At 36.5% G+C, this 144,179-nt stretch overlaps 1 protein-coding gene and 1 long non-coding RNA gene across 6 annotated transcripts; one reads left to right on the plus strand and one right to left on the minus strand.

Annotated features, from left to right (window-relative positions):
* Nucleotides 1-34,904: 34,904 nt before the first annotated feature.
* Nucleotides 34,905-48,988, minus strand: LOC116963141. The gene is made up of 5 exons (XR_006165278.1): nucleotides 48,553-48,988; nucleotides 47,563-47,653; nucleotides 40,386-40,476; nucleotides 36,652-36,729; nucleotides 34,905-35,128 (listed from the first exon to the last, which is right to left on the minus strand). It is a non-coding gene; the product is annotated as an uncharacterized LOC116963141 (long non-coding RNA).
* Nucleotides 48,989-51,153: 2,165 nt separating this feature from the next.
* MDFIC (MyoD family inhibitor domain containing) lies at nucleotides 51,154-102,754 on the plus strand. 5 transcript variants are annotated; one of them, XM_042792114.1, is made up of 6 exons: nucleotides 51,154-51,280; nucleotides 51,612-52,207; nucleotides 53,396-53,551; nucleotides 65,485-65,616; nucleotides 85,856-86,131; nucleotides 99,108-102,754. In XM_042792114.1, exons 3-6 carry the CDS (start codon nucleotides 53,461-53,463, stop codon nucleotides 99,353-99,355), a joined length of 747 nt encoding a protein of 248 aa, XP_042648048.1. In that variant the 5' UTR covers nucleotides 51,154-51,280; nucleotides 51,612-52,207; nucleotides 53,396-53,460; the 3' UTR covers nucleotides 99,356-102,754. The 5 variants fall into 5 exon arrangements, with proteins under 5 accessions (XP_042648048.1, XP_032854654.2, XP_032854652.2 ...); XM_032998763.2 differs by lacking the exon at nucleotides 51,612-52,207 and having other exon boundaries at nucleotides 51,159-51,280; XM_032998761.2 differs by lacking the exons at nucleotides 51,154-51,280; nucleotides 51,612-52,207 and adding an exon at nucleotides 52,697-52,914.
* Nucleotides 102,755-144,179: the final 41,425 nt, after the last annotated feature.

Here is a 144,179-nt window from a genome sequence, read left to right on the forward strand (position 1 = left end):
CTCCGTTTTCATGAGAGTGAAGGATTACCACCTGCAGACAGTCTGTCCTTCAGCCTCTTCAGCTTTGGAGGGTCCCCACACACCTCCCTGCCCTTCACCGGGGTTCAGCTGTGTGTTGCATGCAGGAACTTTGCCGAGTGCCTCAGGCTGGCTGACCCTGCAGGTCTCACTGGGGTTGGAAGGCACGATGTAAACTGAGGAGAGCTCTGGCCCTCATACTTCAGTCAATATACAGATATCCATGTGTATCCTTTACTGATGGAAAAGAAAAGAAAAGAAAACTGTCATGCTATCCTCTTGGTAGAGTGCTGTCTGGGGTCTGCTGATCTGGCAAGCTGTATTTTTCATGGCAGTGAATGCTCATGTATTTTATCAAGTTAAAAGTAAAGAATGCTGAAAGTTGGTTTGGGTTTTTTACTTCATTTTCCTTGTTTTGGCTTCCTAACAATTCAATGAATTTTTTCAAAGGAAAGATCAAGGTTCATGTTTCTGAGATCAATGGTAAGATACAACAGTTCAGTTTACTTCTTGGTATATATTTGCTCCGTGGTATGGCAACCACTGCACCACAGCTGCTTCCCAGCACTGCTGCTCCCCAGACTTTCCTTATTCCTGGCTGTCTCTCACTAAAATATTTCATATTAGTAGGCCCCCAAAATGAAAACATTTCCACTATTTTTTTTTTTTTTTTTCTTGTAAATGGATTAGGGAGGGCTGTACCTCAGCAGCAAGAGGCTGCAGTACTAGTGCTCAGGAAATACCACAAAGCAGAAATATTTATCTATGTCACAGATGCTGATGGTCTGTCCACATTACAGTAGCTTGGGCTGGAGACCAGGACATGGTCGCATTCTCTCTTTTCCCAGTGGTGTTAAGGTCAGAAAGCAAACTATGAGCTTGAAAATTAAGCTTTGAAAAGAGTGTCTGAGAGGTGTTTTTTCATCTCCTGTCCTTGTCCTCTCTGCCTCACTATCTGAGCACTCAGATTTGCTGTCCTCCAGCTGGAGGAAAGACTGCAGACCAGGGTGTTTCTACCATGTTACACTTCAGACGCGGTGCAAAGTTAGCTTTCAGCAGGAAGTTATTAATGCTGTGACATTTGTGCTGCAGCCATCGATCAGCTATGGTGTGATTTTCTTAGTGATTTCCCGGTCAAGCAATCCCTAGATAATTTAAGAAAACATGACATAGTTGTCCTGCTTTTTGCTGCTTATGTGACATGATTGTTTTATTGGCAAGGATAAAATCAACATCAAAACACACTCATAGTTCTTTGCAAGTTTCGGAGATAAATGTATTTTTGGTCTGTGATTTTTCTTTATTATTTCACTAATACCTCTATAAAGGCAGGTTTTATGCTTTATGTCTTATCTCTCTAACAGAACAGTGGACCTGTGTTACATCTGTGGGTTTGGATGTCGATTCATATTTTAAGTCTCACTAAAATTCAGGTCCTCTGGGCAAACAGGGGTCTGGGTTTTTCTGATGGCCATACCTGTTTCCCTTTTTAGAGAAAGAACAGCTCAAAATCTACATAGAATTAGATTTCCCAGCACATAGCTGAGCTTTCTTTCCAGTCTTCATGATAGTGGTATTTTGATACTGGATGCTGCTTCTCTTTTAATTCAGAGCCTAGACAACATCAGTCATCCACCAGACATCTTTACTTATTCTTTATTTTGGTCTTTTTTTATTGGACCTCTTTGCATTTGAAGGAGGAAGAGGGTGAGTTTAAAACACCAGCCAATATTTACCTTTTTTATCCACTTTCACCCTTCATCTGGTACTTTTGATTTTCATCAAGGGAAGAGGTATAATATACGTACTGTCATATATTAAAAAAGAATCAAAAAGTGTGTGGCAGTAGTGCCTTGTAGTCTGAAAATATTTTAGCGGAGTTTTGTCCAAGGTAGTGGACATTTACTTGGGCTGTTTGTAACAGTGGGCAAAGCTGCGTCCTGGCTGGGAACAGATGAGACAGCCTGCAGAAGTTGTTGGTAGTCACAATTGTTGGAAGAGCAAGTGGGATGAGGAACACCAGCCAAAAAGCTGCAGGGTAGATATCCCTGACACAGCTACACAGAAAACTCATAAATCAAACTTACCTCAGAGCCCATACAAAGTGTGCTTAGCTCACAGTTTTCAAGTTAAATTATTTCAGCTAATCTGTTTTTTGTTATTTCAAATTAATTTAAGCAAAGGTTTTCATCTGAGGAGCATGCACTGTCAAATCAAAGCAAAACTTTACCTAGGTGGTTCCAGGGGAGACTGAATGTTTTCCATTTTATAAAAGTACAGTGCTAAAAATGTTTATTTCTTAATAGTCTGTAGCCCATAAAGTAACAAATACAACTACGGTATTTAAAAGTTTATTGCTCTGGGTAGGCTCAGATAAAAGGCCATATGTTTCTAGCAGGGTCTCTTCAGACCAATAAATGTAATGTTGCTTTGCTCATTCAGAGCAGTGAGATTCAACTGTATAACCATTTCAGTTTACTACAGAAGCTTTACTACAAAAGCTTTTATTGTAGAAACACACCTTTATCCGTGGGGGTACTTGCTTTATTTCCATAATGCTAATAGTGTCTTCCTTCTTTCTTGAAGTGTTTAAAGATGATTATTACAGCTGTCTGGCACTGCTTCTGAATGCCAAAGCCTTCTCAGCCTTCTTAAAAATTCTGCATCGGGTATTATTCATTTAGTTTTTAATTATTAGCATTTATATCTGTTTTTATATCTTTTGCATATCACTCAGCTGTTCAAAGGGAGTATTCCCAAGCTGCTGGTCTGAAGAGCTCCTGTTTGAAGGCACCAGCAGCACGGGGAATCCTCCCATACACTGTCTGTGGCCAATCCAGAGAGCTGATGATTGGGTTCTGCCAGTGCACATTAAACTGATACCATTTTGGAGTCACTTTATCTGTGATCTTAAAATAATGAGCTCAAAAAGATTATTTCAGTGTCTTTCTAACAAATTATGCTTGCTTTGGTCTCTGTGCTATTTCTTTTTATTCATATATGCTTTGTTTTCCATTACATATTTAACCTTTATGGCCTATTTTTCTATTTTCTAAATAAATCGAAGGCTGTTGTGATTGCTGTGGCTGGGAACCTCCTGCAGAGGCTGCTAGAGAGATAAAGTGCAATTACCAGCATTAGCTGGATAACATGAAAACTGTGTTAGATGACATCTAGAACATTTTAAAAATAAATTATTAGCATTTCCATTACCCTCTCCCCCAATTTCGTTATACTTAGAGAAGTAATTTCATCCATAGAGTAAATGGGATGTAAACAAAATGCTTGTGACTTTCTTCCTCAGTTTCAGGGTCAAAATGAAATTCTGTGGTTTTTTTTTTTTTTTTTTTTTTTTAATTGGCTTTTTGATATATATGTATGCATTTTTAAATCTCCAAGGATAATCTCTCTGTCAAGTCTTGATTTCCACTTTTCTAGTTTATGATAGCTTCTTTTGTTCTCATTTTCATCTTGTTTTCTCGAGTCTATTCACACTGTACTTGTTCATGCTATGTGTATGGGAGATCCAGGAACTTTAAAACCTACTGAACTATTTCAGTGCATATCTGTAAATGCCTACCATCTTCATCAAAATACTTATGACAGATCCTGGTAATTCCTCTATTGTAGGAACAGTTTCACTGTTAATTTGTTTCAAACATCAGAGAATCAACTTTTAAGTCGTGGGGAAGAGGGAGAGAACTTCTAAAAATTACGACTTTTTTAAAGCTGAAGTTTGCACAAATCAAACAATCCAATCTTCAGTTAGGTTTCTCTGTCCTGTGTATTTTTTATTTTCTATTGGAGATCATACCTTGACTTATATTTTTTCTACGATTGGGTCTTTTTGTTGTTTTCTCCCCATGGACTATTTGATATCTAGGCTTGGATTACACTGCAGGCTTAATATAATTAAGTAAAAAATGCCAACCAACACAACTTCTTTTGAAAACAGTTTGTCTTAGTTCCGCTGTTCTCACAAACCCTTAGTTTCTTCCATTTGGTTTCCAATTTTCTCTAGCTCTTGAATCCTCTAGCCCTTGGGTATCTTTATATGACATTATCATCTGCAGACTAGAAACCCATTTCTGTATGATAGATACTTTGTTCTAGATATGCTATTTGACTTTAAAAAGTTGAATAGCTTGTCTGATGTTTAACACGTGGTAAATTTCTGCATGGGTGTTAGTTCAGAGGAGTTAATGAACCACAAATGTGCACACCTGTATACCAAATACTCATGTGAGCTAAACTTATTCTACCTTGTCCCATTGAATCTGTCTGCACGCTTTCCAGACCTCTTCATAATGAAATATATTCAAAACTTAAGTTTATGTGTTTTTTTTTTAAAATGTCTTTGTCTTATCTGGTTGAAAATCTTTGTCCAGGTACAACTGGTGACTGAACTTGCAGAATAGCATACTGCCTGTGTCTTTCTTTAAAGATGCTTATTATAGCTTTTATCTAATGATAGAGTGTTCTGTAAGACAGAATAGTATTCAGTGATTTCAGAAATTTTTTTGTGGATTTTACTGCCTGTTGCAGTTGCTGTGCCTGCATAATGAACTGCAAAACCCCACTGTGTAGGTGCATAATAGGTCAGCAGAATTAGATTTTCTGTTGATGAAGTTTCACCAGTTTCCTGAAAGTCAGTTGAACTCACTTCAAATAATAAGGCTCTGTCAGCTGCGGGGTTTCATTTTACAGATTTTGTTCCCCAAGAACACCTGTAATGGTAGTATATTCATGTAGCTTTGCCCCTTTTATTTACCATCATTTAAATGGATTTATTTATAAAAACTAAACCTGGCTAGAGTAAACATCAGCCATGGCCAATCTTCGGTGTATTCCTTTCAAGATCAAAATTTAGAAGTCTTTGCACTATGTTACAGATATCTCAGGTGATTTCATGTTGCTCGGAAGGATCACAGGGCTGTTGTACGGAGAAGATCCACTTGATGGGTTGCAGTGAAAGATGGTTGAGAATCTGGCATGTGCCAGTGAAATAGTGTAGAACCCCATTCTTTCCTGAAGAGCTGAGCCACCCGAGCCACAAATAGCTATTTTTGTCTTCACAACAGGTAGCTCTTCTGGGTTTTTATATGTCATGGAGATATTTTTTCAAAAGAAAGATCCTAGTCAGATGCTAATTTAATTCTTTCAGTTTATCACCCTGTGACATTTCAATATCAATTTGAAATGTTTTGTAACCTTGAGACAAGTGACACTTGTGTAGCATCTTTCAAAGGAGACAAATTGAAAATTAAGTGTAAGCATTAATTTTGTAAAAATTATTTTGTAAAAATGACTTGATATGTTGTTTTAATAGTTTTGGATATATGTTGTTGTTCTTACCTGTCTGCTTTCAGTGGTTGCAACGTGAAAAAGGGAACAAATGTTGAAGCCTCTTTTATAAGTCCTTGGAATCTTTGGCAGTCATGCCAAATCATATGTACTGTATGTTATCTCTGATACATATAGATATCTAGATATAGTAGAAAATAATTTGTACTTCAAGTCAGTATAGCAATGGTTTCCTGAATGGGAAAAATGGTACTTAAAGAAGCATATGGTACTTCCAAATTTCCATTCTTATATGTCTAATTCCATTGTGGACATTTATAGAGAGGGAGATGGGGAAAGACAAATTTACATACCACTCAGGACAGGATATGAAGAATACTAGTATATTGGAGTTTAAGAGAGTGTTTGAGTTCAGGAGAGTCTAACATGAAAAAGTAGGAGATGTGGTACAAAGTTGGTAGAAAGGTGAAAGCCAGCAACATGTAGGAAAAAAAAAATTATCTCTAAGAAGAACTGGTTCAGAAACATCATTTACTGTGCCTAGTTAACTTACTAGTGCTTTGAAAATCTGAAACATGTGTGATGCACACCATCAAATAGGAGATTTCTTAAATTACAGTTGTATGCTAATTACTCACTTTAGGCAGTGGTTTGTCTGAAGCAGTAAATGATCCTAGACTTTTTGTCTTAACAAGAAAAAAATCTTACCACTAAAATGTTGGGGACTGTTAGTCACCAGTGCAGGAATTGCCACTTTTCTAAACCTTGAATAGAAATGAATTCAATAAAAAGAGGCATAATGACAGATTTATAAAAGCAACGTTCCTTTACATAATGGATTTTCTATTCTAATGTTTCTTTACTGTAATCCTTTAAAATTATGCAAAAAATTTATTATTTAAGTGATAGTAAAGAATTCATTAAAAGATTAATAGTTCTGGTTTACCAATTCGCTTACCAGGTCACTTAATTATTTAGTTCATTAATTCTGTAAATGTCAGACTTACCATGAACTCTAGTGATTTGCATAAGTAAGGTTATAGTTCTATGAGCAATTGTCATCTAACAACTTCAAACAAGAATTTGGCATTATTTTTACATTTCAAATGAAAGGTGTCTGTGTCTACACACAGACACGTACGTATAAAGATGGGAAAACCAATCTAACTAATTGATATATCAGCATTAAGAATGGCTTGAGGTGGTGGTGCTGAATATTTTTTTCCAAAGCATCAAGAAGATAGCCTCCAAATTAGACTATGAGTGGGACTTCTTTTAGGAGCCACGTTTACCATTAAAAAAAAAAAAAAAAATCAATCTTTGAAGGTAACATGAAGTTTTCTAAAGCTTCATTTACTTATTTATTATAAACCATTACTCATTGGAATGGTGAGATGACGGTTCATTGCAATTAACAAAAAGATTCTAGGACTGAGGTGACATTTCAGAAAAAACAAACATTTACACTATGCTAATGTGATCCAAACACTAGTACTTACATATATAGGTTTGTACATGTATGTACACATATATGTGTGTAAACATGTCTAGAGGTACAGAAGAAATACTTGTAAGAACACTGGAATTAGTCTAAGTAGCCATTAACCGTTATTTAATCTTCAGTAGTAAACATCAAGGCTAGACACTGTACAGTGTGGCACGATGAACCTTCCCTTTGCATAGGTGAAGTTTTCCATTCACTTGGTAAGCCTGAGTGAATAACATCAATAGCTGGTCATTATGCACCATGTAAAATAATTTGATGCCCTATGATGCATACAGGCTAAGTAAGGCCATCTTAAATAATTTTTATTGTGGAATGATTTCTTCCATTACAGATTCTATGCACTGTAAAATAGCATGGGGCTGTAACAGTCACAAGTCAGTGTGTGCCCATGTATCTTGATGCAGCGAATGGTTAAATGTGAAAATGAATCCTTTCTGGCAGGCTAAACTCACGGCCCTCTGTTTTAGTGGTATCTGCTCTGGCATGTGAATCAGCCTTGCTCTTAGTGGGTGCTTGCCAAGCAAGTACAGGTTTCTAGGGGGCAATACATAATCTGTTCAGATCCACTACCACAACCCCCATGTGTGGATCTATTAAGTACAAATAGTCTTGTAATTAAGGGTCACGGTATTAGACCCTTCAAGCATTTTTTTTTTTTTTTTTATTTTTGACAACTCCAAATCAATCTTGTGACAGCTTCCCTGACATACAATCTTAGATCTTGATAAAGAAAGTACAAGGATTATAGCTAAAATGCTGTGAAAGCCAGTAAAACGTGAGGTGCTCTTACGCAAATTAGACCCATTCAAATCTGTAGAGTAAATAGTATAAATAGAAGGAGAATAGGTCAGTGGTATGTATACACAGAGAAAGTCTATAGGTGTGAAAATATGAGCTTTAGAGACAAGAATCTTTGGGCATTTTCACCTAAGGCATCTGCATGTGTTGGATATTTCCTGCTGGAATAAATGGTTTCTTTTGCAGTGTTAGTAATTTTGGGAGCAGCGATGTGAGTTTTTGTATGATCTTGGAAAACACTCAATAGTTGTAGTACAAAGAAATGTAGAGTGAAAATATCATGGATTGATCAGCTACTACATGATTTCCTGGGATTGTCTGTGTGTGTTTATGGACAGAGAGGTAGAGGCTGGGCTGGTATCAGTGACTTTGGGACACAAATGGGCCATAAAACTCCTATGTCCTTTAAAAAAATTTATTATGTTAAAATGGGATCTTCAAAATGGAAATAGCTGAAGAGAAAAAAATCTGTGTAATGTCATTCAATGTGAATCACCACACAGCTGGCTCTGAATAAGACCCAGAGTTTATAGACGTTCAACAATGTTTGCGGACAAACCAAAGTGATCCTCAAAAAATGGCAGATGTCCTATAATCTGATCCTGTTTTACTTCCAGCTAAAAGGTCAGGTTTTTGTCTGTTTGGTGGTGCACAATAGTTACTCAAATATTTTTTCTAGCTCTGAAACCTTTTGGAGAGAAGAACACAAACCCAACCATTCTGACAAGCATTTAAAAGTGTTCAAACATGGTTACTTATAAAATACTATAGACAAAATAGTTTTAAATTTAGTTCTATATTTTATAATTTATTTAGTACTTTTATTGCTTAATTAGGCACTTGCCCAATTAATCCTGGAAACCCAAGGGTCTGATCCAACCTTAAAATCATAGTATAACAAATCTGAAGATCCCGTACAAGTCGACCACAACAGCAGATTGTAAAAATCACCACAAAATCTGATACAGCATGACAGCACTAGTGGTCTTGCGTGAGCTTCTGGTGCTTCAGTTCTACGTGTGTGTTGTACCTGTGTTAGCAAGGAGGTTCTTTATGTAATCATATGAACAGTAGTAAAGCTGGTGAATACGATTGAGTTTGTTGATATCTGATTTAAAATTAAACCAGCTGCCTTTTCTCAGTTCCTCAACCGTCACTGAAAAGGCAGGTAGAAAGATGGGAAGACAGCAACATCCCCCATTTAAGTGAGAGGAAACAAGTTAGCTGGGGTTGTGGCCTTACCTTACAAAAAATACTGGCTAATAATCCTCACATGAGTTTACTGGTGAGTAGTGTCTCTGTTAAACTTCATGATTTGTCATTTTCCTACATGCCTTGAGCAATGACATGAATACTGCAAACAGAATGGCAGAATACAATGCCAAATCCTCTGCAGCCAAACTAGTTGCTGTGATGTCCTATTGTTAATAAGCATTAATTTTCTGACTTTACAGAGCTTGCACATGCAGAAATCCTCTAAATTTTCCTGACCCCTAGGGCACATAAGAACAGCAGCATTATACTTAAATCTATAACTGCTTGTGGTATATTGGCTTTAAGCACAGCAAGGACTGAGGTGATACTGCACTTTCAAGACTAGAAATAGTCCAGATACAGATTTTGCAAGGCAGCCTCCTAGCTGCTTGCAGATGCGGCTGGTTTGAGTTGGAGGCTGCAGCTGAAAATGAAGTGTGTCTGGATGTAGCTTCTAAATATGGGGCCAGAGCCCCAGCTGATGTATGCTGGCACAGTTTCGCTGAAGCAGTTATGGTAGTTTATGCCAGTTAGGCTCTTGCTCAAGAGCTTTTCTGATGTGCTAACTTGGTGTTGTTGGCATTTGTCTTTATTGCTTTTCTGATCTAGATAAAATAATCCCGATTTCTTAAAAATGCAGCATTAGCCTTCCTGATGCAGAGGCTGTTTGTATGTGTGACGTTATCAAAGTAAAAAAAGCTGTCAAAACAAAAATGCTGCTTCAGTGTCAGAGAAACCTCATGCAGTCACTTTATGCTAAATTATCCAACTGTGTTGAAAAAAAATAGTGTTAAGATTAAGTAAGTGAACTGTAATTTGTAGAGTGTATTTTGAAATATGGTGTATTTTGAGGGTGATTGGACATCAACATTTCATCAGCTTTGTATTACTGAAAGATTTGAGGATTTCCTAATGACTGTTAATAGCCAATGAGTATATATTCTTCACTCCCTACTGGTCAGTATAGTATTATGGAAATATGCTTACATCTATTTTGGGAATATAGATGAGGTCAAAACTCTGTTGCCTCTGTTACTTGTGGTCAGTATCAGGTGTTTCTGACAAACAGCTACTCAGGCTTCCTGATTCTAATAGTGCTTTGAAATGTGAAGATTTAATAATGCTTGTAAATTATGCAGTCCACAAACTTCAATGTTATAAATTAAAAATTGAGACCATATACTGTTTTATAAATGTATGTATGCTGTTTACCTTTTGTTCTGTATCATGTAAAACATTTATCTCCTCAACAAGTATTTCAGGTTGTTGGCATAAAAGGATTAAATTATTTTTTTCACTATGAAAATTGAAACTTGAGGCAAAAATATTTGTTCTGAAGAACTGAAAATACCTGACATATTCAATTCTATTTGGCATGATAGAGATACAGCACTACAAAATAATCGTAGGATTAGTATTCAGCCTGTGATTATTCATATTATTGCTCAGATAAAATGACAAAAACAAATGTGAAAGTTCTATGAAAAAACATCCAAGGCTGTGAAAGTCTAAGTACAGGGGACAAATTCTGTGGTACCTATTCCCCATCTTTTTATAGTTTAATCAAATACCATGTTAATAACTCTGAATCTGTAAGACCTTTTACTAGCTTGCTCTGATGTTTTTCTGTCAAGGGCTAACTAATAGTTTTAGCTCTCCAAAGAACAACATAACAAAGATAAGGCAAATGCCAGGAAATGTATTCATTAAATAGTCAAGAGAATGCCAAGGACAAGCTCACTGTATAATGTGTTAGGAGAACATCAATATTTGAGAAAAGGAAGATGCTGCTTTGGTATAACATATTTGTGAAAACTGGAATAAGCATGTTTTAAGCAAGGCTTCTCTTTAATTATTGTCTGAGTTTCACATAAAGTCTGCTTCATCAACTGGATAAATATTTGACTGCTGTTCAGTAAATTGCATTAGTTTACTTTAACTGTATGCTCAGCCTTATTCAGGCATCCTACATTAGGCAATGTAGTGTGTAATGCATCTCTGCAGGTGACCAGAGCTATTCTCTGTATGAGGTAAATTAAAACTCATATTTTAAAAATTAAACATTCTTGCACTTCATGATTTCAATATTTAATTATAACCTGTGTCAGGGCCTAATCTCTGACTGAGTCAGGCATGAAATTAATCAAAAACGAGGCAAAAGCTTAGCAGTTCTACTGCACTGTGAAAATAATTTTTTCAGCAATTCTGTGATTCTTACAGAAGTTTTATGAGAAAGGTGCTGGTAAGCATGTAGTTAGGGCAGCAGTTCAAAGGTTAGTAAATAGCCAAAAGATGATTTTTGTTAGTTTTCTGGGAAAAAAACCTATCAGAACAGTTTACTTCAGAGATGTGAGCTCATTGAGGTTGTTTTATAACATTACAGGTGTGATCAATCAAGGAAAGAAATCTTTGACTCTTCCTAAATCTATTTCACATAGAAACCCCAACTACATTAACAAAGCACAGCTTTGACACTCATGGAAGTTACATGAAGCTAGTAATATAGGAGTAGATTATTTTATGTGAAGTTAAGTATACTGCAGCTATAGAGAGTGCAACTATATTTTATTTTGCAAAGTCCTTATCCAAATTAATTTGATATAAATGAACTATTTGTTGTTTATTTGACTGATAGAAAAAGCTGGTGCAGAGCAATGAGTTTCTTTTTCACTGTGCATAATAATCTTATCTTTCCCTTCTTTTAGTATGTTCTTTTAAACTCAGTAAATTCAGTGCAGGACTTTGTAGCTGAGAAACAAAGGAAATGGTAAGATGCTCAAAAAGGCTGAAAATAATTCTTGAAATTTCACAAAGTTCAATATTTTTCTGCAAAGTCATGAGATTGTGCTTCAGTTGTACATGAAAAGCATAGGTTGATGGGATTTGGATTATTTTGATGAATTTGTGTATTTTTTGTGACCTCAGCACTTCCTGAAATGAATCATCCATAAAAACAGGAAGTGCAGATGCGGCCAACAATAGTGGAAAAATTCCCGAATGGGCTCCTAAAAGCTGACCGAACTACTTTTGGCATAACAATATAAAGTATATAAATATGTTTGAACATACAGTGTAAACAGTAACTTTCTCCCATCCCAGCACAAAGTTGACTGGCTTCTGAAGGCAGTCAGGAAACAGGACTGGGAATTACTTTATCTAGCTCAGCTCTATATTCTTCTCAAACACAGGCTGGTTTTGTGGTTTTAGACTAATCATGTGTAACCTCCTTCATTTTACCTGTTGTAAAACAGTTCACATTACTATTGATTTGTCTGAGAATTAGGAAGGTGTTTGGCATATGAAAAATTTGTTATTGTTGGAAGAAAGATTTGGAAGGTGGTAGCTGAGCACGACCTTAACTGCTGGTTTGTTTATTTGGGAGAAGGAGACGTTCTAACAGGTACAGATCTTGAAGTGCCATATTAAATTTTTTTTTTTTTTTTGGCAGAGTTTATTCACTTGAGCCTGCTGCCCAAGATGGCCAAGAGCAACCCAAAATAAAATAAGTAAATGCAGGCTAAATCATTTCCTCCTGTATTCAACAGCCAGTCTAATTGTCCTTGAGAAGGCAAATCTTGTGGGGGCTGTGATGACTTACCAGGTGGGACTTCCCAGGCCTAACTCTGTCCTATTGCCTGGGCTTAACTGGACTACACCACCTAAACAGAATTTTAATTCATTCATGTACCTTCTGGTGAATCTACCAAATATTTTAATACCAAACATTCATCCTTTATAAGTAATTTACCTTTATGATAGCATTTCAAAAATATACAGAAATACTGCATGAAAAACAAGCTATGTGATCTTATGCACTGGTAAAATAAATTATTACAAAGTATATTTGTTTTTAATAATGTTGGACAGCTTCCATTATGTGACATGAATATTACATTTAGTTGTTGAGCTGAATCTGTTAAGAAAGGTTTAGCAGACTTTCTGAGTATATATTTTTAATAGACTGGAGTACAGTATAGAAATTCAGAAGCTTGTTTTTCAGTTGATTTAAGAACATTTTGATCACTCTAATATACTCTTCTGATTTCCTTCAGGCTTTCAGATCTGGAGTTTCTGTTGTACTTTTGGTTACAGGATAAAATATGGGCTTTTTATCTGTTTCTAATGTGTAGTGAATGCAAATGATTTAAAGCAGTTTGGTGGGATTATATTAGCCATCATAACTGTTGCTGTCACTAGATCCTCCCCAGGTTTTCCCCAGAGATGCCTCTGCCTCAGCTGTTGATCAAGCAAGGTCAATGCAAACTCTTCAAAATCAGAGCCACACCTCTCATGCATGCTCCTCCTTTTCTATGTGGGAGAGATAGATTTAGACCCAGGTCTCATCTCAGAGAAAAGATACTTCTCTAATGCATTGAATAAAGATGTCAGCTTAGATCAGGCCTTTTCACTTTTAAGTGAACTCATATAATTTATTGGTTTTTAAATAATGAATGTTATAATTTGTCTTTAACTTCTTTAAGTTGAGTTGATATGCTAAAGAGTTACTGCAGAGTATGTGTGGTTGCATTTGGTGAGCCTTACACAGTTACATTGGTTGAAACTTATTTTAACTTTTTTCTGACTTTGAATTATATAAGATACATTGTACTCTGAATGATAGCCACTTTGCTTATAAAACAAGATTTATGATAACGAGGATATTGTTATACATATTGTTATTGTTATGTGGTAGAAGAGGATAGATGAAAAAATATCCACTTTCTTCTTCATGCTATTCATAAAGGCTTTTCTTAGCAGCCTGAGGGTTATTTGGTGTAACACACTATTTACTGGGAAACTTCAATAATTTCCCAATATTTTCATTTCTAATAATGGCGTAAAACAATTACAGTTTTAGGAGTTCTATAACCCTCACTGCTCTAGAGGTTTTCTAAATATTTTCATTATCTGATAGAAAATGGCTTTCTGCTCAGTATACCATACAAATCTGACCATGAAGTTACTTACTAGGGTAAGTGAAAGGTGTTGGTCTGTGCTTTTATTGCCCTATTTATGAAGTGATTGCTAAACCCAACAGTACCTTATAACCTCATGAATAAATCATGGAATCAGTCACTGTATTTATAAAAATGTCTGATACTTCTTTCCAGTTTCCAGCATTTGAACATCTTTGGGTGACTGAAATATGTAATTATTAAATCGCAAGCAAATAAAGTTATCAGGGCTGGCTTTTGTGCCTCAAAATGCTTGCAAGCAAGAGCTCCCCTGAATTAAGGAGCTCTGAATGTCAAAGCTAATTCATCTGTGTTTACACATACGTACACACGTTCATATTTTTGTGCTGTCTGGCTAGGAAGGAATTTATAGTTCTTTTCGAAAGCAGAGACAGCCTTGCACCGAGGGGCAAAACCCTTGCATTTGAAGCTGTGTCACAGTGCTGTGCCTCCTACCCAACCCTCCCCTTCCTGCACAGGCTTTTGGGCTGGAGGACACGAAGCTTAGCCGCAGAGCAGAGCGGGCAGCTCCTTCGGCAGGCTGTTGGAGGGGCAAAACCTTTCACCCCTGGGACAACAGCAGCACTGCTGGCTGCACACCCCATCCCACTGCAGGCCAGCTCTGCTGTGGTTCCCCAGCTCCATCCCTCCCCGAGGCGTCAGGGGGTGGGAACCAGAAGGGACAGAAACACGGCTGCTGCGCGGCAATTCTGCACTGAGTTCACCTTCCTCTCGCACTGTTGAACCTTTAACCTGGCTCCATCTGAGGCTCAAGAGAGCAGTGAGGTCTTCCCAACATGCAAAGGCAGAATCAGAACCATGGCATGTGTGTTGGGACAGCTAATGTTGCTGACATGTCCCGAAAGCTTTCTCATACTCCCCTCGATGCTTATATTGATATTGCCATCTATTTCCCATTGCGTGTCTGAATACTGCAAGAAAATGATGACAGCAACAAATCTCATTAGATGTCATACTAACATAATGCTGTATTAACATCCCATAGACCCACACACTGTCTCTAAGCTGTGTTTTGTGCCTTTTAATTAAAATTCCATAATCATCTCTACTGATGACTTCACTTGTGCTCCAGACAACTGTGGCAATGATTGACAATTTCTCAATTTAAAACAAACTGGCAGTGCTACCCCTCCCTAGAAGACAACCCCTGAACACCCAGTGGTCCTGGGGGGTATCACTGACCCTGGACTTGTTAGTGAGTCCTGCAGGTGGTTAGAAAGATGCTGTAAGTGGTGTCACTGGTACTTGCCCTCAGGCACTAATCACATAACCAGTGGATCCTGCAGTAGGTATCACAAAGCTATGACCAAAGCTATTCCTTGCAGATTGCATACTTCAGGCAGTGAAAGCCTATGCTGGCTCTTTGACACCAAAATATGGGAGTGTTGCTCCTGATTCAGCTCCTTCACACAGTGGAGCTAAAGCCCTGTTAACCCTCCTATGCCTAGTGGTATTTTAAAAAGCTGATTTCATTTAGCGAAAGCAAGGAAAAAAAATCTTATAGCAAGGACTATATCTACACGCTGCTTTTAGTGCAAAAGATTCTAGCTGTTTAAGTCTTTGTTATACGTATATGTGGTACATACTTGGCTGTAAATAGTCCAGTACTGCAAATAGGGAAACGATAAATTAGTTTTTATTTCAATGCAGTAAAATGTAAGTTTAGATGATTTACCTTGAAGGAAGTATAAACATTTCCATGCAAATTGGGTCAACCTGGGACTCATTTGAAAAGGATATGGGAATATTTCTTTGAATGTTGAAGATATCTAACCTAACAAAATGTAGATTCAGTGGTTCTGACAGGCACAGACTGTTCCTTGGAGATCTTGAGAACAGTTTCTCTCTGTGTCTGACTTGCCAAGTATAATTCCTTATCTATCTCCAGCACTTGCTGCATTGTTTCAGTCCTTGTGAAACACTTGCTCCGATCCTATTTTGAATTCTTTTATGTCTTCCATACTATTTTATTGTATATGAAAGTAAATTACCAGGACACATCTTTGAATATATGAGAGGCTGGACATATATATATATATATATGTATATTTACACAAAGTGCTAAAATTAGATACACAGATAGGTAACTGAAACTTGGACTTTCACATCATGATATTTTTTGTGCACTTCTGGCATATTTTCAGTCATTTTCAGACCTGACCTGTCTTTGCAAGTAAAACAGGTAGAAATTCAGTAAAAAGTCCATATTTGCAAGCTTTTCTCCCCCTCTACACTCCAGTATTAAATGTGAACACTAATATTACATATAATGACTGATTGTTTTTTGGAAGAATTGGCAGCATTTGTCCTCCACCTGCTGGTATCCTTTCAGTGACAATTTCTGTTCTATAATAATTTTTTAATAGGTCCTTATACGTGAGAACTAAATGGACTCAAAATGTAGACAGTTTAAAATGTATGAAAAGGGAGTTGTCCTCATATGTAAAATTCACTTATCCAAACATCAGGAATGTATAAAAGACACTTCTCAAGTAACTGTAGTAGTGTATGTATAGGTAAAAAAGTATCATTTTCCATGTAAATGAGAAAAACAAACTTACTGGTAGTCTCAAGCTTATTCTTGGATAACTGGAAATCCATTTTCATTTAGATAATTTCAACTACTTGTTAATATTCAATTGATATTTGGAGGGCAGAACCAGTATGAGGGAAAAATACATTTTTCTCAGGGTTCTTCATTATTACTCTCTTTCATGTCATATAAAACACTTATTGACAAAGTGTAAGGATGATTCAGAAACCAATAATTCTTTATACTGCATTTATCTTAAAAGAAAGAACCATTGGGTGACTATATGAAATTAACATCAACCTTTGTTATTAGTTTCTTTCTATGCTAGTGTCCACACCATGTGGACAATCTATGACTGCTTTTTGTCTGATTGCCACTTATATCTACAGTGTCAGTGGAAAGATATTAAAAAGAATTAATTTAGGGGCTAAAGTCTGTCTCCCATTCAGATTTAAGGCATATTGTCAAGGTAGTGTGGGTGAACTCTCAGAGGCAAATAGACACTATTTCTGCCATATGAGGAAAAGAACCCTGGAAGATCTGAGTTTCAGAACAGCATTCAGGACAATATTTGGACACTCAGGGATGGGATTTCCATCTTTTGGGGGGAATTTTTTTTCATGGATGGAAATCCCAATCCATGATCAGGTTATTTTACCTGCAGTGAGTCTGATTTATTCTCCTCTGATTGTGGATGTAGAGCAATGTGATTGCATTAGGCTATATACCCCAAGACTTCTCAACCTTTTTGATATTATCAGACATTCAGAATCTTGGATGAAGTAAGATGAATCCTGCCCAAGCAGAATTTGTGGTAGAAAAATCACCAAGAACAGGAATCCCCAGACACACATTAGCCTTACTAAAGTTGTTTTTCGTTCAGAATGTTTCTGGTCAGACACTCTGGTAAGAAAAAACTTAATCTGAGAGATTAAGTTTGTAGATAATTTGTATTGCTTCAAACCTGTATTATTTTAAAAATCAAATACATCTCTATATAGACTTAACATGTGTTGCCTGTATTTTAAAATCCTCTGTATTAGTCATAATTGAAAAAATTATTTGCTCTGAATTTAACTTTTTTTCTCATATTTATGGTCAACAGAAAGCCAATAGTGTAGTTATTTTGCAAATATGTCTTGTTATGTTACCCTGTTCTCAAACTTTATAATTCACATTAATTTTAAATAGCAAAAATTAAAGAAATATGCTTTCATGTGACTGAAAGAACACTAAAATTTCCATTACCCATGATTTCTGGGAGAGAGCAATCTACAAAACAAAGTTACTGTGATGTGATGTGGTACTTCATTTCACATATTGGGAACGTTCAATTAAGAGCTTCATAGAGAAGCACTTTTACATCTCTTTAGCTATGTGCTCTTGCAATGATTTTTGATTAATATTTCTGTGGTGACTACAACAATCAAGTTTGAAAAAAATGTTCTAAGGAAAAGCCCATAATGTATTAGCTATGTTAATGCAGTGGCACTGCAACACACGTGAAGAATCAGGTCAGAAAATTTAAGTTGGTGTGAAGTAGCACCTAGAGCGTACAGTGGTTGGTCATATTTGCTTCAGTTTAACTTCTGTTTGTCCCATATTTATTTGACAATCTCTGTGAGTGACTTGCTTGTCTGATGCAAGGGGTGAGTAGGCTAGAGCAGTGACCCTCGAGTGGGTGCGGTGGGTGCTGGGGTGGGTGCTGCCATCCCCTGCATGGCAGCGCTCACGCACGTGACTGCAGCCACTCTCTCACCGTGGCAGCGGCTGCCTCCCTTTGCCACAACATTGCTGGCAGTGGTCCATGACGTTTATTTTTCCCTAACAAGACAACAAAGGCAGGTTTACAGACTGGACAAAAGCTGGCTCTACACGTAAGACATGTAAAGCAGAATCAGGCAGTTTCATCGGTGGCCTCTAATTGGCTCCATTTATCAGCCAAATAGTAAGCAAGGAACATGCCATGAGCAATGTTTTGCTGTTGGCTTTGGTTATAGCTTTTTTAATATATACTGACGTGAAGCACGCCAGAAGATCTTACGGGCTGCCAGACTGGGAATTACTGATCTAATGGTTATAACAGAGGTTTCAGAAACAGGACATCTGGTGCTTCTTCCTACTATTTTCACTGGCTTTCTGTATGACCTTAAGTAGATCATTTCCCTCCTCTCTGCCTTAATTATCTCACCATCTATATTATAAATATATTCATTCCTACACATCTTGGCCTAAATATCAATTATTATTATGCTGTGGCTTCATATGAATATGCATTTAGTAAGTAAGGAATATTTCACAAATAAAATTATTTGAATGTCTTTCTTTTGTTTTGTGCTGTGTCAGTTAGATGCTCTCTTCAAATATGAACATGGTTGATTGTCTCCTATATCTTAAATGATTCTTCTGTCTGACTTAATCAAAAAGAGTTGTTTCAGTGATGAATAGAACTCATTCATTTGTCTCTAATAGGTCTGTTTTTAAGATTGGAAAAGCTGTTAGTCCCTCTTCTGTGCAATCAAACAACCTTTATCTGCCATTTGGTATCACAAGTAGCAGTTTTCTTTATGCCCAGAATGTACCCAGTCTCTTTTGGTACAAGAAAGGAAATTTTATCCCTTTCCCCCATTTTCTCTGTTTCATTTTCACTGAATGAATGGGTGGGATATGCCCTTGTTCTCACAGAATGAGATGTTATAATGCCTGAACTTTATCCCTTGTATTTCCAAGTGATTGGATAATTTCTTCTGTTCTAGTAAGATTGGACAGTGTAGTCAATTTTTCATAATGCCATGGTATGGACTGGAAAATAAACCATAGGATGCTTTTTTTTTTTTTTTTTTTTTTTTTTTTTTTTTTTTTTTCCCTATTTCAAAGTGACAAGATCATCAGAAACTCAGTAAAGAGACTTTGCAAGTGGGTTAAGAACATTTTTCAGACTGTTTCTTCAGGAAGATAAAAGTAACACCCATTTTTTTCATTTGGCTGTGGGTGGCCAATTATGAAGACCTGACCTGGGATGAAAGAAATAGGGAGAGTGAGGTACCTGACTACTTGAAACCACTTCATACAGAAATATTTTGCACTACGTGGATCCTCAGCCCAGCTAGCTGTTTGCTAGATGTGCAAGTACCTAAGTTTCAGCCAGTGATCAGGGTGGGGTGCTGATACTCCTGGGTCCAGACACTCACCAGCTGCCTAAATACCAACAAAATTCTCTAGCCTGAGTCCAAGACACAGGCTCAAATCTCAGACATGTTCTCAGACCTTACAGGAATTGGACACTGTAAGAGAAAATAGCTGGAAAGAGACACTGACTTGGTACGTATCTCAATATAAAGTGCAAGACCTCCTTAAGATGCTGCAATTAGTGTAATCTGAAACAGGAATCTGAAGCCAAATCTTCCACATCTAATGTGGGAACATCCTAATCACCAGGCTTCTCAAAAAGGAGGTAGAGCTTCTTCAATATTTCCTGTTAAGACTATTAAATGTTGTATTAAATAACTAAATGTGAGTTAGAAGAAAGATTAAGGGGTGGAGGAAGCAAGGACATTCTCCTGGGATGCAGGAAATTTATATTCACGTATCTGTTCCAAATAATGATTAATTATTTATATGAAATGCAGGTCACTTGGTAAAGAGACTAAGTTTCACCTAATCACTGTGAGATAAACACATATTGCCCTTTGAAGGTGGGTAGACTGAGCAGGAGATAAATACATTGCTGTTGTCACTTCAGCTCCTATGATACTGCATCTGCTTCTTTGGTAGGAAATTTCCTTTTGGTAAAATAAATGGTGAAAAATAAGTCTTTTCGTATTGCCTATTTAAGCTGGAAATTATTTTTTCCCACTCCCTTAATGAAACAAAGTAGAATGTCATCCTCGTATTGCATGGAGGGGCAGCAGGAGCTGCGATCTGGTAAACTAATTTCATTCCTCTAATTTAGGTTTAGTTGCAACCCCTTATTGTGGAACCGGCACTCCCAGTGAGTAATCAGGGAAAGATGGTTTGCCTTTGAGTTTATACCAGTATGGCTTAGGCTGAGTAAATGCTAGGTGTGCAGAGTGTCATCTAATTGTCTAGTTTTCCCTACAGGGGTCTATCCCTGTTAGGCAAACGCTGTGCCAGCCCAGCAATGGCTTGAACCTAACCTGGGTAATAAGTGCACATGAAATTTAGTAGCTCAGCAGAACCCAAAGCTTTTGACAATCAAATGGTTAACCCTTTCACAGATCTGTTCCTTGGGAATTGAATAAATGAAGGTATTGTAATGTAAAGAACATTTGTTGGCTGAAGGCCACCATGAGGGAGATTAGTGGGGGGTATTAAAGATGAAATTATAAAGTCTCAGTGAAAGAGATTCAGTTGAATTCAATGATAAATGACAGTGAAAGGAAGAGAGGGATATTTCTGAGATGAGCTGTATTTCCCTAAAGAAAAATACTTGTGAGATCAGATTTTTAAAGAAGGAGTATTCTTTTTTTATTATTGAAAAGGTTAGATTATATCATTTTTGAGAGCTCTGTTCTACTGAATGTAATAAAAATTGACATGAAGTGTTTTAAGTTTGTTGATAATTCCATACTATTCTGACCCACTTTATCTGAATATCTTAAAATTCAATTTCACTTGTAGAAGGTATTCTCATATTATCCTGCTATATAGGCTACAAAAGGCTGGTAAATCCATAGATGTTCACGACCACTCATGCAGAAATGAAATATTTAACTACAAGGGTATCTTGTATTTCAGAAGTTATTTGCTGACACTTCATTCTCTGATCCTTGTAGTCCATACAAAATGATTTGCACATAGGAAATATAAGTAAATGCTTTACAAATTGACTTTTTGAATATTTTGTTACTACTTCTAATAGATTTTATTAAGTGCTTTCTGCTCAGAAATGTTTCAAATGTTGTGTTTTTTTATCATTTAAAAGCACATTGCATGTATTAATCCTCTTAAAGGATTCCTCCATTTTCCTCAACAAAAACAATAAGAGGATAGGGGTGTACATTCTCATAACAAGACATATGAAAGCTGATGTGTATTAATTATGCTTACTAATTTAACTTTTGTTAAAAGAAAGATTAATTATAATGCTTTTATTATAGGGAAAAATTCTTCGATATTTTAACTAAGTCTAAACAGGTAGAAGTCACTGATTTTTTTGCTTAGTTTGAGTGGTTATTAATATAGAAATCTAACTAATCTTCCTCCTTTAACGTTTAGAACAAATTACAGTGCACATTTCATCGAGTAAAAATGCAGCCTCATGTCATTGTAAATCACATTGAGAATCAGTTGAAGTTGGGGAGGTGGATGTCGAACTGTCAGATTTTAGAAAGAGTGGAAAAACTTGAGATCAGATTTTCAGCCTACAAATTCAGATGGAAGAATTTAATCAGCCACTTTCCGTGTGCTTCACTGACTATCAGAAGTTCTGTCTGTCACATACAGATGTGGATGTGAATGTCTGATGTGTGTTTCCCAGCTCTACCTAATTGGATAACTACAGAACTGGTATTAGAATAGACAGTTAGTAGTCAGACCTGTAAACTGGACAACAGCCAGATTTAGAACAGGAAACTACATATTTTCAGTGTACCTTCCATGTCAATAAACTGGTAAAAAATATTAGCACTGAATCAACCTTTTCATATTTGATTTTAGGATACAATTTCTGTTACAGAATATAGGTTTCTGTTGTTTGTTTGAAAGCATAGCTCTTCAATTTCTATGTGTGTTAAAATAACCCTTATTTTTATTTCATGCACCCTGGAATGGAAGACTAAAATGACCCTTAGCAAATGCTAAGAAATGCCTATGAACCACTTCACCCTAAAGATTTCCATTCTTAGTCACACGCCCTGGTAACCCATAGGGAGTCCCAAAGTGTTACTAGCCACTGTCATGGATTGAAATGAGAACATTACGGATTTTACCACTGTAAAACACTTTCTGAGCCTGCTTCTTGTGCTATGCAAAGGCTATTACCCCATCCGACTTGGCAAACAGACTGTCCTTTATTATGTGTGCGATAGCATTAGCATCACAGACAGTGTTCATTTTCTTGCCGTTCCCCACTACAGGACACGTAGAAAAAAAGATTCATGATCGGAGTAGACACTGTTCAGCGGGATTCAAGCGCTGACAGAGCGGGTTGAATAGTAACATACGTTTCAAACATTATATTGTAAAATTCCTGTAACACATCTGGTCAGTGCTGTTGCTAGAAGTCATAGACTGACTCCACTGGACACACTGTTTTGCCTCAGTTCAGTTACTTGCATTTAAATACAGCCTAGGCAGAAGGGAAAGGGAATGAGATTTTTGAATAATTTGCTGGAGGGCTTAAAATATCTTAGTAGAACAAGACAACTATCTAAAAAAAAAAAATTCTCCTGGGTGGCACATTCATGGCTTCATGACTAATTTGAGATGGCATAATTTTAGAGATACTAAGAAATCCTATGACGAGGACAGAGCTGCCGCATCCTAAGATTTCAACCTACTGTCGTAATGTGAGGGTATAAGGACTCTAGAAAGGGCACAATACTTGTCAATTAAATTAAAAGTGCCAGGATGGTTGTCCACATTGTTGAGTTCCTGAAATGGCAACGTGTCTTGTTTTGTTTCAGATGTTACTGAAATCCATACTTTCATCAACTCAGCGATGGAGCATTTCAGAGTCTCTATGGGGAGATACACTTCAAATCAAATTCTTAAGTAAAGCAGGAGATTAATTGGTTTATGGTTCCTGTTTGGTTTTGGGTAGAATTTAAAAGTTTTGGGTTATGCAACCTTAAACAGTTTGAAAGAAAATTATTTGTGAGGATTTTGTCTTTCTGTGAGATGCAGTGCCAAGACTGCAATTTGAAGGATGTTTAAAGTTTATTCATATGAGCAGGGAATCTGGTACGTGGTGTTCTCCAAAGTAGTTCTTCAAACTGGCTTGCTGCTTTGGTCTGAAATAGTCCATACCATTTTACGGGAAACACAGGAAGACCTGATCTTATTTAGATTCTGAAGAAGGCAAATTATGATGTGGATCCACACTTTCATGTATGATAGAAAACTGGTAGGATTTTTTTGGTGATTTTTTTTTCTAATTTTTTTATAACTATAGTATCATATATTGACTTCCTTATACCTGTTTTGGAGGAAGCACCTAATGAATTTTTCTTTTGAGATCAAAACAAAAACAATAGAGAAGTCTAAGTTAGGTGAGGCTCACAAATTAACATATTTTAAGTGAGTTTATTAAGGGAGGAGTGAGTAAGAGGGTCGTAGGACCTCTCCCCACATTTAGTGCTCTTAGGTATGACACGTACAGTGGCATGGCTGCTTTGCTGTGATGTCCTAGTGTGTCCCCTCCATCTACACACTACTCCTTGTCAAGAACACTCTGCCTGCATCTTGAACATATTTGCACTTTACTAGTTGTAAAACTAAATAAACAAAGAATTAGGCTTTTTAGGAATTTCCTGGAAATCCAAAGTGTTCCAGATTCTTAACTGTAATATCATTTGAGAGTAGGAGGTACCTTATTTAACTACTGATACTACAGAGCGTGTCTGAAATCTTGATACTGAGGCCTTCCAAGAGGCAACTATATTTATACTGAATAATAATAATAATAATAATAATAATAATAATAATAATAATAATAATAATAATAATAATAATAATAATAATAATAATAATAATAATAATAATAATAAATTTTTAAATAATGTTTAGCAGTATTAAAATGCTCCTTATCTGACAAACAAATACTGGGTTACTGTTGGATTATTACTGTTGTTCTAGGGGCAAAACGGGCTGAATGTATTCTTTTATTGTCTTACCAACCACCAGGTCACAGCAATGCCAGATGGTTGGGGTTTATAGCCAGCACATTATGTACACTAAAAAATATTTAATGACACTCTAATCATGCTCAAGAGTAGCCTGGATTTAGAAGTAATGTCTCAGCCACCAATCACCTGCAAACAATGAATAACCCCTGAGAAAGAGTGCCAGAAAAAACAAGAGATTGTGTATACCTTCCTGGAATTATGAACAGATTTCTGACTTGATGGAAATTCAAGTAGTGTCGAAAGTTGTGGAAAGGAAAGGTGTAGAAGGGCCATATATATAATAACCCAGAAACACAGCTATATTATTAGGACAGAAATGTTTAAGTATAGCATGACAAGAAGTGTGAAGAAATTGAGTTGAAGTGTAGCTAGATATGGAGATTGTGTCTCATTGAGTTTTTTCACCTCATGCCTGGAAAAGGTCTTCAGGAAGTTTAAATGAGAAGAAAATGACACAAATATTATAGTACTTCAGTCATGCCAGATTTGAAGATGATATTTTCATGTCTTCTGAAAGTGTTAGAAATCTTGAAATTTTAAGTAAAGAACTGAGTGCAGAAAAATAAAGACAGTAGAGTAAGGATAAGTATGTGGGATGTAAAAATTAAGCAAAGTCCGTTATTTTTAAGAAGCTATTCATGTACAACCTGTTTACACTCAAAGAGAGAGAGCTCATCAATCATTAAAATTGCTTCACACTTCCCAAAATTAGAGCCTGTTTTATTTACTTGTAATTTTGCCAAGCCTGAAACATCTGTTCTAAAATTTCCCATAAAGACTGAATTTCTGGAAAATTTCAATCCCAATAGATAAGTTTCTTCCAAGAACAAGATTAGGCTGAAAAATGTAATGATTTATCCAGGGTCACAGTGGAAAATTGAAAGAGATGAACTAAGCCTGCACCTTAGAAATTGTAGCACAGTGTCTCAGTCACAAGGTAACTCTTCTTTAAAAATCAACATGATATGTATGTTTCATAATTCAGTGTGATTTACTAAAAGTCTGTGTCCCTGGAGAGAAGCACTTGCCAAAGTTATTTTTTTTTTATATTAACTCCTCCACACTTTAAACACAATAGTTATGCAAAATTGCAAGAACATAACCAAGTAGCTATGGCATCTCTTGGCTGCAGTATGTTGTTAGTTATCAGGATGTGATAATGTATAAACTAGAAAGGATAGAACTGTTCTTGAAGCTTTTTTCTTCATCTATAACTCATTATTATTAACTACCATAAATAATATAAATGCATTTTTAATTGTACAGTGTTGGAAGAATAGAGAGTGTGTCAGAACATGATAGAGCAGAATTACTATCGGAGAAGATTTTATTTTTTTCAAAAGAAATTTAGTTCCAACAAGAGACTTCAGTTCAGTTGTCAAAAGAGCCATCTAGAGTTCATTGTTAATAGAATTGGAGAGGAGCCTTATGTAAAAACCAAATTTAGCTCCCTCTATTAGGAGTAAACCTGGATCATGAGCCCAGCTTCACACTTTGGGCCCATTTCCATAAAATTCAGAGGGGTTTAGTTCAACATACACTGTTTAAGATGCATGTAATTCAAATAGCCTTCTGTAGAGAATCTTCAGTGCATTCATCCTTCCACAAAGAGGTTCTCCATAAAGGCTCTTTCTTTCAAGCCTGATAGCTCCTGCACATGAATAACTTTCACCATAGGAACTCACTGAGGCAGCAAACCCTGATCTTAGTGTCTTTTCAGAAATAACAGGCTCTTGGAACAATATTCTCTTAGCTCCCTTCAGAAGCAATTAACTGCTTCAAGTACACCTGGAGGTTATTAAGCCTGGGAGAGGCCTTAAAGCTACAGTTCACATTTCACTTCAGTCTGGTAAGAAATCAAATAAAAGGGTGATTTTAAGAAGTCAGGTAATGCTTATTCCATATTTCTGGCAAGCAAAATATTCTATAGAAGGTGCTTGCTTCCTTTGGCAAGAGAAACCCTATTTCCAGCCTATGAAGCTTCATATCGTATGAATATTTAATTTCCCCTCGCTTTAGCTGGGGAAAATGTACAGTAGGACATTTTAAAGGCTTTTCTCAGTTTCCAGCTGTGTGATCTATACGGTCACATAAAGATCTATGGCATCTGCTAAGATGCATTTCTGAAATAAACCTCTTGTTTTGGTAAAACTTCATGGATCTGAGACAGCTAGAATCATTCTCATTAGGATCTAGCAGAAAGAGTAAATTACTGGTTTTTAATATTAAAGAACCAAAACTTAAATGTAAGCGTAATGCACTTCAGAATGAATGTGCCAAATCAATGTGGTTGGCTTTATTAGCCGACAGAGGCTATAGACAGCAGATAAACCTCTTCCTGGAAGATGAATGAGAACTGACCTCCCTTTCACTCTTGTCCATAGCTTGCCTTGCAACTGGCAAGGAGTGGTTATACCTATTTAAAGACTAGTGATTTTTTTGTTGGTGGTCTAAAGGCTCCACATAAGGTCCAGAAGTGGAAAATAATGCATGATTGAAGAGCCAAGGACATACAGACATATATGAAATTTGGGTAGATAGACTTTCATCTGGCATCCCCTGATATGTGAATACTGTCTGAAGCACTTGCTATTCAACTTTAATGTTCTTTGATCATATTTTAAATAGGCACAATATAAATGATACTCCCTTCAATTGGCACTTCTCCTGGGACTTGCATGCCTTAGAGCATTTTTAATAACTTACAGACATTATCTGAATGTAATGGAAAACTGTCTATTGTTCTTCCACTGTCCAAGGAGCATTTACCCTTATAACAGTACCAGGATGTTTTGTGACTCTTAGTCTCCAAAATCAGCTCCAGTAGGCTGAGAGCAGAAAGACTACGCTGATCATGACATTGCTTTAATCCTAAGTAATCCATCAGACTGGGCAAAGACAAAGGGACAGCTCACTATATACACAAATGCATGGACTAAATGAAAATATCAACCTAATTCAAAGTGAGACCTGTGTTCCTATTACCAGTAACTCTTCCAAAGTTGGCAAGGGATTGCTCTGTATGATTTCAGCACACTCAGGAGAAAACAGAGTCAGTTTGAGAACACTGGTGAGAGTGAGGACATGGCTCTCAAAGAAATCAGTGGTAAAGCTGGGAGGTTATTCTTAGAGCATGATGAGTTCCTTGAAGAATAGTATCAGGCTTGTATTTAAATGTTTTCTGCTCTCATCTGTTCTTCTGGTGTTTTGATCTGTAGCTGAGCACTGCCGTAATGAAAGTGTCCTGGAAGTAGTGATAAGCTGACTCTTCAATTTGTATCTTCTCAATAGCTATTGCATCATAAATTTAGAAAGGATTTCTTTAGTTAACATTTGTTTTAGGATTTTTTTAGTGGTGGTGATGGTGGGTGTTCATTGCTTTGATCGTTGTTACTATTTTTTCTTATTTCAGTTGAGCCGGTTGTAGCATTAATGATGGGTAACAGTCTGATGGGTTTTTGTTTGGCTGTATAGCACAGCACCCATTATAATTAGGTAGATTAAACTAGAGTAATAAAAATAAGTAAATAAAAATGGATAATAATTCCATAGGTTTTTTTTTTTTCTGATTTATTAAGTAGATAATTTCTGAGACTTATTGTAGTCTTTTAAATGTTCATTGTTATAACAAAACAGGAATACAGTATAACACTCAGAAGTAGGATTGGAAAAGAGTTGTATGGGAAAAAGAATGCTATGTGAATAGCACAAGAGAAATAAGAGAAATTAGAAGAAAAATATCTGAGAGGCCTGCAAATTCATTTCACTACGGCTTTGTGAAAAGTGTATATTTTTGTGGGGTTCTGTATTTTACAATTGAGACAGAAAGTGAGAGCCTACATATTTGATAATTAACTTTATCAATTGTATATATTTGCATTTATAACTTTGAAGTGAACTGTTCCTCTTGGAAGTGTTCAACTGCAGTAATTCCCAGAAAGAAGTTATGAAAGAACTTTATGTTCAACTATACCAATAAGTTTACATTTTCCATGTAATATGTTTCCTTCCTTTTGTATTAGGTTTGCTGGAGTCCTCAACCCTCACTCCCTCAGATTAGTTTATTTCTGTTTTTTGAAGAGACTTTAACAGAAGAGAGGAAAGCAGTTTAGATCCAGTCTCTGTGAAAGCAGTTTCATTCAGTAAGAAGTTATCTTCTTTTAGCTTGCGTTTTTGTACTTATGCCAGGAAGGAAAAGGATGTGGTGTTAGTCTTTGAAGATTATTACTTTCATTTTGCCTGCTTCATGCGATGTTTTGTATCTATCTTGAAAAATCATATACAAACTAAAATTGTTGTAGCACTTATTCTGGGTATTGGTTTTATATCCAAGAGTGTCTAGCAGACACTCTTTCAGTACCAATGAATTTTTCACCAGTCTTAAGCTTTAATGCTTCTGTAAGATGCTCTCCAGATAAGTCTTCAGGCCCTGCTTCTGCAATTATATCCACTTGGGTGAAATCATGTCAAAGCCCATTCACTTCAAATAACTTGCAGGGGCCTAACTTCAGGTAGATCTTCAAAGCCATTGCTCTACTTCCGTTGTATGTGTCTGAGGTGCTGTCTCTAAAGTACTTGACATACATTTTTGGATATCACAACCACAGTCCTGGTGGTGCCAGGCAGGCCATTGGTTAAATACCTGAAGATTTCACACATTCATCTAATTCATCTAATCATATTGATATCCTTGCCATATAATTCCTTGCATGAAAGAGACCTACAAAGAGGTTGGTTTTGTTCCCAATTGCTCTAACCACTGCACCAGGGGAATTCTCTCCAAAGACCTAAGAGTGAAGAGTTTAAATCCTAAGGTGGGATTTGAGTGTGGGTCTTCTGCAGGTGAATGCTCTAATTGGGTCTACTGCATTACTTATACTCTCTAACTTACTACTCCTGGCTCTCTGTTGTGGTCATGGGGATTAACCCGGGTTAAGCACCTAAAACCTGAAGAAAGCTCACATCTGAGAATCTCAGCAGGGGGAAGGCTCAATCAGTGTCCAGCCAGGAGATGGGTGGCTCCCTGCCTGGGAGTGCTGATAGAAATCCTTATTCACATTTCCTACTTTGTGTCATTTCCCAGCCTCGACAGATGTTATTCTCACAAGCCTATCTCTTTGGGAGCTTCAAGGCAGCAGGAGCCCGTGTGCCTGTCGCGGGGTTACAGATTCCACCGAGCAGCAGGGTAATTAGGTTCAACGTTGCAACAATTTACTTTGAAGTCCATTACGTGGACATAGCCTTGTTAGTTTATCTCTGAAGACTGGAGAATGGAATACAGGGATAATTATCAAGAATTGTAGAAAAGACAGCCCCAACAAATAATGTCAGGAAAATTAGGAGGTCTCAAAATAAAGGAATTGACCTTGTAGTGTATAAATAATGACAAACAGTGGGACAAAGGTTGCGCTTTTATTTTGAGAAATGAGACAAAGGACCTGACAATACTCCCAGATAAATAGAAGCATAACATCCACAGCAACCCCAACTGTCAGAGGTCATTCTGGAGTCACATTTTACAAGTCACAGGCTTCAAGTCTTCTTTGGTAATATTTCAGCAAATAAAACAAAACTGAACTTCCAAGATTTCTCACTAACCATAGCAGCTATTCATCATTCTAAATCTCTACCGGCATTCTCAGAGCTTTTCTGTCACAGTCACCGGAGTGGCAGGAAATTCCTGTACGGAGCTTGTCTTTTCACCCAGCAGTTCCAATTACTTCGGTCCTTGACTGCCGCTTTGACAGCATCACTTCTGAGACATCCAGCAGCGTGATAAAAATTAAGAAACAACAAAAACAATGCATAGCTTTTGAATAGGCTATTTCTTAAAAAGTGTTTGAATATATGTCAGTAAATTACCATGCTCCTTGGTCATAAACCAGAGCGGATTTCACCATTTGTATTTCTTTCATCTGTAGTCAAGCGTTTCTTCTTCGCAGACCTGTCACAATAACTGATGCGGTTTCCCCGTGTCTTCATTGTGAAGCAGAGTTAGTTTTTTTAACTATTATTGTAATTATCCTATACTTTATAATGAATATAAATAGATTTTTAAAAATAACCAAGTATGGTCAGAAATTCCTTGAGGTTTTCATAGACAACACTCTTGTATTTTAAATGTGAACAACTTCAGGTACGTGTATAAAACTGGCTTTAATCTATTAAAAATCTGAAGTAAAAAATAGTACAATTCTCATCAGAAAATACTGTTGCTCTTTCACCACATACTCGCCATTAACTAAGAGTCTCTGTTTTGAGTATAGTCATAGCCTTGTTATTTGAAACAATTCCTTGAGAACAGTTTTTACAATAATAAAATTTATTAACGTACTTGTATCCACTGGGCTTGTAAAGACCAATTTCTAGGAGAGTTTGAATAAAACAATGACAGTCCTGCTGAATTCTGTGAAGCCTTAAGACCAAGTTTCCCTTTGTTAAAAATCAAAATGTGTCAGAAATCTACTGACTCAGAATAAAATTGCAGGTTACAATTTCACCCTTGGGCTTAATCAAACATGTGGTATAATATCAAATTTATTGTGTACTTTTGCTTTGAGCTTTGCTGACATTTCAATGCCATCAGCTGTAGAAGTGTCGAAAAATGTGATTGTCTTTTTCTGCATTTGGATATGGTGCCACAGTTCACCTTGGCTTTAACAAGTTTCATGATATTGTCCATTTCTTAAGCTGATAGAGGCCATTTTAAAGATCATATTTGTGTATATAAAGAATCTTATATCACTAAGGTTATTATTATGAAAAACTACCATACTATTTTTCAACTGCTACTATATCATTGATTTTAAAGTCCACAGTTGCTGATTACCATATTTATGAATGCAAAGATTATGTGATGGAATATGATAAATATATGAATAATCTTCTGGTTATTTTTTTTCCTTTCAGGCATTCATAATTGCTGTATTTTACCCCAAAGCATATTTTTTTAAAATCTTAATCAAACCAAGAAATAAACCTGTACAAAATGTATGCATTCAGTATCATATTGCAGATACACTTTGTTTTTCAAGCAGATAAAAAGCTTTCAAGTAGCTAGGACACATGCACTATGCCCATGCATGTGTATAATGTGTGTATATTCTTTTAGTGTATATGCAAACAAAATGGCATAAAGCAGAGGCCTGAAATCTTATTTGCTTTTTGTGTTAGTTATGTTGTGTAAACTACTTTTCATCTGTATTTGGAATTAGTGTTGAGTTTTCTGCTATTTCTTATTTCATTCAGGCATCTCAATTTTGTGAAAAAATCTTAAAAGTGCTTAGAAAAATCCCATCTTTCTTGCTTTTGATAAATTAAAAAGTAATTCTTAGTCCATAATGCCCTTTCTTCAAGTGCCACATATACACTGGAAATGAATGTTTGCACACACTGGTGTCATATATATTACTACTGTATTTTAAAAACATGAAAAGTGAGGCATGGGAGGACTATATGCTTAGATCCACAGATCTAAGTGTCTAACTGCATCTCGATGTTGAAAGCCCTCTCAGCTCACATTATCACTTATGGAGGCTGTGCCAATAGCAGCTCTCCTATGTACGGCAAGTCCTGCCTGTCCCAACTGCCACTGGAACAGTGGACACAGGGATGGCAACTCTTTGCATTGGTGGTGTCTCTTGAGACCCATTGTCACGAAACCATTCCCTCATCTGCCATCTAATCAGGGTGGTGCTAACACTCTTTTTAATATAAGTTTCTACCAGCTAAGTTACCTGGGCACCTCTTTTCAAATATGTCCAGACAAACTTGTCTCTGTACTGTTGACCTAGTGGACACACATCTGCTAAAATATCACAACTGAAAAAAGTGTTCAAGCACAGCATTAGTACAGAACTGATGCAAAATTTGCTTAAACTTGCACAGGATCTTATGCCATAACAGAGAAAACACAGCTCCCCTAAAAGTCAGTGCTAAAACGTTAAAGCTGTGGTTTTTGATTATTTTGTTCCTGATGCTCTTTAGGAAATCAAATTCTTTATTTTCTTTCTGTAACTATGAAGTCCATATGAAATGCTACTTACTCAGTGCTATGTGAATATCAGTGATTACCTTTTAACATAAGTGCAACTCAGAAGATTATTACACTCTGATTAGTGCTTGTTATTATTGTTTGTTTCTAGGCTCCTGTTTTTCCGTAGACCCTCATCTGCTGCCTACAGAGAATACCGGGTAGCATATGCAACAGAAATGAGCTTTAAGTGACATTCACAAGTCCTAATCTGAGCTATCTGCAATTATTTTATAATCTTACAAGAGAAGCATTAACAGCTGATTGAGACCACAAATTCTGCAGGTAACAGCCACAAGGGTAAGTCATGGAGAGCCTACTGCTGCAGGTCTGGCTGGGATCCTTCAAATTGCAAGCCAAATGTTAAACACACTCCATGACTGACTAAAATTCTGAACTGCTCTTTGGCATCCCTCCTAAATACAGAGTCACTCTGTAGCAGTGAGCATTGAATGCTATCACAATATCCAAACTTCTGTGTTCAAATTCTGTCTTACCTATTAGGTAAATAATATTTACCACCCTGTCAGGTACTGACCATTAGAATCCCTTACTTTTCTTTAACTATTCTGTACAAAAATTGATCACCATCTCTGTCCCATTTAATGTCACTTCTGACAGTGTTATCCCAATTTTCTCTTTCTATTCAGTTGTTGCCTGTTGTATTTAGCTTAATATTTTGGGATTTTGCAAATAGTCAAATCTGTGGGGATCAGTCACAGTCCCATCTGTGGGGGTCAGAGGCCACATACAGCCTGTTCTAGGTTGAAGGGTCGTGCTGACATTTGGACTGCAGGTTGGCTGCCATCAGGTACTTATGGAAGGCCCAGTACAATGATTGTGGCCCTAACATGCTGCCTTTTATTTCTTTTTAATAGCCATGTTTTCTGCACCATGTACAGCCCATCATTTCAGCAAGCAGCTCCATACAGGGGCTCTGCTCATCACTGCTCCTCACCACCACAATGACCTGACTGCCTGAGCATATGGTGGCAACACAGTACACATCAGAGGAAGGTGTCAAAAAGAAGTGAAGCTCTGGGAAAATGGTGAATGTGTTGTCGTGTGAGGTAATATCCCCGTGGTTGCTGTGGGAGCAATCGTCTGTTCTGCCTGGGCCAGAGAACTGCAAACTGGTGCTGACAATAGTCCTCAGCAATATGCATAGGACATTGTCCAGCCGCCACTGTCTGGAGCTGATGAGAAGGCCAGTTGCACTGGATTGTGCTGGTTTTTGGCTACTGTCATTCACTATCTTTGGGATGATCAAGAACAATTTTAAATTCCAGGATTGTATCCTAATAGCCTTGTACCATGGTCTACCACCATCTTTTTACTATGAGCATGCCCTTTTCTAGGTATATCAAGAGTTCATTTCATTTCCTCTACATTAAAATAAAAGATGTTAATGTAAATGTTATTGCAAGTAGAGCTATAGCAGGTTTTAATTTTTTAATCTTGGTTTCCAATCAACACAGGAAGCTTAGAATGACAGAGTGGCCATAATGTACTTAATTTCAAAGTAGTTGCTAGAAAATCAAAGCCAAAAATCTCATTAACTTTGAAAAAAGGAACTAGAACAGAATGAGGAAACTTCTTAAAGAAGAAACTGGAAAGGACAGCCTTAATATGAATTAAGAAAAAACTTGTAAAAGATATAAAAAGAGAAATAATTTTTTTTCAAGCATAGGAAGAAAAAGAAGCTTACAAGAAGGAAACGAGTTTGTAGAGACATTTGATAATCAAGGTAGGTATGCAAAAAAGATTTAGGGAAGATAAAGCTGAAACTACAAACATTTTTTATGTATCTGTATTAACTGTGGGGAAACTTGGGTGCTATGCCTGAAGCCCTTGAAAAACAGATTCTGACATCAACGTATCTGTTTCACAAAATATTTAATGGAAAGAAGTTACAAAATTAAGATTAAAAGATAATTTAGCATGTATCAAATCAAGAGCTTTAGCACAATTTAAGTATTATTTACTACAGCATGTAAACTTTTGTTTTAAACTGCCTTGACACATGAAGAATGGAAGATGCAGATATGATGCTGACTTTTTTAAAAAATTTCAGAATTAGTAGACATGGGAATAAATATGATATACTGTGTGAGGAGAAACAGTGTGGCTTTTGTAAAGCAATCACATCTAAAACCTTGAGTACAGTTCACCGGAGGAGTCAGCAATCACATAGGCAAGAGTAATTCAACTGCCAAAGTTGTCTTGCAATTCCAAGACTTTTTACAATGTTTCTTGTCCTTTTTACAATGTTCCTGTAAAACACACTATGCTGCCATTGATTAAGAGGGAAGGTCTCTGAATAGATGAATAATTGCTCAAAATGTAGAGTTTATATAGTCAATTTTCTCAGTTGAGGGAGGGTACTAGCAGCAACCTACAAAAGCAGCTACTAGACCTGTGCTCTTCAATATAGAAGAAAATGAGGTTGAAAGGTGGGTGAAAAGTGAGACAATAAAGTTTGCTGGTATTACAAAGTTATTCAGGACAAAAAGGATGAGGACCAACTGAGAAGTGTTGTAGAACATAATACTTGGTAATAAAAAGACAAGTGAAATGAAATGTAAATAAAAGTTAAGTGATGTCCACAGGGAAAAATAACCTCAGATTTATTTATATATAAATCCTAACTTAACATACACAGCCTGACACTCAGGAATGAGATCTTGAAGTTATAAATAGTGGATAACTGCAGAGAAACAGTTCTATGAAAATGTCAGCTCGAAACAAAAAATATCATTAGGCCTCTCTGTAACTCCACAGCGTGTCCTCATCTTGAACACTGTATATACTTCTGGTTCACTTTTCTCCCCTCCATCCCTAAGTCAGAAAGATATAGAGAAGGGAACAAAGATGATCAAAAGTATGAAACAGTTTCAATATAATTTTTAATTAAACATCTTAAGACTCTTCAGGCTAGGAAAAAAAGACAAGTGAAGAAGGGTGTAACAGCAGCTTATAAAATCATCAAGTTTATGGAGGAGTTAAAGAAGGAATGACTATGCACTGTCTCTTTTAGAGAAAAAAAGTAGCTATCAGATGAAATTAGAATATAGAAAGTTCAAAGCAACAAAAAAAAACCTCTCCATGTAATTAAGTTACTACAGGACATTTATGGTTTTAAAAGATAATAGAGGTTTTAAAATGAATTGGAAGAAAAATCCATGAACTACTCAAAAAATCTATTGAGTATGAAGTATTTAATTCAGCTAGTTCTGAACTGCAAATATGTGTGGCCTGGAAGAGTAGACTCATGAAATATAATTGTTCTTGCATAGGCATCTGCTTCTGGCTGATGTCAGAGACAATATAATGAGCTACTTTGAATTTGGTCTTACCTGGATAAAGAGAGGAATGTTCTATTATGCTCTCTGCTTATTTTTTATATGTCCTTAGACAAATACTCCTTTTCTTATATATCTCTATAAACAGAATTAACAACTTCTTAATTCTGCTTCATGTTGTATTTAGTATGTTTTTTTTTTGCGGACAAGTTTATTTAAGTTAATAAGATATGCAAATGTACCTCAATTTTCATGCTATGGATGGAGCACAGGACATTGCTACTGTACACACAAAGAATAATGACATTTTGGTTTGGAGTTGTTCACTGTAAGAATATTATAATGCTACTGATAATTAGCTTTTGTTGTGCTAAGATCTTGCTTATAATTGCTCATGTTTGAGGAGGCAGGTATTTCTAAGCCTTTGTTTTAAGGGAGTGCACTAGTCCCACAGATTATAATTAGATAATCAAGTGGAACATGATGTATGGGCTACATCTATGTAACCAAGCTGATCATCCTCTGTTTTGCTTTAGGATCAAATTTCTCTGATTAGCAACTCTGCATATACATTAAGCTCCAACCTCAGCTAAAAGCAGTTTTGGCAGAGAAGTCCAGGCATGAATGAGATAAGTTTATGCAAGGCTCAACACCTGACCTGCTGTAAGGACATGGAAGCAATCTGCACCAGCCTGGGCTGAGGGCCACAGAGCATTTTCCATTGTGGACTGTAAAGAGGAGCCAGTCCCTGACACCCCTTCCTTTCCGCCCTGATGTGTTCTCTGAGGAGTAAGAGAGCAAGGAGCTTAAAGTCACCAGAGACAACCAGGCGCTTTCTCCCAGACAGCGTGCTAGCAGAACTGTAAATGCCTTTTGCACTTCCACGGCGGAGAAATGTTTCCCAGCACATTTCATATGTCACATGGCATGCAAATGAATTAATCTTCAGAGTGTTCCTATGCAGTAGGTAAATGTTGCTCTTAAATAAAAAAAAAAACCAACCACCCCACTTGTCAGAAGACAGGAGCCAGGCAGTGACAGGAAGGCATCTGAAATTACCCTGCGGCTGAGCTCTGAATTCAGGAATTCTTTTCATTCCTGGTATTGCGCTGAGGTCATCTCACTCTTTGATGTAGCCTAGAAAATGAAATGAGCTATTAAAATCTGGATACATTTCCCCATTAAATTAGAAACATTTATAAGTCCAGCACTGCACATAAAACATAGATAGTACTTCTCGTGACAAAACCATAACCAGATTTTGTTTCTTGTACATTTTGGATTATGTGACCTGTGGTCTCTCTTTCTCTATTTGGCTTGTGGTTTACTCTGTTACATAATTGTTACATCTACTTAGAGGTCAGCCAAAGTAAAATTATATTTTGTTGGAGGTGAGATGTAAACAAATGTCTGATATTGCCCTGCCATTTTTCTTAGGCCTTGCAGAGCTGGGTTACAATGTGCCAGTATTCATAAAAGGAGGTATATTTTAGAATCTGTATTGTGTTATTCATAAACATTTCACGGTACCTGCAAACCTAGGTTAAGAGCTATCATGTCTCAGGAAGCTCAAAAGGCAGCTATTGTACACTCAACGAGTTCTGTACAATGCAACCATGTTCATGAGCAACTGGACACATATGAATATTTATTTCCAATGCCAATTTTCTTTATTGTTTCCCCATCCTAGCTTGAAAATAATCAACTAAACTAAGAAAAGAAAGAAAAGAATTCTTACAAACCTTGCTGCTCTATATCTAAAAACTAAACCCCAAATATAAATTATTGAATACTTTAAGAATTTAAGCATTTGTTCACTGCATTTTTACTTTAAACAGATGCTGTAGATACAGATGTTGTCTTTTTACATTTACATAGGGCTGGTGTTATTAAGAATATCCACATGAGAAAAGGTTACAAAGATGATCCCTGTAAGAAGGTGAATCAGATAGCATATATTGCAATATAGAGTACTTTTTGCTATAGTTGACTGACATGTTTAGAAAAGCTGATACTTTGATGAGAAGATCAACTGTACAATATTCTCCCAGAATCTCCTCCAGAGTCTCAATGCAAACTAACATAAGGATGCAATGTATGTGTCAAGAGAAATAAACACACATTAAACTAGACATTCATTTTCCTCCAACTAAGCTCTGAAAGCATATGCAACAAAATACTGGGAAAAGGTATAAATGCCAGCTTTACAGCAACAGTCACATTTCAAATAAAGAAAAGCTTTTATATGAAGTTGTATCCACAGTCCCTAGCATAAAATATTAATAGTTCCAGCTATACCACTTTATAACTGAGGAGGAAGTGTTCCTAGGAGAGAATCATTTGATTAAAAAAATCCTGCTGTTCAACAAGTACATAGTGTTTGTAATTAAAAATGTTTACCTGCTGGCTAATACATAGAAACATTGGTGATATATGTTTGATGATTTTATTCAGGTATGTGATCAGAGCTTAACATAAAGCAGCCTTTTATAAAGTTGCAAAGGACTATTGTTGACCTCATATACGAAGGCATTAAATGATCTTATTTTTAATAACGTGATTAACCTAAAATGCTCTTCCTGTTTTTCGTGTGAGAAGAACTGTAGTTAAATTGTTAAGTTGTATTCGTTTGTCCTCTTTTCTTAAAATAGCCTGGGAGGAACTAAGCGGCATTGTACTTCCCCTCTCTATATGTTGGAGGTCAGGGATTTTTGTTTCGCACAGAGCACCTCTGCTTTACTCTGCCTCACCCCCCTACAATGTCCAGAAGAGGTGGCAAGCTGCTTTTGACAATGTAAACCTTGCTAGGTTCAATGTGAAAAGGGAGCTGGTTGTGGTCAGATGTGGGCAGCAAGTTGTCATTTAGAAAATAGTTCCCAACTAATGGATAAAGTATTTTTAAGCACGCTGGAATGGCTCCACAGCTAAGCTGTTATAAATGAATAGGTCTTTTGTTGTAAGCCTTGATCTCTTCCCTCCTTCCTCCCTTTTTCCCTCCCCCCCCTCTTTTTCAGGATGAGTCAATATCCTTCTAATTGGGTGTCCTTTCTGGACTTTTTTTCCAGGTTTTAGGCATTAAGAAAGTTCAAATCCTTAAACACATAGCCCTGGTGCCCAGAAACCATTTTTTCCTTTAACAGATTTATTGCTTCAAGAGGTATTCATTTCAGAAGGCTCAACAGTATTGTTATGGGTTTTTTCCCTGCACACAGAAAATGTAAAAGGAACTCAGTTGTACTTCAGTGAAATGGCATTATCATCCCAAGAATGAACAAACTGATTTGTTATGTCCTTAACAAGAAGCCAGTCAACTTCTAAATAGTGTTGTGGGATTGTTCTGAAACCGTGGCCCAGTGTGCTTTCAGAGATAACTACCCTGCTATCTTGGTGGTAGCTCTTATTTTGTCATCATATCCTTTCTGACTGCCTGAGGAAAGCGAAAGCGGGTAAAGCCATCTCTGTCAATAATACCACAGGTGAGATAGGCCAAACTTGAACACTGATAGTCAGGCAAGACTGAAAATCTGGTAATGGTACCTCCTAATGGAGCTTCCTGACATGGCCCTGTGGAAGATGATTGACAGATATATTTGCTGATTTTCTAAAGTCTTGTCTTGAGACTTTTAACAAATAATTACTGCTTAGAATTAATTGGTACCTGCCATCTCAGGATCTCAGAAGAATGTAACCTTCCCAGGAAGCAAATACTGCCATTCTTATTTCATAGATAATGAAAAGAAGGCATGTAAAGATTAAGTGTTTTGCTTGTAGATACAGTGAAAGTTTGTGGTAGATTTTAGAAGAGAGTTGAGGTTTCCTGCATTAAAAAAAAGAAAAAAAAAGAAAAAAAAAAAAAAAAAAAAGAAAAAAAAAGAAAAAGGGATGCAATTGTAGATGCAGAAAAACTGCATTTAAAGAAATACAGCTGGGACTCAGAATCTCAGAATTTAGATGCATTGAGACTGTATTCAGTTGAGGCTTGAGTGATTTTTAGAGAAAAAAATGGAATCCCTCATCACATTAGAGTGAGATTTTATACATTTCCTTGTGAAGAACAGAATGTAATGATTGAACGATATAAACCATTTATGTGTTGGGATGGTCTCTTGTATGGACAAAGCCTGGTGTCTGAGGTAAAGAAAAAGCAGCTCTTTGCAAATTAGTGTAAGATCTCATTGTGTGTAGATGTGAAGGAATTATTCTACACTTTTATTACTGACTTCTTGCACTTTTCCCTGAAATGCCTGGTGTTGCCTGCTCTCTGAGACAGACTGCTCTAGGAGAGTTTCTGGAGGAACTCAACAAGGCAGTTCCTTGGTCCTGCCCTTTCACCATGTGAGACCCTGCCTGTAACGGGAGTTACAGAGCATCTATGAGCAAAGGGGAGTAAAAATCAATGCCTCCCTGCAATGCTGTGTTCCTTGCTCTTCCTACCTCCCTTCTGAAATTATCTAGAGAAAAGAAACTAGACATTGAAATTAGAGATCTAGCAACTGTAAATAAAAATACTCATGTATTTCACTGTGCAGTAACAGTCCATCTCCTGCCCTTGTTAGGATGCTGTTAGAAATAACTATTAGGTATGTTCACCAATTCAGACTTTTATCTCTGTGAATCATTGTTAGTGGATATGAAGTGGCAACATTGGAAAGATGAAGACAGAAAACTGCTGGGGCAAGTGAGGCCTTCTTTCCTTTTTCTTCATAACAGTCAGTGAGAAGGACAAACATGCTGTATTTCTTTTCCAACTAACAGTTAAGGAAGCACCAGCTTGCCAGTGGAAGCAAAGTTACCTGCTTTCTGTGTAGTCTGCTTGGACAGACTCTCCAAACCTGCATGCCCAACACTTCAGCATCTTCCTTCCACCTTCCTTCTTAATTTCCACTAAATGAAAAGAGGGTTGAAGTTTATACAGCTTTAGACTGATGCATATAAGTTCAGAGGAATAAGACAAAGGAGAATGATGATCAGAAATGTCACCAGACATAGACAGATTGGTTTCCCCGGTTCTGGAAGTCACCAGGTTACAGCCTAATGTTCCTGGTTTTAGTAGTTCAGCTGCAGAAAATGCTACCTCATTTCTACACAAATACAAGTGTAAAAAATAAAATAACCAAACATGGCTATTTTGTGTATAGCAGACTACTAGATGGGATCTGTATATGATTTGAGTCTGTTGGTATTCACTGTCTAAAAAAATATGAAGTAGTATCCCTGCATTGCCCTTTTACTTGGGATTCATGGCATTAACTAAAAAAAAAAGAATCAAAAAAATCCCCCAAATCCACAACTCCAACTTCCTCTCTAAGCTTGTATGAGGGTTTTTCCACCAGAACCTCCTTTCTCATAATTCTGTAGCAGCCTCTTGCTAAGGCATCATTCCTTACTTCATTTATATTTCTGGAAGTATAAATGAAACAGGCCTGTTCCCATGAGACCGGAGAATTGCAACCACTCTGGACTTATTTCCAACGTGTGCAAACAGGCCAGTTTGGCAGATGATAATTGTTACTCATTTACAGTAGCAATATGAAAATGAGTCATAAATCCTAACTCAAATCACTCATGTTCACACTTCAGTCTGAGCCCTCAGTTTCTACACAGGTAACTCCCTCTTGCAATTATTTGTCCTTAACTCTGCTCTTAGGAGATGAACATATTCCTTCCGAATTCTATATATGCTTTACCTATACCTGCCCTTCACAGAACACGAGCAGAGTTACCTTCGTTTACCTAGAAAAATCTCTTTTTCATGTTGTTTGTTAAATGTGCTTCTCTTACTGGTTGATGGGAGAACATTCATGTGGCTGGAATATTCCAGCAATAAATAGCTCTTGTGATTATCAACTGTCTCAGCTCCACTTCAGCATTTAATCACCCTCAAAAGCCATAAATTGCCTCATATACTCCTCCACTATGAACATTGTCTCTTAATCAAACCGAATTAATAAGTTTAAGAGACATTACCCATTTATATGTGAATTTTGGTAGGTCATGAGAATAATGAGCCAGATATACAGGAGATGTAAAGAGCAATATAAGTTGCAAGTCCATAACTTAAAGCTTATACAACATGCAGAGAGCAGAAATAAGTGATATTAGCAGAGAAAGCTACAAACAGGTTCATCCTCATTTACACTTGACTTAATATATTTATTTACATTCAACATGTTTACACTATTTCTTGTCCCTAATGGTGTCAAAGACCTAATGGTGTCTTAGACCTGTTGACAGTGGTAGTTCTCAGTACTGTCTGACACTCGGTATTGCCTCTATTTTTACTTGGAAAGGGTTTTGTATTCCAAACCAGAGCTAAAGGTTTACCCCAGAAACCCTTCATATATTGATTTTATAGTACTGTGAAGGAGATTGCTTAAATTGTTTCATTACTGTAATTTCTGAAGTTTAAATTTATATATCAATTACCATCTATATGTTAGTTATCCATACTTAAAGAAAATAGTCCAGATATTTGCTTATTCTAGGTGCTGTAAGCATTCTTGCTGATAGCTGTTCATAAACATCTACTGTGCACACACCTTACTGCTGTTGATTAACTGTGCTAGAAATTAAAGTTTTTAACTGCTCGCTTATCCCAAAGTACTAAAACTCAACTATGTGGGCTATCACGAAGTACAACATAAAGTAAATCCCGTCTGTGCATGGCAGCATGGAGTGTGTGTGTGTGTTTGTGTTTTGAATCATAAAGTTGTAATGAAAATATTTTATGGTAGGATCCTCTCAGTCCCAGTTCAAGAGCTTCAGATCTGTGACACTATGATACAGGCTCTGTTGATCTAAATATAACACTTGGTGCAGTAGTGTATGTACCCACAACTGGAAATGAAAAAGCTAGGTTTTGCTAGGGGTTTGCAGGTGTATCCTGTGGTTTGCAAATATAAGTGAGATATCATAAACTGAACAAATTTAAATCTTCTGATTTTGCACAGAGTATAGCACAGGTGACAATAGTAAAACTTTTCCAGTCTTAATAGAGCCATGTCCCTTTTAACTGATTTAGTTACATTATCCATCTCCCAGATTGCACATGGCATGCAGAAAACTGTTTATTTCCCAACAGTGATATTTTATGAGATTGACCATGGATTTATAAATAGCTAGAATGTTTTAAAATGAAACCAAAAATCCAAAGACCAAAATGAAGACTTAAGTAGAAAGAACCTAGTCATAAATTAATGAAATTAAACATTCTTCATATATTAAAAAATAAATTGTAGTATTGATTAATGCAGTGAGCAGCACAATTCCATCCCATTGCTATCATATTATTGTCACTTCAACCTGAACTTGCAATTTTCACAAGTTTCAGCATTTATCTTTGGAACTGTCACCTGTCATGCTTAATGAAACTAAGTGACAATTGTATTTCTTTTAGTACATTAATATAATTAGGGATTTTTAAAACCCACTTCAGGGTTAAAATAAATCATAAAACTTCACTAAGTATTGCAAGATAAGAAATCCAGCTTGTGGGATTTTTTTTTTTTTTTCTAAAATACTGTAGGTTTGCCTTACTGTTACTTTGTCTTCTTTAATAAACTTTGATTAGGATTAAATACTTCATAACATATCTTTTTCCATCCATGAGTTCTAGGCATCCACCTTCACAAATTAGGATAAATGTATAATCTCATGGTCTACTGTAGCATATCCTTCAAGCATGTATGTTGTGAGTGTAGTTAACTATGGGTGTCTAGACAGATAATTTGACAAACATTAATGTATATGCACAGAAATCTGTTGTGTATTCATAAAACCTTCTCTTTATTCTACCAGATTCAGAAATTGTGTATTTCCCTGCAAACTGCAGAGCGAATTAATGCAGTATTTTAAAGATAGGTCAAGATTCTGATTTTGTTTTCATTACTGTGAGGTCAGTCACCCCATTGTTCCCAAGTACACACATTTACATTGAGAAAAAGAGATCAAATATCTTCTACTTTATTTTAAAAACTATTATACTGTCTCTTTTGTCACGGGAGCTTGTTGGTGCTATTCACCACTTCTTATTCCATAACGAATCTCATAAAGCAGAAGAATTTAAAGTGTGACAAGATATTAGAAGCTGTGGATGCCATAAGGGAGAGTTCTATTTTGGTATTAAATAGGAAAAAATAGCATACCTTTGTGCTCCTGCTTACTGTCGTGTTTTACCTTTTCCAGGTACAGTTTTATGAAAAGAAAATTCAATGGCTGATAACATAGATGTTTCTGAAGATTTAGGTTTTTTGTACTAATTCTTCATATATGACACCAAGATTTTACATCATGACTTGCCTAATTTTCATGTTCTCACTTTTTTTTTTTTTTTTTTTATTTCATAGCATATTTGATCCCATTACAATGGCAGGCATAAGAAGATACTTATTGAATATAGGCTATGAGTGCTCCTTCACATAAATTTCCAGATGTAAATTGTACTTTTTTCCTGAAGAAAATAATACCTTGGTGATACTACGGTGTTTTGAGAGACCATTTCAATAACCCTTTACTAAATTTTATATGATTCTTTTTCAGAATAACCCACAAATGTTAATATGAAGAGGCAAGATACAGTTCTGGTGAGAAGTATTTATTATTTTGGGCTGAGAGTGTGGGGTGATTATAGAAGGAGCTCTCCCATTTCATCCTCAGAACAGACTGGTCCTGTGGTGGGGAAAACATGGAGCAGTCTGGGATGCCTCCTGTATCCATTGCAAGTGACAAATACATGAGAAAAAATGGCAGTAACATTTGTGCTACTCCCTTGATTCAATTATTAAAATGAAATAAAATAAAATAAAAATAATAATTAAAACAACATCAATAATAATAGTAATAATAATCATAATTATTATTATTATATATGCAAACAAGTGATGCACAATGCAATTGTTCACCACCTGCCGACCAATGTCCAGCCCATTCCTGGTTAGTGATCTTGGAGGAGAGAAAATCCTGAAATCTCAGTCCTGGAAGAAGACCCCCATAGCTTTCCAGCCAACCCCTTTCTATATACAGCGCATGATATTGTATGATAGGAAATATTCCACTGGCCAATTTGGGTCCATTGCTCTGGACGTGCTCCCTCCCAGTTTTTTGTGCACCTGCACACTAGCAGGACATGGTAAGTTGAAAAGTCCTTGATCTCTTACCAACAACTAAAACCAGCAGTATATTATCAACATTTTTCTCATACCAAATCCCAAACTGAATCCAAAACACAGCAGTATTCTGGCTACTAGGAAGAAAAATTGTCTCTATCCCAGCCGAAACCAGGACAACTCCTAAATTATGGTGTAAACTAATTAAAAATATACCTTTTACCCTAAAAGCCAGGTGTAAAACCTTCTTGAAGCCCACAATAAAAGTGTGCTTGAAATACTTTGAAGAGTATTGGATCAAGCTCAGGATTGGTTTACCACTATTACATTTAAAAGTCTGACTTTTAAAGAATTATATTTTACTAATATAATAAAATTGGGCAAAAATCAGGAACAGGTCAGAGATCCAGGACTGTAATGTCAGAGATCTACAGTGAAAGCACCCATGCCACAATAGTTTACATTTTACTTGGCCGTAGATTATGATTATCAGAATTTTACTTATATTATAATAAAGTGTATTTACTTGAAAATCCAAATAATTTATTGAGAAGATGTAAAGCTCAATTTGGAAAACCACAGAGGAGTATTTAACTTGTTTTTGTTGACCACTGATGATCAAGGTAATTTACAGAATTCTGGCATTTATATCTTGAAAAAATCTCTGAGAGAACTAGCATGTTAGAATTATAAAATAATTGAATACAATTGAGTACAAACAATCTTACTTTTATTTACAGTCATAACATAAAAAAAAACAGCTCAGACCTCAAAATAACTACTTTTGTAAGTTTACAAGAGCCTGTTTATAGCTCTTATAATGTAAAACAATGTTAAACAAAATTATACTTTAACATTATGACTTTTATAGCATTTTCATTAATACTTTAAAATGTTTGAAATAAACCACAGAAAAATGAAAAGAGAAATGAAGGAATTTGTACAATGTAATAGGCTTCCTCACTAAACTAAAATGTAACCATTTCTTTTAAAGGGAAAACATTAAAATTCCAGTGATTTTATGTCCACATACACACTCTCTTTCTCTGATATGTGGCAGATATTACACTTGTTAATGGAGAATATCATTGTGTCCATCATTCAGTGGGCAGTACTGCAACACCATATATGTGATCCAAAAGTACCAGCTATATGCGGGGACCCTTTCAATCTAATTTGTGTTTTCTGATTTTATTAATATTTTAGCTGAGATATTATTATAGTCATGCATAAATATTTGGTTATTGTATGTCTGGTAGTTTATACTTACCATTAATTGCCAAAGTACTTATCTGCTTTTTGGAGTTAATGTCTCTGTGGTGATACCAGAAATATAAAATCCCTCTCGGTACTGCTTATTAAAATTATACAACTGAAAGTATTTTAAAACTAATAGTCAGCATGGTCTCTATGCAGTCCTTGAAATGGTATATGTAATTTCCTCTTGTGTCTTTCTAGTTATTTCAGCAAGTCTATATGATGAGGAAGGGAACTGAGCAAAACCCAAGTTATCCTAAGATTTTCTTTTGCTTCCTGGGGAAAATCCCCATCCCAGGATCACAGATATAGAATTATGTCAGACCTGGACCCAAGATTTGCATTACTTTAATTTAGCTAAGCAAGAAACTGAGGCAGAAGATTTTTTTTTTTTTTAATTCACTGTTTTAGACAAGTAAGGGTGCCTTTTCCCATCTTTACTTGCATGGGTTGCCAGGATGCTCATCTGTCAATGTAGGAAAACAATAACTTTTTGATCCAAATGAAGTTTTGTAATCACACTATTTTGTAATATTATTTTGTAATTTTAGTGCTCTCCAATCTAGAGAATTGTATGCTCCTCGCTGGCAACCCCCTCATTATTTTAAGCAAATATACAAACAAACAAAATCATGATAGTTAAAGATACTAGTAGAACTGAGTGAGGTTTACTTTTTTGTTTGTTTCTCCTATGATCTGTATTTTAGGTGTACTATCCGAATGAGCATTTGAGTCCAGTCATTTATATGGATGCCAAAATGAAAAACCAGGAGGATATATTCAAGCAACTAAAGAAAATATTGATTATGAGACAGAATAAAGAGAGGAAAAAAAAGACCTCATTAAATATTTTACTTCAAGAAAGCTATAATTCACAGAATTGTTTCAGTACTGGATTTTTTTTTTCTTTGTGAGTTGTAAAATATGGGTGAGAAATGCCTGTGCAAGACAGCACAGTTGTGAGTGATGAGCATAAGAAAATAACTTCTGCTTGTATGTATAGCAATGACTTTTCATCAAAGATTTGATTGTCTATTCAGTATTATGGACTCATAATATGCAAATGCATTCTGTTGTTAATACACGTTCACAGCATACATGTTAGTGATTCCAATGGAGCTGTTACAATATATCCTCTGAATATGTATTAGTAATAATACACAATATGTAAGTAAGAGCATTCTATATTATGAAAATATAAGATAGAAAGCAAAATATTTTTTATACTCATTCACAGTGTACTCTCTGGCAGCTCAAAGGGAGCAACTGTACTGTGTATTATGAACTTCTGTTGAAGATGCACAAAATTAACTACATTTTTATAGATCACTGGATGTATCTCACACAGCAATATAACACACAGTCTTCTGTTCCACTGCATTATTTATTCTATTTGTAAAATATGATTGTTTTAGTATTTTTCATTTTAACTTTTTTTTTTTTTTGGGGGGGGGGGGGGATTGACTAGGTATTCATATGGAAATATTCATGTGGAAATATTTTTACTTTTGTGGAATTCTAGAAAAGGTATTTTTGCAAACATCATTTGATATTGGCAATTAGTTTGATACTGCTGAGAAAAAGTAATGTAAATTTCATGAATACTCACAATTGTGAGGAATGTGTGTAAAATACTAATGTAGAATAATGCCAGATCCAGATAATGCTCAGGTTGCAGAAGCAAAAGGAGCCTTGTTAACCTGAAAAGATACAGAAATATTTGTCTTAGGCTTTTTTGCTTGCTATAAATACAGGCTCTAGGATTATTATGACTAAATTATTCAGGTAAATTCATTAAGTTATTTTAAATTTGTTAAGTCTCGATATAGTTCATGTTACAATATTCTGTATTCAGTTAGCCACACTTTCTAAACAATATTAAATTTCCGATCCCGTTAACTCAAAAGATGCTGTTGTCCATCATTTATCTTTGCTGAGATGATCATTAATGCCAAGAAAAGGTTCAAATAATCTTGAATGCATTAACTACAGAGTTTGAAACATTCATTTTTGCTGAATTTCAAATTTCTTCTGAAGTCCTAAATAAGTGTTTTATTAAGGTGCAATACTAACTGCAAAGTGAAAAGCAGAATAACTGAAGGGAATATGTGCAAATAAATTAACTGTTGCAATCCAGCACACTTAGTTGTAGTTGAATACTGAATATTTCTTCTTGACTTATTTGTAGGAATGTAATGAATTACTAGTTGACATTTTGTTGTGATGAAACGTCATTTTGCATGCCTCAATATATGATCTGTTACTTTTTCATGTGAGATCTATTACCTGCTTGAGTGAGCTACTTGCTTGAGCTTGCTAAGGAATAGCTGAAACTACCATAAACCATGACATGTGATGTGTTTTGCCCTAAGTAGGATAAAGCTTGTTGAGCTGAATTCATCTTCATGCAACTCCTTGGACTTCATTGGAGTTACATCACCAATAATTCATCTGAGAATGCTTTATTTTGTTTTACTTCATCATTTATCAATTTTAATGAAATCTTTGCGATCGGTGTTAGAAAATACTTTACAGAAACAAAATGTTTCATATACTATTATACCTACTATAAACAGAAAAATAAAATGGAAAGAAATACCTTTTCATATTTTAAATTCTTGTTTACACTGAGTTTAATTCTCAATTGACAGCTTGAGCCAGCACATAGCAGTCATTAAGCCTCATGTTCCACTTCTCCCTACTGTGGAGTCCATCCTGTAGCAGAAAAACATCAAACCTGGACAAGAATCATTTACAGTAGAAAGACTTCTGCTTGCAATGTACAGCATTACTGGAACAAATTGTTTCTCTAAAAGGGAATGCATTTCTTTATTCCATTTCTGGTTATGGAAGGAGTTAAATCTGCATGTCTCCAATTTCCTTTCAGGAATCCTACTGTTTATTTGTTTCTATGTTTGTGGTCATTGGAGGTAGATTTCCTTGGGCTAGAGGGAGTTGGTTGTCCTGTTAGGATCAGCTGGTGTCTAAGGCACCATCAATCCCACAGCACTTTGGCGGTGATGATTTAAAAAGAGTACAAATCCTAATCTACAACACAGCAGCATCCAGCTCTGTTCTGCCACCTGACAATTTCCATGTCCTTAAACAGGATTTTTTGGAGAAGGGTAATATACAAGCTAGGCCATGAACACCAGCAACAAAAAGTACTCCAAACTTTGAAATGTCACATGGTAGTTACCTTCAAATTCCATTTTACTGTGTTTTTATGTGTATACTGTATATATTTCTGCTTCTGATCTAAATTAAAAAAACAAAACAAAACAAAAACAAAAACAAAAAACCCACAAACAAACAGTTTGTAAGCTTCACTTGTAATATTGTTATTTATAATATAATTTGCTTTTAACAAATCTTTTATTTAGCACTTTTAACTATTACAGTCTTCTCATTTCACCTTTGCCACACTATAAAATTTTTAGGACAGATATCTTGCCATGATCCTGATACTGAAAAGAGCCATGAAGTTGAGAGTAATAGACATGTTAAAAATGCATATTACAAAGTTGAAAATCATGTTCTTAGACAAAGCAGAGGGATAGCTTGAACTCACAGGTACTAAGGTACAAGAAACTAATCACAAAAGGATTTACTAAATATTTTTGTCCATCTTTCAGAACCATTAAGTGATCCAGAATGTTGAGAATGAGGTAAAATATCTTCAGTACCCTCTGTTCCTACTGATGGAAGGAAGTCAGCATGAGTTAAAAAGCAGCCCTGAGGATGGAAAGGTAGGTGTTAAGATGGGGAGAAAATTTGGGTACCTACACCTTGTGTTGATCCATAAGTAATAGCTATTTATCACTTTTCTTCACTATGTAAGCAGTAATATTTTTAATAATGTTTTTTTTTTTTTGAAGAGTTATGCACAAGCTTTCTACAGCATTGTTTATATGAGCAACTCTGCTCTCCAAAATCTCCTCCACAAGAAATTAACTTATATCCAAAAAAACCTCAAGGACTAAAATTTGCCTTGGAAAATTGAAGCTAGAAATATAGCTCAAGTTTTAAATAATATAAGTAAACAACCTTTGCAGCAGTTAATTTCAGGATATTGTGGGTTTACTTTAAATAAACAACTTCTGTCTTTCTAAAACACTTTTGTTCAGTGACAAGTCTATTTTAGCTGAAGGTAATATATATCATATGGTTTGTGTAGGAGCTCAGACTGGAAAATGATCACGACCAATTTTGTCCTGAAGACATACGATTATATTCTGCATTTTGTGCACTTACAGTAGGAATCTGGTTTACAGAATTTTTTTAACAGGGAAAAAAACTTGTAGTTTTGGTTTTCTTCTTTTTTTCTTTTCAGAAAATTTTTACCTGCCTACAGACTACACTTACTGCCTATTTACAAGTGTTTCGAGCTTCTCTTCACATCCATCCCAAAATCTGTCATTAGTTGTCTAGAAGACCATACCTGAATTTTATGATCTAGCAATGGAAGAGTATATTGGAGTACATATGTGCAACAGCCTATAACTTGGTTGCTCTAGCAAAATAAAGCATATCTCTTATTTGTAGCCTACTTGAAAGGCTGCTGTTGTTAGTCAGAACTGCCCACTTCCCAAGAATTTTCAATAACATTTTAGAATGATACATATTTTAAAAGAAAGTAATACAAAAATTGTTTTAGATTAGCTGTGTATTTGTTAGAACTTTATTGTACTGTCAGGAAGTGCTGTATCATTGGCTTATGTCAATGAACTTGCCTATCTGTGGTATCTCATTAACAGTCACCACATCTAGACCCATCTTTTTAAAACCATCACAATCTTTGGTATGTAATGTATTATGTATTGCACAGTATTTTTAATGTGCTATTTCAGTGAATTGTGCCTTTTGTATATTGAATTCCCTTATCTTTTTTTTTATTCTGATTTTGCTTAGGGTTATCTCCCACTGCATCAGTTGCAATATCAGCTGAAGATCCTCTTCCATTCACTTAGTTGCTTTAAACTCTGTAGGCTGCTACACAGTTGAACCTTGGCAGGGCGAGCTCATCCCATCATCTTTTTAAAGAAGATAAACTGAACTCCATGGAGTTTACCATATGGGTTTCATAGATAAGGTTTTTTTTTTTTTTTTAAAAAAAAAAAAAACACACACCAACCCTGGATGGTATCTAGATCCTCACAGGCATTTATTATCCAATTAAATATTTTGAAGGCAGGGTGTGGTTAGCTAAATTATTGCTCCTCCCACTGTTCTCTGCTGTTTCCAGTTTCAGAGGGAAAAACACAAGTTTGTATGTTGAGTATGAGTCATAACCTCTCTTCTGCTACTGACTCACTTGGGAGTTTGAGGTAAGTCTCATCCTACCTTATGTCTCAATTGCTCTGCCCCCAGGACAGCAAGGAGAGAAGGAACTATGGAAAGTTATGCAATGTTTTTGTAGATGAAAAGTGTAGATATTGAAACCAATATTATTATTATGCAGTATGATAATAATTTTGTGTGCCCAAAATGGATTTTTTACAGAGCTTGATCCCCACATAAACCATTTATTTTTCTATTTTACCATGAAAGATTATGTTGTACCAAAGAACATCTTAGGTACTGAAATACTTAAAAATTATTGCATTTCTCAGATGAAAGTATAAGCGTCTTTCATCACACTATTCTCTTTTGCACCAGTAATGACCAATAATAAAGCTATGCAGTGGTGCAAAATTACTGATGACTTCTGAAATAAGAGGAGGCCCTGAAGTGTGTGGTCTCACGCAGAACTGGCTCCTACTCAGGTACTTACACTCTATCCTGGTTGGTTTGCAAGCACTGCAGGGAAATGCTAAACATTAAGAAGCGAACTTTTAAGTACCCGAACATAGCACTTATGATATCGAAATAAATAACCATCAGTTATAGTCTCTTATGTTAGGATGTAGTCTCTAACTTGGCTGTTTTGTCTGCCTAATTTTGTTTCCCCCCAAATACCTAGCTGTACGCTGTAATGAGACATACTAGTAGAGTGCATTTACTAAACCATAATAAAAAGTCTGGTTGTAAGTTTTAAGAAAATTACAGTTTAAACATGGACAGACTTTGATAGAGAAAGGTGATATACTGTGGTAGCGTATGTAAAGTAGAGCACGTAGCTTATGGACACCGGCACACACAGGAGTGATAACCGCAGCACGCCATGATGTGGGCAAGAACAGCGCATGAGGCCGACGATCAAATCGGTCTGTGCCATGGGAAAGAGATGTATTTCCCATCTAGAGAACGCACAGGTAACACCAGCTGGGAGAGGAGGGTGGAGGAAGACGTTGGCACTCTAGGGTTTTACTTTTGAAAATCGCTTGTTCTGTCCTTCGTGTTCCTTTGAGTACCTTTGTACGCCCGCTTTAAAGCCCTTTCTACACACCTGTCTGTAGGTTACCTGTTAAGGTACCCGGGAGGGTTGGGTTGCGTTAGAACGGATCTCCCCGAGCGGGGTGGAAGCCCGGCGGGACGGGCGCGGGGGCCTGGGGCGCTTCACGTGCCCCCACACCCCGCTGCTGAGGCGCAACTGGTTGAAGGCGAACGGGGACCGCCGCGGCCAACTTCTGAGCCAGCGCCTGCACCATTAAAAGTGCCCCCGCACCGCTGCCAAGCGCTACAGCTGCAAATCCTGTCCAGGCATGAAAGCCTGCCTTTCAGCTTTTTTTTTTTTTTTTTTTTTTTTTTTCACTTCTTATTTCTGCTTGACGCGTTTTGGCCTCCTGGGGGGAATTTCGGTGGCTGGAGGCCCGGCGCGGGGCAGCGAGGCGCCCCGGCCCGGCCCGGCCCGGCCCGGCCCGGCCCGGCCCAGCCCGCGGGCCGGTCGCTGGAAGGCGGCGGGACCTGCACAAACCACCGCCCCGACCCGCGGCCGCCGCCAGCCGGAGCGGGATGTTTCATTGTCCGGAAATGATGGAGAAGGAGTGACTGTGGCGGCGGCGGCGGGGGGACAGCGGGCGTGAGTGCCAGTGTGTGCGCGCCCCTGCCCGGGGGAGGCGGCGGGAAGGGGTGGGGGGGGGGGGGGGGGGGGGGGGGGAAGGCCCCGCGGGCAGCGGGAGAGGAGGCGGCGGCCGCCGGCGGGGGGAGAAACGGCGAGGCGGCGGCGCGGAGGCTCCCGCGGCCGGGGCGCGGAGCGGGAGGAAATGCGGAGGTAGGGCGCTGCCGGCCGGCTCCCCCTCGGCGGGCGGGCCCCCCCCTCCCCACACCCCCGCACACCCCCCGGTCCCCCCGCGGCCGCCCGGCCCGCGGCCGCCCCCGCCCCGCGGCCGCCGCCCCCCGGCCCCGCGGGTGCTCGCCGTGGGGGGCGGGCAGCGCGCCCGCCGCCGCGCCGCGAAGTTGCCGCCGCTTCGTTGCCGTCCCTCCTCGGTCCCTCGCCCCCGAGCCGTGAGTTTTCCGCATAAAATACATTAACGAGCCCTTTCATTTGCTTGTTCCTTCAGGGTCGCGTGTTAGTTTTGTTGGAGGGGGGTGCAGGCTCTGTATTACTGGGTGAGAGAGCTGGCAGATGTCCCAAGTGAGAGAACCTCTTCCTCCGGGGCCTGAAGGGCCAGAGCAAGCTCCGACTGAAAGCCGCGCTTTGATCTCCCTCCCTCGAGGTAAGTTGCTTTAAAGTTTCTCTGTAATTGTTGCGCCTTTTATTTGAATGATACATTTGCCGATTTGTTTTGTGGGTTTTAACCCCCTCTTTCCCCTCCCCTCGACCTCCCTTCTTTGGTGCAACTCTGTAACACTTTCACTTCCACCTCTTTATTGTTTTAACTAGAAATTCCTATGTAGAAAATGCAAAAAAAAAAAAAAAAAAAAAAAAAAAAAAAAAAAAAGATTCACTGATGTCAGCACCGGTTCTCAGTACTTGAAAAACTGCAGTCATTCAGAGGCAGATGCTGCTGCTTAAAAATTGCTTTCTTGTTTCTCAGCTTTGTGTTCATGTTTAGAATTTTTTTCCAGTAAAGCTCTCCTTCCAGGTCTTGCAGTAAACTGAGAAAGGTTGATCCAGGAGCAGGAGTGTTGTTCAGGTTGGAGGTCACTTTCTTGTTTTTTTTTTCTTAGATTACTTTGTGATGCTGCAGCTAAAATCAGTTTCTGAGCATATTAACTTGTTTGGTATCAGCTGTTCAGAAGGTTGTTTAAAAGTACATTCATCTCAAAGAGAAATTCTTTAAGTTATGTCTTCTTTGCATTTGCACAAAATACATTGATGCCTTGATCACCTTCATGTGAGGAAGTTTGACAAGGTGTATTGCAGGTTATCCTCAAAATAGGGGAGGTATGTGTGCCTCTTGAGTCCTGGTCTGTGAAGATGAGACTTAATATTTTTTTTTTACATTTACAGCTACAGCTTTGTTTTCCAGAATTCTGTCAGGAGTTTAAAAAGTCTCTGAAGAACAGACAAATAAGCTTGTTCAAAAACTGTAACTTTATTCATAACTGGTTAACTGGAGCAGAGCCTGGCAACACAGTTGTGCAACTGTGGATTAAAGATCCAGTCTTGTTTTTGTAACTTGGAAAATCAATAGCTATGTGAAATCAAAGTTGAAGACTCATTTGAGAAACCAGAAAGTATCCGTAGCTAAGTAAAAAATGTTCTGGCAGGGAGTCATATTAAATTGGCTTATACTTATCTTATTGTTGGGCTGTTTTTTTTTGTCCTAGAGAATGACTCATAACTTCTAAACAGTGAAAAAGAATAATAATAAAAGATTAGATACAGAAGATCAAGCATGCAGAACTGAACTGTTAGAATAATGTTTTTGCCAGAAACTTCGGTGTCTGTGATACATATTTGTTTTCAATGTGTTGTTTTTATCTGTCATGTGATCAAGAGGCCACACTGGTTAAATCCTGCATGTAGGCCATACATCAAAGTTGCTGAAGTTGTAAGTCAGTGAACTAACTAGCCTGGAAAGTTATCTCATTCTTACAGTGCCACTTTAAATTGAGTTTTCACTATGAAATGAAATCTTATGTGATTCCATTTTGTAAGATTTTCAGTACATGCTTTACTTTTTATGAAAAGTAAGGAAACAAATACTGCTCTGTCCACAGACAAGTTATGTGCAGAAAATTTGAATGACACAATTACAGCTCACAGCTGTTGAGGTGGAGGATTACAAAATTACTTTCTTATGGATCAGTAAGGTACAAACAAGTGTAATGTATTGATTCAGGTTTGTTCACTGGCCACACTTTTCAAGGCACACACTCAATTTTAAAGCATATGTATAATTCACAGAAAGACAAGGCTGTTTTTTTACAGAATTCAGTGTTCAAATACATATTTTTTATTCTAATGAACTTAGATTTAAGGATAACTGTGGATATTTGTTGCTTTTTTCTAGCCTAAGTCTGTTGGGGAAATGGGGGTGGAAAGAGGAAGAGGTGAGTTCATAACATTTCCAGTCTATATTCCAGCATTTCTGTTGTCAGCCTTGCAGTGTGTGGTTACAGGGAAAGGTAATCCAGATATTCCAGGACTGAAGATCTAAGATAATACGTCTAGGACTTTCAACACCCCCTCCTCTTTCTATACTACCCCCAGGACAACCAAAATTACACTGATTTCTCTAGAATTTGGTGATAGTATTAAAAGTTGTGTTGAAGTTCATATTATTTCTGGAAATAGGCTAGAGATATTTGGAAAAATCTGCAATAATTTAAAATAATTACTACTTTACTTAGAATCACCTCATCATATTTATGTGATGACTCCATATATTTACAGTGAGATGCTTGAAATATGTGTCCACCTAGGAATAAAAATTCCTTAATCAGAAAAAAATGCCTTATGTTGTATGTATAATAAAGTATTAACTGCATTCTAGTGAAAAATAATTTTTGGATGATAACACCATACTTAGATATGCTTTCTACATTAGTTTAACTGGTATAGCTACCTTATATCCTGAGAACAGACTTGTTGTCTTCTCTTCTGTAGTTCTATGAGGTATCATCAAAACATCCAGGTCTTCAGAGTGCTCCTTTTGCTTGCTATCATATACATTCAGATGCTGAAGCCAAACTGTATTTTTCCATGAATGGAAAAGGAACTTCAGCTGAGTTCTTAATAATCAACAAATAGTTATCCCACAACTTAATTAAAAAACAGACAAAATCAATAAAGCTTTGGCAGATTGCAGGGATGTATATCAGTTGTGGACATGATGAAAACCATGGGTTGAGACATAGTTTGGCCTACAGATGTGGCATGCTCTGGCTTTCACAACTTAAAAGAATTTTTATATGTTACTTTCACCAATGTGCTCTCTCAATATCTCCCCCACCACTGTTCTTCCTTGTTAACTAATTTTTTAATTAATGCATAAATGTTAGTGAGATTATTGGGTTTTGCCCCTCCACAATTGGTGTACTATGAGAGACAGCAAATGAAATCATAGCGTCTTCTTTTGTGGTAATGTCAATACTCAGTTTCAGTCTTTAAACCATTATCTGTGCCAATGGAGTCTGCTGCTCTCAGGTACAGACTACAGGATGAAAGGTTTAACATAATTTCTGCAAACATCTAGTTAATTTTTGTCACATCCTTCTGAAATAGTAGCTCTACTTGTGTACCCTTTTTCAAGATCCTGGTCATGCTGTCTCTCTTCTCCTGTAGCTCCACAGGCCTTAGAATCAAATTATGACTACTGCTACCTGTGTGCTGTGTAATGTAGGCAGTGAATAGTGTCATCTTTATGCTCAGACCACTTCAATTTGGTTGTGATCAAGTATTTTCTCCACTGGTAGGTACCAAAATAATGTCCCCGAGCAAGAAATGTGACAATTAGTGACCATTAGCCTCTCTGCTTTAAGGAAAATGTTTCATACGTTAGAGGTCATGTCATGATTATTGCCTGGACTATGGGTAGATTTTTTTCATTAAATCCTCTGCATTTGAATAAACCATAGAATAGAAGAGAGAAATTCAAATGAAGCTGGAACTATATTTAGAGAATTAGGACACATTTTAGAAAATGTAGGACTGTCATCTATAAAGTATTTGGAATGCTTTTACTTTTGCTTGTTGATAACTAAATGTAACCTAGAATAACAAGTGAATAATACTTAACTTTCTCAATCTAGAAGGAAAATAAGTAATAATAATAAAAATCCTATTATGAAATTGAGGCTGATAATTGCACTTCAACTATAAGAACTTTGTAATAACTCTTTAGATGATGGAAATCCACTAGATTTTTTTTTTTTTTTTGTTAATGGCATGGGGGAGAAGGGTGGAGAATTCTAGTAGAAATATTAAGGGTCAAGTTCTGTAAGTGACCATTCTCTGTGGTGTCAATCATGTCACTGTTGTTGGATGGAGATGCAGTTCTGATTTGGTGTCTGAAGAAACCATATTCAGCAACTAATACCTCTATTTGGAAAAGTGCAAAAAGCATGTGCTCCTTTTCAAGAATGTGATTCAAACCTCTTCAAGTTTTCTGTGCTTAACTGTTTTCATGACAAGGAGCACTAAAGGAATGTTCTGGCTAGTTGAGATGGGGTGACAGAAGACTTACTGTGGGGAATGTTCAGACATTCTTGAGGCAACAACGATTACTATCACCGTAATTACTGCACTTTACCAGCAGTGCCTCAGTGTTATGAGTAATGGATTTTTATTTTAACAGTTAACCAGTGCACTCAGATTGCTCAGACTTACCAAATACTTCCTCTGTATTTGTGTTCTCACTTGCAACCTGACAAGAGTTGAGTGGATCTGTGTTAATTCGTTTTGTTGCTGTCTGTCAATAGAGGCATTTATTGAATGTTACCGACTAAAATACCTAAAACTTTTGTGTCTCTAGTTTGTCATAAAAATATACTTCTGCTTTCAGTTTCACGTGTATGCCGTTCCAGTAAAGTGATTCATGTCCACATGAGTGTGATAGACTTGTATTTAATAAAGTTGACTGTAAAGGTCTTACATCAAATTTTAAATACCTTTGTTCCATCTCATAGGCTAATTTTATATCAGAATAATTATTCTCAAATTCAATTCCAGGCCCTCAGAAGTTAGTTTCCTCTTTGTGTTAAACACTTGGTTTCTTTCCTAATAAGTAGCATCCAGCAATGCTACTGTTTTCATTTGGATCAGCAATGCAGTTTTGAAGTAAATCTGTTTGCCCCCGCTTTGGTTTGCATTGTGGAGTGATCCTGGGGAGTGACCTGGTCTGGATTCCTTTTGGACAGAGTAATCTGAAGGATGCACTTCAGGAATGTGCCTAATGCCCTCCAGCCATGAATAAACCTTCAGTCTTTGAGAATAAATCTGAGAGTTAGGCCAAAGTAGAAAGCCCCTGGAACATGTATAATATGGAATGTGTCCTTAAAATCAACTCTTTCACTGTACAGGCCCACTTTTAGTGGCCCATGCTGTTTCTAATACAGCCATAGCTGAGTATTGCTTAACACTTAGGTGAAACTAGTTTTGTACGCATGTGAAACACTGTTGGATGAATGTCATAAATTTATAACTGACTATGTGACAATTACTGTGATTATTTGTGAAAAGAAGTTTTCATTTATGTATTTGAACTTTTTAATGCTTTTAATAGTGCAGAGTACCTATTTGCATGTTGCTATTAATTTTTAATTTATCATGACTGAAATTTGTCCAGGGCTGTCAATCTTGTGGGGCATTCATAGCTGTTCCATAGCTCACACCTGGAAAATACTGTGTAAGAGCTTTCCAAGAAGTTCAGCTGAATTGCTCTAATTTTAAGAGACGACTTTTTTTTCAGTGGCATTTTTTGAGGCCATTGACAGTTGTGATGAGACATTTAAGTGAAAGCCACTGAGGTGAAATAAAACCGCATTAGTTATTTTAGTTTTAAAACAATCAGACCTCTAAGTGGAGGCTTCCAGCTCCATAATTTGTGGATTATCAATATTAATTAGATTGTACAACCAGTCACTAATGAAATGAGATCGTTTCAGCCAAATCAGGAAATGGAATAGGCATTCTGTTACACAAATAGTACAGTTGAACTTACTTGTTATTTGAAGTGCCTAAAAGTTTTAGGCATTTAATGAACTAGCTGGTGGGTGTTACTGTTAATGGTTGAATTGTGAAACCTGGTATTATCGTGGTTCCTTTGTGTTATTGTTGTGAACAGTGGAATTTTTTGTAGGAAATAGCATCCTCAGTGGATCCTTGCCAGCGAGGATATTAATGAACAAAGGAAATGTTAGAAATGCAGCATTTGCCACATGCTCTTCAATCCCTCCCAACTTCTGTAGGCTTGAGACAGAGAATTGTATGGTTATCTTTTCTTTTGGAAACATTCTTCAACTTTTTGTTCCTCACTTTTGTGTGGGGTTTTTTTGTTTGTTTGGGTTTTTTATTTTTTTATTTTTTGTGTTTTGTTTTGTTTTTTTTTTTTTTTTTTTTGTAGTTTCTCTTTGCTTTGAAGGACAAAATTCCGTTTTAGATGGTTTGAGCTTTGGACATGCATGTTTAAATCTGTGTCTCTGTGTCTGCTTGTTCAGGGATAACTCAGGCCTTCTGAGGGTTGATGTTTACATCCCAGCAACTGGGTCAAATTTAGGTAAGCTTTGTCCTGTGCTTCCATCATTCCTTCACCCCTAAACAGTAAAACTGTTGGACTGATCCTGACTGCATTTTTGGAGGTCACAATGACTCCACTGTGTCAGTCCGTTCCGCATGTCCCTCTTCTCCTTGATGTGAATGATGCACTCAGGTTTCCAGAAGCCTTTCCCAGCAGTTGCTTTTGCTTTACTTGTTATTTGGTGCGGCCCTCCACATTGTTGGTGAACAGAAAATGAATGTGTCATAGCAGCAAAGCCTTCTATTGTTGCAGCAACAGGATTTTCAACTCATTTGACATCCACAGTGTCCCCGTGTCAATAGACAAACTCTAAACCTGTTTCTCAAGTCCAGTTTGTCATGCTTCTAGTCAAACACTCTTATAGTTCACATGCTTGGAAGAGATGGCTGAGTCAGTATATAGGCTTATGTGTCATCTAATGAATAGAAATCAGCTGTCAATCACACCCTGAGGATATGCAACCCACTTAATGTGGACACTTGTTTCCATTTTTTTTTTTTTGCATGTTCAGAGATTGAGTGTTACATAGTTACTGATGCATTAAGGTATGATGCCATGTTTGAACACACTGAGACCCATTTCTGAGTAAACTCAAGAGACACAGTGGGGTGTGTGGGGACAGCTGGAGTGTGAATGCACAAATGGACACGTGCTTGGAGAAGTTGGTTATTTGTCAAAGAGTCGAGCTCTTTGATGTGTGTCCTGCAAGTGTATGTCCATTGCCTATCTTTTTTATATTTTCTAGCAGTTTTGTGTATTAATTCTACATCCACTCAATATGCTTTACGTTATCATAGAGAAGGATGGAATAAATACAGCTCTGAAAAGAGGGATGCTTCACTGGGATATTCCAAGAAATTTTCAGGAATTAGTTTGATCTATAACCCAGCAACTTTATAAAAGCATAGAAGACAGGACTGGAAGGGGTCTGGAGGGATTGCCTTGTAAACCCTTCTTGCCTATCTATGCATATGTCTTCCTTGACAATTCTGGTTATTTGTTACATTTTGGTTTTGATAGGGCTATTGTAATTGTAGCCTTGTTGCTGGCCCGGACTACTCACACTGTGCTGTTGATGGAGTCTTATAAAATGTATTTGTTATGCTGCAAAGAAATGTATATGACTGGAGGCACATACTCCAGACTAAACCACGAGTTCACAATCAATGTTACAATAGTCTCAATGGGGAAAACAAGTTTTGATTGTATGAAGTACATGTATTACTATGTAATTTAAAAAATACATATAACAAGATTATGGTAAAATGAATTAATGTATGTACTTTAAAAGGAATTTATACATACTTTAATAATTCCAGATGACAAAAAAAAAATCACTTTATTCACTTATTTCTTGAAGCAGTAATATTGAGATGTGATTAAAATTTTAATTTTTTTCACTAAGTGGCTTACCAGTTGTCTGTAGTATAGCTAAGATTTGGGTTGTTAACCATCTCAGTTGTATACTTTGCCAACATGGTATAACTCTTACTTATTTAAATTTTAAACTTTCATTAATCTCTACACAAGTAGAAACTGTGCTCATGCTTACTTTCAGAATAAATGACAGGATACTCCATGTGGGTGTCACTCCCACAGGGATTTTGGCTAGAAGCTCATCAGCCCAGGGACTGCTGTTAGTTTAGGAGAGGTACATAGTCACACAGGTTGCTAGTCTGGGGGCTGAAACATGGTAGGTAAGAAGACTATGTTGCTTCTCTGACATGATCTAGAGTAACTTACTGTGGTTTTGAAGAGAGATTGGATTTCTATCTCAGCACTGCCAGAATCAAAACATAATGAGTCTTTTCATTATTTGAACTGCTAGAAAGAGTATCTCTTTTTCTTCTTGGCTGTCAGTTTTGGAGGTTAGTCACATGTGAGTAGAAGGGTGTACTAAAGGAAGCAGAGGCTAATATACTAAGAAAGTATTATATAAAAATTCTTAAGGTTAAGCTTGATTAAAATAGAGAAGTGTTATAAATTTATGTGAAGATTTGAAATAGAAAAAAGTCATACTTGCCTATGGCCAGATCCAGCCATTAATATTTGTGCCAGCTGTAGGCTTAATTAAAGCTGTTCTGCCACAAACATAGCACATCAGAGAAGATTAAGGTCTTTGCATTGATTCTTACTGGACTCATAAATATGCTATTTTTCATAAACTACTCTTACAACTATTGTTATGCACCTAACATAACAATAATGCCATCAACAACACACAGACTCAAGAGTGTTCTTGAGACTGTTTTCATGTGTGATAGGTTGTAGTTGGTACACTATAGTTGCACCTCTAGAATAAAAAAATTAAAATGTTATGATCCCATCATCAGCTGTTTATTATAAAGGAACAATCAAGAAATTCCTTTGTACTAAAAACTGAGGCCGGGTGCACATTCAAGAAAAAACAAATAATTAATTGGGACACCGGTGTTTGCCTGTTTACAGTGTTCTGATGCATCAGAAGGGATGCATGGAAAAAATCTTAAATAAACATAGCCTAAGGTCTAATTTTTCTAAAGCTCCATTGTACTAAATCTGTCTGGGATGGGGTCAGTTTTATTCGTAACAGCCCCTGTAGTGTTGCATTTGGGGTTTGTGGCTAAATCAAGGCTGATAGGACACCAGTGGTTTGGCTATTGCTGAGCAGCAGTTGCACAGCCCCAAGGTTTTCTCTTTTCCCACTCTGAACCCCAGTGAGTGGGCAGGGGTGTTGAGAGGGAACACAGCCTGGACAGCTGGCTCAGGTTGACCAGAGGGATATTCCACGCCATATAATGTCATGCTCAGCAATAAAAACAGGGGAGGAGCTTTTGCGGGAGGTAGCCATTGCTAAGAGATAGGCTTGGGCATCACTCTACTTGTGGGAGGTGGCAAGTGATTGCCTTTGCATCACTTGTTTTGTTTTTAGTTCCTGTTTCCATCATCTATTAAACTATCTCAAGCCATGAGTTTCCTCACTTGTGCTCTTTCTGTTCTCTCCCCTCATCCTGATGAGGGCTGGGGAGGGAAAAAATGACCGTGTAGTCCTCAGCTGCTGCCCGGGGTCAGCCCGCCATACCCAGAGAACAGCATCTGCTGTTCCAGTGGGTAATTCTGGAGTGCAAAGACGCCAAATACATGTTTAATGGTGTAGGTTTCTGTTTGCACATTCATGAGGAAGTCATCACGTGAATTCAATAGATCAAAGAACAGATGTTCAATTAATGTTACTTGTTGTAAATGTCCTATCAAAATTGTTTGGTGTTCTACTGCAACACTGGGATATTTTTAGTTTTTCAAAGTGCCTCTTACTTCTTTCTTGTTAAGTACTAGTATTGTTTACATGATTTTGACTGGCCATTTACCATATCCAGCTAGAATAATAAAAGTAGATATGAGAATCAGGTTTGTACATCCTTGAGAAAAGAAGTCTTAAGGGAGACCTTATCACTATGTTCCAGTATTTAAAGGGTGGCTACAAAGAAGATGGAGACCCCCTTTTTACAAGGAGTCACATGGAAAAGATGAGAGGCAATGGGTGCAGGTTACTCCTTGTAACAAGAGGAAAATTTTCCACATTGAGAACTATCAGTCATTGGAATAATATCCCCAGGGAAGTGGTGGATTCCCCAACATTGGACACTTTAAGATTCAGCTGTACAGGGTGCTGGGCCATCTTGTTTAGACCGTGCTTTTGCCAGGAAAGGTTAGCCCAGATGATCTTTGAGGTCCCTTCCCACCTGGTATTCTATGATTATATGATATGAAAAATACACATACAACCTACATAATAATAATAATAATAATAATAAAAAAACCCAACAAAAATAAAACCATTGAAAAAGATACTGAACTGAAAACAAGCAGAGGAATGAAAACTAAATCTCTATGAATAATGTCTGATTGTATTTTGCAGTCCTTCAGATTTCTTAGATAAAAATGTAATCTAGAACACTGAGGGCCACATAATATTAACATTAATGTTTCCTTAGAGCTGTTAATTGTTTACTGCATGAAATAGTAGGGGTCTACAAAGTCATATCCTATACAAGAAAACTATATACAGTAACTGCGGTTTTGTACTACTGCTGCTGGGTAGGTATTGTTGTGATCTTGGTGTTGTTACTGCAGTAGTTTAAAGGCAAAATCTCTTAAAGTAGCTCGTTTAAGCTTACTCTGTGGAAAGCAGAGTGCTTTTACACTAGTTCTCTCCAGGACACTACTTGTTTTCACTCACTCTATTTCAGGGCACTTTTTGTACTTTTGAAACACATTTGCACCTAATACCTAACTGCACAGGTAAAATCATTGTACTTCAATACAGTTGGATTTGTATCTGATAGATATCAGATAGAAATAATTTGTATCTAATGTCTGTCAGAGGGGTTGAAAAAATCTGGGTTTTTTTTGTGTTTATTTGGATAGGATGAGTATCTAGGTGAGCTTAAGTCATCAAGGCAAGATGCAAAACTCATTGAAATCAATTAATATCTTCCCAATCACTTCAGTAACTTTACCCAAATCCCACTGAAATGGTTCATCTCAGGATGGGCTTGAGGAAATATTGACAAGTTGTTGGTGAAGTGGAGGAAGGGCTGAGGGAGAAGTACCATGGAGATAGCTGGGTCAGACATTTCAGAGGTGGAAATTAATAGAAGGGGAGCAGCAGTGCTTGAAGGCACATGCTACTATACGTACAATACGGCATATATTATTTTGAGTGATGTTCAGTGCCTCAGTTTAATAGTGTGGATAACAAAGGCAGAAAGTTAGGATTTAAAATCAAACTACTGTTGGTTACATAAAGAAACTAATGTTTAATATGTTGCAGTAGAAATAGGCAATTTTTCTGTGTCTCAGGACTGGAATCATTGCTTTACTAGAGGATATGGTATCATTACATTGTGATAAGTGGTTTATAAACACATTCTTATTTAAAACAAATAAATAGAGCTATCAGACTTTTCAACAGTTGCTCATTTAGATTTACTGTAAATACTAAATGTTGTGCATATACTCAAAAAATACTTAAGACTGAAAATATTTAGTGTTTTAGAGATCCCTTGCGTAAGTGATATAAACTGATAATCTGTCACTGTAAACAAGGAACAAAGTAATTCCAGATTTGGAAATGTTTCATTGAATGCCAGTAGGAAAAACCTGTATCAGTCAAGAACAGAAGAATTTCTGTGTGTGAATTTGACTATTAAAACATTAATAGCAGCAAAAATGAAAGCTTTCACTTACTTTGGTTTGAAAAAAATGCAGGTCTGCATGTGTTAACTGGCAAAATCATCAAAACAAGATCTGCTATCTTGTGAAATAAGCTTACCATGGAAATTTCCCTGCATCTTGTATATACTTGGAGAGGAGAAATAATTTTTCCTTTCTTCATAGGCTGAACGTTGACTTTTATTCAGAAATGCCTTTTAAAAGGCTATTTTTTTCAATGGAAGTAGGTAATTGTGTTACAATAAATTTTCTGAATTTCTATACTAATAAGTTTTGAAGTTTCAACAATATTTGTCTTTAATTATATGTTCAATTGTAAATAATAGAGAACAGACCTTTGTGGAATTTTTGTGGCTTTTATATGCCATAGCCACATGTATGTGGGCAAAAAATAATGTTTTTATTTTTATATGACAAAGCAATTCAACTTTTTTTTCTGAAAATTTTGTGGAAAGTAACTAAATATCAACAAACTGAACTATAACTTGTTACAAAAGCTGCTGAGTATTATTTTGCATGATTAAACACAATATGACTAAAAGACCTTCTTAAAGAGGAATTATTTTGTTCTGGACAAGAAAACAAATTGAAAATCAACTGTATTAGGAATTATTTTTAAGGAAACTACATGAGATGCTGAGACAAGTTATATTTTATACTCTCGTGTTTTTAATTTTCAAATATGAGTTTTGTTCACATAGAGGAAAAATACCACAGAAACTAATATCTTAAAATTTCTTTTGACTTAGAAAAAACTGACCAAGAGAATATTGTAGCAGAAGATAAAGACATAAACCAGCCTTCCAGTAACCAGAGTATACAACCAGATATACAAGACCAGTCCGTCTGGGGAAATCACACTGATGGTAACCTCATCAGAAGTAAGTATTTCCAGAACAAATTGCTGCCATGTAGGCTTGCTTTCTCAGTGTAACGGGATACTGCCTGTTGACTCAGTTAAATGTGTGTCACATGCAATCGTGTTGCAACTATAATACATGTCTACCGAATTTATTTCCCAGAATGACTCCTGTCAGCGTGCATAAGTAATGAGTTTAAAGAAAAGTGTGATCTGAGTGGTGCAGTATAATATAGACCTCTGTAGTATCTACATTTGAAAGCCTTTTTGTTATATTCTTCTCTTATCATTCATAATGGGATCTGTATATTTAGTAGGCACATGAGCTGCAGTATGCAACTGTGCTAGGTGCCATCCCCCTTGATTTCTCAGGTTATACTTTTAAGTGGCAGAGAAAACAATAACAGTTGCTTTCAGATGCACTGAGTAGTGGTCAAGTGTAAGCTTATAAAGAATTTTGAATCCTAAAGTAGTTATTCCTTTCTAAACTAGGAGAATGCTGTAAGACAAGGTTTTAGACCCATGCTATGGAACTGTGGGTTTTTTATAATTAGTTTTTACAAGTTCACATTCCTAGTATATGCCTTGGATGCTTTTGAACATAAAAAGGTATGCAAGATTATTCCCATTTTTCTGTCTTGAATTGAAGATCATATGCTGTCCAAAGGATCATCCCCAATTTCACCCTCCCGAGGCAAAAATATTTCTGTCAACTGCCAGAGCTAATACTAGTTTAAAATTCTGTGAATGTTTGAATGTTAGTTACTCAAGGGAGGGGCAGCATAAGAAACTGTTCTCTAATTATAGGGTGTATTCAGAAAGCAAATGGACTAAATGCTGAGTGGTGCTGCAGCTCTCTGAGATCGTTGTCTGACCACACACTTCAGGGTCAGTCTGTCTTTACACTGTACATGTACTACACGATACACCGTGGGGTAAATTCTTATTTCTGAACCTGCTGTTGCTATAACTGGTGATTTTCTCTGGAGTTATCTTTTTCATTTTAGTTTTGTTTGTTTGTTTGTTTGTTTGTTTTTTAAACATCTTATTTATACAATCAACTTCTAAACTTTGTGCTAGCATCTGAAGTTCTTTTCAAACCTTAGTTAATACTTTTTTCTAAATAATGAATCCCAGTAAATACTCATGTCCTTAATGTATTGAATAGTTATCTAGATCCTTTACAGGAAAGCTTGAATTTATCATGTCAAATATTTATCTGACAAGTTAAAAACAATTCTGAGGGGGCTATAAAGAGGAAGAATTTTCCTTCACAGTTTGAGAGTTTGCCTAATGCCAAAAGATCATTATTTTAGACTTAACTGTCCCTGGACAAACAGTTGCTTTGTGCTTGTATTGAGGACATGGGAAAGTGCATATGGCATCTGCTGCTTTTGGAGTGGCCTCCTTCTCATTCCCTCTTCCTAGGGGCTTCTTTATTCCCAGACCTATGGGAAAGCAGATTTATTTGGTAGCAGTTAGCAGTGTGCCTGAACTATGGAAGAAAAGACCAAGGACAGTACTATGGTGCTGTGCTTCCTGTAATCTGTTCACCACAAGGACATACTGTAGTGGCTGCACTGGGGAGGTGGGAGGGGAAAAGGTAACTTTTCAACCTATATTAGAAGTTACAGCAGATTCTGCAAGTCCCTGGTAAAGTGACTTGACAGTTATGTGCAGTTATATGTCTCTGTGATGGGCGGGTTATCTGCTGCTGAATTGAAAAAGTAACAGGAAAATGTCGAAGACAGGATAAAATTCTGAGGTATAATGTGCTTCTCCAGTGTGGGTAACTGTGTTCCTTCTGGAGTCACTAGTAGTTTTACCTTTGGCTTTGTGAAAAGCAAGTTTAGGTGAAAGCTGGAAGTTTCTAAAACTACTAGTCTTAATAACTGAGTTTTGTGTGGTAGTGGCTTTATTATGAGATACATTTGAGTAGCTGATATGATGCAATCCTCTCTGTTTCAAGTTAATGATTTTTTAAAAATTTTAATCTTAATGTCTTCTGGATGGAAAAACAAAAATTCTGACATTAAAACAACTTATTTTTTTTCTTTTGTTTGGGCTGTGGCTATGAGTAAGGAAGACTTCTTAAAAAAAATTGAGGAACAGTGTTTGGCCCAGTTACAAGTACTTCTTTAGGCTGCAAAAGTTTTACAACTTGATCTAGCTAGTAACTAAAGTTTGAAAAATAGAACAAGTAAAGCAAAGAGAAGCTTGTTTATGACAAACATTACTTAGGTATTTCATCCTAACTAAAGAGTATCATAGCTCAGAATGGCTGGGGTTCAACCAGATCTATTACCCCACTAGATTCAAGTTTGCAGAATATTGCATACTGAAGGAAGATTGAGGTTAGAAATAAACAGTGTTTTGATCATTACAGTGTATTTTAAAACTGTTTATTTAAATTGTTTTAGACCAGGCATACTTCAGTTTTCTCAGGTATTAACAACCATTCACCACTATCCTAATGACTCTGTTTCTTTTTTTCCCATACAGATTGTTTCCTACCCCTACAGTTAATACATACTCCATTTGTATTAGCCTTAGTTTTCACTTTATAAATGTTTCCAGCATTTAATTTCCAAGGTTTTCCTTGTTTGCAGCTGTTTTATCCTGCTGTTATATGGAAGTAGATTAATCAGTCAGTTTTACTGGCACACCAACAACGAAGTCCAGTGTTAGACACTGTAATGACTTCATTATGTATGATTTCTCATTTGTACTTGTGAACTCAGTTTACCAGGCAACATCAATAAACTAAAATGCTGCTCCCGTTTTCCACAGTAAGATGTTTTCAGTTCACCTCGCCCTACTCTTGCAGTCCTTTTCTCAAGCCCCTTTTTTTTTAATCTCTGGATGATGAAATTTCCCCCAGATTAGGCCTTTCTCCTCCTCCTTTGGAGCATCCCTTCTCCCCCCGAATGAAAACCCTGGGTAAATGGGTAATCTTATGGGAAACTTCAACCAAGGAATTCAACATTTTTGAAGAGCGCTTGAGAGTCCAAAGTTTACTGTATGCTGACATATAAACAGGGAAGAGCTAAATAAGCATCAAATGGCTGTATTACCTCTCTGTATTAATTGTTAATAAGCTTGCATAACTGTTACTGGAATACTGTGTTCAGTTGTAGAAGGGTCAGGGGAGAACCACAAATATCTCAGGAATGACAGGAGTAGTTGAAAACATGCCTTATTGTGGAAAAAGTCCTGGAATTTAATCCGGTTTGTGTTAACAAGGGGGACAAAGAGGGGCTTGCCTAGTCCCTGAGAAGCATGATACCACAATGAACAGAAATTTGGTAAGACAATTCTTCCACTGTAGCACACAAAGGGAGAACTAGATGTAATGTCTGGAAGTTCAGTTAGACTGAAAATAAGGTGTACATTTTTTAACAGAGTTATTTGAGAACAGGAAGAACAGCCAAATATTGGGTGGTTTTAGGTATGTTAATTTTGCTTTATGTTTCACCAAGTGGCCATTGCTATCCATATCCTTCAATTTTAGAACCTAAGCAACAGAGAGTCTCTTATCCATAGCAGTTCCCCCCAAATTGGGAAAACCTCCATATTTTTTCACCTCAGGTATTCTTCAAGGCAATGTTGAGACCTATTCCTTTCCCTTCACAGATGCACACATATTTTGTATTTTATTTCAGGCTGTAGAGGTTTTCTGCTTTTCCAAATTGCTTAGCCTTAGAACAGCTCCATCTGCTTTTCCTTCTTCTTCGGCAGTGCTTTTTAAATATCTGCAAACACCTTCTGCTTATTTCATTGTATGATCTGGTGGCTTGTAATGGAGGTGTTCTGCTTGTTATCACTAACCTTTGGCAAGTCAGGAAGAGTGGATGTTAAAACATGCAGCAGGGTAACCTGTGGCTATAGGAATGAAGCCTTGGGAGTTTTTGCTGCTCTGTGTTACCACAATGCTCTGCTTTGTTCTTTGAGAAAGGTAGGGGATTTTTTCCCCCCTCTTAAAAAAAAGGCTGTAAAGGTGGATTTTAGGCAGAATTTTTACAGAGGGTACTAGGTTATCATCAATGTGTGCTGTGACACAGGGGAAGGAATGTTTAGGAGGGAAGAAAATGCCAGTCTTGAACACTATTTGCTTGTGAGGATTTAATCTCCTTTCCAGTTCCCAAGCAGGACCTTAGCTATGTGATATTTAAGAAAACAAAAAACATCTACGATAGATTCAAATTGTCATGAATAATTGATTAATAATATTCCAATTCTCAAGATTAAATACCTAAAATATGCCCATGTTTTACAGACAGAAAGGTCATTGCTATCCATCATTTCCTAGCTTCAATTGCCTTTCTCCTCCATGAAACACCCTCCTGATAAGAGTGATTCTTCAGAGAAAGGGGGGATTAAACAATTTTACATGTTCTTATGCCCACTGTTTTATTTACTACATTCTTCTTTATTGCATTTTGTTTTATTGAAATATAAACCTAGATATTTTTATCTTTTTGTTTCTATGTTTTTATATTGATGTTTTTACTCTACATGACTATTTAACATGTGGAGATTCCCTTTTCCTTCTGGCTGAGTGATTTCTGTAGTTTAAATTATGCAGTTTGTGTTTGGAACTTTTTTTTCCAACAAGAAGAAAATCTGCTGTTAGAACTGTTCTGTTTGATATTAATCCAAATATCTTTTATTGGCTAATTTATGGTGCACAGTCATCTTACAATTATTGTGATTTCAGATGACTCTGGTTATTCTGTCTAAAAAATAGTGCAAAGTGCTAGAGATAACTGAGTATGTGAGTACAGAAATCATGAAGAATAGATTGATGGAAATTATTCAAAATATATTGCTGAGTCTGAAAGGTGTATTCTTTTAGTTAAATAAAAGATTTACGTACAATGTTCCAAATATACCCAGGTATAAAGAAGTGTGAGCCTATGAATGAACAAAACTTTAATCAGTTCAATACTTAAATACAGGAATGCAGTATTTGATATCTAGACCTTTCTTTTAAAAATAAATATTTGAGGAATCTGGCCAGTAGAAATAATAGACTTATGAAGTTCCTCCCTGAAAACTCCTCTCCCAGGGAGATTTTCTAATCCTTTCCCCAGCAGAAAACTAGCCTGCATTACTACTGTTCCTCCCCTGACCTGGCAGATCTCTTACTACTTCTCTTCCAGAAGTCCTCAAAAAAACTCGTCTCGTGCCTGTTGAGAGCCCTGATGGGTTTTTAACTTCTTCTCAACCATCTGTAAGATGGATGACAACACATGCGTTTTTGAAAACATTCTTTACAAATACTGTGCATCAGCTAGCTCTTTAGTACAATACAGGAGGTAAAATGTGATTTATTATAATAGTTTTGTACTGGTTTTGGCTGGAAAAGAGTTAATTTTCTTCACATCTGCATACTGGGGCTACACTGTAGCAAGTTTTCAGCCTCTAAATAGTGAAATATGAATTCAATTATATAAACTGGAAGAAAACTAACTAAGTGTGTTGTATAGCATATTCAGAGTATTCATGCCGGTCAAGATAAAACATCTCATAAAGGTGGCAGTGAAAATTATGCTCTTTAACAAAATTTTGGAATTTAGTTGGCTTACAGGCAGGCCAGTGTGTTGTGCATTAGAAGTACTAGGGCCTGTGAACCACCCATGGATTTACTCCTATTGACGATACACCAGTTGAAGCTGAGAAGAATGAATAATAGTGCTCTTCCAGTAGGCTGAGAAATACAGCTGAGAAATTGGAAGCTAGTGCTATCAGGAGACCAAGAGACCAAAAATTTTCAGTATTCCAAATAAACTAATCAGAGTTAGCAGCTGGTGCACACATATGCAACTAGAGCTCATGTTTGCAACTGTTCACCTGACTCTTGATGATTCAGCTGGATTCGTTTAGATTTCCCTCCTCTTTTTTTTAGTGGATAAAGATGATGCACTCTTTCCAGTCTCTACCTGGAAGAATTCTGCAGAAAGTTAGGCCTTTTCTTGCTGAAAATCCCTCTTTTCACCATTTTGATTTCCCCTAGGAATTTCTGGGATCAAACCTCTCAGCCAAGACAATTTATCACCAGGGAATTATTTCACACCTCACTGTTGCACAACCACAGCATTTTCATTTAATTTTAATTTCACCCTCTTCTGGGCCAAGAGGCATTTTCACAGATAGTTGTATCCTCACAGTTACAGTCTTCAGAGTTTAAGACTGGGTCTTCGGTCTTTAACAGAAGTTGTTTGTGGAAGGACTGGAGTGTCACTGAAGTTAGTAGTTCCTTACTTGTAAACAGAGCTGCTGTGGGCTGCAGATGTTTTCTGTGTTGCCTCTTCCCTTCCCCTCTAGGTTGAATGTTTTGAAGCAGTGCAGTTAATGGTCTGCGATAGGTGAGGGATTTGTATACTCTGTGGTGACTCCATGTGGGGAAATAAACTTCTTGCTGTTGTTGCTCCATTTACAGAACAGTAATTGAACTTCAATGAGAACTTTAAACTGCACCAGATGACCATAAGATAGGTGCATGTATTCTGCATATCACTACTAGCCAGAATTACCTGGAGCCTTTCATTTCTGTTTTACCTTACTTCTGACTCTCAGAACATCATCTGAATTTATGGTCTGAGGCTGGGGGAAGTTTGGATGGCAGTAATCATCAGTACCAGACAAAGGTGAAATTCTTCAAGTAACATGAAGATTACTGTGCTTGCTGTGTTTGAGCCTGAAGTAAATTGTATCTTAATTTCAGAATATATTCCTTTGTTGTATTGGTACTGTCTCAGAATTAATGTGCTGTTATGCCTAGATGGGAAAGAATATTTATATTCTTTTCCTGATTAGTTCCTCTTATAGGGGAAAAAGTACGATATATTTGTAGTGGTTCCTTAAAGAGGAAGAGTAATAAAACTCTGACTGCTTTCTACGTGAAATATTATACTACAAAACCAATGAGTCAGTGTGGTTTCAGTCTGCTATTTTCAGTACTAACGGTATTCAGTTAGCCATTTTTAGCAAAGAAAACACCAAATTGCAGAGTGCACGAAAGTATTGTCATGCAAGTTGTACTTTTAGGAACCTGTTTTCTGGCAAAAATGTATTGAATTTAAACCGTGACAGAAAATCTCTTAGTTTTTTGCTTTTTAAATTTTATTTTATATTTGCTGTCATGTGTGTGGAATGCTTGGAATAAGTTTATACACCTGAAAAATAGTACTGTATACTCTATATGCCTCAAAATTATTAAAGGAATTCTTCAAAATTTAGAGAGATAAAATAGTTTTTAGTATTTTGAATTTTGTATTTGCTGATAAAAATGTGAAAGATGAAGAGGGGCTCATGGTCACAGCAGAAGGCTTAGCTAAGTAATTATGGTTAAATATTTTTCTTCTCTAAATAGCTATGCAGAGGAATGAAAGGTCTTAATACTGCTTAGTTGTACCGTATTCTGGTAATATCTGCAGTGCAAATGTACCCACGAGTACCTTTCCCTGAAGATATTTTTGTAAAGGACAGGGGAAAAACAGGAGCCTCTGACCTATTTGCATGTTGTTGTGGTGGTGGTTTTCTGTTTTCCCTTAAAAATCTTCATGATCCAAACCCAAAGGATCCCTTTGAAAAACATTCAACTGTCAAACAGCTGTGGTCACTCCGGCTATTTCTAATACTGATTTTATTAACTCATTATATTGATGAGGTAGGCCTCCAGTAATACTGAGGCTTGTTTTTAGGAGAAAGATGAATTATTTGACACCTGAGCCTTAACTACTTTTAAATGAGCTGTAGTGTTCTGGCATGTGAGAAACATGTTTTTATATGGAGACTGATCTTGAAATTTGTGATCATGAAATGCAAACCCATGGCATTCTAACACAAGAGCTTTTACATTCTGAGTTTTATGTCTAGACCCATGAAAATTAGTGGCTTAACTTTTAGTTTTAAACTTGCTTCCCTCAAACTCTCTGCAGTATCTCGATTATCATGTTTTTACTTTAATCTGAAGCTATAAATATTATGACACTTGTTTAGAGAAAATTGTAAGATTTAGCAATGCTAATGTTAATTACAGCAGAATTTCGAATAAGAGAGTGTTTCCTGTTGCAGCGGTTCCTCAAGCTTAAGTGAGTTTTACAGCTCAGATTTAAGGTTGTATAATGTTTGCATAAAATGTTATGAAGTTTGCTTTTGAGACAAGTCAAGTAGAGCAAACTGTTAGGCAAGCCTATAAAATATGGGCCTATGAGTCAAATTTGACCTTCAGGGCAAGTTTTTGCCCCTGAGAGACAGCATAAGCCATTTGCCCGTTCCTTGGCAGAGTAGGAGCAAGCCTGCCTTCAAGTATGGGTAGCTCTAAAATGCATCTTTCTTGTAACAAAATGTTTTTTAAATGCGAAAATGGACACTTTTCCATATTGTGAATAAAGTTGACATAGCACAGATTTCACTGCTGTAACTGTACTCCAATTAAAAACAAAGAACTGTGGTTAGTGTACAGAAGGATTTTCATTTTCTCTGCAAATAAAGGGACGTATGTCATCTAAACAAAAGTTTTTCAGAAAAAAAGATCCTTGTTGCAAAAAGCACTGCTTCAAAACATGGGCTTCGTCCAAATTTAAATGCTACATAAAATTATTTTTAAACAAAAGGTGAACTAAATAAACTTCAGTGGGCCAAATTATGTAGTTTTATAAGTTTTTTATATTTTTAATAGAGAATGAAAATGATTCCATACATAATATAGAATGCTTTTAAACATGTTGAAATAAAAATACTCCCTTTCTGTATGTTAGAGATCAAAACCAGTATTCTCCTTCTGTTCAGTCAGTTCTGCAGTATAAGGACTTGCAGGTGCTACTGGCCTCTACTATATTGAAATCATTTGGGCACAGTAATTTTATAGAAAGTTATATCTTGTTTCATGAACAGAGTGGAGAATCAGAATTTTATCTCAGTTGTGGCATGAAAGAAAGAAGTTTTACAGGTAATTTCATCCTAGTAAGACAATTTAGCTGTTTCTGCAGATAACCTGGTGGTTTCTCCTTTGCGTTAATGTGGTTGCTTCTCTGAATTTTTGTGCTTGTAGCTGCTGGTCACTGATGTGACATTGTATTTTTCTAGCAGGACAGATTTGTAACAGTGTGGCTCAGATATCAGAGCTTTCTTGTGAATTGTTTGAGCAGCTTATGCTTTGCTTCCTTTCAGGAAACTAAATGCATCATTTTTACAGGAAGTTCAGTCTTCACCAGGCATGGTCAACAATCTGACTTTTGCACTGCTCTAAAGGGATGTGTGCATGAGCAGCAGGCAAAAACTCATTTAACGTACTATTTTTTTTTATTATATTGAATTCGTATAATGGAGGTCATGTATGAAAGGTTGACCAGGATGGGTGGGTTTGTCCAGCTGAGTTAGAAAGAGGACTTCCTAGATAATTTTGGTAGAATACAGTAAATAAGAATTAAGTAAAAAACATTTTCCTTTGTGCTAAGTACTGGTGGCAGTGGTTATGTGTTAAGCACATTCAGCTTTGAATTGAAGACACAAATCTCCCAGTTTGTAGATTTTTACATTCTGAAATATAACATTACTTTTCTCTTCAGTATATGAAACTACTGTTTTAGTGTAAATCAAAGTTAAACTGCTGGTGGGTTGGGGAAGGGAAAGGGCAGTGGGCTCTTATACTGAGATGCAGCCTTTAGTCCATGGTTGCTTGCAGTTTTGCATCTAGGGAAGGGAAAAAGATAATTTAGGTTTTCCAAGGACTCTGATAAGAGGACTTTTCAAGGTGTATTCTCAAGAATCTGATGTGTACAGTTTACACAAAAACATTTTGGGTGAGTTTGTGCCATATCCCTTCAAGGCACATGAAAACAGTTCAACAAAGGAAAAAGTGCTCTCATTTCTGGGTCACCCTGCTGTCAAGCTGGTGGATTAGTGGTGTGAAGCAGCCCAAGAGCCAGCTTTGCTTATGCTAGCTCTGGCTGGACTTTCTGTGTGGGGTTCCTGGAGTGCTTTGGGATGGGGAAGCCCCAGTCATCCAGCCCATGGGCATAGCAGCCAGGTGGATTGGTAACTGGGGTCCTGTGCACATCTCCTAGACCATGCTTGCCATGAAGGAATTCCCATAGCCAAAGGACATCCGTAGCAGAGACTAACCCTTCTCGGTATGTTTAACGTTGTCCATGCAGATACATGTTGCTTCTCTTTCTCTTTACACTTTGCCTTTTCAGGATTGGGAAATAAATGGACAGTTGCTGCACTATCTGCTACGTTTCCACATCTTTTTTTTTTTTCCCACTGACAATCACTCTATTAACTATCTAGTCTGTAGTAATGACAAGCTGGGTCATGAAGAGTTATTGTTGTGGACCTCATGTCCTTGCCCTGCTTTCTGACACAGAATTTCCATTTTCCATCATGTTGTGATTGCTGAATGTGGCTGATTTTTGGCCTGGGCTCCAGGAGCCTCTCTGACCTTGAGCAGAAGGGACACTATTGCTTCAACGTGAAATCACTGAATAAGTACAATGTGGTTATCTTCATTTAATTTCATTGCTTATCAACTAGTGATGTATCATTTAATTGTTTTCTTACTTGTAAAATTTGTAACAAATATTTCAGTTCTAGTGGCATTTTACTTGTGAAATTTTTTGTTTCTTCTTCCTTACTCTTTTTTGCCCTCACAGACTGATGTGGATCAGGTCACTATGTATTTTTTGCCTTTCTGTCTCCTTCCCCTCCAGTGCTGTCTTCTTCTGGGTGGTTGCTATCTGCTCTTTTTTCTTTTGAAGTTGTTGCCCTACTATTGTTTTAATAATGCAAAATCCCCAGTTTTCTCCTGTTCCTCATGGTTACTGCCCATTTGCTTCTCCTCTTCCATTTTCCTTGCAGCTGTGCTTTCTCTCTTTCTTCCTTTGATTTTCTGGTACTTGATATCAGCTGATACCAAACTTAGCATCAGCTCTAGGTTGCAAGAAAGACTAGCAGAGAGAAAATAGGTGCAGCAGAGGGATCAGAAACTCAGTTATCAATGTATATATTACTGTTTTTGTACTGATATTCTGTTTTCCTGACACCTTTTTACATTATACTCTCTTAGGTGCTATGATTCTGGTTTTAGTCCTATTTTTTATTTTTTGCATCATGTTAGTTTTGCTAATAGTAGCATTGGGTGTGACTTAGAATTGTAGAGATGTCAAAAGACAGAATATTGAGAGCAAGGGGGTCAGATTCATGCTTGACGTGGAACACTTTTTGGAGTCTTCTGAAATTCTGTCAGTTATGTGAGTGGAGGCCTAGAAATCAAGGGAGCGATAAATATTAAGGGAATTGCTCATTCCAAACATTTGCCCTCATGTTCTTTTTAAAACCAAGTACAGCCAGTTTTTATGTATATTTATATGAGTTTAACTGAACACTGTAATCTCACCATCTGAAAACTCAGTATATATGGTCAATGGAGAATAAAAATGACCTCTGAGTATTTTATCACTCAGACGCAAAGGGTGAACGGGCTAGGCTGCGAAGGTATTTGCCTCACCATCCTACGTTTTTTCCTGCAGTGAAACAGTGTCCGGTTTGTCAGTGGTCACTGGTGTTTTGAGGAAGGCAGCAGGAGATGCTGGAGCCAAGAGGACCTGTTTGTGCACTTGCCCAGGTTACGGCTGTTAATGATATCGAGGTTATCTCTCCTGTCTGGTGCATCCTGCTGTGCCGCTTACGAGGCAATACCCAGCAAGCGATATCCTGTTGTTTGTAGCTTCGCTTTGATGTTTATTATTTGATTTGGGAACAAGTAACACAATGGTGAGGGGCATCAAACCTGTTCCAAATATTTGACTTAATGCCTCAAATTCCATGGGACACCAGTGTGTCTTTATGCAGTGGTATAACCATATGTTGTAATAGGTACTAATAACATAACTGCCGTAATTGTCATGCCAACAGCTTGGATTACCTTTTTTTTTTGTGTCTAGTGGCTAATTAACCTTCCTTTTAATATTAGAGCTCCAGAAGCAAAGCATTCTGTTCCTCAATGAGATGGGATTGTATTGGGTTTGCACCCCTTTGTATCCTTTATAGTTGGGGGAACTGTCTTCACATTTATTAAATTGCTGATTATTTGTGTCATAAGAGAAATAGATCAGTTTCAGCACTTTAGAAATTAACAAAATCCTAATTCTGTGATTCTTAGTGCGTTTATTACTTTGTTCTCAAATCCAATTTCTACAAGCTGCTGTGCGTTATAAAGCAAGGCTTAACAAAATAGAACAACTCAAATAGGTTAAGATGCCTCTTAATAAGTTACCTATGTATGAAAAATAGGATGCAATAACTAGGCCTTTCACCTTAAACACAAAAAAAGTCAGCTTCAGTAGTAATTAACGAATGTGTAAAACATCATAAATATGCCCATGGAATGTTGGAATGGTGACCACAAGTTAGCCTGCTTTTGTACATGTCTGTGCAATAAAACACTGCTGCCAATTGTTGTAATGCTACGAAACATAAGAGCAAATACACTGCAATTCTTTTCCAGTCCTCTAGCAGAATGTAAGAGGAGAAAAATTGATAGATAAATGTTGCAAATGGAAAGCTTACAGTAAAATTTCCTACTTTTGAACACAGCTTTATATAGAAATTTATTCTCCAAGTGTCTGAGTGCCTGTTACCTGTAGTGTCCTGTTTTGTGTTTGGCTCTTTCCTTGGATTTTTCATGGCAAAGTACTGCTATTTGTTCTCAAGAAGTGAAAAACTGTATGCTACAGTAAGAACTATATTCCACTTTATATGGATGTGGCTTAACAATTATTGAATTATGTGAATCCTCTTTATTTGTAACTATATTTTGATCTAGCAAGAATTTCCAAATCATGTGCAAAGTTTATCAGAGATGCCAATATTTGCACTGTCACAAAAAAACATTGCTAATGATGGCAAGATTTGTGTATGATAAAGAAGAATTTACTGATGATCTAATGGTAATTAGAAGACAAAAGGATACTTGGATTTTGAGATAATTTTTAAAAGATAGGTAATTAAAAATGCTAAGGATTTACTCAGTTCAGCAATGATTAAAAATTTGCTGTTGCTATCATCAAAGGAAATCAGCAAGCACTTCTTCATTTTGCAAAATCACATCAGGAAAGCAGATCTGTAAATAGAGAAATTCACTCCACATTTTCAATGGGAATGCCTATCAACTTTGTACACCTCTGGCTACCAGCCCTTTTCATGCTTCCCTGTGGTAACTGCTTCTTTCTGGGTATGTCAGAGACATCTTTATACATTTCCTGCAGCCCTTCAAACAGTGTGTAAGGTCCTGCAGTGCTTCCAAAGGAAGGCACTGCAGGTGTCTTTGCACAGATTTAAGAGTACTCTTGGCACCTTCTTGTGCACTTGTGTCACCTTCTCAACCCATAAACACATATGCACACATGCGTTTGCCATTCTCATCAACCCTTCCCCGACTGAGAGCTGATGGGATAAAATGTCTTTTCCCTTTGTCCCTTGCCAGCCCCATTTCTGTTATACCTGGTGTTCCCTGGATGTGTTCTCAGACGTATTTTAACAAAGCGTTCTCAGTGTGGGTCCTGTAAAAGTTGTACCAGCAATTTTACTACAGTATTTTCATTACAAAGGACATCCTGTTTCATAATAATATATTGTATTCATTTTGAAGATGTCCTCGTGTCTTACAAGAAGCAATTCTAAAAAGGTGGTTGATGCTGTTAGTTGGTACTTTGTTTTCCTTGTAAAGTCAGCATGGTATAAAAAATTCAGTGTAAAAAATTGATTTTAAAAGATAGATTGTACCTTGATGGTACCTTGTTATTTAGTTAATGTATGCCTTCTGTGATATGGAAGCTGCAGTATATGCTATTTATGTCCTAGAAAATATTCAAAAATAATTGCTGACAAAAGCCACTTCAGAGGTTGACTCAGAGGTACATCTTGTAATCTGAATGTTAATATTCTGGATAGCTAGGCAGAGAAAACTATTGATGTAGTTTGAAGATCATGTAGAGACTAGTCAGGATTTTAGTTAGAAAAGTGGCGAGGGAGAGATTGAGATATTTGAGTTCTCCCAGCTTCACTGAAATTTTATGCTTATTGAGTGTATGAATGCATGCAATTTGTAATATTTTTGAAAAGGTGAGATTTTTTTGCTAGTCAGTTGAAAATGTTGCCTTTTATATCTCAGGAATTTATGTCTTTTCCAGAAGCAATTTGGAATCACCTTAATTTACTCTAGAATCCAGGCAGCCCCTGGTTTTACTGTGCGATCTATGACTATCTGTCATCAGCTTTATTTTTCCCCTCAAGCTTAGGTCTGTGTTACAAAGAAGCACTGATAAAAAACAGAGGCCTGATTCTTACCTCCCTTGCACGAGGTCTCTTCTGTGTGATCCGTGCAGAGGGAGTAGGAGCCGCTACCACTGAGATCAAATAATTTTCCCAGTTCAAATTAGCATGTAGATCTTGGCTTTCCACATTAATGGACCCAAGCAGGACCTCTGTATTTCCTAAAAAGAGCTCATTCTCTTACTGTGATTGCAGCCATTTTGGGAGGCAGAGAAGTGTTGAGGGTATTTTCAAATGAAATGACACTTTGTATTTTCTCAATATGTGAAATACCAAAGGTTACATTTTTTTTTACATCCAGGAGTTGTGCATTTTATTCCTCCCTAGTCCACCTGCAAAAATATTGTTTCTGTGCCCTGATCTGATATAAACTATATTGTCATAAATGAAGAAAAACAGTGTTCTTACCTCTCTGGGTTTGCAGTCAGATGATCTAGGCTGTAAACTGGAAAGTATTTTTTCTGTTGGTGGCATTGGCCAGCCTAGCAAGCTCCACGGGCATCTGTATCAGCTGCTTTGGAATTGCTTTTGATGTGATTAGGCTACTAATTAGCTGTCTCAATTCTTCTCTCCCTCCTGATGTTTTCTTTTGATTCACTTTGACTCCGAGGAGTCTGTATTCCGTCTATGTTTGTTTTTGTGTTTTGTCTAAAATCCCTAATGATAGCTTAGACTGTCCTCTTTTGGTTGAGAGTTTCTCTGTGTTGACACACATTTTTCTATTAAATGCATACATCAGGATTTTTCTCTTACAATAGCTGTTATTTTGCAAGCTGTAAACAATGTATTGTTAGTGTGCATATATACATGCATATTCATTTAAACTGTGATAAGGATCTTACAGTCTGAATGAGAATGTGCATAGTTACTTCAAAACCATCAAAACCATAGTAAATGTTTAGTACTTGAATATTTATTCACCAGATAGTAACCTCACAATTAAATTATTATGTAAAGTCAGTTAAATAACAGCAGAAGTTATTGTATTAAGGTCCACTTTGCAAGGAAACCAATGACAAGGAAACAGTGAAACACGCTAATAGATTATATGCTATAGCAATATATTGCCTTTTTATTACTTTTCCACAGGCAGCAGATTCATGTATAGTTATTACTAGCTACATTATCTGCTAGTTTTCTATCAAAAAAGATTCAGTCTATTGAATCATTAATCCAATATTTATCATTCTTATTGAAAATTCACTAGTGTTAGCTCTGTATAAAATATTGACTTAAATCTACTGGTTTTGCTAAAGATTAAAAACATATTAACCTAAAAAGCACAGTATTTCTTAGGGCATTTGAAACTAGTCATTGTGGATGTTTGAAATGACAATATTTCTATGTTGTCTGAGGAATGATTTCTTTAAAAAATCTTTAACATATAGTAAGTGACCAGTGCCATCCTGATTTGAAGATGCTGAATGTTCATCCAACTCATATTTGAAATTTTGATGTGTATTGCATTAGTTACTGAATATCAAGAATAAAATTTTTACTCATACATAGAGTGTAAAATGGGATCTTTTGTAGCAGCACACGGCCTGTTTAGAATGATATAACAGGCGCTGAATGTTCACATATCAAACAAAATGCCATCTTTCTGTAGAAAAGAGGTGTCAAAAAGTTTCTTTGTACCTTTAACGCATGTGATTATGTAGTACAAAATGCAGAGTTTGTAAAATTTCTTGAATATACAGGCAAAAAATGAATAATTCAAAACAACTCATAAGTTCTACATTCTATTGTATCTTTTATAACGCAGGCAGAAGATAGCATTGTGTTCCCAGTAGAGCTGAATTTGCACAAGTTACACCTCTGAAAATGCCAGATGGTCTATGGTCTACTTTTGAGAGCTGTCACATATGTAAAGATTTGAAAAAAGAAAGACAGCTGAATGAGAGCAGTGGATCATTAAAGAGAGAGTGAGAGTCCCTGGGTATCACTGTGTTTTAAGAAGCGTTGTGTCGTTCCCCATATTACACCTTTTTTTTTAAGATATACACAACCTTTAAAAAATAAGGTAAAAATATTTCTGTTTTAAACTGAGTGGTTGTGGCTTAATCTTGGAACTGTCAATTGCTTTTGTTCTTTATGCTAGAATGCGGTCATATGGTTCCTAATTGGTTTCAAGTGTGTTTTAACCATAAGATTCAAGTCTCCCTAGTGCAAAATTATCAATAAAGTTAAAATAAATTTAAATTGAGATAACTAATCCATTTGGGGTTTTATTCCATTTTGATTTGACCTGTGTATCACATGTGAATACTGTAAAGCCAGTCAGCTAAAAAGTTGTATGTTAATGCTAAAAGTCTGAAGTAAGAGTACTTTGGGAACAAGATTATTTAATAAAAAAAAAAAAAACAAACCAAAAAAAAAAAAAAAAAAAAAAAAACAAACAAAAAAAAACCCAAAAAACCAAAAAGCAACAACAAAAAAACACACACAAAAAAAAAACCACCAAAACTCCCAAGCTCTCAAAACTCAAAAAATCTTTAGTAGAAATAATAATAATAACATACTATTTAGATTCCCCAAGACTTTCCATTCACCCACAGTTTGATAGAAATGCAGCTCATTTTGAAGATTGAATTTTAGATAATTTGTCAAGTTATTGTATTGTAGTAAAGCACCAAAAATATACAAACAATTGTAAGCTTCAACAACCAATTTAGCTAGCTTGAAAAAGGTCATAACTGTCAGTTTCAGAAACTTGAGTGTCCAGACATACAGAATTTTTAGTGTAGTCTATTGCTTTTATTTACTGAGGCCAGTTAACCCCTCCCCAGTAATTCTAGGTTATTGGTGCAACTGTACCACTCCACAGTTGGGAATCATAAGCAGCACAGTATGAGGAAACATTGTTACATGGAATGTGAAAAATGCCATTCCTTAATAGTACAATCTACATTTGAGTGGGATAATGACAATAAAGCTATGGGGAGTTGTGGGTATGAACAATGAATTCCAGAGGGTAAAATTTTGATTCCTGATGTTGCCAAAGATTTTAGTTTTAACTGTGGTTAGGTCTACAATGACTATTTTTAAAATGGAAGAAATACTTTTTGATTTTTAATAAAACTATTTTTACACATACATAGAAAGATGACCTACACAAAGGGTTCTTGGTAGTATACTTTTAATGAATCCTGTTCAGGTAGGAGAAAACTTCCTAAAAATTTGTTTTGGGGCCTTTACAAAAGTCTGGAAATGTTAACAAGATAAATGCTACAGATTGAATTTGAGTGAAGAAAGTGCTTTGCTTATGCTTCTGTTCATAGGTTTTGCAAACACTAATACAAAGTTGAAAGGAGAAACAGTTTCACTATTGCCATTGAAAAACTTTGGGCAAAAGTTTGGCCAACTTTTGGCTTGGAGGTTCGTGAGTAGTTACTGCTGGTAATGGAAGGGAATGATCTTTTGTATTCCCTGCAACATCTTTGGGGAGGCTAAAACATAAATGTTTCCCCTAGCCCTCCCTTTCTTTCCTGCAACACAGAATTATCACTTTTGCCAAGTAGGTTGAATCAGGGTTGCTCTGACCTACATAGATGTGGGCAGTCTAGCATATCTTCTTAAAATCTTAGTTGCTGTGACTAAAAGAATCAAATGACAAGAAAAAATGAACAAGTTGATATTTAAACTATTATGAAAAGTATCCCTTTTGCCTGTGATTGTGACTAGGATTTAAAGTTTAAGATTTATCTGAAGCTTAATCTGCATGAGTGTCGTGGTTTAACCTCAGCTAGCAATTAAGCACCACACAGCCACTCACACACTCCTCCTCCTGTGTTGAGAGGGAGGAGATAATCGGAAGAGTAAAACTGAGAAAACTCGTGGGTTGAGATAAAGACAGTCTAACATGTAAAACAAAAGCCACGCACACAAGCAAAACAAACCAAGGAATTCATTCACCACTTCCCGTGGGCAGGCAGGTGCTCAGCCATCTCCAGGACAGCCAGAGCTTCATCACGCGTAATGGTGACTTGGGAAGACAAACACCATCACTCCAAACATCCCCCCTTCCTTCTTATTCCCCCAGATATATATGCTGAGCATAACATCATGTTGTCTGGGATACCCCTTTGGTCAGTTGGGGTCAGCTGTCCCGGCTGTGCCCCCTCCCAACTCCTTGTGCCCCCCCGGCCTGCTCGCTGGTGGGCTGGGGTCAGGGGCAGAAAAGGCCTTGGCTCTGTGTTATCAGCACTGTTTTCAGCACAGATCCAAAACATAGCCCCCTATGAGCTACTGTGAAGAAAATTAACTCTATCCCAGCCAAAACCAGCACTACAAGTTTATGATAGTTGAAGGAAGCAGTCTGAGAATGATATCAGTGTCCTTGAAAAAGTGAAGCACTAATGGTTTGTTAGGCAAGTTCAGAACTGAGTCTTTTTAGACACTGTGTTGGTCTGTGTGTCTCAGTAGTATCTGTCCAAAAGTTTGGTCAGTTGTACCTGAAGTGATCAGTGGAGATGTTTCTTTTAGAAGGTAGCTATAATTATCTATACATATTGTTATCTTGGACACAGCGTAATCTACATGCAAAGCTATATTGTGTAATCATGTGAAAATGGATGTGAATCACCTGAAAAGAGAATGAACTGTAGCACTGTTTTTCTTTACTGCTGGCAATGTCTAATCTCTCGTCAGTTGAGTGTTCAGTAGAATCTGGGCTTTTTCTTTGACATTAGATTTATAAATAGTTGAAGATTGGACTGTCTGAAAACCTCTTTATGTCCAAGTATGATACAGTAGTGTTTTGATTAGGAGAGGTGATTGTGCTGATGCTTTTTGATTATGAAATCCTGTTGTGTTACTATGTGTATAGTTTAATTAGTTTTCAAAGAAAGTCTGCATTTTTTTTTTCCTAAAGAATCTTAATTGGAAACACTTTTTTATTACAAAGCTTTATATAAAAAAAAAAAAAAGGCATCCTTTCTTTGCATACAGACTTCAAATTCATAGACAATGTATTTTCCATATTATTAAAAATATGCTCCTTTGTGATACGGTAGTTGAACAAAAAATGGTCAAGTTTCATGTCTTTTCATTAGAATGGGTTTATAACATGTACTCTTGGAATCTTAACCAGACCACTGCAGATTCCTGCCTTGACAGTTTTTGTATTTTTTTCCTTTGACTATCTCAGTTTGTTGCCATTAAAGCCCTAACTGGCCCATTACTGCCATTTTTAAAATTGTGATTCTGAATTGAGGAATATGGAGGGGGGAACTCTGGCTTGCCACAGATGTGCGGTATTTAAATGCGTGTTCCTTCTGGTTATTGAATCACCTTCTCCACAAAACCAGGTTTTGATTGGTTTTGTTCATCCCAGCAATCCACAGCCTTTTTGAATTTAAACTCGAAGTGTTGTTAGTTACCTGGGTATTCCTATTCTCTAATATACTGATCTGTGGTGACTAAGTGTTGGGGGCCACCTACCATGTCACTCAGGTTATTTTCTGAAGACTGGCACTTTAGCCAACCTACAGTTTCACATCTGTTTCTACAGTCTGTATCTTCCCTCACATACTTTTTTCTCTCATTCTGTTATATTTCCTTCACTCCTCATTTGCCTCCCTTAACTCAAGTTTATCTCAGTTTTGCTAATTTTTCTCCCATTCTTGATTTTTTCCTTCAAATTCCTTGCCTTATTTTCTGTGTAATCCACAGAGCCTTGCAAACCTTCTGTGAAGTGCCAAATGGGGAACCTCATGCAGACATGAGGCACTTTGTGAATGCTTAATAATTATTTTTAATCTTGAGATATTTTTTATTTTCTTGTTTTGGTGGGGGAATGTTAACTTTTCAGTCTATTCTTTGATCAATAAGAACAATAAAAGTTGCATTCCTGGTCTAGCCTAAAATGCTGCGTTATCAATTTACAATTTAAATTAACCCTTTCTTTCTTTCATTTTAAGCACAACCTCAACGTTTGCCCCAGCCAAATACTTCAGCACTGGAAAGGGGTGAGGAAGAAAGTGGCAAAATCCAAAATGGCCATGCAGGTCTGAGGAATGGAAGTGGTATTCAAAACGGGGTCAAGCATGCACCTGCAGACAACAGAAAACTTTCGGCTCCTGTTTCAGAAAAAATGCACAGAAAAATTCAGTCTACCTTGTCTGTCAACAGCAACAGCAGCAAGAAGAGTAAAATAAGCTCTGCGTTTTCTCAAAAGCCAGGTACTTCACCTGAAGGTAAGAAGAAATTCTTATTAAAAACCCCCAAACTGAATAAAGACTAGCCAAACCCCATTCTCACTAATAATTAGACAATCAACTGAAAATAATTGAAGGGCATGACTCATGCTCCAGAAGCAAATAGAAATCATTATGATAAAACACAAGTTACTTCCCCAAAGGAAAATATTAAGTATTTGAAGGAAATTGAAGCAATGGGAGATTTCTTGCTTTCAAACATTTGACCAACATAGTCTGATAATGTTTTAGTCTCTCTAGTTAGTATCCTGAACAGATAGAAACTCCTGTCAACATGTATACACCAGAAAAACTTGTTAAAGCACTAGTTTAAAGCATAGTATATACTTAAATCCAGTAATAGCATGCTCTATGAGGGTAGAACTTGCTTTTGAAAATCTTCTGTTAGCAGATATTCTGACTAGCCATGAGGTCTGAACACTAGATAATAAACTTTGGCCCTGTACTTCAATGTTTAAGATGCCTTATACTATATTTGAGCTGTAAATAATTTGCATGAAAAAGCTTCATACTCCCTATGCACAGCTTAAATAAGCCAAAGTAAATAGTTTCTTTTATGTTTTAGCTGTGTGTGTATTTTCACCGCTTGCAATTACTTTAGTGGTCCCAGAGTTCCTGAGCCTCTCCTCAATCCGCTGCCTTCCCATTAACAGTAGTATACTTGAGGGGCTTTGCTCCTGCCCATTACAAGAAGGATGCAGAGGCTTTATAAATTTTATGGGTTTGAGGCAGGCATAAATGTTACTGGTTGAAAAAACTCTGGGGTGTGGGTACAGACACAGATTCTTAGAGAAATGTGAGACAGTACTGTTCAGTGAAATGGGGAGGATTCTCAGCCTAGATGAAAGGAATAGGGATCAGAAGGACTGCACGTAGTGGCCTGAATGAAGCCTACTGATGTCAGTGGAGTGACTTCTCTTGACTTCAACTACTTCAGTCAAACTTACTCAGTGAATCTGTGTAGTAATATCAAGAATAGTTTCACTCAGACTGTGTCATGGGCTGGTCCTCCTTGCTATGGTTTATTTTCATATTTATCTTCAAGAACCTACTGTTATTTTTCTGTGGCACTTTCTGTCCTCTAATATTTCTTTCCAAAATCAAAATTTCATACTTCCTATATTCCCCTTATCTTTTCTGTTATGTGAAATCCAGTTCATTCTCCAGACTGATATTTTACTTCTATATTGTTCCTTTGTACAATATCAAAAAAACTAAGTCAAGAGACCTAGATCTGTTCACATGACTGGTACAAAGTGCAGGTGTCTGAATTTAAGAAATTCAACCTCTGAAAAAAATTGTAGAGTTTTAAAGAGACAGTGCCTGCCCTGTTCATGCCCCTGTACAATTATTTATGGCAAACACTTCTTTTTTTCTTCTAAAACTATATTGTAATAAATAGTCAGTGGGATTTTTTGTTTATTTTTAATAACCTTGGCAATGATTATGTCAAATTACTGAATGATTGAGAAGAAAATTAGTAAGATACCTTCAGATTTATATACAATTAGAAATGTTGATATTTTTAAAAGTATGTCTGATTAGAATATAGATAATTACATTGTGTTGTCACACTGTCTGACTTACATACTTTCAAAGTACAGAAATACAGGGTAACCCTTACTGTCACATGTAGTTTCTTGAGTTATCTAATCACTAAAATTATATATATTTGATGTTATACATCTAACCTTGTAATGTTCTCATTTTGAATGTGGGAACTTGGATATACACTCCGAATAGCTTTAGGTGCACTGCTAATGTCTGCTGTTGTAAGTTTTCTGGTAACGAGTTTGAATGAAGCACAAGTTTAATTGTGGAATGATTAAGGTGTATCTAGGGTATTGTGATATGCCTATTAGGGAATATTTGTTTTAAAAAATAATTTTATATTTTTGAAATTTATTTTGCTTTACAGTTTTCTGGCAGACGTACTTTATATTTGTGTCTACACATCTGTATGCATACGTGTACAAGCCTTCTGACAATTTCTTCAGCTTTTCAGTAATTTATCCTGTGGGGCTGCATGGGGGAACTATAGCCTATAAGTAATATTCTGATCAAGTTGTTACCTTGCAGGAATTATCAATATATACTTAATTTGTTCTGTCATCCCTCAGTTTTTTTATAAGATGCACAATCAGACACTCTGGCAATGATCAGTGGAAATATCTAAAATAACCCATAGAAGAGATCACTATATCTCTGTTACAACTCCTGTCCAGAGGAGGCCAGGAAGATGGTCAGGGGGCTGGAGCACCTCCCTCATGAGGACAGGCTGAGCGAGTTGGGGTTGTTCAGCCTGGAGAAGAGAAGGCTCCGGGGAGACCTTAGAGCAGCCTGCCAGTACTTACAGGGGGCTCCAGGAAAGATGAGGAGGCACTCTTTATCAGGGAGTGTAGTGATGGGATGAGTGGTAACAGTTTTAAACTGAAAGAGGGTAGATTTAGATTAGCTATAAGGAAGAAATTCTTTACTGTGAGGGTGATGAGGCACTGGAACAGGTCACCCAGAGAAGCTGTGGCTGCCCCCTCCCTGGAAGTGGTCAAGGCCAGGTTGGACGGGGCTTTGAGCAACCTGGTCTGGTGGAAGGTGTCCCTGCCCATGACAGGGGGGTTGGAACTAGATAACCTTTAATAATTGTGCTTATTCATTTAAGCAATGTTAACTTCTTATGACTACTTATGGAAGGCTACACTTTAAAAACTTCATGCAATTATCCAGGTTATTTGTTCAAATGAGTTTAATTACATTTAAACCAGCAATAGATATACTTGATGAATACATCTAACTGTACAAAGCCAGAAGAATACACTAGTAAGCCTTGAAACTGAGGATTGCATAAACACGCTTTCAAAATGATATACACAAATTTGAACCTAACTTCTACAGCTTCTTTCTATTATGAATCATACTTCTGTGGGAAAAGAGACATTTTTGTGAGCAGTTGTCTCCTCTGATCCAATTCTTTCTGTAGAAGGTTTACAGGAAGATGGAAAAGATAGGAAACTATTGGAAATTATTTGCAATGTTGCTTAACTACTTGGGTTTGCTTTAACTTGTACCATGTTAACCTCATAAGCTATTGGTTACTGCTGAAGTGTTGCTGTGTTTAAGTTTACTTGAGGGTATGCATTTGTGTTTGTACACATATATGCAGTATAATAATATAACTTGTATGCAGTTTCTTATGCAACCTTATGCAGAAAGAGACAAATTATATTATTTTTTGTACTGTGAGTATTGCATAATCAATCACCCAAATTAACTCAGCTACTTCAGTTTACTACAGTGTCCAGATAATTGTAGTAGAAAGAAATACAGGTAAAACTGTATGCTTTCAGATATTCCAATTCACTTTAATTTTGCTATTCCTTATGTATGACATTGGATTTTATAATCTAATTTATAGCTTTTTTTTTTTTTTTTTTTTAATCTGAAAATATATACCATGTATTTTTAGTTCATCTACCTTGTCTTTCACTACAAGTGCTCAGCTCTATTGCCAGTCAGGAGAGTAACTGGTTTTAAGTGAAGCAAAGAGTGGCCAGAGGAAAAAATAGGTTATGCCCTCAGAAGGAAGAAAAGTGAAAATTCTGGTCATCAAGCTGAGTTTAGACTATAAAAAATGTAGTTTTCACTTTGTCTTATTCCCTCCGAAAAGCAGCATTCTTCGTTTCTCCTTAAAAGATATGATTATTTCTGGAGCACCACGCCTATTTGTAATGCAAAATAAGTCCAGGTCTGGTAGTTATTTTTCTTTAGAATATCTTACCTATTGATGGAACAGAAAACCTGGTAGTGCTGGAAACAGGATAAAATCAAGAAACATCCAGGCTTGCCACCCATCCTGTGCAGGAGCATGTTTGGATTTATGCTTATTCAAAAGGTTAGCAAACGAAGCATGCTGCTTCATACACTACGGACTTCAGTATATGTACCAGAAACCTAAATGAAGTCCAGTATTATTTTACTGATGATACCACATCTTCCAGTGAAGATCAGTACTGCTCTTGTTGATCTCCAAAGTACTAGAGAGCCCTAATGCAAGCTATAAAGCCCCTCAGTCCCCCAACCCACCAAAATTCCCCCACCATTGTTAACAACTCTTTTATTGATTGTTCCCACTGCAGACTCCACTTGCACTGTAGATCACATCTTGTGAACTTTCGGAATTGAAGTTGCATTGGAAGTGCTTAAAACGTAACAGACATTTGGGTAACGGCATAAAAGCTTTAAAAATTGCCTTTTTAAATGAGCCTGTAGTGTATGGAGTTGTGTCATCACTCCAGAATATGCTGTTTAGAAATACTTTCACATCCAGTGAGGCTTAGGAGGGTGTGAGTGCACTCACCAGCTCTGCTCTTCCTCTGCATCTATCATTAATCCACGTTGTCCTTGAAGAAATCTTACTCAGATCCATAGTTCACACTACAAAAAAACAAAGGAATTACGAAATAGTGGGAGTCTCTCTTAAAAAAGCAGTTTTTAAACACTGTTTCAGTTCTAAAAATTTTTCAAAGGGACTGGATAGGTTTCAGTGCATATTGGAAGTAAAAGATTTTTTTTTTTATTCAAAGATATTTTAATAATATTTTAAATTATTGATGTCAGAGGTGTCAAAATTCTTCCAAAACTCTGGTAGGCAGACGACTAGAAAAGAGAATTGTCACTCTCTTGTACATGTTATGTGTAGTGCAGAGAAACACCTTGGAAACCTGAAAAAACAATTGTAAATGGATAAAAAGAATGCAGTCTAGCTGCTGTGTTTGGAAGCAGTGGTTCTTGTCCAAAGCAACTTAGAGAGGGGAGGAGGTCTAAAGGGGACAGCAATAAAGCAGCTGAACACTAAATCTAGATGTTAGGAAATGTAGGAAAATGGTAACTCAATTACATACATAAGTGCATCAGAGTAGTGGAAGGTAAGTAGTAATGACATATGCAGAGTTGGAGGAGGAAAGGGAAGAAGAAACTGGGCAGTGGGAGGAATGGGAGAGGAATTTAATTAAGGGAGTGGAGGGGGGAAACAAAGTAGGCACTAATTATTTTGTAAAAACTAAACTAAGTTTTCTTACCAAAACCTTATGAAGTTTGGGTGTTATGCATTTTTTTAATCAGAGCAATCATTTATTAAAAGTTCATGATGGAGAGAAGAAATGCAGGTTTTTAATACAGTTTTGAAGTGGAGCTCTTGCTTCTGGTCAAGTTGCTGTGACCTCACAAGTTACTACGTTTGTCAGGGTAGCTCCCATAACTCCAGTAACTTGTGATAATTTGAGTTTAGGGTGGTACTTCACATATTCAAAGTCTGAGAGCACATGCACTTGCTGTATCCATCTGGAAATGGGAGCTTGTTAGACTGTGGTGAGCGGATCATGAGACTGCATCCTATATGAGATCTTCACTTTATTCCTTCCCAGGCTCTCTAAACCAGAGAGGCACTAGAAGGCATCCTTCTTTCCAAGGTTTTTTTTCAAGATAGGTCTTAGGAAGTGTAAGAAGGCTAGATGCAGGAGTGAGATAGATAAAGAAAGACTGCAGCATGGGAGTGAGGCTCTGGGGAAGGACAGGCAATGTCAGCTTGCTGCCAGATTTGAGTTACCACTTGTGCTTTTCCTGGAGCAAGGCCTGAAGCAACCTTCCTCAACCTTCTGGACTGTGTGTCGTGTGCTACTGAACTTAGAGATGTGGTGAACAATCTCCCCCAATGTGTGGGTATTTTTAAATCCAAGTGCTTAAAATTCAACATTTCAGGGTGGGTGCATTTGAATGAGACTTTTTTTCCCTCTTCTTTTTTAGTATAATGCAACTTCATCTGTCCTAGATGTTGAATCCAAGCATGGGATTGGTGGGCACTATTTAACTCATGCTGCTGACTACATTAATTTATGAGAGTATCCCAAGTGATATTGATAACTGAAGACAAAGCAAGTCCACCAAATAGCCTTTGTGTTAAGCCAGGGTCTTAAGAATCAGTAGGTGCATATACATGGAAAGTAGTGAGTAGTTCTCTTTGCAGGGCAGCAGACCTCTGAAATAGAAGCATCTTACTTTGGTTTACATAATTTTGTATAAACTGAAAAATAGTTATCAGTCAACTTTATTTTCCTTTTGGGCATATAATTTTGAATAGGATTTTTTTTTCCCCTCTTGAGTGCCCCAAGAGCAGCAGTAAGTTTTCTTTTATATACTGTTCTACCATTGGATTGGTATTATTTACAGAAATTTGTTATGAGTATGGATTATACCATGAATAGCCTAACACTGGAGAAATATCTGCTGGCTATCTCTCTCTCCTTTTTTAAAAAAGAACATACACATACTTCTGAAATCCATCCCATAGTACTAAGTAGCATTTAGGCAGCTACTTAGTATCCTGTAAATCTCTCTATTCGGGCCAAAATTCCCATTGTTATAATTTAAACATTGATTCAAAGTGGATTTGTGTCAGAGCAAAGTGCTAAACAGAGGTTTTTTTATTAAGACACCGTTGTATCAGATCGTGGTTGTCAATCAGGCAGTGGGCAAATAACATATGGTCAAACCTGTGATTCGTAAGAAGGCACTTTGAAGAGTGGTGTATTTTAATCATTGTTTATATTTTTGTGTGCATAGAAGTCTTGGGAAGTGATTTACATATTGTATAATAGGAGTGAGTGGAAAACAGGTCCTCTGATGAAAAAAGGTCTTTCCGCAGTGTCCATTTTATAAGGTTGTGGTCTAGCTAGCACCTAACTAGCCTCAGTATTTGCAGTGGTGAGCAAAGGCAATGAAAGCTTCATATTCTAAGGAAACCTTAGATACTGGAAATTGCCATGATTCTTAGTATATCTGTATGTTTGGCCTGGATCATTTTACTCCTGAGGTTCTGTGTGTATCGAGAATTTAGAATATAGCCTTTGATGAAAGTTTCCACATGTTTTGCAGTGTAATTTGCCTGTTCAGGCAACATTTTAATTTTCTGGTTCAACAGAGATGGTAGTTTTCTATTTTAAAATGCTGAAACATCATGTATACGATGCTTTGTAACTGTATTTCCCCCTGTCTAAATAAATGTAACTCTATTATCTAAAGATACCTATACTCCATGCGACATGTCAGTTTGTTCTTTCTGCATTTCTTCCTTTTCCATGAGCATTTTCCTGGGTGCAGTGAGTTTTTTTTCTGGAAGGAGATGGGTGGCCGAGGCTGCACACGAGCATTGCAGGAACGGTGGCAGGATGGCGCGCGTGCTGCCGCTTGCTAAGTTTACACCCCAGCTCTGTGCGAGGCACACCTTTAACAGACTCGTGCCGGGGTGTTTTCTCGCCGGCTGGCTGGCTGGGGGCTGTCCCCACCGCCGGCGCTGCGTGTTGGTCCCCGCCGGGCTGCGGGGCGCCTGTAGCACCTGCTGCGGCTTCTGTTCAGGGCTCTGCGGGGGCCCGAGTAAACCCCCGCTGAGGACCTCAGCTGCCACTTTGATTGAGGTTCTGCCCTTTTTGGTTCTTGCAGTGAGACAGCAGAGTGCCTGGAGATTTGTTTTGAGTTGTCTGAATTCGGTGAATATAGTTAGTAAGAAGCTGACCAAGGTCACCATCCTGTAAGTGAGCTTATTTACCGTGGCAGACATGAAAACCTTTTATCATATGTGACCTGCCTGCTTGGTATGAAAGCTTATTGGGTCAGTTTGTGACAGGTTAGTGTCAAACATTACAAAAGCAGCACAGATCAGCTTGCGTGTGTGTTTCTCTGTACATTTTCCAGTTTAACTTTTGTGTCCCTTGCACAGTTTTGATGGTCAATAGTTCTCTGTTTCTTAAGCAGAGCCGCACCTTTTCCTAAAAATTAAGAGGAGGTGATAAAAGGGAAGTTGAAACAAAAGAAATATATATTTCAGTATTTAAAAGGAATTGGATATTGGGTTAATACCTGTATGCAAAATTTTAGAAGTGCTGTGCATATGCAAATGTTTAAAGACATGAACAAAAGTTAAAGTTGTTTTACTGTTGATAGTGTTTCTTTTCCTTAAATGAGCATAGCTGTTACAACTGGGATACAGAGTGGGGCCCTCTGGGCTTTGAATAGCAGTGTGTAAACAGTTTTAAGGGATTTTAGGCTATTTCTTGTCTGGATATTGTCTGTGGTAACATTTATAACCCAGTTAAAGTAGTTGTTACATGTACTGTATACACTCTTCAGTTAAATCAGCACAAAGTAGCTGGATGTGTGTGTATGATATAAGCAGCAAAAACTTGAATAAGTTGGCTGGGTTTCTATTTGACTTGGCCTTGTTTAACAGTTTTGATGAAGTTCCCTAACAAATCTGTAACTTTTGGGTATGTGCCAAAGGACTAAGGAAATAGCTTGACTTACATCGGTGTTTAAAAATGCTGCATGGGATGACCCTTTAAACTTCAGGTCTAACTTTCATCCCAGGCAAAATGAAAGGATCACTGAAGAGAAGCTTGAGTCTGAAAGCTCATCTTTTTTCCCCAAGTGTGAGTTAGTCTAATAAAATAGACTTTTACTGCCTACAGACCAAGCCTATCATAATTTATGCCATTTGGCATAGTATTTGGGAGCTTGGGTCATAGTTAACAAATGTGATACTGTGCTTTGATGAAATCAAATGCATTTGATAAAGGAACTATGGCAGTTGTTGTGGTTTAGGTTTCTTTTTTTTTAATAAAGTGTACCTCTGTACAGTGTTTGACACCCCACATCCTCACTTCTGTGTAGTGCTGATCTGTAGTGCAGCATTTCTCCATTAATTAGAGAAAAGTGTAATAGAAGAATTGAAAAGCAATGGAAGTTTGAGACTGGTGTTAGTGTAGTGTGGAAGTCCTAAGGAAAAACTTATCGTCGTTAATGGGGGACTTACATAATGAGACAGATTAGTTTCTTCTTTCTTTGTGAAAGTGTTTGATGAAAACTTAAACCCCAAGAAACTTGAGAGTTAACTATTTATAAGCAGTACTTCATCATGAACATCAAGGCAGATGAAGTTTGGTCCTTGATAAAGGCACAGTCCTAATTCTTAATTGCATTTGTATATCTAATGGGAAAAGAAGGATGAAAAATCAACTAATTCTCAAACAGAAATAAAGAGTGTAAAGAAATAGATCATTTTAAGCTAGCATCTCTTTACAGTAATACAGAGTCATAACTGATGTTACTATGTCATTTCTTTATCAGAAAAGGCTAAAATATATTAAAAGATTACAGAAAACATGTTGTCAGACATTCAGATCATAACATTTACTTTTTAATCCAAATTCTTCCCAAATATATAAATTAAGTTTAGTTCCAGTTGGATTAATGCATTCCACTACTCACTCATCTGCAAAAATTATTAGAATTTTGATGTGATAAGGTCAAAGTGTGGAAGTTAAGTATAGTCTTTAATCTTAACATGTTAAAATACTTTTAAAATTTAAAATAATCTGTAATTTAAAGTAGTCTTTTTGGTTTTGGAAGCAAGAAAGAATTATTAGAAAGTCTTGTGCAAGTAGTGAAATATATTTAGTGGTCTCCAATATGGTAATGAAAAACTTGAGGTCATCTCTTTTGGAGTGAGCTTTATATATAGCATCTTCTTCACAGCTGGATTCCACTGATCATGACACCCTGCAACAGCAACCAAAGAAAGTGAGTTTTAGCTGTATTTTCTATGGAACTGACAGGTTGCTGTAGGAATATGGGTACTATAGAAGGATGTGTGAATTTTGTGTAGCGTGTAGATTTGTTATTATTAGAAAAAAAAACAACTGTGGCTGTATCTTTTCCTTTTCCTTATAAGTACAGCTGTAGATAAGAAGTACGAGACATACATGGAAGAAATTATTCTTCCACCTATTTTATCTAAACGCATTACAGACCTTTAGAGTCATGATTCTGAATTCAGCAGGTTAGGTAGGACTAGGTAACAGCATGCTTTGTCATGTGTTAAATAATTGCTGTCTGGGTAGCTATTAAAAGTCAATAACATGAAGAATATAAAAGCATGATTATTTCAGGTTTGTCCTTGAAATGTGGATCAAAGTTTATGTTCATTGTTCAAATGAGTCATTGCTTGAGTGAAGAGAGCCATACAGGGTATCTCTACTTTATGTTAAGTGTTTGTGTAGGTTAAGTAAAATTGTTATATAAAGATTTTCTGAATGGTAAATTAGTTTTGCCATCTGGGGAGGGAGAAGGAAATAAAAATAAACAGTAGGTAAATAAATCCTTTTATCATTTCAGTCAGTGAAGAATATATGGAAAGAAAGCCCCTCCACAGAATTTCCATCATAGCATTAATGGCCAAAATTTCTGTGTCTTGGACCATTTTTGATAGCTTTTACCTTTGAAATACCTTTATTTAAAGCAACACAGCCTCTTCTTGTAAGTGTTGATTTAGTGTATTTGTATATTATGAGGGAAAAGTTCTTTTGTGGGTCCACGAAGTGCTTTTTCAGTGCAGTCCATTTTGTTTAACCTATGACCTCTGTCTCTTGCCCATCAATAAATATGTATATTATAATTTATGTGAATATTGATTTCTGTCCCTGTAATTTTACATATCGCTGCATGAAGCAAGCAAGATTTGTTTGAGCATCTCATTTTCAGTATTGATAAATATAATGTTTTATTACGGTGTTTTGTTTAAAAAAAAATTGTAGAACAAAATTTGTTGTTGTATTAGTGTCTTGCAGCTGTGTTTTAAAGATGCAAAATAGTAAAAAACCTTGGCTTCTCAAATATGAAGGCTTCTTAGATAGAACTCTTGGCTTCTTTATCGTTTTCCTTCATATTAAAAGAAAATCTGAAAGGAGATTGTACCTGAACAAATTTAACACCATCTCCATGACAACCAGCTAATTAATCGCTATCGGCCTGGCTTTGGTCCTCTTCAGTGAACTGATACTCCCCAGCTTTATTTCACGTATCTTCTGGGTTTTCTATGAAGGTCATTTGTTTAGTGACAGTATTTCTTTGGGAAAAGCAGCATTTTAATACAAGCAACAACTTTTTTTAAAAACAGCTCAATCTTACCTGTGATTTCCTCTTAGTTTTGCTTCCCGCACACTAATAGGGAATTTTTAAGTTTGGTTTGTTTGTTTTTTTTTTTTTTTTTTTTTTTTTTGTTTGTTTGTTTGTTTGTTTTGTTTGTTTTTTTGTTTTGTTTTGTTTTTTTTTCTGTTGTTGTTTTTGTTTTGGTTTTTTTTGTTTGTTTGTTTGTTTGTTTTTTGTTTTTCTTTTTTGCTTTTCCTGATATTTCCATTTTTCTTTTGGGCGTAAGTGTCCATTATGCGTATTATGACTATGACCACATTGCAGTACAGGTATTCCCAAGTTGTTTGGATATAAGTGGTGTAATAAGTAGGAGAAATCAATCCCCAGCAGTGTGATATTTAGGGTGGGCTAAGAGCTCAGTTATTTTCTTTACTTCTTGGGACAGATTTACAGGTCTGAGCCTCTGTAGATGCACTGCTGTAAGTATTTGTGTTTGCTCGTGTAAAGCCATCACTCTACTATCCTGCAAAGTTTCTGCAATGTTAGAGGTACTTTGAATCAATCAAGATACTTGCCATGGTTACTGCATCATTTTTTAAATTTATAAATATGTTTAGTAGGCCTGGTAATTGTATTACTGTTGCAAGTAATTGCAAGCTTTCCCCAATGATAACAGTCTTCAGCCTGTGAACTGTAAAAACATAATGTCTATAGATGGTCAGACCAGTTGCTCATATAGCTCAGTGTCCTGTCTTTCCTACCAGCCACTCATAGCAGATATCTGCGATAGACTGTAGGGACAGGGCAAGGATGGGATGGTGCAGGATATTTACCCCAGAACATTTTCCCAATCTTCAAATGTCTGGCTAAAGGAGTTAAAGGCTTGCAAGTTGTAAAAAGAAGAATGAAAGATGAGGCTGGGAAATAACAATAATTCTCTATTCTGAACATTTCTTGTGGTTTTAGGTTGCATTTTCTTTCTGGATGACTATTCACTGCCTCTTACAAATTATATATGCTTTATACTTATGTGCTTACTATGGGAGGAAAGTGAAAGCAGCTGAATATATCCCTCGTTCCTGCAGTCTCCTTTTCACTGATGCATGTTTAGTTCAAATTTTTGTGTTTTGCCATCATGTCTCATGGATGTATTAATTGTTTGAAGTTATTCCATATATTTACACTTTGGGTACCATATTTTTGCAAACAGTCTGCAGGACACCTCAATTATCTCATGTAGTACTTATGGGAGATAGATATTGATGTTCAGGTGCAGGTGTGATCTCCATTGAAGATTAAAGTAGTAGCCTAAAAGGATTGTCAAGAGATTTGTGTAGAAAAGCAAGAGAAAAATCTGTGATTTTACTGAATGTTTTATATATTGTTGAAAGTACAGAAATGAATATAACATACTGTTATGCTGGTTTTAAGGTGTACATAAAACTATAAAGAAATCAAAAACGTTGTGGCAACTCCCTTATTTTTCTTCATAACTAGCAAGCCAACAAAACAGATTCAGAAGGGCAAGGTGCACTGGGAGTGGCTGGAAATAGTTTTAGTTTCCTTCGTAAGCTGATTTTTTTTTTTTTTTTTTTTTTTTAATCACTTTGTGGGCCTCCTGGAAGAAGTTACAATTGAAGATAATAGGTGTGTATATTTTACATAATAAATGACTGGAGAAATTAATCTAAGCAGATGTTTAGTACTTGGGATTTGCAAGAAGTAAAGTGGGGAAAGGAAACTTGCACCAAAACCAAAACTGAACTGAGAGAAGTTAGACTGCAAAAGTGACCTTGAAAATGGGAAACATGTTCTTTGTGGTGTTAGATTATGTCTATTCTGGAGCATTGCCTTTCAGCTACTTATTTCACAGTGTGATATATTTAGAATAACATATTAATGATTTATTTTTTGTTTGTTTGTTTGTTTGTTTGTTTTGTTTGTTCATACATGACGTGCTGCTGAACTGGTACATATGCAGATTGCTGTGTTCACTGTATCCTGGCTTGCTTGTTCTGTGAATTTCTCACCCTCTGTAACATTGTTCTGGGACAAGCATCCTGTGGCATCTGCACATCGGAGGCCTGCTGCTGTTGCTGTGGGGACGAGATGGGGGATGACTGTAACTGCCCGTGTGATATGGACTGTGGCATAATGGACGCATGTTGTGAATCTTCAGATTGCTTGGAGATCTGCATGGAATGCTGTGGGATCTGCTTCCCATCATGAAATATTTATCCCTTTTTATTTTATTCTCTTTAAAACTGGAGATCTTTTCTTTAAATACATTTGAAGAAAGGCAAGGTAAGATTTTCACACAACCAACTGGTATTGCACTGTTAATTCCCTATATATAAGTATTTTTTTTAAAAGCAATCCTCAAATCTGTATTCTAACACAAATTGTATAGTTTTGTATGTGAAACTCAAGCTACATTCCAGCTTCCTTTTGGCTTTGCAAATGGAAGATTTTATTGAAAACGAATTATAGGCCTGATACTACAGGCTGTATGAGGGCAAAATTGCCATTTGAATTGAGTGACAGGTTTTGGTCAGAGAAAAGACTACAGGGCAAAGCCTTAAGTATTTGCCTTTACCTACTTTAATGTTTAAACGCTCGAATGCCTCCATGCATAATATGCCTTTACAGGCATTCTGAAAAGCAAAATGTCTTTATTTCAGTCTCTTTGGTTTGAAAGCAACTTTGCTCTTTAATTTTAAACTTAATTCAAAAGTCAGCATCAGCAATCTACTGTTAGTTTTGCTACAGTGGTCACATTGGCAATATTTCTTTTGTTTGGAGTATCTCATTTGTTCGAGAGAGATTCCTGATATTTTCCACTGTCAGTATTGATACTATGGGAAGATTTGGCAAACTAAAGTCAATTTAAGTTTTGCCATGGACTAAAGTACCAAGATTTCGTTGTTATCAATCAAGACAGAACAGAAAACTTATATTTTACTCCAGTACTAATATTACTTGAAATGCTTCTTTTTAGAAAGAGACTTTGGAAATCTGTGTAGACATGAAATATACCCTTAGACTAATAGACTTACTAATAGACTAACAAATCGTCAACATTTGGATATAAAAGAGAAATTATCAGAAGTTAACTCAAGGATCTAAACCTGTACATTAAGTGGCCCTGTCAGTGTTTGTGGCTTTAGAGACAGTGTCACATAGCTTAGTATTTATTTCTTCACAGATTGAGAAAGATCCACAGAGGGTGGCAGAATTTAAACAGGGTATAAAGACCAAATTAAAACTGACTTGTTCAAGGAATTCTGTCACTGAATGCAAAAAGCAAATGCAATAATGTTAATTCACAGATATGTTTTAAGAGTTATTTTTAAGTAACTGTGTAAAAAAAGGACATTTAAAAAATGTATGATATCCTTTAAAAATAAAGGGGTTGGGATTTAAAATGTTTGAATAACACAGTTATGATCCAGTGGGCAACTTTCTCCCTATATTACTATTAAGGTTTTCTGAGAAATATCTCTCTTTGTCATTGTAATTGTGAAGTTAGTTTGGTCCAACACATAAAGAGGTTTATGGCATTCCCATATTTAGGGAATAATGGTACCCATTTTCTTTACTATCTGCTAGTTTCTCCACTCCGTGTCTGTAGCTCATTAACTTTTCTGTGTAAACCACCTACACGTCTTGTTCTCACATACTTAAACTTTCCTATCTACTTTCCAGATTTCCCATTTGTAGATTGTTGGATCTTGTAAATTTAGGCCTTGTTACAAGAGTCATTGATAGCCAATAGCATATTTCTGTTGAGTGAATTGACCATAAATGTCTCTTTCCACTGTAGTGAATTCAGTTTATGCAAATGTGACAAACTAAAGATCACAGGAGTGTGAAGCTTAGTCAACAAATGGTCTGATACTAACCAAAGCTTCTCCCTGTGAACACTGACTAGTAGTGCCTACTACTGCAAGTTCTCACTGAAGGTAACGTAGCTGAATCCTCAACTATACTAGGGAGCTGAGGGGTGTTATGTTTTGCCTTAACATTTGCAATATTGTGGTCTATTCTGATGCAATGCAGATTTACTCAGAGGGTTTCTTATCTGTTTTTTGATAGTTATTACAAGAATTGATTATTATCATATTTGGGTTTTTTTCGCATATATTGGGCCAGATTCAGATCTGTGTTGCATAAAGTGAGTGCATTTCCATTAATGTCAGAATTTTCCATTGGTTTAGCTCCAGCAAGAGAGCACAAAGATATTATGGTAATAGGCAGGCTAATAAGGAATCATATAGTTAAATTGATAAATTCCCTGAGCTCAGAATCAGGCCCATGGGGCTCAATTATGACTCCTAAAAGTCTGAACCACATTGGGAAGGGGGAAGAGGTGCCTTGGTTGAGTGGCAGTGCCTGGAGGCATTTTGCCTTTGTAAGGCATAATGCCTCTGGGGAAATTGGGGGCATCACAGTGAGCACTGGGACTCGATGCACCTTGGAAAAAGTCTAGACAGTGTTTCGCCCATTGTAGGTCTATGGTTGACATTGTGGTGGTGGGGTCATGCTCTCTGGGGCTAGGCAGCACCATGAGCTGTCCTTCCTTGTGTCCTTCTGGTCACAGAGATGTGAATTATGGCTATTTCTTGTCTGATTGTGCTTTTGGAGACAGGGAAGAGGACTTCCAGTCTCTTGTCCTGCTCCAATGTCCAACAGCCCTGCCAGAGCAATTCTAGTTTTGTGCTCGGAAAATTGCACATTTGCATATCAAGCTTTTAGTGAATACTGGATGTTAGTAAAAATTACTTTTACCACAGGATATAGTTTTAAGAAAAAGAAAATACCAATCTAGGGAGTCTTTTTTCTGTGTAAAAGTTTATCGATACAGTTTGCTCTGCACAAACCCTTGTTTCTACTTACAGTAACTTAGAGGTTTTTTTGATTTATTGAAATTATGAAAACTTGGGAAATGTATTTACTATTAGGAATTTACTGCCAGTACTGTTAAAATACAAAAAATAATTACAAGAACTTTGTTCATGCACATATGCGTATGTGTACAGACTCTCTCTTACACACACACACACACACACACACATATGAAGATATATTATTTCTTTGCCCACTTTATTTGTGAAGTACTAGGAATTGAAAATAGTGTTTATTAACCCTCATAGTGATTAGAAGTATCAATGTATTACAGACAACTGAAAAAAAAAATAAAAATTGTGTGATTTGTTTGACATTTAAATGTAATCTGCTACTGTTTGTCATAGAGATATTAGCACTTTCATAAATGTATCTTTGTAGCAGAGAATATTAGTATGTAGTTTAAGGAATTCCTTTTTATATTTATATTCTTAAATTCCGTTCTGTAATTTTCACTCTATAGGCAATCTTGTAAGTACCTTGTGTAATTAAAACAAGCAGAATTAGAAGGAGTCAAATGTGAAAATATAGTTTAAATAAAATTAAAACATCAGAACATAACTGTCTATTTTATAATACTTCTTGTGAACCTGTACAGTGTTTCAGTATATAGTTCTGCAAACTGGTCCATTTGAAAAAATGGTAACTTGCTATTTGTATTTTATATCAACTGGATGTGCTATTCTCAAACACTATTTTGAAATAAAGATCTTTATTTTGAAACTTTGGGACATCTTCTTCTTCTAATCTTGCCCTGTTATTTTTCTGGATGATAATTTTGTGTCTTATTTATGTTTTTCTGTTATAACACTTCCTGAAGGCTTTGGCCTCTGGGTGAAGTGCACAGAGGGTGAGCCAGGGTACTTGAGTTGTCTTACAGGTGGAGCTAAACCAACTTGGGCGCTACAAGCTGTTCTAGCATGAATCTCCAACAGTGAAAGAGCTCATCATTAAGAGAACAAATTCATTTCTTAGTGAAATTGTGCTAATAAGGTGGAATTCCAGTAATGGTTAAATTTCATCAAAATGAAAATTGTTTTGATATGTATACAGCAACAGTCTTAAGTTTTCTAAAAGCAAGCTGAACAACAGTGTACTTGTTTCATAGTATTGCGGCAGACATATTAAGGGCTAATGGCCTATGTGGCCTATGAAATAAAGGCTTACAGACAGTACCACTATCTTAAAGTAAGGTATGTTTTTAAAATCAGTTAGTTTAAACACAGACTGTTTCAACTGTGATTTAAGCAAAGATTTTTTTTCATGTTGGCTTAAGATGAGTGTGAACATACTTATGCTACTTTAAAACTGCAGAAACTGCATGTCTACAGTCTTTTGCACTATTTTTTTCTATGTCTATTTTAAATCTATTGAGCGTTCTACCATGTCTGTGTATACATGGGCCCTTAGGGAGTCTAAAAAAATTCCGATACCTCTCTTCTGGGTGTTACAAAGATAAGATGTTAGAACTGACAGAAATTGTGCTTCAGTGTGTACCATGAAGTCTTGCTGTTGATACCGTGACTGTGTGCCAAAATAATTGGTTGTGTAAGAGTACTAATAAATGCATAAGCAAATAACATAATTTGAGACTTACTATAGGTGTTCTAGCCAGTATCCATAAAACATTATATTTCTAGAAAAAAATGGCTTCTGTGAAGAAGGATTAGGAACATTTGGGAGCTTTTGGATTGAATAATGACTCTATTTCATCCATAGTACTCATGTTAATAACAGTTTTTGGAGATTAGTGAATCATTGTTTTTCTAATCTTCTAAATTAGAAGCTTTTCTGAGCTATTCACAGATTTTTCAAAAATTGTCTTGGTGATTGCAATAGTTGATGTATGTTCTTGGAGAGCAATGCCAATTGTATTGATATATTACAGTAAAGCTCCTTTTGTCAGCAGTCTTGTAACTTTCTGAAAGGCAACAAATATATCATAGAATGAATCATAGAATGAATCATATATCTGAAATCTTAGTCTTGGCCTCAAAATTAAATTAAAGATTAGAGAAATATCTCTCAGGTATCTTGTCTCTGTCCCTTTCTCGGTCTATATATGGGTGCATACACCATATGTTGGAAGACTTTGGGTAGTATTGATGGTGACAGTAGTAGCTCTAGAATTCTACAGGCATTAATCTTACACTTTTCCTACCTTTTAACATTTCTGCTAGTTCTCAGCACTTTCAAAGACAGCAGGGGGACTTTAACTCAATTTTAGCATCAGGATATTGGAAGACGTTCAATAAAAATAATACCCTGCACCCACTTCCATAATGCACTTGTTCATTGTGCTCAGTATACTCGAATGTGAAGTTGGTTGCTTGTACAAAATTCAACCTCCTCATAAGCAATTGCATATACTATTTACCAGTGATGTGGTGCTAGTGACATATGAGAATGGCCTTTCTCCTCTTTAGAAGTCTTTGATATGATGGGCTATTTCTGCAATAGTTAGAGAAATTTCTCTGAATTACTATTCTGCAAAATAGGCAGATGTTGAGTTGGATTAGGTGATCTTAATCTCTATATGTTTTTTAGTATATCAGTTCACCTCACTTCATTTAATAAAACACTACATAAAATCCTGTTTGCCTCCTTCTTGTATGCATATTGTAGCCATTGTTAGTACATTACCATTCAGTACTCTTAAAAATGGGATGTTAGATGAAAGATTGTATAATACTTTTTGTACCTTTAATAGTATCTTACTAATTTTTATTCTGATATGCATATGCTATTTTAACTGACAAAATACTCCACTATAATTGAGGCTCTTTATATCATCTCAGTAGGGTATGTAATTGGTGCCCAAGCACTATACAATTCCTCTTCAATCAGTGGTGTAAGCTTCTGCAATTTGTCTCATCTCCAAGTTGCATGAAGTGACCACACTGTGAATACGCTGTACGCCAACTTGTCTATGTTTCACATTACAGTCTTTTTCTACAGTGCCTACCTTTGTTTCTTTAACTTTATCACAAGGTGTTTTGTTTTGTTTTGTTGGTTGGGGTTTGTTTTTTGGGGTTTTGTTTGTTTGTTTGTTTTTTGGGGTTTGATTTTTTTTTTTTTTAATCTTTGTTGTTCGAAGAGAACAGAAAAGGCTTTTATTATGGAGGTCTAGGACAATACCAAGACATATTTTACACTGTAAATTATTTCTTCATCTTTTCTGTGTTTACTGCTGTATGCAACTTCTAGTCGAACAAACTTGTGAAAGAAATATCTTTGGAAGTTTGGAATATATCTAAGTAACTGTAGCTCAACAGTGGTTTATATTTGAATATATGCAGTTCAAAATGTATTGATTCTGTCTTGCTCCTTGAAATAAAGAACCGAAAGTTCTGTCAAGATGGACTCTGCAGAGTCTTGAAAACTGACAATCTTCAGAATACTTCTAGTCACAAGAATAAGACTAGCACTTCAGTTTAGTAAATTTCATAGTGGCATATATAAGATAGTTTTTAGATACTGTGCTCCTTTCAGTTACTGAAGACTAATAAGAACAAGCTGGGAAAAAGAAGTGTATTCAACAACATGAGTTTGCTTTCCTCCCTAGGAAAAGCAACTCCATTTGTCTGTTTCCTCATGTGAGGAGGAGACACCTTGATTACATATTTAAAGTAGACTAACAGCAGTGGTTTAGAATCCACAATAACTTCAAGGTCATTACAAGTAGCGCGTGAAGGAGAAAGGGAAACGCAATGTGAGGATTCCACTAGTGTTGACAACTGCTGTCTCTGAATCAGTAATCTGCTTTGCAACTACCAAGCTTTCATGGGGTTAAGTTTAAGAAAATTAAGGTATCCATGACTGAAATTTCATGTTCAGTCTTGTATCTTCAGAAAGAATAATTAGACATATTTACACAGTTACATTTTGGTAAACTATTGTGCCAGCTTAACTGTAACACATATTCTGGTAAAAGTACATTAAACAGCAATCCAAAAGCAATTTAGCTGCTGAAGGCATTATTTTCTCTCTAATTATTCACAAATTAATGAATAAAATTAGATTCCAATCACTGAAAAAATGAAGCAATGGTGAGAATCAGAACTACAGATTAGTTAAAGCTATGCAATGCATAACAGAATTAAAGCTTTCTTTTATTCAAATTCAATGCTTAAAAAAGAACAAATCCATCATCTTGAAATTTGACTTGTAGCTTGACATTAAAAATAATATGAGTAGAATTTTCAGTGGGGTAAGCACAAAACTAGTTCAAGTAGTGTCACTCTCAATTAATGTACTCAGGTGGTGTGCCCATTAAAATTCCCACTTGTGGGTTCAGCTCTCTATGCAAATGGGGTCATTACCTGGAGAATTTAATTGGGTATGACACTGGGAGTAGGAATTTTCCTTTCAAAATAAACCTACTTGCACACATTTTCACTAGAAATTTGATTGTTACATATACTTCATATTGTTTGGCTCTATAAATATTTACCAAAATTGAGAATGTCTTCACTTATTTATTTTTTTACAGGTGATTCATAATGCATCAAAATGATTTTTAAATTGTTCCATGTATTGCATATGCAAGTTTTGTTACAAAAACCTGTGATGAAAATGTATTTTTTGGTGTTAAAATGATATTTTTACATGTTTCACATCCTTTAAAGGTGATATTATTTTTTATATCATCTGAAAGCAGAACTGTAATATTTTTGTTGTGTATGTTCATGTAAATGAAAAAGGCTATATCGTACTGAATTTGTATCTCACACATTGTTTGGGAAGGACAAAAATACACTGTGTTTCTGAGTAATGCTAACTTCCAACATTTTCTGGAAATTACTTTGTAGAATTATTGTTATAAATAGGTCTAATACTTAAAAATATTAATTCCAAAATGAACACATAAATATTGTGGGAATGCAGAAGTACATGGTTAGAAGGAACTTCTAGACAACTTCTAGTTCAGCAGTCTAAGCTGAAACTGTCTAAAAACATTTTATTGAAAACCTCTTATGAAGGGAATTGTGGACACTCTAGAGATAGTTGGTACCAGCTCTACAGTAGTCTTACAGATAGAAAGCTTTTTTCTAACATCCCATTTAATCTTATTTTCATTTCCACAAGTAAGACTGATGTATCTATGTTCTATTCTCAGTGGATGTGTAGAACAATCACCATTTTCTTGTCATAACCTTTCATATATTAACCTTTCATATAGTTTGTGTACTTCTGCCTAGTTTTCTCTTACCTAGTCCAAAGAAATCCAGTTCAGTTTCTTCAACTCGCCTTCTTCAGTACAACATTCATTTCAGGCATTATAGACTGTGTGAGCTGTGCTTCTGATTTCAAAGTATCACAAGACTGAGGGAATAACTTGTGAAGGGATTTTCTCTGCTAATGACAAACATAGGTGTTGGACGGTGCATTGAGGTAAAAAGTATATTCATGTCAATAACATGCATGGATTTCTGTGGCAAGAAAGTTGATGGTATTTCAGTTGCACCTTAACTTCTGGAAATAAAACAGTCCGAAGAGGCAACATTATGATCTACATGAACACTTAGAAGATTTTCATGGGATTTGTAGAACACTTATTAAAATTACTAGGGTGGAGACCTGTCAGTGTTGTATTAGCAAACAGAGAAAATGAATCTACCATGTCATTAAAGCTTATCTCTGTTTGTTACTTCTGTATTTTGCTCTATCACAGCTTCTGCTTCTTGTCATTCATGTTCAGCACTCTCTTTATTAATCCAACACACTCTATGTTTTCACTGAAACCTCCTGTCCAGTTCTTTTGGCTCTCATTGATTTTTTTAATGCCTAATGCATATTTATCTATGAAAAAAACTGCTTCTACTGAAGAGTGGTGTTTTGCTTGTTACACTTACCTGCAACTTTGTGGTAACCTCACAATATAGTTTTAAGACCTTACGTGAGAGTGGATTTTAACATAAACAAAATGCATTTCAAAAGGTTGATGCTACCTTACTACTCTTCATGTTCAAAAATGGTAATTTAGTATTTGGGGAAAGCTCATTTTATTCTTAGGGAAAATCATTGGAAGCCTGATCTGGAAATAATGACAAATTAAACTATGGAAATAGTGCTAATGCATGTCAATATAACTTTATGGGAAATACTTCTCGATTATTATTCACTAATGAGAATAAAAGTTTGGCTGATAAAAATAATTGTATAGCCATAATGTACATGTGTTCTTAACACATTTGACTTAGGACTTATATGACATCCTGATTTGCAAGATTATACTTTAATATGTGCAGATGATGTAGACTGAAACTGAGTAACTGATAGGTCTCAAAAAGCAGTTGTCAAATGAAATAATTTTTAAAAGGATGATATTAGAGAGGCTCTGCAGAAATTGGTGCTGTGCCTGACACTATTCAACATTTTCATCAATGATCTAGAAGCATTTCTAGCAGAATTTGTAGATGAATCAGTAGTCGATGGAACAGTAAATTAAATACCTACCTTGTTACAAGGTGCTTACTTAGAGCATTCTGGACCTGGTAGGATGGACTTCTGAGAAAATGATTTTCCATTTTATGAAAGAGAAAGGTATTATTTACAATTGACTTCACAGAAAAAGTATTAATTTAAAATGGTTTGAAAGGGCTTGAGGATCATGATGAAGAAGGTACTCTAACAGTGGGTTCCGGCTGAAATGCTGTGGCCTTTCATGGTGACTTTTTGATTTTTAAATGGGTAATGCAGAGAGTGGAAGCAGGGAAGATTGTGTACTTAGGAAACCAGTTTCAGAACACCACTTTCTGACCTTTGTGTTTTGAAAAACAAATAGTCCAAAACAGACCCACAGAAATGACTTAGAGACACACAATTGCTTTTAATTGCAGAGCTTATTCTACTCAGTTTATCCAGAAGAAGCCTGAGATGTGACTTCATCGCACTGTACCAATATCTTCACAGGCACAAATTTCTGTGTTCTGAAGCTTTTCTTATTCCACCAGAGAGATGCAGAAAGAGCTAAAATCTAATGCCAAACAAAAATTGATGTCCAATTTTTTACCTGAATGTAACTGTGAAGATAATAGTGAGTAGAACAAACTACCAAATCCAGCATTTGATTACCCACCTCCTGATGGTCCTAATGTACAACTGAATGCTTTTCTGAAAGATATGCTTACCTTTAAAAGGCTGTGTGTGTATATGCATACATGTATACACACATACATCATATATAGACTATATATATACATATAAAATCAATAAATGTTGAACTGGATGGAATTCTATTTCCTTTCATATTAGAGAGGTTAGATGAGGTGGAGCAGTAATACTGCATGGATTTGTTGTCTAGTGACAGTAATAGATTATTTTAATCATTTGAATGGAGTTTGTAGAATTCTTACTTTTGTCAAACATTAAAAAGAATAGAAGGAAATGTTTTCTCATAAAACTTTCATTGGCATAATATCTATATATTCTAGGTGTATAAGAAAAATGGCAGTATTCTGGGCTGCTTGTCACCTCTGTTCAGAGAAATCATCTAATGAGGAAATGAAGTTTTCTGACCTGTGCTCTGCAAGTAAGATATGTGCATCAGATAAAGCAGGGACAGGTCTCCTGGGTCTATGAGGTGATTTATTCCTTAACTGTCTTCCTGTAACAGGTTCTACAACATCTCTGTGGATTGGGGTTTTATTTGGTGGGGTTTTTTTAGTTTCTTTCCTTACCCCTACTGGTGGGAGCATGAGAAGTACCAGTATATGTGTCTAATCTATTGAAAAGGACTTGAAATGGTGATTTTTTTTCACTACTGCACCATCTCCATTACACAAAGATGTACGTCCTCTCCCACAGTAGCTGTCTGAGATAAGGTGCTGGTCACAGATGTTTCTCATACCAACATTCAAACATGGTGAATGTGGGTTATAGTTGTGGACTAATAATTCAAATAAAGATTAATTTCTATTGCAAAAAAATGTAAAACACATTAAATGTTAATTTCAAGGACAAAGCTAAATTGAAGTCCTTAAGAAAATACTTTAAATTGGATGAATTACCTGTAAAACAAACATCATAGATAAAAAGTGAATTTACTTAATATCAAAAAGTTAATAAAATGGGCTGTGAAAGGAAGATGAGCAGCAGTGTTAAGATAAATAGCCCACTCACATTGAAATAAAACATAAAAGTTCATCTGTGATCTAGAAGTTTATGGAAAATTTACAAGACAAAAGGCATTCCGGTGTATTAAACAAAGGACCACTGGGATTTATGTGTTGTGAATTGTCAGTAGGCTCGTGATAACCACTACAAATCTACTCTGAAATGTTAAAAGAGCAAAAATATAGAGCTAGAAGGTCCAATTCCTCTGTGCCAGGGAAAAGAAGTGAGTACTGGGTTTTTTTTGTATGCTATTCTTCCACATGTTGCAGTGCAGAAATTATAGAGCAGGTGGAAAGGTCAGGTGTGTGTAGAGACTTTACTGCATATTTCACTTCCCTGCTCCTTAGCTAGATGTTAATACAATGCTGTGTTACACTGATTCAGCAATAGTTTTGCATTCCCCTACTCAAGGAGATATTTAACTCACAAACTATACCATTAGGTTTATTTATTTATTTATTTCCCTCAGGCTACTTCCTCAGTTCTGTGGTGTTCTTGAGGGAGTGGAATGATAAAATGAAAATTGACTCCTATGGAAATCATGACTAGTTTGTTAGAATGCATTGTGAGACATACGGGGATTTCTCTGATGACAGAAATGAATTTTCCCCTTTTCTTAGCCTGGTTTCCAGAGAGAAAAGGTCTTAACAACCCACTGTGATGTATATGCTTGCATGTGTGTTTGTCCATTTTCTTATTCCCTACTAATAAGTTTTAAGCCTGTTGGTCCCATTTAAACCAAGTGAAAAATTAGTGCAATTAAAAATAAAAAAAGTAACAAAGGAGAGTGGGCCTACTCTTACCCAAATGAGGGGGCACATGCAGAATTTACTCAGCTCTTATAAGCTGTCAGAGAATCCACAGAAGGGAGACTTACTAAAAATGTTTAATTGTGGAAAACCCTACACCTGAAGTTCACATTTTATTAAATGCAAGGGAATCAAGTTGAGAGACTGAAATCACACAAATGAAAATTAATTTTACTACTCACGGAATGAGTTCTTTTGTGTGATTTAAGCTTGACTTCTGTGAATATGAATAGTTTAAATTACTTTCAAAATAAATCCTATTTCTTTGTCTCTTGTTTTGTAATGTTTGTTTTTGGAAAAGTTATGGTAGTCCCCTCTAATGACCCAGGGTTTTTTTCCCACCAGATAGCTTTCTAAATCTGTTGTTCCACAGTAGCCTTCAGGAAGAAAACTAGAAATGACTGGAAAAATAAATTGATAGTGGCTAAGAAAAAAAGTTTAAAGGGTTGAAAAATAAACTGTTTTTATTAGCACATACGATTGTTTATTTTCTTTTTACCAATAACAACTTCTGTCTGAAGACTAAATTTTTGAAATTTGAATTCCATATAACATGCTGAAGCAACTTTTTTCAATAAAAAACTTTCTAATGAAAAATTAAATAATATACTGCATAATTGTGCTCCCAGTTAGCATTAATAAAGTATTATATGTGTAATTTTTACAACTAGAAGTAGCACTGTGGTTGTCACATTTTACTGTACACATAGCTTGATTGTTGCAGAGTAGACATCTGCCAGAAACATTTCAGTTTAGCATGATGAATTTACTGTAACCCTGTCAAAAATCACGTAACAATGCCAAAGCATCGCTTTGAATATAGGTTGGAAAACAGAAATAAGTGTGTTGTGGAAGGTTTTTAAATTCTCTCAGAATCCAGTCATTACTAGTGTTACGGCTGGGCACGTAGGAACGCTGCTACTCCATGGGGGATTCCAGGGAAGTGAACATTACTTACTTAATCAGGGTAGTGAAAAGCAAGATCCTGTTGACTGTAGATGCCCTGAGTAGGCTATCAGCGCCCCAGTGAGGATGCTGGGTCACAAAGGGCAGGCAATTTGCACAAAAGTGTAAAGACTTTTTGAAGCCTTTTGTTACAATTAAAATGGGACAGACACAATTTGTTTGCGATGTCTTCTGTGCTGACTGTATTTCAGATGCTTGATTTTTTACTAATTATGTATGAAACACTGTGTGCAGTGCTGCTTGGGTTAATATGCTTGTTGGAGCCTTGTGTCTGAATTTTTTGGGCCTAATTCTGAGTTCAGATAAACAATAGAAGAGACAATCAGGGAAAGCGCATGCTGTTTGGAGGCTGAAAGGTAATTCTCTAGGATCCTGACATTTCAAGAAATAGTGTATTAAGAAAGGTAAGTACTCCTGCATCTTTGATAAAAGAGTCATCAGTGTAGTATGAGGTTTAATTAAATGTAGGATATTTCACTTTTTTCTCAGGTTAGATCTTTTCATATCTTGTGGAGGCCAAAGGTGTTCTAGCGTATTCCAAATAGAAGATAAGATCTGATCCTGAGAGGTAACTAAAACACCACATTTGTATGTTTTATAAAACTATTATTTATGAAAGGGAATTACAAATGTGCATCTGCATCTGCATGGGCCTGCTGTCTGCCTACCTGTATGAGTATTACCATAGCCTTCAGGTAAATCCTGGAATTAAGGAGATCGTATCAATACGTAGTCTTCTTTAATGGACTTTTAAACCATAAACAACAGAACTGATTGCTCCCATGTAGGTACAATTAGTGTAAATGATTATTTCCTGATATTAATATATTGAACAACAGACATGAATTATTTCTTCTATTATCATTTTCTATTGTTAAGATGATTTCAAACACTGTGTATAAAGGTCTGACAGCAGAATAGGAGTCTGCTATGGCATGGGGACTTCTGCCTTTGCTGATTTGTATAAAAAAACTTCACCATTGAAACAAATCTTAAGTGGAGGGACCTGCATCTCCCTCTTCTTTTCCCTTCTCAGTAATATGCCTCACAGTGCTGGGACAGATGATGTCAGGTAACTTGAGAGCCAAAAAACCCAAAGCCAAACCAAAACTAAACGAAAACTCTCAAAACCTCCTGAGAGGTGATAGCCTGGAAAACTGGAAACCATGTTCAAAAACAGCCAAAGGGAGAATTCTTTTGTTTCTTCAGAGAGCTTTGATGAGGTATGTGGTAAAGCACCTGTCCTGTGAACTTTCATTTCAACATCTACAATCACTGAATTTATCTCTATAAAATATATTGCTATGTGACTGTAAATGTTAATATTTGTACATGCACATGAGGTCCTCTCTCACTAAATATTCTTTCTTGGAGTGTTCATGGCTCACATCCTACTCTGCCCTGCTCCTGTGAAAAGCCCAATGTGCTGGCAGACTGACAACACACCCTATTCTGCTACAGCTGAGTTAGGGCCGATGCACACATTCCACACAGAGCTGCCTGACAAATTGAATCAGCCACTCTAAGTGATTTTGCCTGTTTCAGAGTACTGGGGAACTCAAAGGGCATCAAGTCAAATTACACATTGATCGCAGATTGCCCTGTAGCTTTTGCACACAGAAGGAATCACATACAACACTTAGAAGATTAGTGGAAGAGACTACATCAGTGGAATATCACATGTAAGAGTGTAGAAACTGGACTTCTCTGGATGGCAGTAACATTGCAAGTCTAGCCATCCAGGAAAGAGCAAAATTTATGTTGATGTTCGCTTCCCAAATGGCATGGTCATAGACTTCATCATCCCTTCTGTATACCTTGTAATTCCCACTTTAGCCATACCATAATTCTCGTTTGGTTTGGGGTTATTTTATCTTGTCCAAATATACAAAATGTCAGAATCTCACAAATTAGAGTGGTGTCTAGATTTGTTTTATATAGAAATACAAATCCATATGTACTAATGTTTATCAACAGCTATATATTACAATATCTTTACCTATGGAGATCACTGATTTACTGCTATATGATCTACAGCCATTTCGAGTTTGGATGACAGACCACTAGTTGGGTCCCTGGAAACACAGTTTTTAATTTCAAGCTTTTGTTTGGAACCACAGAGGCTAAATGCTTCCTTAAAAAGCAGTAGCAAAAATAACTTAAAAGAAAAAGTCAAGAAAACAAAGATTCTCATATGAACTGTCTATTCTAATAGCTGACATTTAAAAGACAATACAACATACTGAATGAGTTACAGTGATATGCCAGGCATCAGCACAAAGGCTTATCTTTATTTCATCATCAATGCTTATACTAGCTGAGGCCTCCTCCTTCTCCTTATTATGCTGATGAGAAAATTTTGCGCCAACTCACAGTGCTTCTCAGAGGAGTGTCATAAGTATTACTAAAATAACTTAAATAAGTCTTTGTGTACTGGATCTCAGTTTATTGATCAGTAATGTATGTAGAATAGGATCAGGTTTACCACAGATGTCTCTGTTTCAGCTTTTCTGAATGGTCTTCGAAGTCATTTAGTCCACTAAATGATCGTGAAGATTTCTGATTTCTGTCTGTTGGCAGGTAGATTTCTTATTTGTTCCGTGTTTTCTTCCAGCTAGTTATTAAAAGCACTAATAACATTTTTCTCAATTTTGTTTCTATTTCTAAAAAAACAGTTGCTTCATTTCTATTCTTGGTGTTCTCTCTTACAGTCATAGACCTGGTAAACACACCAAGAAAACATGTTCTGTCACTTCTATTAACAAAGTTTGCCAGTCAAAGAGAGATGACAGGAAATGAAACTGAGGAATTTGTATTATTGTGTATGTACAAACTTAAGGGTTGCTTCCTGTCACATTCTGTGTTTTGGACACAGCATTTACTTCTCTCACCTAAAGCTTACTACTCAGTCATCATAAAAATTTGGGGAAGAATATGCTTCTCCAAACTCTTCCTAACACAATTTCTGTTTGTTTGCTTATGCTGAAAACTTTTTTGTTTGGTTGATTGTTTCAGTGAATTCCTTCCACCAAGGGAAATAAAAAATACATTTTTAGTAGCTTTCTTTACCAGATATGGAGGTGGTTTGGATTCAAAGACTGATAAGCTTTTGGCTGGACTTAAAAATCTACTGCATCTGTTGTTTAAGGTCAAATGTCTCAGTAAAATCTCTCCATAGAAGTGACTTGTTAGCTTGCACTTTTATCAGGTCCCTTCTGCATTTTTTTTCCCCAGATTTCCTGATTTCAGAAATGACAATGATGGTATTTGAGTTTTCTGGGAATTTCTGCACTGCGATGCAAGTTGTGAACAGAGTTTTTTTCTAGTTCTGCTTCTGGGCTCCCTCTGATCTTTGTAATGTATAGTGCAGTGCTGTCTTCCCTAGGCACTTATAATTTTCTTAACTTGTTCTTCTGTTCCTCGTACAGGGGTAGCTTGTGGAGCTATGCAAGGGAATCACTCACAATACTAGCTAAACTGCAGAAAAGCATTTATAAAGATTCCACAGAAATGAAGAATTATGAACATTTGTCTTTTTTTAAGCTCAAAATGAGGAAAAATTAGGATCCCAAAAGCATCCATAAAGCCTTCCACCTTGACATGCCAAACCAACACATAAGTACAAAAGTTCTACCCATTATACATGCAACGTCCTTCTGTAGGAACTGCTTTGCTTAGGACATTATTAAGGTCATAACAAGTAAACAGAAAGGTTGTTAGACCAAAGCCAAGCATTTGTTGATAAACATGTATTTTGAAAACCTGAACACCTTTTCTGTCCTCCCTCTCCCTGCATACACCAGCAAATCATCTCCCTTCATGCAAAGCAGATACACAACAGGAGTAAATTACTGTTGTCCCTGGAACAAAAGATATTTAATTTTTGAATAAACATCTAATTGTGTTTTTTTTCTTCAGTTTTTCAGTTATTGGTCCTATACGAATTGTTGAATTTGATCCTCTCTTTTAAAGTTGTTTGGAGTTTTGTTCCCTGCCTCAAATCAGAGTTGTGGATGCTGGAGCTCCTGTGGCCCAGGTGACCTGCCTTCTCATGGGGTTTACAGCATGCATTTGAGCAACTGGCACTGAGAGAAAACCTACTGCTGCATATCTTCTTCTCCCACTTTGGCTTCCTTGGTACATGTGCTTGTAAATATTTGTTTGTTATGTTGTTTTGATTTCTTGTTGTAGTTACTTTGGGCCTGATCCAGTGTTTAAGCAGTTTTCCAGCAAGAAAGCGATATTCAAAGAGATTACCAAAGAGATAATATTTCATCTTGAAAAGTAACCAATGCTCATCCTGAAGTATTTGAATCATATGCTTGTGGACACAAAAGACTGTGTGCAGAAGAAACTTATACTACTATGTCTGTCTGCAGGTCTGTCTCCATAAGCTTGGTCATAAAGTGATTATTCACTTTGCTTTCTGCTTAATACTAAGCATTTTTTACTTGCCATGGAATTCGAAGATCCTAGTACTGAACCTGCAACTTGTTTTGCTGTTTATGTCCCATAGTGTTCTGTTTATATAATAGACTGTCTTAACTTGGTAGGATCAAATTGGCTGATGCTTCTAGAAGCATGTTTAACCTGTTACCTGGTGTTTTGTTATGTCTCAAGATGGAGATTTACATTACAGTAGCACTGTAAGAGGTAGCTAAACTAAAAATCCATCAAAAAAAATGGAAAATTGTCCCAATTGTCCTTTGATCTTACTGGTGATTTTAACAGGAATATTAGGGCTTCTTGAAACTAGAGAAACTATAAGACTTGTGAGGCAGCTATGTACACCTTTCCCTATCATATGTAAAGCACATTTTGCCCACAGATGGTTTAACAGTGATATTGGTTTTGCTTTTTCCAGTGTAACTTGGCTGTGTCTCTTTATCTTATTTGTCTTTATTTATTTATTTTTCTTTCCCCTTTATCACACTATGAAGTGTTTTGGCCTGTCTTTTTCATGGCTGTTCATGACAGTCTCTTGTCTATTTGTACAGAGCTTCTGCCCTTATTCTTTTCATCTCAGCATGGCCGGTCAGCCAGTCTCGCCGGCAGGAGTTAACTGGAACTCGTGTGTACTTTACCAGTCGAAGGACAAAACTGTTCTTCCTGCAACCTGTATTTCAACAATGAGTAAAGAGAAGTTTTGTAGTCAACATTAAATAAAAACACATGGTTTCCTGCAGCTGGAGTCTTAATCTTATATTAGGCTTCCCACGGCCAGTGCTGCAAGTGGCAACTTTTAAAAGCTGGTGGTACTGCAGCCCTTGGTTTTGCAATTGCAAAACTCTCCTTTCAGTTAAACTTGAGTTTATGGTTACTCATCACAAAACTACCAAAAGAGAAAGAGCTTTTGCAGCTTCTTGCTTTTGGAATTGCTGCTGGGAAATCGGTGGAGCCCAGTTCTGTTATTTTATAGGAGGCTGCAGTTTCTGTACTGAAGGCAGAAAACTGCTCTAGATTTTATTTAGCATCATTGCTCTCCATTTAATTAGACCTTTCATCCTTCTGTCCTTGGGTATCTTTCTTTCTGGAATTAGCTGAGTTCTCTAACAATGGAGTTATATAGCTTGTAAAAATTATGCTAATCTTGTTGTTTTAACAGCTGCATGTTTTGTTGTTCACTTCCTATGTTGTTCTTGCAGAAGGTGCCATAATCTTAAATCCTCATCTGAAAATGTTATAAACCTGTCACTTTTTTTTCTCTTGATTCACATTTCAAAGAGATCCGCTTCTTTTTATCATCCTGACTGCCTTCCCATTACAATTTTACATTATGATATTGAAGAAGTCTTTGATTGTTTTGTAGTTTGTGTAGGTCCTTGTGTAATATGTTCACTTGCTTGTCTAGTAACATGTTCACTTGCTTGTCTAGAACGCTGCATGTCAGTGAGACAACCTGCACAAGCCTAATCTCATCTGCCTCAGTTTTTTGCATAGCTGGCATTTTTTGTCTGATCTGCTCCATAAGCTGTCTGAGTGTTTGTCTGAGCCCTTTTTGATAATTAATATATTATTCATCAGGGGTTTTTATAAATACATTTCCTCCAACTTTCTCTTCTTTCTTTTTCTGAATAATAAAAATTGCATATGCATAAGTCAGTGTCACTACATCTTCCCAGTTTCTCCCCACCCCCTTCATGGACACGATTTTACCACATTGATAGATAATTTGCTGGGTTTTATGCTACTGATAGTTGGCATATGAGAGTGAAATTTATTTTACTGTTGTCAAAAATATTCACTCTCTTTAAGCACTTGTGTTAAGATTTGGCATCCCTGTGCAATGACTGTTATAGATCTTTTGAAACAGAAATGTTTCTATATTGGCAGAAGTCAATTCCACTGAAGTTATAAGTTTCACTGAAATGAAGGCTAACGAGTGAGGAACAAGTGTGAGTGTGAGTGGCAGAGTCTATTTTACTGTGTTTATGGGTGACTGCCAAGGATTCTGTCTTCCTTGCAACCATTAAACTGAATCTTGGGCGTTGAAGACTAGTACAGTTTATTTCTGATCACACAGACCAATAATTTTGGGACTTGTTTTTTATCAGGAATATATGTAAAGTGAATTTACATGTATTTGAATGGGTATTCAGAAGGAATTTAATGGTAATAGAAATAAGAAACAATGCTAGAAGCTTTCAGGATTTTTTTTTAATTAATTTATTTTAATCTATTCTATTTTATTTTTATTTTCATTTCTTTTTGATTTTATGGTATTACCTTACAAAAGGAAGGGCAGGATTTCTGGTTGGTTTGTAATACTTGGGACTACTGATGAGACACAGGGAACAGCCAGCAAAGTTCCTATAGGGAGAGGAAGGGGAAGGAAAGGGACCTAAACTTTCATTTTGGCTGCATTCTACATAGCCTGAAAGCCTCAGGGAAACTTCCAAGTGTTACAGTAGGTAGGCTACAATGTACTGATCCAGTCTGAAGATAACCAAAGCACAGCTGAGGGTGGGGAGACTTGAAACTGATTAAAAGTAATCACAGCCCTGTGGCCCGAGGCATGCAGAAAACAGAACCATTAATGCTATCCGGGAATCCATATAATGTCCCACATAGCAATTGCCAGTAAAGAGAAGAATATATTTCTCTAGCATTTCTTCTTGAAGCCAGGGAATTTCTTATTTCTGCCAGCGTGGTGAATAAGAGCATTATCCTGAAGTGTCTCGAGTGTCAGCCCTGATGCTGGTGGGGAGGTGAGGTCTCTGCCACACAGAGTGAGCTTTCTGTATCCAAGAGGTGCCTTGAATTTTCGTGTTTTGTAATTTACAATCCAATTTATATCCATCTTAATTCGTAATCCAATAGAAGCTACACTGAGAGATACCAACATCCTATTTTGTGCTCAATATATTGTAATATATAGAATAACAGTGGGAGGAAATTGCTGAAAAATAATTGCAATGAGATATTTCAATAATGGCTTATACAGAACCTGCTGGGAATACCTCATACACTGTTGATTTCAATAAGAATATTTACTGTAATAAACACAGTAGAGCCCTATTTTTAGTTTAATATAAAGGTTTGTGTTAAAAAAAAAAAAAAAAGATGAATTACATTACTCAGTTGTATCTCTTGAATTATCTTAACCATATGTGGTTGCTCTTAAAATTAACCAATTTATTATTTTCTAAAGAGCAGCTGGGGAAGTGTTTAATATATAAAACTGAAAGCAATGTAATTACAAACAGAGGGGCAGAAGTAATATTCTGTAGTCACAGTTTAGAAAGTGAGCCTTGAGTATCTTAATATATGCCTACATAAATGATTAGTATTAGTTCTCTTCAGCACTTATCTCAATGGGATGTTTCTGCCATGGCACATTTATTCCACCTGTTGGTAAACCAGTAAACCACCTCATTCACATTTCTTCTGTGATTTTTTTTCCTTCTCATTTGTACCAGTTTCAGCTTGTTTTAAGTAAATTCCTTATTTTCATGAATGCATAAAAATGGACCAAATCACAAAGGAAGCTGAGAGCATTTGGAATAGAATTTAAGAAATGTAAAAATAAAATAAGAAAAAAAAAAGTGAGACAAAATTTCAGTAATTTTAAAAGTACACATGCTTATGTATGCATTTAAAATTATAAAACTCAGTTACACCTTCTGAAAGATGTTTCAGCAATGAAAGATGTACATGTGTACTCTGCATAAGTCTATTATTTCTGTGCTTGGTACACCAAGTAATTATGTGTGTGCTGGCTAATGATGCAACCATTGCTGCTGGGTCTAACTGACCTCCGTAGATGCTGTGCACAGTGTCTTCTCACATATTTGTAAGGGTTAAAATTATAGAAAATTATATCTTTTTACCCTAGGTGACCACTGTTTTTAAAAATAATGGTCACAGTTATAGAAATCAGGGCTTATTCATGCTTCTCAGCAGACATAATTCTGTACAAGTGTCATAAATTGTTATTCTTTTGCATTATTTAGGGTAGCTCAGATAGGGTGCTTTGAACTAGAGGGTTTTTTTCTCACTTTATTAAAAATACTGAATTTTCCCTATTTTTCCAGTGTCGTACATTTTATAGTGCTTCCTTATAAATGCCTTTGTTTTAAAAATGGGGCAGAGAGACTCCTGATCTCAGCAAATATCTTAGTGAGTATACTTTTGCTTTGGGGCAAGCACAACTTAATATTCATAAATCTTGGAATGCAGAGGCGGAACGTGAAGAGAATCAATGTGGATTCTCAAGCATTAGGTATTGGGGCTAAATATCTGATGTGAACAACTTATCAGAGGATTGGCAACATTAATAAAGTATCGTGTAAGAGCCAAGCTATTTCTAAGTTTCAAAAAATCATGGAATGATCCCTAGTACTAGTTGACATTTCAATAAAATATGGCTAAGAAGAAAATACCTCATATAAAGAGATCTCAACAGACTAACATAAAATGCAACAGTAAAGTAGAAGTCAGTGTAATACAATAAAAATAAGTCCTTGTAGTGATGCTGAAAATCTGAAAATCAATTAAAGCTAGTTTTTAAAATGATAAGCAAGTAGTTCACTCTATAAAAGACGCAGCAAATCATGCATTGCATGTGTGGTTTAAATAAATATTTATTTCTGATTGATGAAAAAGTCTCAATGGGTGGCCATTCCATGCACTGCTTGTTCCATAGCCATATTAACAGTCATTGTCTTAATTTGTACCATGGATAAAAATTTGAAGGCAAATATAACAGGAAATAGTTCATAACAGATATACACCACTCTACCTGAAGGCAAGGTTTGCACTAAAGATTACCCAAGAAGAAAACAGGCTTTGTCACATATTGGAGACTAGGAAGTCAAGGGTGTGGAAGATCAATGGCAAAAGCCAGTTCCTGTGTCAACATACCTTTGGAATAGACATTCTGCCACCAGTTCTCTCTCTTTGATACTAAGAGGAGTCTGTGTTCAGCACTGGGGATGATATGGACACAGAATGGTATGGAGATGGTGTTGGGCATCCTGGACACCAAAGCCTGGTCTAGCTTTGTGCATAGGAGACTTGGTTATGACGTTGCCTCAACTGCTTCAGAGCCACCAGGATTCTGGCTGGAAAGACCACTGATTACACTTCAGTGACTTTGGGAATGTGAGCTGTTTTTCAGTACATGATATATGTCCCCTTCTATCAGAGAAGATATGTATCGCTTCCGAGTCATTTATGGGGCAGCTGTCCTGCAAGCCCATATGCAGGCACAGAATCCTGCTTCTTTAGCACAGTTCATGCCTGGGAGCTTCTACATTTAATGACCTATGACAACTAGGCTTTTTTTTTCATTGGCATTTTAAAGAATTCTATTGAAGGTGAACAAGAAGGAACAGAATCCATCTTTCTCGGCTGTGCTGGTTTTGCAGGTCTAGTTGAAATAAAAAGCATTAAAACTTTTTTTTTCCTTACTGAAGTTATCAGATCCTGCTCAAAATGCTCAAAATGACTGGCTCTGTGGAATAAACCCTTACTGTTATTACTCAGACATGGTAACACTTCAGGGTAGGGGGTGGAAAAAAAGACTTTTGGGAAGTGCAGGACTACTCTGTTTTACTTGTGGCATATTGATGTTAGTGAGTGTACAGTTTGTCAAATTCTTATTTCTTTGGTCATCACTAGTGATCTTTTTCAAGAATATCTGGCTTTAATTTCATTTCTTTGTGCAGGTATTTCCTTTTTTTAATTTATTTTAGCTTCATATAATAATGTTCGAATACACTGATACCAAATAATGGATTTTTTCTTTCATGATACCTAGTGCTCAGATGTTTATAGTTTTAAGATGATAAATTGTAATTAGTCTAGTGAAAGCTGTAAATTCCTGAAAATAGATAAGTGAAATGTGACACTTTAATGTGTATAGAGAGCCACTTTACAACTGTGGTAAGGAATTCTTTGTATTTATCTAAATAAAAGGAGGACAAAAGCTACAAAGTCTATAGCCTCATGGGACACAGCTAGTGATGACAGAACTATGCCTTTATCATGTTTGTGTAAAACTCTAGGAGCATGACTGTCCCAAACACTTCTAAAAATGAAAGTGTTGGTAGTTTATGTATGTATATTCTGGTTTTAAAAATGCCGTCTAATGGAATGATTACTGTAAAATTTGTGAAGGAAGCTATGTATGTGGGACAAGTTGAAGACTTCTGCTTTAAACAGTTTCCTGATAACTAAGGTGAAATTTTGTGCTGTATCTTTATTAAGGCACAACTTCCAACCAGAGTGCAAGAAAAATCTTTATACCACCACTACTCTACTGTTTTTAAGATCATGGATGTAGAAACTGAAAACACTGAAGAAACTGTAGCATGGCAAGGTATTGCCTCTCAGTTATGTAGTGGTCATGGGCAGTATGTATGATCTTCATCCCACCCCAGTAACAACTGAAAACCAGTTAGTATTAATTCTATTACTTTTGATCATACACTATTTTGTAAATTGTTTTAAGAGCAGGTATGACCCTTACAGACTGTCCCCACTTCCCTTTGAATAATGATTATAGCTGAAATCCTTTCCGTATTTTGTTCCTGCCCCTTTGTTAGAAGCCACTGCCCCTGTCTCTGGATCCTCCACCAGTATTTGTACACTACAACAGGAGTTGTCTTGCACAGTCTGCATCACAGGCTTTCCCTTATAGACTTATTTAAGGCTATAAAGCTCTTCCATGCTGTCACAACAGCATAAAAAGATGAGAATAGTCTGTGCACATTTAAAATTCCACAGGTGTATTTGAAAGAGAGAATAAAACATACTAGTTGTGAGTAAAATTGTCCTCAGTCTGTAATTTTTAAACATCACTAAAGTGAGTATAACCACATGAGAGTGCTCTGGAAGAAACAATTTTTTTCTTTGTATGATAAATTATATGTAATTTCTATAAATGTATTTTGTATGCCCACTGTAGGTAGAATCTCATAAGAATTATAATATGAGATTTCACAAATGTTAGAATTATGTGGAGAACAATTTAGAAAAAGTATACAATGAACATAGGCTAAAATTCTTGATCTATCCACTGCAACGAAATGAATGTACATGATAAAAGGCTAGTAAACTTCTTCAGTTCTCTAGTCAAGACGATGAACACAGGCTTCCTGCTTTTTTTGCAAGTAATTTGAACAGTCCTTGAGCTGTTAGTTGGTGAATACTTATAAAAATAATAGTCGCTTATTGAATTTAACCTTTGTAAATCTAACAGAATTAATGGTTCAATAAACATGGTCACACCTCTCCAAACCTGTTCAATTTCCTTGAGAAATCCTCTCTATTTGGTTTGGGGAGTGGAGGAGAAAATGAAGACCTGTCAGTCAACATCGGACTGCCACCTGGTGCTCACAGGGGTAGGGGCTGCTTGGCTGAGCTCTTCCTATGCTTCACTTTCCAAATTAATTGAAGTTAGCAAGAGAACTTGCCCATTTACTTAATTGTTCATAACTTTAGGACTGTATGATCCAAATTATTGCATTTCTTAGCAATCTAATAATGTAAAATGACAAATTCTGTTGAGATTAAATTGTATCTTTAAATTATTTAGAGGTCTTAACTGTTCATTAAAAAATCACCTTCATAAAACATGTAATTGTGTTTTTATAGAAGAAAATATGTATATTCTGACTGTGGCAACACTATAGAAGTTTCGCTATTTAACTATTTCTGAACAATTCTTTTGAAGAAGTATATGCGAGCATGATTTTTACTTAACATTAGTTGTCTCAAATTATTTTCTACAAAAAGAATTACATTATACAATAAATCTTATATCTATTTAAGATTCTTCTTGGAGTCTGTCAGAATCCCATGGGTTGGATGGATACATCATACCTTACTCCTTTCACATGAGCTGGGGTTCATGTTGTTTAACTTCAGCTGCTCTGGTGAGGCTGCTGGGCTCGTTCTACAGTCTGCAGAAGCAGAGGGAACCTTCCAGAGGGCAGTACATTCTACCTGAGATTGGTCTCCTAAGAAAGAAGAAAGATGAAATCAACTCTAGAAATGGCCTTTTCTCCCTATTGACTATAGCCCTAGAAGCCAGATTAGACAAGTAAAGTTAATGAGAGAAAATTTACTTACAGTTTCTTATTTGGAAAATTATATTTTTTTGACACAAAGAACATATCTCAGCTATGAGCCATGACTAGCTAATGCTGCATATTAATTTTCAATAGATTTCCCTCCATGCTGTGAAATAATCATTTAATAATGCTTTCAGGGGCAGTGTGAACCTTAGTAATATAGCTTTAATAGATCTGTTGCCTGAGAACTTAAATCAAGGCTTAGGCCCAACACTAGTATTAAGGTAAAGACCCCCATAGGCAGCCTTGTCCCTTGTGTAGGTCTTAGATGATCCGAACCAGTTTTGGTAGTATTTTTCTTGGTGGGAATGTTCACAGTAGTGCTCAGTGCAGACCTCTGCTGGAGATAAAAACAACTTCCCAGTTTGGAAGATATATAAAAAAATGCCAAATTATAATATTTTCCACTGCTGAAATCTATCTTGTATGATCTGGTCCCGAACCGTAAAAGTAATTATGGAAACATACTGTATTAATTATTTAAAATATTTTTAAAGGAATACATTATTTTTTTCTCAAATACTGTCACCATTTTATTATGTACATTTTTTTTTTTTTAATCTACATATTAACAGTAAAATGTATCCAAAGCTAGTTCATAATTGTTCACTCTTGAAAGAAAGATTTGGTAACAACAAAATGGGCAGAATGAATGGTTATTACACTATCTCCTGACAAAACATGAGAGGCACAACAGGGTTGTGTCCTTCACCTTTAAGTAATCTTCTAGCTCTACTCCTGTTGTCGCTTAATAATTTTGAAAATTTTGTCCATTTATGTAGTGTGTTTTAACCCAGGAAATATTAAAGTGCTTTTATAAGTTGTGACCTTGGTATAGTTTTCATCCAGGGACCAGCCCCTAATATCAAGGGGGCCTGGAGACAGGTCAATCTGTTGGAACTTTGGAGAATATAGTGTGAAAACCACCATAGCACCACACTGGAAGTTGATACAGTGTTTTTTTCTACCCTGTGCTTACCTAGTGCTAAGCCCTATGTTGGAGAGAACCTTCACTCCTCCATTTAAAGACAAGAAAAACAGTTGAAACTTTGGGCTCCAGGAACACCAGCAGTCCATCTATGATGAGATTTTGTGTGAGGGCTGCAAATAGAAGGATGCACAGAAGAATTATTGTATGCTTTCCACCATTTCTGCAGTGGAAAGCGGTAGCCAAAAGGTTCATCACAAGTTCTGGTCTAAATAGGCTCCTTTATAATGACGCTTTGAATCGGTGACTGGGTCTACCTCTGTTTAAAACAGTATTTTCTATTGCACCGTGGCAACCATCTTTAAGGTCTTTAGGTAATATATAGTTTAGTCATTATGTTCTGTGTAATATAAAATAAATGTGGTTTGAGCTCAGAGGGAAATCCCTGCCTCTCACTCACACCCAGGACATTAGTAAAAATTCCATGTACACTTTTAAGTTGCTTAAATTCTGATTGGATGAGACTTCATTCTTTATTATATATAAGCAGCATACATATGACAGTACAAAGGCTTAGAAAAATATTTACCATTATTATTTTTAGTAGTATATTTAAAAGTATTTGGACAAAATATTTCCTAGTCATATGCATCTATAATAATATTAGATTTGAACAGCATGTAAACAAATGAAAGTTCAGCCCTGTGTCTGGAATGTCCAACCTGAGACTAGTATATAGCTAACATAATTAGTCTTTTATTGTTCTTAAAACAAATGTAATAACAGTGGTTGGAAAAGTGTAAAACTTGGAAGCAGTTTCCAACAGGATAAATTTAAGATCTGATGATGACATCTTGGAAGACGGTACAATTAGAGGATTAGAGGTGTAGGACTGTCCAATAGTTGATAGTTCATCAATTAGTAAATACTTTAATGACACTAATCAATGACATAAATTTTAAAAATCCCCATGACCTTACTGGTCTTTCAAATCTTGGGGAAAAAAAAAAAGCTAATCTCAATCCTTGATTTCCCTTTTGGCAGCTTCTGCAAGTGAGCTGGAAAGTGTCTGTTAAAAAGGAATAGCTCAACTGAAACAAATTCCTCTTGCTTTTGTCTCCAAGTGAACTGCACTGTGAAAGGACATGAAATGTGAATGCGTTGCCTGAGAGGTTTACAGTAAAAGATAAGGTACAGTCTGAGGGTAACTATTAACGTCTCCATTGTACAGCAAATCCTCGGAATGGTGAAAAGCTGTTGTTCAAGAAACAACAAGTAAAACAAAGTTTTATTGTTTTTTAAAGGTTCTCTGTAGATATCTAAATTTTTCATGTGAGTTGTCGTTTTAGCCTTGTTAAGAGCTGTTATTAGAGCTGCCTGACAAAACTGCTAGTTATTCAAGTGTATGAAGTTATATGCAACAAAAGTGTCTGAGACAAAGGGGAAATGCCCTTATATTCACCAGTGATTATATTAATTAATATATTCTGATTTTAAGAATTATTTAATTTAGCTGGAGGAATTTTCTTCTAGCATTTTTGATGATTTGTATTCATTTTTGGATCAAACTTTCAAATAAATGAGCTTTATGTAGTCAAATTTGTATGAAACACTGCGTGTTTACAGTTGTGCATGTAATTATTCCACAGGTGGGCCTGGATAAGGGCTTATTCCAAAGTACATGAAAATTAATGGTAAAGTAATCCACACTGATTTCAATGGATGTTAGGTAAGGCCTTATGCATAGATACAGATACTTGCCAACTGGAGCTTGAACATACAAACATTTAGGTAACTAATATTTCATTTGCCTTTATATATCTAGTCCCCTCTTTTCTGCTGTTGTGAGACCCCACCTGCAGTGCTGTGTCCAGCTCTGGGGCCCCCAACATAAGGAGGACATGGAACTACTGGAGCCAGTCCAGAGGAGGCCATGAAGATGATCAGGGGACTAGAGCAGCTCCCTTATGGGGACAGGCTGAGAGAGATGTGGTTGTTCAGCCTGGAGAAGAGAAGGCTCCGGGGAGACCTTATAGCAGCCTTCCAGTACCTAAAAGGGACTACAGGAAAGATGAGGAGGGACTTTTTATCAGGGAGTGTAGTGATAGGACAAGGGATAATGTTTTTAAGCTGAAAGACAGTAGATTTAGTTTAGGTATTAAGAAGAAATTCTTTCCTGTGAGGGTGGTGAGGCACTGGCCCAGGTTGCCCAGAGAAGCTGTGGCTGCCCCCTCCCTGGAAGGGTTCAAGGCCAGGTTGGACGGGGCTTTGAGCAACCTGGTCTAGGGGAAGGTGTTCCTGACCATGGCAGGGGGATTGATGATCTCTAAGATCCCTTCCAACCCAAACCATTCTATGATTCTATGATTGTGTATCCTAGTTAGTCTTCTAAGTGCTGACACCTCATGTGGGGTAAAAGATGAACTGAGTGATCTCTCCAGATCTTTGCAGCTGTTTTCTATTATTTTAATTGTAAAGATGTAAGAGTAGCTGATTAGTGGTGTTGAGAGGATTTAAAATATACTTGCTGACTTATGCTCGTGAAGTTTGATTCATTCATCTCTTTTTTACATATTTTGATGGAAAAATAGCCCTAAATTCTTTCACTAAGATAGCAGTTTAAAGGAAAGAATGCAAAGTTCAGAAGTGGGTTCCTGCAGGAAATTTGTATGCCTACACTCTAATGTGCCATATACTATGATTACAGATGGAGTCCTTCTACTAGAAGAATTTTAGGGTCACAAAGTAGACTTTGTTGTCATTTACACTGGACTGAATCCATTGACTTCAAAGGAGTCAACGTAAATTTAAAGTGTTGTACTTGAGATGTGAATACAGACCACAAGCTGACATTTCTTGAAACTCACATATGATTTCGGTTAAATTAATTAGAATTGCAGGAATATATAAAATTTTATTATTTACTTCAAGGAGCTGAACATGGAAAATGAACCAAAAACCCTATTCAGAACAAGACTGTTGTGTTGTTTTCTTTTACAAAATATAAGTGTGGCTTTGATTGCTGAAATTTTGTGGGAGTTACATGAAAGTACAGGGAAGAAATAGGACTGAAAATTTCTTTTTCATCACTCTTCAGAAAATGGTGTGAAAGTCTCCTGAAAGAGATCCAACAATTACCCTGTAAAATAGCATCAAGGTGTGGACAAAAAGAGCTCAGAAGAGATAGAAAAAGTAACTTCTTGGGATTCCATAGAGAGAAATAGGTGCTTTTGGGTGTAATTTATGTGACCTGTTTTAGAGAAATTGTGGCTCAGAAGTGACTGCTCCTCTCACTAACTCTGAAGACGCTCTTTCGCCAGCAGAGTGTGAGAAGTTATATTTCACAATTTGTATTTGTTTTCAGTGACCAGCTGGGTTTGTGACCTAAAACCATTCCTTTATTCATAGAAAAGATCTGGTTTTTGTATTAAAAACCAGTGTAAGAACCATGTGCCAGAAAGCTGGAATGCTGTCACTCTGGTGCTTTCAGTGTGGAGATTAGAAGAGCGGTAGGTCATCTTCACTGTCTCTGTACTAATAAATGGGTGTCTGGATTGCCAGCTACATTACATCTTCTAAGTCAAATTAGCTAAGAAGGGCTACTTCTGTATGTATAATATCTCATTCATGCAACCCACCCCAGCAAAGAAGACACGGAGCACAGCTTTTGGCAGACAGTATGGAAGGATTTCCAAATAAAAATATTTCCATTTCTTACATTTTGCTTCTTATTTTAAATTTTCCATGGGAGAAATTTTCTGACTAGTTCTTACCACAAATATATTTTAATGAATTTGTTACAGTATTCTACCTTGTGTCCTAATCTCAAGGGGAAAATGGTGAAATGGTATGTGTTGTAATCCAGAACTAAGTAACTATGATGTATGAAACTTCAAGCCTAATTCATAAATTAAAAAATGTTAAATTCAGCCAACATAAATTACTTTATTGTAAACATTGATTGTTTTGTACAAATGTTTTGTTCAAGAAAAACTACTCATATAAATAAAACTGAATATACTTACTCAAATCTCTTTTGATGGAAAAACCAAGGCATTGTTTAAATAACTATTTTCTTCGTGTGAGACAAAGTTTTGACTTTTCACTGGGAAACCAGAATAATGAAAATTGTTCTCCCCAGGGATGAGAAACATTTCCCACTTGTATGTAAATTTATATTTTCAAAATAAAAAATCAGCCAAGAGCTTATAAGAAATGTGAAACAGATCTTAATTACCCCTCCTGGTTATCACAGAACTGTAACAAATTTGCAGTTACTTTTCTCAGAAGGTTTGGTCTCCCTGTCTTACCACCTCAGAAAAAACAGAGGGATGTGGATGTTACATATACATTCATGACTTTGGGTGATGCTGCTGGTTCACGTTGCCTCCCTGCTACTGACTGCTCGTGTCTACATTCTTCCTGGCACATCAGGCCATGTTTTGCCATAAAGGCATTGCAGGCTGGAGCCTTTAGAGGCCCTGTGGTATATAAGTCAACGGGTCTCTAGCACAAACACTGCACTTTCTGTTCATCAGTAAAGTGCCTACTGTACTTTGGCACTGAACAAGTGAGTGATGATAAACCCATAAATTTCACTGGTCTCAGCGGGGAAAGAAAAAGGTGGATCTATAGTATAAAGGATGAAGGACATGCTGGAAATATACAAAAGACATGATCCAAGGAATATGGAGACCAATGAGAAGATAACCATGGGCTTCAATTTCTTTTGGATGGGGCTTGGGAAGATAACATAAGATAAATGCTATGTAGTACATGTTTTATTGTGATAAACATATTTTTTAATATAGAGAACATAAAAGTAAAACTATTGCCTGACTTTGCTATATTTTTTTTTGCTTTGGGGTGACTGCACTATTGCCCTCTTCCTTTAAAGCTACGATGACTTATAATCACTAATGCATATATATTTTAAACAGAATTGAAGTACATATCAAATCTAGTTACATATGGAATCTAAAAAGCCCACGTAGTACTTTGATCATGAGGGTAGGGTTTGTGGGAAATTTCTATTGTCAAAGAATTCTGCAAGCAAATACAATTGTTCAAAAAAGCCTTTGAATAAAAATGCTATAGATAATGCTTTAAATTTTTAAATAGTTTGGGTTTTTTTTCTGTGATAGATCTATTCTTTTTGATGTTGGTAATAACATATATTCCATCGATCTGTCTCCCCAATGACCTGCAGAAGTTTGGTGGTATATCTATTAAAATGTTGCTTAAGTTCATCCACCTTGTTTTTTTCTACACTAAGTTATCCCTTCACAAATTATCCCTTGTTGAGAGGCAAGGGAAAAAAAAGCAGCATGTGTGTAAGGAATATTTTCCACTGATTTTGAAAAAGCAATTAAGGAATGTTCCATTCATTCTTCCAAAGCCAATGTTTACCTTTTTGAATACTTTTGATTATTTTCCCCTCTCAACTCACAGTACTTTTAAAATTTTGCTTTTTGCTTTTAAAATAATTCTATGCCTGCTTGTGTTAGATATTTATCATTTGCAGTAAATGCTAGGTTATACATGAGATTGAGACAAATCAGGAGAAAACAGAGAGGAAAAATCAGAATCTCTGCAATATCTTTCACATTTTCACAGTATGTTATCTATTTTTTTGAAGGAATACTTATAGGAAAAGTACACCTATGAAGATATATTACTGTTTTAAAAGTTGAAGTATTATGAACCAGTTTTTACTGAAATCAATTATATAATCCTAAATACATTTCCATATTCATCAAAGGAAAATGAGTACAATCTCTGTTGTATTTTTATTATATATTTAATTGTGCTGTAGTAGGCCATAAACCTCCAAATCTCTTATAACAGAAATGTTCTAAAATTCAAAATACATTGGCCATTCTGAATACACAACCATTTACTCTCCCTATGTAATATTCAGATGGATTTTTGCATGTTATACTCAGATTTATACAAGGTGAGCATGTTTATTGTATTACAAAAGAAAAATCCCATTGCAGGTTAATCAACACTGGAAATATTTTAAAGATTCATTGCATGAAAAATAAATTTCCCCTGTAATTCTAGCAATGAACATTTGCATTTTAAATTATGTTTATGTATGTGTGAATAACTGTTCTATAAAATCTTTTTGTACAGATATATTGCAATAGAAATTATTACAAATGTTTAGGGACAGACTCTGTATAGTAGATATTTCTTCGTAATTATGATTATTGAGAAAAAAAAACAAACATAAAATACATGCATAAGAAACCTTTAGTATTATAAGCATTCTAATAACTAAATTCTGGAAATTTGAAGTCTCAAACACTTCTATAACTCATCCTATTCAAACCTAATATAGCACAATGCAATTTTTTACAGTGCCCTTTGTGCTAGTATCCTGGAGCACTTTAAAATGAATAAAGTTAAAATTAGCAATGTAGCACTCAATTTCCTAAAGGAGTTACTTTAGCAAAACTAAGTAAAATCAGTGCCTTAAATGTTTGGATTTAAAACCCTGCCAATTGAAGCTTTTTTTTATTTCAAGAAGCAAAGTACTCCAAATCTCCTGAACAAAATGTCTGAAGGCTCTATAGGTTTAGGATATCAAAAAAGTATTTAAGAATTATAAAACCATCATCTATCAATCTCTGAGTGCATACTGATAGGCATGGAAAGTAAATGTAATGGCTAGGTTGAGCTGTACAGCAGCCTCTGCATCAATGATAAGCTAGTAGTTTATTTGCATTTCTATAATACATTTCACCTGAAGATCTCAAAGTGGTCCCTCTGTTAATTCCAGCAGAACAATATAGAACACTTACAAAATAGAAGAGTGAACTGCAGTAGTATGCTGAAAAAAAAGGAATTTTGTATGAGCAGCAGGAGAGGTGCAACCCTCCAATAGACCACGGGGTCAATTGCACATCAGGTGGCATCACTTGTGTAATGGGGCTATTTGTAAGTGATTTTATTGAACTGTAGTTCTGAAGTTGATTACTGCCGGTCCTGTATTTACATATGCAACCACCATTTGCAAGAAACAGAATTTTGTAGGAAGTCAGCAACTGCAGGTATAGCAGCTATCAGTATAAAACCACACAAAGGCTATGTTCTCTCCTCTCTGTTGCAAAAGCATGTAAATGAACCAGAATCCCTAGATGGAAAAAAGGGAAATCCACAATAGTATGAGATACTAACTAGCAAGTAGAACTCTAGCTATTTCTACTAACCAGCTTTATAATATCAAAAGAAACAAATAAACTTATTTTTAAACTCTGGATAAAATTGGAGAGTCACCTTTCAAATTACAGAAAAAATGTTAAAATTTTGATAGTGTTTGGGAGACATGTAACAGGAATGTAAGAGTCACGTACTCATGACAAGAATTTATGAGCATTTTATGGTGCTCACGCTGAGGAACCTGGTCATGAGTGAGTCCTGGAAGCAGGGCTGTGGGTATTCTTAGTCTTGATGGACCATTGTCAAGCAGGAAAATGAAGATCTTCAGTGGGTGTCCATTAGAACAACTCATTCAGTCAACAACTTATGTTGTAAGGGAACATGGGAGCAAGATGTGGGGTGTGTAGTCTGCCTCATTTTTATAGCCACTTTCGAGTTTCTCTTCCCTTTTCTTCCCTATCACTACAATTCACTCTATAACAAACTACTAGCCTCCTTCCTGATCTAGCTATCTCTAATTTCCATTGCACCCCAGTGGGCTAATCATTCACCACAAGGGCAGCCTGATCCAACAGACCCGCTTTGAGCAGAAGGTTGAACTAGATGACTTCTGGATCTCCCCTCCAACCTGTGTGGTTTTGTCATTCTATAATTAATGCTGAGTTGGGTCACCTTTTTCTTTATATGATTTCTGCTTTAATTTAGTGTTGTAATTGAGGCCAAGGTGCTGCTTAGTTATCATTTAAAAGTCTTGCTATCATTGCCCTCTGTTTCTTTAAATAATGTGTTTCTGAACTCAGTGAGTAAATGAATGTTATTAGTATAAGCTTGCAGTTTTATGAGTGTATCCACATCTTTCCCTCTCTCTCGTGATGCCTGCACTGATTTTGTCCATGATAATATGAACTGCCAGAAAGACATCTGTGCTGGCTCAGCATCCAGCTGGGGCTAAGAAGGATGCAGGTATTTTGAACAGCACTGTTTCTGAAACCACCAAGATCAGGATTGGTTTGGGAATCTCTACAGTCCGTAAAACTTTTCTCTGTTTCCTTTGAGAGAAGAAGGAAGATACTGTTTCCAGTGGGGGTCTTCCCCAAAATTTCACCTGGGTCCACAGTCACCTTTTTTTTTTTTTACCTTTTATGGTCTGACAAAAGTGGCCTATTGGCACAACAGGGCAGATTTTGTATGGCAGCAAACACTGTATAGGCACTGATTAAACAAATAATGTGAATTGTCATTGTGATCTTAAACACATGTTTCTGCTTTCATAAAAACCTTTCTTCATTTGTTGGGTGATGAAAGACCACTAAAATCTCGTTAGTCTGAAAAGGCAGATGTGAAACCCTCTGCAGATGGATCTTTGCCAGGGAGGTGGCAGGAGGGCATGGGAGGAGAAAAAGTGAGACAAAGACGTTCCAGATATGGAGATAGGAGTTGTCTTTGTGTTGGAAATAAATGGTGTGTCAGAACATGTCAGGTGTCAGGAGGAATGACAAAATACATTGGCATTGGGAAAGTTACAGATCCAGAAATCATCTACAGGTATTTAGTGTAACAAGAGAGTGAGGATGAACTGTTGGGCTGTTGAAGTTCACCGCAGTCCTGCCACTTGCTGCTATGTGGCTCAAGATTTCCATACACTTCTGTGGTACAAGAAGGTGTTTGAAACTTGGTAACTTTTGTCATATTCTGAATGACCAGAAGAGAACCTGATGAAATAGCTAGCAGAAAAACAGCTGCTGTTGTGGAAAGAAGAGGATTTTGAAATGAGACATTTGTTAGATGGCACAACCAGAAAGAAGCAGGGGGAAAGGACAATACATTTCCTCCCTATCTTCCTTGTGCAGCTGGGCTCTACAAGAGAGTGGCTTGGAGAAGGAAGGAGCAAACACAGTCAAAGCCCTGTTACAAATGGAGTCTCTAATGAATATCTAGTTCCTTATCACTAGCCTCCCCTTTCCAAGGGTGTTTTGGTGCTGTGTTTTTTTTAAAGTTTCTATTTTAGTCTAAAGTAACACAAAAGTTAGCTTACAAGTTTCTGCTACGTCTAGCAGAAGCAAATATATTAGTTTAACAAGAAAGTAAACATGGGCACTTTAAAACATTCATTTCAACTAGGGATTCAAAATCTTGTTATAACTTTTTAGGCCTTTTCCTATTCTGTATATCTGTAGTGTGACATGTTTACAATTAAAACCCTCTGTCACTGGTTCTATATGATTAGTGTTTTAGATGATTTTCAGTGTCAGGTTGTGGAGATTTTGGCTGACCAGGTGAGGCTATTTAAACTTCTCCATATAGGCAATGATGCAAACTACTCATGGGAAAAAAGGATTGAGAGATGGAAAAAGTTACGAATATTTTCAGGCTTTCAGAACTGTTGTATTTGTTGCCAGGAATTTTCTGTCATTGTCATAAGGTCTTTTCTTCCCGATTCTGGGGTTTTCTTTGTTGATTGTTACTCATTTGCATAGTTCATCCCTTTTCTGAATCATTCAGAAAACAGCCATCATGTTTACATGGCCACACATGCTTCCATCCTTGGAAGAAATGCCCATATTCTGTCCCTTTGTCCTAAATGTCCAGGTAATGCAGTCTGAAAATAAAGCTACTTCTTAAGGGGAAAACTCAGTCATTATCCCTGTTGATTTTGATTGGATTTAAGACATGCTTAACATTGAGTGTAGTCTTTATGTTTTCCAGAGTGGAGAAATCAAGGAATAAAATTAAGAAAACAATTTCAAATTCTAAATGCCATAAACAATTAAACATTTTTTTTCCAAGAAACAAGGACTGGATAATTAATTCTTTGTCAAGACTTTGAGTGGTTGCTATCAATGAAGAGATTGAAAAATGATGGTAGAAGACTGTGAAGTACCTGACAGCTGCTTTTTAAGTGTTAATAATAGTTACAGAAAGTGTAAGATAGTATATTACTCAGAGAAATTTACTGAACTACCAGGTATTCGTTTGGCTATAGGCAAGCACAGATCAATGGCAACTGACTGGAAAGGAGTAGGGGTAGTATTTTTATTCTAACCAGTTCTTCTAAAATAAATTTCTTTACATTTGTGACACAGTCGGTCATGTGCATCATATTATGGCAGGTTACATCACATGAGTTTATGTAGCCTGCTGGTAACGTCACTTTCCATTACACTTTTAAAGAAATATCACTTCTTTCCACATAGGGTAGAAGATAGTAATCAACTGACAAGTATTCTCCCACTACCCATAAGAAGAATCCAAGTATCAGATCTAATACTTTCCACCCCCAACAAATAATTTTCTGTAAATGCTTGTGCATGACAGAAAGTGAGCAGATAGTGGGTATTTCACAGCTGGTGACTCTCTTATTGTTTAACTGTGATGTCTGCATCTTATCACTCTGTGCAAATTATTTAGCAACTGCCATATTATTTATAGGTATGAATTGCAGAAATTAATCTCATAAATAATTCATTTTTTGATGTGAATTAACATTCTGCCACAGTTAAAAATCTGTTTTTTTGTGAAAGGGTATCAATTCATATGGGCATGTTGTGCTTGATTTTTCAAGCCAATGGATTTTGAAAAACATAGATTTCAGTTAAAAGAATTAGAAGGTTTTTTCTTGAACTTTACACACATTCAGTGGAAGCTTTCAGGTTGTGAAAAGTACCACCATGGTCCTTAATAAGAATTATGTCATGTTCAGGCATTTACAGGAAGAGGAAAAACATTGGAACTCATCCTAACAGTATGGCAGTCTGTCACAACGTGACACCAGTTTGTAAACAAAAAACTAACTTACATGAATAATGATCCATTTTTATACCTGAAACCAGAAAATAATAACATTCTTTTTCTCTCCACAGTAAGACATAAAAATGTCATTGTGGACCTAACATAAAGACAGTTGCAAGTTTGTTTGCTAGTAGACTCCTAGGGAGCTGAACACAAAAATCCAATAAATAATTAGCTCTCCTGTGACAGGCTTCTGAATTACTGTGATACATTAATTGGACAAAATTAGCATGAATTAAGGCAAATAAGTATAACATGTAATTTATTACTTACTAAGCATGGTGCTGCAGTGGAAGCCTCAGATTTCCCTTAAGATTGCTTTAACAGCTATAATGCATTCCTTAATTTACTCTGTGGAAAATCAATTTTTTCAGAGTTCATTAAGCACCAATATGTTACAATGCAACTCCCTAGAGCATAGAACCACAATACGTTATGCAAATTCATACCAGCATGTTACCAATATGTAAATAGTAATAATACTATTGTCAGCTTCCTATTGATAGCCATGCTGAAAAGGATAATACTTAAAACTTCTTTAACTCTTTTGACTTGTTTCTGATATTAATCAGTAGTCCTTTTAAATGTCATTTCTTAGGAGAGTTGTTATTTTAAAAAATCTTTTTCCTTTATGGTTCATTAATGAGAGTATTCTGAAGTCTCTTTTTCCAAAGTGGCACATAAAGCTTTCGTACATGTTCATAAGCCTCAGCTTTTTCACAATGAAAATTCAATATTTCCATAGATGTATAAATGGACAATGCTGACTGATAGTTATGGATATACCATTCAATAAATGAAAGAGAAGGCATTCCTAAACTGTAAGCTCTATGCATAAATTTATTTAAGCCTTTTTCTTCCCTTTCTTAGCACAAAAAAAGATAAAATAAAATGATAGATTACGTTAATTCCAGCCAATCAAATGTGAGTCACAGGAACGAGCATTAAGAGAATGAAGTCCCAGACTGTTCGATATTCACCTAATCATACGACAGACTCCAAAGCTATCACAGTAACTGCCTCCGAAGCTCTTTGGGGAGACAGATGTCACCAGTGGAAGGATGATTTCCACATCTTGGCACTCTGCAATTGTCAAACTGAGGGAGGGAGAAGGAGAGGAAGATTCTGCTAGCAAAGAAGCATCCTTTGTGGAAGAAGGAGGAGCCACGTTTCACTCTTGTCATTCTCCCTTTTATCAGATTTGTTTTGAATAAAACCATTTCTGGCTAAATCACAATCGATCCAGAAGCAAGGAATGGTGTTGCCCTAAACTATAAATGCTTGCGCTTAAATCCACAATTTGGCCCTGCTCTGTAACAATCATTAAAGGCAGCAGATCAGAAGAGTTGGCTTGGAGGGTTTGGACTTGTGAGGGCAGGATTTTTTTGAATTTATATAACTACTTTAATTTTCTTTTGAGTTATGGTGAGACTGTCAGGATAGTAAGGCATTTGGTCATTATCTTTTCAGCCTCAGATAAAACAGCAATTGATAAAACTACTGGGCCTTTAACTATTGCAGAATATAGCCCACAGAATAACATTTGTTTGAAGGTATGATGTGGTTGTTTAGGTTTAGTGACGCATAAAATATTTAATTTGTTAAGGCATCCTTGTGTATGCAAACATCAAAGTTCATGTAAAGTAAGTCTTGTACGTCATTTTGTTTACCACGAAGTTTGTAGTATTTCTTACTATAAATATAGGAAATACTGTGCTAGAGATCAGTAATATTGTGTAACAAATGCCCACTAACTCCCAGTGGTAAAATATGTTCTGGACTTTACTTAGTCCAGCATTTCCAGGTCTGCAATTATAGCACTCCACGCCTTGCACCTATAATCAAAATGGTGACTGATGGTCTCCAAGCTCCTGTCTGTTGAGGAGCACTGTCAAAGTCTTCAGAGGACAACTGAAAGAAAACCAATGCATCCTAAATGTATTCAGTGTATATGTATTCTGGAATAATTTTTACAATAAATAAATAAATAAATATTTGAACCTGAACGGATATTAGAGACGAACTTGGTCTGCAAATTCAGATTCACTGCAGACTTAAATCTCACCCCTTAATGCCCTCAAACATTCCACATATTGCAGTGCCTGTACTTGATGCTATAGCTGTGTGCTAGTGGAGATTAGATCCCTCTGGAACTAAACCAGGTACTTATGGAACCTGACCCTCTAAGGATGGAAGGCATACGTAGCAATTTGAAAATATTTACCTGTTGTTTATGTTAATGGCAACTTTAAACAGGGAGCAGGGAGCAATATCTGGCTCCATCTATGCAAGGATTTTATACAACAGACATTCTGAATTTGAGTTTTCAAATTCCCCATGATCATTTGCAGTAATATCATGCATATTCTGGTAAAAAATACTCTTCAAATAATGTACCAAAGTGAGTGGGCATTTTTAAAGTCAGACTAGTGGATTTGTATTTTCTATGGGTCATTAAATAACATGCTTAAAACCAGTCCTTCAGAGACCCTTAAAGAATCTGGAATTGGTATGAAAGGTGAAAAAGCTGTGGAAATTCTATTATCCTTATTGCCCATGTAAACTGAGTAGCAGAGAACACATGCAGAGAAATTTTGTGGTCCATATATGCCACGTGTATATATCAATTTCACCTTCTTTTCAAATGAGATGGTGTACAATATTGTAAGACAGTGAAAAATGTAGCTTGGTGAAATAAAATTTGTGGTTAAAAAGAATACCAGAAATAGATTTTTTTTCTAATTTGATAAAAATGTGGGGTTTTTTCTGTTTGTTTTGCTTTTTTGTTTTGGGGGGGGGGTTGTTTGTTTTGTTTGTTTGGTTGTTTTTTTTGTTTGGTTGTTTGGTTGTTTTTTTTTAATACAAGAACATGCTAAATGCACAGGGAACATTTGTTTACAGCAAGTGTGAGAAAGAGCAGTAGCTACAGCATTTGCTGGCTCTGAGTCAGACCAAGTTACAGTGACAGAAATGGGAGCGTTTAAACCTCTGAGGGCTTCTCTTGCCCTGGTGCTGCACTCTACCACTCGTTTAAAGTCTCCCAGAGGCCTGCCCTGACTCACTACTGTGTGTTACGGACTGGAGCAGTAATGTTTGTGACATCTTCTGATTGGGTTTGGAAGTTCGTTGTCTTAACACATTGCATAGGGGCAGCAGTGGCTCAAAAATAATGCCTGTCAAGGATTATTATTGCTGTACCGACTATGAATCTGTGCAAAATCTTCCACATTTTACTTATAACGCCACTATTCATGCCGGAAAACTTTCTGTCAAAACCAGCTCTCAGACATTGTGGCATTTTCCTATTCTGTTCATTCTTCTTGACTATCTCCACATTCTTGTCTAGAGTTGAGGGTGAAGGCATTTTTATTGCCTACACATTGTTTATAAATTGAAAATAATAGTAACAAAATAAAGTACTGATAGCATACTGCAATTTTATGTAATTTTATAAAATTTTAAAAATTTTAGTTACAGAATACTATGAATTTGTAATACAATCAAGTTAATTTTTCAGAAGAATTTGTCCAAAACTCTGGGCATTAACATGTCAGGTGTTGGTTTCTATCATCACTTATGACTCAAAATCTTAAAAAATGACAGTTTGGCTAATTTTCTAATCATAGATGTTTCTTTCTGTTATCTTCCACCTTGCAGAGTATTGAAAGCTACAAGAATGGTCATTAATTGAGTAAAAGGAGGTTTCCAAGATGTTTCTGTCTTTATCCACTGTACGTTCCATAAATAATTTTTTTTAAAATACTACAAATGGCCAGGAAGTGGAGTCCACCTATAGATCCACAGGTCGACTCCATCTATACACAGACCTCAAAGTTAGACTCTAAATCCTGTACTGACTTCAAGATTCTTGCCCTTTTGACTGCACAGTGGCCCAGCATGGAAAGAAAGGTTATAGAGCATCTTCTCACTAGCCTCTTTCACTCTTACAGTTAGCTCTAGTTTGATGGTAGGGCACTCTTTTGAGGTGTAGTGTTTTGGGGATCAAATCCTCATAAGCTGAGGAGAAGCTGGAACACAGGTATGTCTTCTCTGAGTGTTCTGATCACTCGGACATTTTGCAAAAAGCCCATGCTTAGTTATGCATCAGGCCTTAGAAGACAGCTCTGAGGCTGGAGTCTGAAGACAAAGCCATAGCTGAGCTTTTGTGAGGGGCCAAAGTTCAGACACAGCCCTGTTCCTGGCCAACTTTACCCAACCTTGAGCTTTTTTGATCTTTATTCAAAGTATCTTCACTCTGTCTGTTGATTGCAGCGCATATTGATGACAGAGTAATAAATTCTGGATCTCCTGATTGGGCCCAGGTGCCTGCTTTTTGTAGCACTTAAGGTAGTGTAGTCTTACCCTTAAGTCATTACCATCTGGGTGAATCCAGCTCTTATTGGTTACATAGCATCTGTGTCAATAAATTACCAAAATACGAAAATAGTTGCTCTTCACATAATACTCATTTGTCACTTCTCTTGTCAAACCTAGATATTTAATAACTGGCTACAGTGATAGGAAATTTGACAGAACTGTGCCAGGAATTTATTCAGTGTATGGCTTCATGTGGAAATCAAAAGAGGAGTATGGGGTGAAACACCCCTATTGTCTGTAGAAGGTCTGATTCTTTGCTCCCTGTTGGAATTACAGGTCATTATTTTCCTGCTTTCTTTTAGCATTGAGAGAATAGTGACACATACCTGAATTTATCCTTTAACTTTCAATCACATTCTCTCAAAATGTAACAATTCCCTTCTGGTCTTTGCTGTTACTAAAATTGCTATAATATGTCTGTCCATATGTGTGCCTTATGGTCCCTCACTTAACCTGCATCTCTAAAAATGGCTTACTAATATATGTTTGTGTTAAGAAATAAATGTCACTTCCATTTTTCTCAACAAAGTCAAAAACAGTGAGAGATAAGGCAAACAATTCGAATGCTACTGAACAGTGGGGGAAGTTGACTACCCACGGGTACGGCAGGGTAATTATCTATCTGCCCACAATCTGTCCACAGCTGGAAATTGAGTTAATTTTATTTACTTTTCCAAAGAGAAATTGAAACCCCAAGAACAGAAGAATCTCATAAACCTATCCAAATAATTAAAGTTAGGACCCTGCTTCAGAGTCCTCTGTTTTTATTATGCAGTATACTGTTCTGCATCTAACTCATTAGGTCATGATCACTTACATTTGCAAGAGAAATAACCTATGTCCAAAGGCATCAGTCCAGTAACTCTTACTTCTCTGTGAAACCCGTCTTTTTCTTTAAGAACCCTGCCTAAAGATATTTCAATAGTGGGATAAAAAGATTAAAGTAATCTTGTGTTGGTAGTTGTGTTTAGAGGACTGTTTACCTGGTACTTTTGGAGAGAAAATATTTTTTTGACTCTTTGAGAATATTTCAGATGCCTCACTGTAGATGTGAAGTGCCATTTGATACTCTCTAGGGTAGGTATTCTGCTTGACTTCACAAGGTTGTGAGGCTTCTGTGGGTCCTATATTATATCCGTGCTCTATGTGTATGTCCCAGATATTCTAATGTGTTGTCAGTATTTAGGATACTGAAGTTGCCTTCAGTGTTTTGTTTCAACTATCTCTGTTTTCTGCCTTTGTATGTTGAAAAGATGCATCAGATGAGTTAAACAAAATGAAAGTGTCTTCCTTATATTACTTTGTCATTCTAGTACATGTACTTGCCATGCTGTAATATTCTCTAAGCTCCCTTTGACTCCATCCTCCAATATTTTCTCATTTCCCTTAGGCCTGTGTAATTCTGCTTCTATTCAGCCATTGTCATTAACATTTATTTGGCCATTTTACCTGTTCTACTGATGAATTTAGCCTTCATGCCAAATTTAATCACTGTTATGGAATACTTTTGGCTTGGCAAAGTACTACCATCTCTGTATTTAGATCAAGATACCTACAGAGGCAGCTGGAAGTTTTTTCTGCACAAGCCTAACACTCGAACTTTGTTACATCTCTGCACAAATCAGTACTGTTCTGATTTGCAGGTGATTTCTAAATTTAAGGAAGAAAACAAGATGCAAAACAGTGCATAATCAGATCCAAACATATATTAAATTGGTAAAACATATACCCGTGTTTCAATTTTGTTGTTAAACTTGTAATCATTTCAAAGACTTTGTTTCTGAGCAAATTTCATTCTGTCACTTTTTCCTGCCTTTGGCCAATCTCATTTTGTCATCTGTCCCTGTTTGTAACCAATATTCCTCTTCGCCTACCTGCCCTGCCTGGAGGCTGATAGGCAGAAGGTGGCAAGCTCTGAGGAGGTAGGGAGAATGTTACCTGCTCAACACTATCAATTCATTTACTCTTTTGTCTTTCAGATCTTGTTCCCCTTGTCTCTAATCATTGCCTTTGAGTCCTTTTTTCAGATGACTGCTTGTGCTCATGTTCCTTCTCTCAGATTGTAAACACTTTTGAGCAAGGATTTTGGGTTTTGGTGTTCTGTACTCCATCTCCCCCCAGTAGGTGCAACTCTAACATAGAAAATATCTGTAAGGCTGCTCACAAGGTTTGCAAGTTCTGAATCTTGGCTGCTTTCATTCATTTTTTTAAAATGGGGCATTTTGTTCCAAATAGACTATCATTACAGAAGTCACTTTAATGCTTCATAAAGCGCAAATCCTCTTCTTTGCCTTCTCTGCATGGTCTCCAATATCAAACACTTCCTTTCTTGTATTTTTGTCCCCAAAAGGTCTTTAAGTATGAGACCTGTCTAGATCCCATATGAATTTCCTTTTTCAACACCCAGAGTTGGTTAATGATCTGGTCGAGTATTTATTTTGTGGCAACTGTTTATTTGCTCCCACATATTCTATATATTGATGGGAACCTCGATATAATTCAGGCTGTGCAGCATCTGATTGTAACAGATTGGTTTTCACTCCCAGAAAGCAGCACATCAAAGCAGACATAGATCAATAATACTTTCCCCTTCCTGTCTGTGGATAGCATTGCAGGTTTCTGTTCAACAGCCATGAGAAAATGCCTACAAAAATCCAGATAGTGATCACTAAGTAGCAAATACAGAATCAAACAACTGGCACAGTACCTGGTACATGAAGTATCACTTGAAGTGCAAGTTGTTGGTTCTTAGTAAAAGAAACTTGAAGTGTGTATCCTTAAGAGCTTTTTTCTTTCCCCTTCTCATTTCTTGCCTTTTACTTGGGCTCCTTCACATGGTGCTGTTCTCCCTTTTTATACTGTAGCTCTGATAGTGAATGCTTCCAGACCCAGCTAGTCATCACAGGATGTAAACGTTAAATGAAAACTTTTTCAATTAAATTTTAGGTTGGTTGATCAGCCAGAAGTGGGAAATATTTAGGTGAAAGTTAGTAGTGGGTATCTGGATGGCAATTAGTGTCTACTTCCAATACCCTGAGGCAGGGACTCAAATATTTCACCTGTGGAGGAGGGGGTCACGGCTTTTTCATCCATTCTTTTATTTTCCTTTTAATTCCCGAACTCCCATAATCTGGCAATGTATTATGCAGCACAGACCAGGAAGGTGGGCTGCAGTAAATGCTGCTTTATGGATCAAGCAGTAGGAAGTGCTATACTCTTCCCCCCAGAGACTGAAAGCTTTACATCAATCAGCATACTGACAATGACTGCTTTTGAACTTACCTGTAGTATAGCAGTGTGGCAAATCATTATCCAGCATCCAATTTTTTTTAAAGAACACACATAATTTGAACACTGAAGCACCATACGGCCATTTTGTCTGACTCCAAGCACCTTTTTGATTGATCACCTCTCTC

Source organism: Tyto alba, unplaced genomic scaffold, assembly GCF_018691265.1.
Source record: "Tyto alba isolate M040663 unplaced genomic scaffold, T.alba_DEE_v4.0 Super-Scaffold_2, whole genome shotgun sequence".
Lineage (NCBI taxonomy): Eukaryota > Metazoa > Chordata > Aves > Strigiformes > Tytonidae > Tyto > Tyto alba.

Coding starts and splice junctions, on each gene's coding strand:
- MDFIC (XM_042792114.1), top strand. CDS start 53,461: ATGTCCCAAGTGAGAGAACCTCTTCCTCCGGGGCCTGAAGGGCCAGAG. Junction 53,552..65,484: donor TTTGATCTCCCTCCCTCGAG/GTAAGTTGCTTT, acceptor CTTTTGACTTAG/AAAAAACTGACCAAGAGAAT. Junction 86,132..99,107: donor GCCAGGTACTTCACCTGAAG/GTAAGAAGAAAT, acceptor GTACATATGCAG/ATTGCTGTGTTCACTGTATC.